Below are 123741 nucleotides of genomic sequence, written 5' to 3' on the forward strand. Positions count from 1 at the left end.
AGATGGAAAATAGAGATGGAAGGGATTGTTTTCCCTTCTGTCTGTTGGCTGCATTTTGCTTCCCAACAACATCCAAGCTTTGCAGAACAACTCGGTTTGTGCACAGCCATTGCAGACATCGTGCCTTATCTTGAGCCAGCGCTTCCTTTGATCTGGGTCCTTACAGTCCGCAGCCATATGTAGGATGCCTCGTTTCAACACCTCTCCTTTTCCTTCCTGGTTGGACCACATACTTGGGATGCATTTCATAACAAAATTCATTCCTGATGCCTTCTTCCACAGGCAAGAAATCTGTGTGTGCCAGCTTCTGCTAGTGACGTTTTTTAGATACCTGGCTCTGTTTGGTGAAGTCTCCCTCTCAACACACCAAGTGCATGTCTCACATCTCCTTTAATCAGTCCTCAGACCAGTGGCCATTCAGAGGCAACAGATCTATGTCCAGGCTTCTTTCTGCTCACAGCTCTTCTGAGCCCCTTTTCAGGGCTCTTCTGGCTGATGTGCCAGGCGGCGGGGTGGGACGTGCCTTCGCGGCACCACTGGACGTTTTTACCTCTTTTTGAAAGCTCTGCTGTTTCTCAGTGCAGCTATCTATCCGTCATTTTTTTCTGTTTAGTCCATTCTCCCTGCAGTAGCTTAGCCCCAAAGTAGACAGAATAATCCCAGTTGGATTTTAGCCTGTCTTTTCAGTAAGCAAAACGTTACAGATATCACTGGTTCTGCGTCTGGGATTCCTGCCAGTTAGCTGCATTAGACAATAAGGATTGATTCTTTGGAAAATATTTTCCTGAAGCTAAGGAAACACTTTTTGGGGAGAAAACAAAGCTTTAACAAGATACTTCAAATGGAAGGCTGTCGTGAGATCATAAGCCTACTGCCGTTTTACTAAACATCTTTCTTGGCTTATTCGTTGAAAGCGTGGCCATCCTTGGAGCTCATGGTTGCAGGGATAATGCATTGCTGTTTATAATGCTTTTCCCTGATGTTGAACTCGCTCTTAGTGAATGGACACAACTCTCTCCTGCGGTATTTGGGCAGGCACTTGTTAACAATTGTCAGTTGTTTGGAAAAGCAGCTCCATTTGAGCAGGCTCCGGGTTTCACAGGCAGCCCTTTTCAAAGGACACAAATTCCAGCCTGGGAATGGGGCAGTTTCTGCCTTTCTTTAAGGTCTAGCACCAAGGTAGCACTGATTGCAGACCCTCCAGAGGTGCAAAACACGGCTCTCCTGGGGCATCAGTACTAGCACCAGGAAAGCACCAGGCAATTCATTGTTTTCAACTTGATCAACTTAGTATAGGCAGTGGGATCGAGTGGAGTGCACCCTCAGCAAGTTTGCAGATGACACCAAGCTGAGTGGAGTACTTGATACAACAGGAGGAAGGGAAGGCATCCAGAGGGAGCTGGACAAGCTTGAGAAGTGGGCCCACGTGAACATAATGAGGTTCAACAAGGCCAAGTGCAAGGTGCTGCACTTCAAAGCAGCCCTGCAGAGAAGGACCTGAGGGTTCAGGTGGATCAAAAACTTGACATGAGGCAGCAGTGCACACTTGCAGCCCAGAAGGCCAACTGCGTCCTGAGCTGCACCAACAGAGTGGGCAGCAGGTGGAGGGAAGGGATTGTGCCCCTCTGCTCTGCCCTTGTGAGGCCCCACCTGGAGTGCTGCATCCAGGTGTGGGGCCCCCAGCACAAGGAGGATATGGGGCTGTTAGAGAGGGTCCAGAGGAGGGCCCTGAGGATGCTCAGAGGGCTGGAGCACCTCTCCTGCGAAGAAAGGCTGAGAGAGCTGGAGCTGTTCAGCCTGCAGAAGAGAAGGCTCTGGGGACACCTCACCGCAGCCTTTCAGTGCTTCAAGGGGGCTTATAAAAGGATGGAGTGCAAGTTTTTGGTTATTCAGATAATGACAGGACAAGGGGGAATGGTTTTTAACTAAAAGAGGGGAGATTTAAATTAGATGTTTGAAGGAAATCCTTCACCATGAGGGTGGTGAGGCACTGGCACAGGCTGCCCAGAGCAGCTGTGGATGCCCCATCCCTGAAGTGTTCAAGGCCAGGCTGGATGGGGCTCCAGCTTGAGACATTCTCTGGTTCTATGATCACAGAGCATCGTTAGTCCTAGAACTCCCCAGAGGTCAGTACTTTGTTCTGGGCAGTTTGTGGATTTCTCCTCGTGACCCTTCCCAAACTCCACGTAACTTGATACCCAGGCTCCTTTGTGGTAACAGCACAAACCTTCACACCTCCCTGCCTGCCCCCTGCTCTGCACCCCACACCGGGCTCTGGGCACTGCCCGGGCTCCCTCACAGCCCTTCTGTTGCCCTCAAAACCCTATTTTTCCCCATTTTTTCACTCTTTTGCTGCCCACTCCCCCATTTTGGGGCCCCTTCGTCTTTTTTTCTGCGGAGCGAGCACACCCTTGGAGAACACACACCGTTAAAACAAAACAAGAGCACGACAGAACCCCCCCCCCTTCTCCCAGCGACCGTTTAACGGCCGCCTGCCGCCCGTTAACGGCGGGCAAGCTGAGGGCAGTACGCACCGCCCGCCTTCCCCCTCCCGCACCGCGCATGCGCGCCCTGCACCACAGCGCCCCCTCCCCGCCCTTTAGCGCCACTGCAAGGCGCGGCCCCCATCGCGCATGCTCACTGCGCGCCTGCCCGAGGCGGGGGGGGCCATCCAACCCCCTCCTCCCCCTCCCTCCCTCCCTACCCGGTCCCGAAGCCGCTCGGCTGTTTCCGCCACCCCCCTCCCTCAGTGCCGAAGCCGTTCGGGTGTTTCCGCCACCCCCCACACCCCTCCCGGGTGCCGAAGCCGCTCGGGTGTTTCCGCGGCTGCCCGGCGGCGGGGCCGCTGCGGGCGGAAAATGGCGGCGGGGGGCGCGCTGAGGGCCGGCGCCGGCCGCGGCTGAGCGGGGAGGCGGCTGTGGGGCTGCGCCTCCTCCTCCCTCCTTCCTCCCTCCCTCCTCCTCCTCCTCCTTCTCCTCCTCCTCCTCCTCCTCCCTCCCCCGGCATGGACGCTGGCGCTGCGCGGGGTGGCTGTGCGCGGCGCTGCCCGGCTGCGAGGTGCCGCTGAGGCGGGGGCCGCCCGCCGCCCCCCGGGGCAGCCATGTCGGACACCAAGGTGAAGGTCGCCGTCAGGGTCCGGCCCATGAACAGGAGAGGTAACCGGCTCCTCCCCGCCGCCCCTCTGCGGGCAGGGGGCTGAGAAAGCGCCTCAGACCCCCCCCCCGGCCCCTTAACGACCCTATGTGTGTGTGTGTGGGGGGGGTGTTGGGGGGCGTCCCCCCCCCCCCCCCCCTCACCGCCTCTTCTCCTCCTTGCAGAGCTGGAGCTGAACACCAAGTGCATCGTGGAGATGGAGGGCAACCAGACGGTGCTGCACCCGCCGCCCTCCAACGCCAAGCAGGGAGAGAGGTGAGGAGCGGGGACACAACCTGTACACACACACACACACACACACCCTCCGACCCCCCCCCTGACCCCCCTACGGGGGTCTGTGAGGGGCAGGGGGCTCCCCAGGACCTCAGCTTCGTGTCCTGAGGGGAGCTGGAGGTGGTCACGCTCAGCCTGCGAACCCATTCTTGGGTGAATGCTCAAAAAGCGAGCCCACCGCTTAAAAAACCCATCGCTTGGGTGAGGATGGATGGATGGATGGATGGATGGATGGACACCGGCCCCGCACGCCGCTGCTCCCAGGAATTTCCCCGGAGCGTAACCTTTGTGGAAACACGAAGCTGAATTCAGACATTGTCCTAGTCATGGTGTTTTTTGTTGTTTTTTTTTTTTGTTTGTTTGTTTGCTGGGTTTGGACATGCTTGCGTTTGGTGGCTACCCGTTTCTTTATTAATTCGGTTGCCGTCGTGTGGAATAGGCTGGGAATACGCTGCAATAATTTGGGAATCTGGCGTCTGGTTGTGATGCCCCGCTAAAGAATACCCTTGGAAATAGTCCAAAATACCAAGGCACTGGGCTGTAAAAATAGATCAGAACAGGAAAAGATTTCTTTCCTTTGAGGGAGTGTGGGGAAAGACGGGGAGGCACGAGGGGAGTAGTTACGTTGTTTGCTTATCTCTCTGATTACCTGTTGACAGCTCAGCTCGGTCGATCTGTGAAATATTTTTAATGCCAAGGACTGTGAATTCATTTGCATGATTATAGAGATTTTCATCTGAACGATTTCTTGCTACTTAAGGTTTTATTAAAAGTATCTGTGAGGTTGTTATAGCTATGAAAATTAGCGTGAGGATATGTTGGTATTTTTTTTCAAAGGCAGTGTCTTGGCTTTTATAGTTTTCCAGCAGGAAAGGTCTACACCTCTTGTGTTCTTTAATGTCCAAGATGCAAAGGCCCTCTCACGTTAATCCAAATACTGGAATACAGCTGTAATTGTGCCAATTTAACTTAAATCCAACCTGTGTTGCCTTCAAAATCATTGTTATGGCAAATGTGTTGGCCTGGGTCTTGGAAGATCTGTGCTAGTTTCCAGTCCCTTTCATAGACTTTGCGCGATCTACAAGTCGTGCTGCCTCTGTGTGTCTTAGCATCCATCTGAAAAATGGAAATCTTATTTTTCTTGAGACTATTTTAGGAAGTATGCTTTTTCTAACGTTTATTGAGCTGCTTATATGGTGTCCATCACAACACTGCTGTACTAAGAATAATATCAACTCTTTAAAGTGAGTGGGTTTGACAGGTAGAAAGTGCAACGTTGTGCGTGTTGGCTGTGGGGATTCAGGGAGACAATGCAGGGACTCCTCTGAGAGATTGAGTTTTGTGTTTGTCTGGCTTGAATACCTGTAAAAAAAATAATATCTATATTTATAAACTCTCTTACCTAGTTTGAATTGGCTTCTGATGGTGTGCCAAGAGCCCTGTGGGTGAGTTGTGACGCTTGTGTGCAACCTCGTTATTGATAGCAGTGCTGGCAGGTGATAGCTGCCCTGCTTGCAGCCAGCCCCCTGCGAGGGTGGGACTTGGCTGGCTGGTGAATGTTTAACTTGTGTGCTAGAGGGAAGCAACTGCGTGACGTGAGAGGATTGGAAATGCTGATCGGAAGTAACTCACGCTGATGCAAAAATATGGTTCGGGTACCTTCTAAATGGCAGAGATTGTGTGGAGGCTGTTGAGATGGCTAAAGGCCATCTACTGCCTTGTGAAGTTCCTTTTTTTTTTTTTTTTTTTTCAGTGTTAAACTGTTGATTTCTGCTTTATTTTTTCCCGTCAAGATAGAGTTTAATTCTCATGATGAAGAATGAATTCTATTCTTCTTCTGTGTGTACCCAAATAAAACGTCTATATAGACTGGCTCTGAATTGCTGAGTAGTTGCTGCTTGTACTTGGACTGGTGCCTTGGCAGGGTTAGAGATGTCAAATGGATTTTTGGTTTTCTTTGTGTAGCTTGTTTTTATATAGCTCAACTGGATTTTTTCTTTCAGAGCAACCGTGTCATTGCAAAAATTACTTCCCTTGTTGGCTGATTAACTGGTCTTTCTGTGCTATATTGCATTATTTTAATATTCTGTTTAGACTCTTTTACATTTTTCTTTTTATATGGAGATTTCCTTTTTTTCCGGAGGAATGAAAGTACAAGTTTGTGCTGTGCTTTGGAATGAGAATAAGTAGCCTTCTAAAGCAAATTTGGTTTCCAGGGCTGCTTTTCTTGATTGAGCTGAAGCAGAGAAACTGTAGTTGTTGGGGGGGGGGGGGGGGGGGGGAAGGAGGTCTGGAGAGGGGAGTTCAGGACCATGCTCTTTATTTGCTTTGTGTTCTTACTTTTAATTTTCGATGTATTGACGGAATTTTCTGAAGTAAAATGAGATAATCTGTAATAATTATCAAAGTGCTGTTCATCCAAAAGCAAACGTTAAGTTTAGGAAGATCAAATTTTACTGTTTTTTCCTATCCTGTAAGGAGTTTTAAAATTAGATCTAATTTCAGATGCATCCTGTTAATAGATCTCTACATTTTATTACAGATACTTCTGAAGGATTTTAGACAGACAAGTTATGACAGTTTTACAAGTGGCAAAAAATACCTAAAATCCAAGACAGTGCTTGTTCAGCTTCCACTTTTGTATTAGTTTGTATCAGTGTTGTGGAAGTTAGATCTGGGTTCTCAATTCTTCTAACAACTAGACCACACAGCATGGCTACCTTCACAAACACAGCTACAAAATGGTAATTGTTATTAAATGTTTTATCTTTTTATAAACAGCAGGCCTTTCATTCCCTACAGGCAAACAGTTTTAGGTTTCTAAACTAACAAAGAACTAAAAACAAAACATGGTAAAACCTAACAAGCTGAGTCTGAAAGACAGGAAAGTCTTTCCTGACTGTGGGAAGAGCAGACAGTTCAGCAAGAACCAGTTTTCATTAGCTGGTGTCAGGTATATTTTTGGTGCTGGCGAAGATTTTCTAGGTTGACTTGTTGCACTTCATGCCTATAGCCCTTGTTTTAGTGTTACTAGTAGCATTAGTTTCATTTATGTCTGCCTAAGGGTGTTTCTGTGTTGTTTTAGTTACCTTCTTGGTCTTCCATACGTTTTTTTCCCCGAAATTGGTATGGATTTCTCTTTCTTTCCAGAAAGAAATAATGTCTTGTTTCCGGGATCCCTGTGATTTCTTATTTAATTTTTCTTGTTGTCACCTGGGAATCTGAATTTCCTTTATCAAAGTACACTCTTCAGGAGTTGTTGGAATAGCTATTTCGGAAAGAAGACATTCCTGTATGTCTTACTGTCGTGCTATAAATGTTTGTATCTGGCTGGCATTAAGGTACAGCATTAAATTGCAACTATGAAATAATGAGAGCATGAGCTTACAGACAGTCTTTCAAAATATCTGAGTAATTATTATTTACGATGGAAGTATCACGCCCCTCTCTAAGTCTGTCAAAGGTTTCTCTTGACGTTAGAGTTGCTATCCTTTTAGGAGAACAAGTCAGGTTTTGCCAGGTGCTACCTGTGCTTCTGACTGTTGAAACAGGCTTTCCTCCATCCAGCCTTGCCTTTCAGCTACACTTTTTAAACATGTAGGATCTGAAAAGTTTATTTTGCTTCCCTGGCTACAGTTCATGGCATGATCTTTCCGTTGTTAGTAAACAAAAGATCTGTATTGACAGAAATAATGAAGTACAGAGACAGTAGAACTGCAATACTGTTTCAACTGTAGTTTTGATGAAGCAGAAGGCATCTGTTGGGCAATTTATTACCTTAAAGCACAGTAGCCTTCTGCAAACTTTGCCTTATTAAAGATCTTGGGTCAAAAAATAAGAAAGAAATCATCAGACTGTGGAGCTGAACTTAAACTTACCACTTTCCCCAGAAAGTATCTTTTTCTTTTTTTTTTTTTTTTGTCTGACTTATTTTTGCTTTTTAAACCTATTTTAGGACTTGCTTGCTCAATCTTCTGCCATCATTACTTACATAACAGACAAATAGCCCCAATGCCAAATTATAATTAGGTAAAGCTCTTATATCTTTAAATTACTCAGGGTGGCAAAGTGTGTGTGTGTGTATATATGTATATATATGTAATTTTATTATTTTTTTCCAGTAGGTTTAAGCACTTTAATAAAACCCGTAGCTGGGAGCAGGTATTTGTATGGGGTCTATCCAGTTCTTGTAGGTTGTGATGCTTCCAAAGAAAATGATTGGATTATTTAGGATATGCTAATTAGGTATAAAATCAGATTTTATTCCTAGTTAGCGTGTCCTAAAATTCTTGTTTCCAAAAAGCAGCTGTTGCCTCCTCCCCACCTTGGGGCAAACAGTATTTTCAATGGTCTTTAATAGATGGCCCTTTTTGTGGTCACTGGGATGCATTTGTTTATTTTTTGAGATGTTGCTTCAAAGAGCATCAGAGGTGAGAGAGGAGCGCGGTTGCAGGGAGAGGATGTGCGCTTCTGGTAATGGTCCCTGTTTCAAACTGGAACTGTGGGAAGCTGAAACAGGACGACTGCTAATTATTTCTGTATCTGAAGGCATGATCAAGAAGATCGTGTCCTTGCTGCATCTACTCTGAATTTTCACCTGAGCTTACTGGTGAAACAAGAGCAGGCAGCAACCTTTATCTTGGTCTAGGGGAAATTGTAAAAAGCAATCTGACTTTGACCTCTTTGGTTAGCTTCCTGTTTGACAGCAGTGTTCAGGATGTGAATTGTTAACCTGGGATCTTTGTCGAAGAGGTGTGTTGGAGTGATAAAATGTATGGCTGGCAAATGTCATTTCAGAACGGTTTTTGCATTGCTGCAGCTCACCCATGCCTCAGGTGGGATACGAGATGCAGTTCCATGAAACTGCTACTCTAACGCTTGGTTTCAAATTCCTGTATTTTGGATTTTCTATGTATTTGGGATTATGAATTTGTGGCGTGGCTCTAGGTTCTTTCTCAGGTTGCCTGAGCCACGGGTAAATGGAAGGCCTGTTATCTTGCCATGTTCATAAAATCCAGGCAGCTGTCGGGACCTTGTGCTTTGGTCTTGAAAAGGTGTAGCTAGGGGAAACTGCCACTGGATGCTGCTGAGACTGTGTGTACGCTGCTAGCAGTACGTAGTGGTGTTTATGGAAATCATGAATTAAAAAAAAAAAAAAAAAAGCTGCTCTTTTCAAATGGATTTGTTTTCCCTTTCCTTTGGGGAGATTGGGACTGAAGGACAAGTTTTATTCTCACCACCTTAGCCCCCCGTGGTATAAATCGTTTTCAAAGGAAGAAGACTGTCTCTGCAAGATTACCTTTGCCCTGTGCATCTAGTAGCGTGCACAAGCATGCGTTCCGTGCAGGGCTTTGTGCTGCAGGGCACTGGGCTGCAAATCTCTGCACACGTTTTTGGTGATGAAGTGAATTCCTTCCTTGTCTCAGGCCGGCAGTGCAGCAGGCACCGGCGGGCATCTGTCATCGAGGGAGCCGTCGTGGTGATACTTGGAGTAATAAGATTAGAGCTAAATCCTTAAACTGACAAAAAGTACTCGTCGCTGCTGTGGTTCTGGGACATTGCCGTGTTTGAAGTCCTTCATTTCTCCGAAGCTGGGGGCAAGCTGAGTAGCAGGAGGGGCAGCTGCCCGACTGCATTGCCATGTCCCTCGCACGGAAGGGCTGCATGCAGTGGTGGGAAAGTCCTGGGGTGGCTCTGCTTATTTGGCCTGGGCTGGCCATGGTGCGAGTCTATTCATGGAAACAATTACTGCCGACTCTAGTGAAATGCCAGCTGCCGCAGCAGCGCTGGGCAGATTTTGTTGCCTAACTGAATAAGTTCTCCAATTGCTTAATTCCTCGTGTTTTGTAAGGCTGCCTGTGAACAACTGCGGAGCGCGGAGCGGGCGCTGCGGAAGTGTCAGAGTGCCGGCTGGAGACGGTGAATTGTACGTGCTCAGTAAGTGCAGCCTGCAAAGAAAAGGCCCCTACCGAGCAATGATTTGCACCGCAGGACTCGGCAGCAAATTAACTTGAGACCTGAAGCACCGTGTTAACTAAAACAGTCGTGCTGTTGCCTGGAAGTAATGCTGCTGTGTCTCTTTTTACAAGAGGCAGCTGAAGGCATATGAGCTTGTTCCAGCAGTATGTGGCTATGTTGATAGGAAGTTGGGCATCGGAGCTGGATGTTTGCTGGAGCTTGAGCTTCTTGTGTAATATCTTTGTGATCCTTCTGTGGAGTGTGTTGGACAGTGTCTGGGAGCTGAGGGAGGAGCCTAGGAAGTACACAACAGGCAGATCGACCTTCATACAGTAAATTTTCAGTTTGAAAAATGCATTGCTGACAGGGGTCACAAATCAGTGACATAAGCCCAGGATTATCTGTGCTGGTGAACAGTAAGAGTTAGATAAGCTGTTTTTAATTTGATGGGAGGGTGTCCCTTCATTTCATTTACTGTTTTGGAGAAAAGTGAATGAATGCCTTGTTGTGCTGGTTAGTGCTAAATAGCTTCTACAGTTACGGTTTTATTTTAGATTAAAAGCCAACTATCTTTTTAAGAAAATGCAGCCCTCGGTCATCAGTCTAATGAAATTCATAGCCATTTCCTGAACTAATAAATTCCTAGTCATCAGCCTCAACCTCTATTTGGTGTGTTGTTATATCCTAAGCAGAGACATCCTGAGGCATGTACGTGCCTACCAAATACAGCTGCATCTTCCTCAGATGTTAAGTTAGCGACTTGTGAGGTGTAACATTTCCTCTAGGAGGTAACCTAAATGTACTCTCGTTTCACATCGATCACTATAGGGGTATCGTATGTCATTAGCCCCTAGTCACTAATGATTTTATTATCCTGCAGTCACTTGTTTGATATTTGAGTGTTACAGCTCAGGACGAAGACTTGTACCTCAACTAATGTTAAGCCCTGAATATATTTTGGCGTTTATTAATTGCACTGTACCTGTTTTGAGGTGTATCAGCCCAGCAGCGGAAAGGTGTCTGAAATATTTCTATATGCTTCTGGTAAGCTTCACAGTTAACGATGACGCTGAAGATACAGCAGAGGCTTTTTGTTCACAAGCAACAGGGAAGATACTTGTGGTCTCTGTTCTGCGAGCTAGCTCCCACCGAGCCCGTGCTGCTGCCTGGTCATGTTTAGGAGCAGCAGAGCTAGCAGGCTGCTGCTGGTTCTCCTGAGATTTGTGGCGTCACCGCATCTTCTTTTTGCAGTGTATGTGTATTCCAAGAATTGTAAGCATCTCAAAAACATGAATCAAAGCAGCTGCTGTGGCTGGAATGGCACACTTATCTCTGCGTGTGTTTATGAAGATAGCGTTCAATATGTTAAAAACTACCAGGATGCCTTGTTAATTGTCAACTTTATAAGACGTATGCCATTGTCCGAGTAATGTGCTTTACATTAAAAACAGATTGCTGAAACTGTCAGCATTTAAATATTTTCTCTTCAAATTTGCTGTTCTAGAGAACATTTTAGACTTGCAGACGAAGCGATAAAAAGTGTACATGATATCCTGTTTATTGAACGTGTAGTTCTAGTTTATTGTTCTGCCATCTCTTTTTATACACAAACATCAATCCTAAATAAGCAGAGTTCAGAAGTCTCCAATGAGATTAAATTCTCTTCTAGCATAGAGCTTCAAAATTCTGCATCTATCTCTTCAGCCATTGGAATAGTTTTTGTAGTATGAAGTATGTGGAGCCGTCTGTTTTGCTTAATATTTCTTGTATGATGACAAGGAACAGCAGATCTTTGATAAGAAACTGCAATACTTGATCCTGTTTCCCATGTGGTTTCCACTTTTTGTCTGACTGATTAAAATCAAATCATGTGCAGGGTAGCTGAAAAAGCCTTTCACAAATTTGATTCCTTCAGAATTGAAGGGTAAAGGACTGGGTGTGATGCAAGGGAAGGTTTCATCTGCAAAACGAATGGATTTGTACAGTGATCAGCACTGTTTGCCGTGTGGTTTTTAATACTTCCTAGTTCTTATTTTGTTGAATTTTTACTTCAAATTCACTTTGGCTTTGTGATTCCAAAGCCAAGGCTTGTTTTACAGTAGTTGAGCTTTTCCTGAAGATAAGCCAGCGGAGTGTTGCAGTGGAACTGGTGGAAGTTTTCTGCTGGTGAAGCCACTTTATGGCCCTGAATGAGAAGCATCCTGGTCTGCTTTGGAAAGTTTCTGTCAGTATCTGTTGATGTGAGTCTTTACGTATGCAGTGTGATGTAAGCTTGCAGTGCTCCAGACTTGTGTTGGTTCAGTAGTGTTCCCTCCCTGAATGATGCAAGTCCTGAGCATTTTGATACAGCTTTTGTTTCTTTCTGTCATGCCATGTCGTCATTCCCTATTTCGAGATGTTCCTGAATTTCCTTTAGACCTGGTAGATGTTTTCACATAACTTCATCTAATGAAATCAGGCCGAAACAGAAATTGGTCCTTTGGTAAAATAAAGAAAGGTGCCTGTATTTGGTGCGTGCAGTTGAAGAGCTTAATATATTACTCACATATCCTCTGAATGCTCAGCAAATGGTAGTTGAGTTTGGTTACTTTGTAGTTATATAATAGAGTAAAAGAGCAGAAACAGTTTGTGATCTCCCGCATGTTGCACTGTATTGGTATAAAGAAGTGCTTCTGGAAGCTTTGCCAGAAGCATATTGTGGGTCATCATCACATCCATTTCAGAGCTTCTTACCCCGACCATGGTGGACATGCAGTTCTGGAACAAACTGTCTAGAAAACTATCTGGCCTTTTCTGTAGTGCCTGTTAAATTTAAAAAGGAGAAAGTTTTGGATAGTTGACGTTCTTCTGGTGTAAGTAAGCCTCAGTTGTACCTGTATTCTTGGTTGGAGAGTCCTTGAGAAATGCTGCTTCAGTATTTGCAGGGAAGCTGAAACATTAGGAAGTGCAAAAGATGGCTCCTGAACCAACTGGCTGCTGACACGGCAGGATAGAGGGAAAGGATAGCTGGGGAGCAGGACTGGAAGGATAACGAAAGGCAGGTGAGAGGTATAGAACTGGGTGCCTAACAATATTACAAACTCCACAAAGTACGTATTGGGGGGGAAGCCAGGCCAAAACAAAAGTAGCCTGTGAGCTTTCTCCCATCCTGCTGAAAGTATGTACGAGAAACTGGCATTCTGTGAGGAAATGCTGTGTTATTCATGTGTGTTCTGGTTGAGATCCAAGTCGCAAACAAAAAGGAAGGTCAGATCTTGTAAACAGGCCATTGAACACAGGACAGAGCTTACCATGTTCGGAGCTTGTCAGGAGCTTCCAAGTCCTTTGTCTTTTTAGTGAGGTGTTTATAACATCGTAGCGAAGTTTGTGTTGTATTCCTAATTTTCAGTGTGTAGTTGTAACATGAATTTTAACAGTTTTTTTTATTTACTGTTTATTAAATGACCATCATGTCTGAGAATCTGCAGAAATTGGCTATGAAGTAAATGCTCATGCCCAGCTAAGATAGCTAAAGTGTCTTTGAGGATGTAGCACTCGAGTGTTGTCTTACCACTCCATTGAAGGAGACCTTACATTGATTACTTCTTTTTTTTTCATAAATTCAGTAGATATTGTGTTCCTCTCAGCATCCCAGCCCCACGTCTTGATTCCTTTTTATTGTCAGAAGCAGTGTATTGAAGGAAGGGAATGCCCGACTCCCCCATGGTAAAAGTTCGAGGTTAGCCTGTGCCAGCTCTGTTTTAAAATGCTCAGCGGGGCAGAGAAGATGAGTGCTGAGCCTAGACAGACATCAGTCTAATCTCTCCTCTTTTGTCTAGCCATTCTTTAGGGTAGGCTGCATCCTCTAAAATAGCTTTTGGAGTTTGCTTTGCAGATGCGAATGTGGCTCTGGGAGGGAGGGCAGCTTTTTTCAGAAACAGTGAAGGTATGCAAGCTTTGTGCCCTTAGTGTAATCTCTCCTTACTGCCTTCTGTGCTCACAGAGAGAAGCTTTGCACATGCCTCAAGGGACACGGTGTTACTTTATTTGAAATTTCGGTATCAGCTGATCATTACAAAGTGACATCTTGCAACTCTGTGCTAGTTTAAACGCGGACATGCAGATCCAGCTCCAGAAATGCAGATTTGCTGGCTGAATGCCCTTAGTGCTGTGTGGTTCTCATGTGTCTTCCGAGCTGTGTTTCTTCTGCTGCGTGCTCTGACCCGTGCTATTGATTGCTATTTGAGAATTTACTCAATAAGGCAGAAATTCGTGGCTCATGTGCAAGACACTCAAATATGCTTTGGAAACATTCTGGCACTCGCATGACCAATGTGTTTAAAATGAGTTTTGTAAAATTTCTCCAAGCCAGCTCAATCTTAATCTGTCATCTGTTGTAAAGAAGGGTGTTGCAGAGCAACTCCCTCACAGTCCTAAAAGTGGAATTTGAAATTCCTGCACTTTTTTTGAAGGTAGCTGAATCTCTGTTGTGGTTCAGAAAAAGGTACTCACATAAGTGACCTCTTGCCTGTCTGCCTTTGTAGTGATCAAAAAAAAAAAAGTAAATACTATCTCTTTGTAGGCTTGTAGTGAGATTTTAGGATATGGAATTGCAGAGCTGAGTTTTGAGGGAGGAGTACTTTGTCAGCAGCGTGTATAAACGAAAGAAAATAGCAACGTTAGTGATAACATGCTGTTGTTATGTGGGAAAATGAGCAGTGTCGGAGTTGAGTAAGCTCAAGGGGAGTGTTTGATTAGACTAGGAAACTTTTTTTTTTTCCAAATAGTAGTGGAAAGCTATGCACTTGAAGTATTTTTTATAATTATTGTTCATTTTCATATCCAAAATGGTGTTTTGCAGATTTGCTACAGAACTTTTCTGATAAATGGAGAAAGAAAAGGACACTGTGTGCTTTGTTTTGCTCTTAAAGGGCTAAAGGGGCAAGTCCTTGATTCCTTTAAAAATACTTTTACTACCTTTTTTTTTTCCTCTTCCCTCAACTGTTTTTCCATACGAGGCAGATCATTTTTTTTTGCCTCAGTGCTGTTAATCTAAGGGCCTTTGAAGTGGGATGCTGGCCTTAGCTGCAGCTTCTCCTGTAGCGTATCTTTCGTGTCCTGCTCCTTTACTTTCATGTCTCAGTTTGCAGGCATAGATCAAAATAAATTGAACTGGTCTGGAGTTACTAGCCAGACACCAGAACTTCCACCCCTTTCTGAAGTAGAACAGCTATTTAAGCAAAAAGGAGGCAGCTGTGTCCTTATTACATTGAAAATTGCTGATAATTGAGTGCTGCTGCTGCCTTTATTAGTGTTGATGTTCAAAGTAGGAAAGCTGTGCTCGAAAATTGATGCGATAACTTTCATTTGAACAATTTTGAATTTAATTCTGCATTTGCCAAACCTGAAATACATTTGCAGTTTTGCTGCATCCCTACTTTGCGTCTTCCCTTTCTCATCCCAGTTTAACTAACCCCAAACTGCTGACCCTGGTAGTACTTGCCTTCTCAGATCACTCAGGGAAGGAGTGCTTATCAGAGTAGAGAAACTTGTGGGAAGCCCTATGATAGGGTACACAGTATTTCAAACCGACCTACTTATTCTGAATCTTCTTCCTTAATACGACTCCTCATTCTCCTTTAATCTCAGCATGGTGGGACTCCAGCTGGGGAGCTTGGCAGGGTCTCACCTCCTCCTGCACGGCCTCAGCCCTGGACACCCGCAGGTGGCTGGGGGCCTCTGCTAGCCTTTTACTAGCATGTTTTGCAGAAGGAGTACATGCTCAGGTAAGGAGATTGGTGGTGATGGCCAATTTTAAAACTTGGAGTCCATGGACTGGCTGTGCAGAGCTGACCAGCTGCAGCGTTGGTTTGGCCTTGGGGTGTGCCCTCTGTTAGCTGGGCTTTCCCGTTGGGTGTGTAACAGGAGTCGGAGAGCTGACTGCAGATCGCGGCGCAGATGGGACTCGGGGGGACTAGGAAGGGGTGTATCCACGTTTTAAGGAGAACTAAAAGTACTTCATTAAAGATTAAAAATAAAGTGGTTGGTGTACTTTGCAATAAAGCAGGGTGGAAGTTCCCAGTTTAAATTAAATGTGCTTATTGACCTTACCGATTTTGCTGAATGCTAGGTTTAAAGCAGGGGTATTGGTAGTACCTGGAACAGCACTGGACAGGAAAGAACATGTTTTTTCCCTGTCTGCTCTGTGAAAGAGATCTTCCATCGTGGTACTGTGGTACAGGATCATTTGTGGATCATTGTCCTTACCTGGCTCTGAGTAGACGCCAGCATAGGCCACGGTGTCCTTTGGTCTCTGGGTTAGCAGGCAGCTGGCTGGGGCCAGTTTCCAAGGCTGACACATCAGCATTCAGGCTCTGTAAATAAATGCAGCTAATCTTTATGGTAAACCCCATCTCTTCTGTGCAAGCATGCCCATAGATAAGTTTGTGCCTTTCTCTCTTCTGGTCAGTTTTACTCTTTCATCTACCATTCATCTTCCTGACCTGCTACCTGCATTCTCCCATGCTCTTCAAATACATTATTTAAAATCTCCAGAAATGGTGGCATTTCTGAGTTAAAAGATTGAGTGCTGTTAGCAAGTCCCAGCAGCGCTGTGCTTTTTTTTTTTTTTTTTCTAATTTGGAAGCTTTGATTACCTTTAGTTTTCTGTAGTTGGTACAGCAGCTTGTGTGCTGCTTGTGTCTCAACTCTGCTTTCTGTGCCTTGCTTCCTCTACTAGTAACTTACCTTGTAGTGCTCACTGACAGTGTTGTTTGTTTTTTTTTTTTCTGCTGTTATCAACTGCTTTGTGTTTGTGTATTAATAGCTTAATATATCCCTCCTGTTCTGAAACTTGTCAGGGCTGTTAGGTTGATTTTATTGTAAGATGACCACGCTTTTTAATTTAGATTTTTTTTTTCTGCTGCATGTAGACAAATCTTAGTGAAAAGCAATCTTTATTTTTTTATTTTTATTTTTTTTTTCTGAAGCACAGCTGTGTGTGTTCTGCACACTGCTGCAGATCTGGAGCAAAAATGCTCAGCTAGACCCCAAAATCTGCAGGGGGATGGAGTCTCCTGTTCTCAAACACTCCCCCCCCCTTCCCCCCCCCCCTTGGAGCACTCTTTTGCTCACCATACCCTGCCAGCACTGTATCCAGGCAGGGCTGTGGATGTGTTTGGTACCTGGTCAGGCGCTCTCTACCACGTGAAAGTGTCCATGCTTACTCTCTATTTTTATAAGCTAGCTTGTCTTTTCATCAGTTTTTGCTTTGTTTTGTGCCTGGAGCTAAGAAATACCTGCTTTTTGTCTACACAATAAGCCTGGAACATGGATAAAATTCTCACAGGTAATGGTAGAAGGAAGATATCCAAACCAATTATACCTTTCTCTATAATAATACAGTAGTGTTCTGCTCTCTGTAAACAAATGTTCGTAAAATGAATTGTGTGGATGTAAACCTGGTTCTGCAGTCTGAGATCACAGCTCAAAAAACACTTTGAGGGAATAAATGCTGTTGGCTGCAAGCCAAGGAGGGAGAAAAAGATTCATAGAAGGCTTTGGGGGTGGAAAAAAATGAGTTGTTGTTCAAGAAAGAATAATCATCTTTTTAGAATACTTGAGCTGCATTTGAACTTTGGGCTATTTGAGTAAAACTCCATTGAGAATAGTGCTTGGACGTGTTTTAAATGTAGAAGGATGTCTGGAGAGAAACACATTTTTTGTTAAGGAAGCAAGTACTTTCTGACACTGGTACACTGTGCAGGCTGCTAGTCAGAGTTCGGGATGTCTCCACTTGTGTATTTCGTAAAGATTCCTGGGTGATGAAGTCTGCTATCGGTACATGTAAGAGTTGCATAGTGTAGCAAGGCAATTTGGGATGATGATTATGATCATTGGCAGTCTTTGACAAAACTCTCTCTGGAATTTGGTAGCAAAATTGCTTAGTTCGTATGTATTATGTGTTATCTGTCTGTATGTGTATATATAATTATGAATTATCTCTGCATATTGTCTATACATTTCTGTTGCCCTTAAACTACACTAAGATATGGAGAGATGCAAACTCATGTTTTTAATAAGTCATCTGGAATTCTAGAGGCCAGATTCTCCATCTCCTTATGTCAATAAGCTGTGTCTGTATTGTCCATCGCCACTTCTTTTGGAGCTTAATGCTTGTTGGTGAGCTGGGAAGCAGTAGATCTGCCAGCCTTTCCCTTTCCTTTTCTCATACTCAAAGCTGTTATTTTGCTACCAAAGGCAACGTGTCAGTGCAAAGTCACTGGGCAAGCTCTGTGGAGAGAGGAGAGGTTGGCCTCAGGTAGTCACATTTCCAAAGCAAAACTATCTTTAAGTTAATCTGCTTGGTGACTGTTTCAAGTATATTACCGTGTCTTTATGCAGAGCAATACGTGGGTTAAATTGATGAGCAGGGGTTTGGTGCAGCAGGTGCAGCAAGTGAAAGGAGCTGTAGTAAGTGGGCTGGGCATCCTTGTGTGAAATGCTGGCTTCTTAGGGAGTGGGATAGGGTCAAGTTGAAAATTCAGATAAGTTTTTAATGCTTTTCTTTACATTGGCTTTGGTATCAAAGGCTGAAAAATATTAAATCTTTCTCAGAGCTGATGAATTCCTAGTTCTGAGGATCTTAACACTCAAATGTAACAAGTTAAGCAGAGGGCTCTGTAGGCTGTATACAAGTTTTGATTTATAGAAGCAGGAGATCCCTTTCTTCTTTTTCTTTTTAATATTTGACTTAATGTTTTTGAAGGGAAGACATCAAATAGCACGTATTTTCCGTCCCTTTTTTAGAATTATCTTTTCAGAGTTTCTGAGCACTTGGTTCTCTGGCAAACTCCAAGGCAGATGAGAATGGGCAGCCCTGAGCATGTTCGTGCTGATAGAAGGACACTTTTCATTGTGTTCTCCTCTCCTTGAACAAACTGTTCCAGCTGTCTTCATAGAACAGTAAAGATACACTCAATTACAAGTAATTAACGAGACAAATCAGATTATGATGGGTGAGCTTTCTTTTTGAAAATGAAGGTTATTTAATCTCTTCTAGTCTAATTTTTCATACGGCAGATCAGACCTGAAGTTCTGTTCCTGGGGAAGAAAATTGTATGGTGGATGGCTTTGCATGTTGAGCATTAGAGTTAAGATCAGCGTGTGAGCGAGTGCTAGAATTCAACAAATAACGTGTTCAAATTTTTCCTAACAATTTCTACCTTAGGTAGCAGAATATCTTTCACACAACCAATAAATGTGAAGAACAGCATTGCAAAGCACTTGAAGTAGTCGGTCAAAGCAACAAAGAAATGACAATCTTGTCATTGTGCAGCTCCTCTGTGTACATCGGAAAAGTATGAGGGAGAACATAGCCCATTGTAATTCTTTTCCAAGCCACCTGCAGAGGTAAAATATATTCTCTCACGAATAAATGCAGGTCACAAATTGCTTCAGGAGACTTCTCTGGTAGACATACATCTGCTATCCACCCAATAAGTGGTGTTTGTTGTTTTTTTTGTGTGTGTGTGACTCTTACTGTAATATGTTAATAGTAATGAGTATAAAATGGGTATAAAAACTTATTTTTTAGCAGATACCAGCTAACTTTGATTCTGTAGGTGTAGCTTTTTAATTTACACACAACCGTAAGGAAGCCTGGGCCTCCAAGCTATTTTGTGCTTCAATTTTAACTTAAAATATGAAGTTGCCCAAAGGAACAAGTGGCAATGTACAAAATACATTAAATTGTTGCTTTAGGTTGATTTTTTTTCTTTTACAGTTGTGTGAGCAATGTGGGCTGTAAGTGTCTGTGGGCCAGGAAAACTTTGCTGCCTTGCAACTGCCCTGTGCAGCTACTGTGGCTCAGCTGATTCTTGGTAACTTGGTTAAGTCTAAGCTTATTAAAAGTATTGAGATACAGAAAGTTAATGGCTGTTTACAAACATGACTATGCAACATATAATAAATTATGCAGAGATAGTATCTATGAAGGAAATATTCTTTGAAGGCACTTTATGCATTGAGCACCAGGTTTGCATAGTGTTGAATCTTTAAATTTGTCAGGCCTGTCTGTAAGGGAGCCTGCCTCCCATTCAGGGAGCCTCCCTCTCTCCTTAAAGTTGTAATTTTGGCTTTCTATTCTTTGGTAGTCGAGGTAGTCCTGAGGTTTTCACTCCTCTTTGTTTCTATTTCTTTTCCTGCAACAATTCCTGTGGTTCTTTGTAGAAGCCAGGTAATCAGTTTTGCTTTTTTTTTTTTTTTTTTTTTTTTTTTTTTTTTTTTTTTTTTATCCTTTCAAAGACATGCTTTGCTTCATGGGCAGCAGGTTTGTTTGTTTTCCAGAGTAGGTAGTCTTTAACTGGCAAGTAAAATGCTTAGTTTCTAGATGTCTTTGTTTTTTTCTGATTTCTGTGTTTTCATAATTACTGTTATGTTTTTTACTCATCTTTTTCATTAACCTGCTCTGTGCTGTGTGATAGTGTTTCTTAACATCTCAAAAGTGGACGTAACTGGTAAGTCACTTCTCTGAAGGGGATGTTAACATTTTCATTACCATTTCCCTGCTTAACTCTGTTTATATTTTGAACTCCGACAAACAAACCCAGGTCAAACCCTGGCTTCAAGTAGTTTACCATATGGTTCACAGAACTTAAAGGTCAGGGAAGGAATTTCTTTGACTGTTTGCCAGAATATCAAGGAGTAAAAAAATGTTAATACCGATACCTATCTTTTTTTCCTCTCAAATTATTCTTCATATGTTCTGAAATTGTTTAGAGTGTCTAAATTTAATAAAAAAATCTGGAGAAAATAAAAGTTTTCTTGATAGATTTTAAGAGAAATATGAAAGCCATTGCCTATAATAGAGAAGTATCATGATAAGGCATTTTAGATTTGAATTATCATGATTATACTGAGGAAATGGAAAATAAGCATTCATGATTGCTGTTATGTGCTTTACAGAAATGCCTCAAATTCAAAAATCCTGTGTTGTAGTACACACAGTTCAGTAATCATGCATATTTGTAGGGCTGGGTTTAACTTCTTATAATTTTGCCATGGATTATAGTATTCTGCACAAGTGGTGCAGCACCTAATATTCATAAGCTGTTTGATACTCAGTGGGAAATTGGAGCTCTGGAAAGACTATTTTCGGAAGTGATAAAGTGAAAGTGATAAAGCAAGCCATTGGAATTACTGGTCTTCCACAGAGATTCCTGCTGTGGACAGTGTGGCACAACTGCTGGATGAATGACTGAGCTACAGTAGTGATTTTGGGAGGGGGAGGGAACACAAGGAGCAGAAACCTGAGCACTGTGGAGGAGTTAGGAGCGGAAGCCCATGCACAAGATAATCCATCTGCTTGGAGTTGCAAATAGGCAGTTTCAGAAATGAAATAATAAAGGAAACTGATGGATGTAAATAAAGGAGTTTGTAGAAGGCAGAAGATTTGACCTGAATTTTGATGCTTTTCATATTCATAGGTCTTTTCTCAGAAGATTAGCGAATCAGTGATGCTGAAAATTTGATATGCCTATTTAAATATGACACTAGGCAGAATTTCAGTGCTAGAATACTCAATTACTGAGTACGAGTAGTAAAATTAACTAGATGTAGAACAATAATCTAGGCTGCAATTATCAAATAAGATGGTTAATTAACCTTTTTTGTTGTTGTTCATGCCTATGAACTAGGACCACCTTTTAACAATAGCTTTTTCTTTGGTGTTTGCCTGCCTTGTGTATTTGGGCTGTACAGTTTACTGAAAGATGAGAATCAGAAATGACTTGAAGGTCTGGAAAACTGTACAGGCAGAAAAGAGTTGACTGCTCTGAGAGAAGTTCTGCTTTTGGGGAGCTGTAGACGGATGGAAGAGAGCGTTAGGGATTATGAACAGTTTCAGGAGACTTTGCTAGGAAATAGGTAGGTGAGAAAGAAGATAATGACAATTTACGAGAGGATTTCTCATCATTTAGAAAACTGGGCGTGAAAGCAGAGTAGCATTTCTAAAAGCTCTGTTGCTAGTTCAGTGTTATTTCCATTAGCAATGATGGTGCTTTTTTCCCTGGCCTTTACGGAGAATAGAAGATTGACCTGCAGAATGAGCTTGTGAAGCCTCATAAAACCTCTCTAAGTTCTGTGCTAAACTCATACTAAAACAATAGCTTATAAAGGAGAAACTTCTACAGAATGTATACAATATTTACGTATAATATATGTGAATGTGGTGGTTTCACACTGACGGCCAGCTGAACTCCAGCTCTTCCACACTGTGCTCTCGCTCCCCTTCCTCAGAGGAGGGGAGGTTGGGGAAGGCAATGCAATACATTGGGGTGTGTGTGGAGGCTCAGGTTTTGAGATCAGGATAATTTAATTAAAGGGGAAAAGCAACAAGGAAGGGCTGCATGGAAGTAAAAACAGAACACTGTTATTCTCTACTTCCCATCAACGAGGGAGCGACGTTCGGCCGCGTCCCAGGAAGCAGGGCCTCAATACGCATAGCGCTTGTTTGGGGGGACGGGGGGTTGTTGGAGAGGGTCCTGAAGCTGATTCACTTGTATTTATGAATCACCTGTACACAGCTCCTTAGCATGGGATACACACTTCATCAGTGGTAGGATATTAGCTCGCAACATGGTCTAAAATTTTGTGTAGAGCTGTGCGGTGCCAGGAGTTGGACTTGATGATCCTTACGGTCCCTTCCAACTCAGGATATTCTATGATTTATCCTTTGAGCTACCTAGAATTTCTGTGAGTACTGACAAGACTTGGCACCTACACTTGAGTTGTATATATGAGAAATCTTTAGCCAGGTGTGCAATCTCATTTTTAGTCTATGGGCTTCTGAGCCTGGAAGCGTACAGGAGGTGCCCTCACTGCTGTGGTGGCATCGTGCTCTTTGCAGCACCTTCATAGGCATGGATGGAAAAGTTGGAGTAGGCTATGACTTTTTGGGCATTTTGTGAGGATTTTTTTTGAAGGAACACCAGGTTACGTGTTGATACATGATGTGATGAGTCACAGAAAGATGGTTAACCCCTTAAATGCTACTGGGGACTTTTGGTGTAGATGTCTGGGCTAGGATAACCTTTGTGTTTTGAAGGTCTTTTTTTCCTACTTCTGTCGTCTGACTTGTGTGCAGGCAGGTGTAATCGATCTGTGTGGTTCCTTTGTGTGCCTGAGTAGTGGAGAGATTTTACTCAGGTGTTGTAGCACGTGCTGGAATGGAATTAGAGATGGAATAACAGCAGATAATTGTTTCTAATCCAGTCTTCAGTTAGAATGTGATACTCGGAATTCCTGTAGAAATGAACATATCAGTGTGGTCACCTAGTCAGGAGACTGAACTTCAGGTAACTTCTCCCTTTTCCTCTGGCAAGCCATTTTTTTTCTTTATCTTCCTTTAAGAAAATAAAATGTTCTTGCATGTGCCATAAGAGAAATTGTATTTGTTAGAAGCAATAGTTTAAAAAAAAAATTCTACTGCACATGTGCAGTATTTAATAATTTGGTAATTTTAATAAATGAATTACCAAAAAACTGCACGTCCTCAATGAAGCTGTTGAAGTTGTTTCCTTCATTTGGTGGTTACTAATGCCTTTGGTAAGACTGCTGTAACTTCAATGAGAAGGGGGGATAGAAAGCCCTCTTAAACCATGGTTAAATTCCATTTTTATTATCTCAGTCGTACTCCCCGAGTTGTGCAATTTGCAAGACGGAGGGCACAAAATAGCCTGGTGTGTCGAAGATAACAGTATGCTTCAGTTAAATATGCTTATAACATGTTTAATAACAGTCCATGTTTCTTGTCCCTTTGGAAAAAAAAAAAAAAGGCTGTATAAAATTATCATCAGTGCTCAGTTAAGTATTGTTTGAGTCGCACAAAAACCGTTTCCCAAATACTTGCTTTGGAGGTGCTCATTGTCTGACCGCCTCTTGAAGTGCTGCCTCTGACCTTAGAAATGTATTTCAGTGTGTGTACAGGAAGCAGCTCATTGCCTTGATGTAGCTGCTTTTCATTTTCTGAATAATTTGAGCAAGGTTGATAGATACTTTTTCAAAGGAAGTAGTTGTAAAGCCTTGGGATCGTTATTAAAAGCAGGTGCCAAGTAAATGGAGTTGTATTTTTTTCAATGGTGAAAAGGATCTTGGAGATGCTTAGTTGCTGCTCAGAGATAAGCAGAAACTTTGCTCTGGAAGGCTGTTGTTAACGAGCTTGACTTTTATTACTGCCAGCTGAATAAGCAGCTCAGAGCAGCTAAAGGAATTTTATATTAGTCTTATACCAGCTGGAGTCAGCACAGATGGCAGTAAGAGTTTCCATCACTGGGCAATGATAAATGTCTGCTCTGTTGTAAACATGGAGGAGAGTTGAATAGAAATCCCAAGTTATGAATTTGCTACGATTTATTAAGAATGTATTGAGTAAATGTAAGAGCAAGTTCTGAGGCATAAAATGTTACATTTTTGTGAACACCGTTGTTATGGACAACCTTATTTATTAAAATGCTTTTCTTAACATTAATAGATATTTCAGAAGACAGGGAAATGAAGAGTTTAGAAAGGAACAAGAGGTAATGGATCAGATTAGTGTGCGTGTGTAGGTACTGTAAATTAAAATCATCTCCATCTCAGATTTGGAGGAGAAAATGGGGACATAATAGTTGGGAAACGTGTTCTTGTTCATCAGCTCGTGCTGGAGGTAGAGAATAGAGGCAAAGCCTTGTGTAGGGGCTGCAGGAGATTACAGATAGAATGGGCAATGTTTAGCATTGGAGGAAAAAAAATCCTGATTCAGATTGAATTGTAGATGAGGTGATTTAGTTGGAATTGGGTCAGAAGACACTGGTTCCTACTGGGAAGGGAAAATTGCTGTAAATCCCTTAGCGCAGTTTTCAGAGATTATGGAAGTAATTCATGGTAATGAAGAATGGACAGCTTTCAGAAGCTTCTCAGGAATTCAGGAATTGGTTTGGGGAAAAAAAAGTAGTTCATGTCGAAACATTTGAAATGTGTTCTCTGAAGCAATGCATCTTTGGGTTTGGGTTTGTTTTTATTTTTTGCTTCTAAAACACGAGAAAGTTGGCCTTCTGCAGCCGTGCGTTGTGCTCTTTCTAAATCTTCAGTCCTTCGTATTTGGTATCTTATAACTTCGTCGTGTTTAGCATCTTAGTGTTTCTGTTCTTCAGCACTGCTTTACATCCACAGATACCATCATTTTAAATAACTTTCCATACAAGGTGATACTAGAGTTGTGTAGAAAAGTGAGTAACAATGTGAATGATAAAGATGTACAAAAATGACCAGATGGAAACAGTGGCAACTCTTTAAAAATAAATAAAAGCAAAGACTTAACTATTCTTCAAAGCTATTTTGCGAATGATACAAAACCATTAATTTTTTAGGCTCTGGGGCTTTTTGCAGGAGGTGGGCAGAGGAAACAACTGAGCGAGGCTCACAGAGATGCAGTTTCTCATTGGAAGAATCATGAAGCATTTCCTTGCTGTAGAGCAGCGTGGGTTTTGTTCTGCATTCAGAGGCTCTAGCACTTCACACAACACTGCAGATAAAGCCTGTTTGATAAGCTTTGGGTTAGTTGTTCACATAAGGTGTTAGTCTTTTGGCTGGCATCTTGGAAGGACGTGTCAGTGCTGAGGTGCTTGAGAATCTGATGTTGTTGTTAGCAATGGGAGAAGGGTGCAGGTCAGCTGGGTGCGGGTGCATCAGCCACCCCGGGTGACAGACACCCAATGCTGCAGCTGATGTTGCTGCGTTGTGCCTCCTGTCTGAAGGACAGCTAGTGTGAAGGATTAAATTCCAGCTCTGGTGTTGGCTTCCAGGCTGTGCCAGGTCTTGGTGCCCAGGTGAGCTGAGAGACAGAGCAGTAATTTTACACCCCAGGCATCCTGGCATGAATTGTGATGTGGCTTCCTTGGGGACAAATCAGATCTGACTGCGGAAGCTCAGTGGGGACTGGCAAATTGCTGAAGGATAGCCAGATACAGAATATAGCTTTTCTCTTCCTCTCTTGTGATTATAGTTTTTTTCTCTTCACATGTGAAAAGTTACTGGAAGACAGTTGCTGCTGGATAAGGCTTCCAAGAAAAACTTCTGAGGCAGCTCTTCAGATTGGCCCTAGAGTGCATAGTAATTCAGTAATTTCCTTTTTTTTTTTTTTTTTTTTTTTTTCCAGAAATGGACTTACAGAGATTTTAAGTCTGTAAAAAATCACCCTTTAAGTGTTCCTGTTAGTTGGAAGTGACTACTTCATACAGTATTCTGTTGTATTTTTTTCCCTGCTACCACCTCCCCAAATTAAAACAGCCACTTCCAAAATCCTGTTCACAGTCACTTTCTTATCTGCCCCTCTGAAAGCTTAACAAGGAGCTGGCTGTTCATGTTTTAGTAACAGTAGGTTTAATTTAGGTATACTAAATACCATCTAGGACTAGCATTGAATGGATTTTATTTCTTCCTTGGAACATTAGTGACTGAGATGCTGAGTTTACCAAGGGCACTGTCATTGGTGTCGTAATTTACCCCAAAACTTGACATTTATATAATGTGACTTCAAATTAAAGTTCACATTACTTTGGGACCTAACATGACGCATGAAACTCTGTCCCTGTCTGTGGTCCTATGATTTTGTAGATAGGTGTCTGTGTTTGCTGGAAGACTGCGCTGGCATTAATATCAGTAGGGTAGGAATTAAACGAATTGTGCTGTGTGGCCATGCTCGTTGTACAATGCAGAACTTATTTCCCTGAAGTTAACTGTTACTTGTTTCTCACCCTTATAAGCAGAGAAATGAATGATTCCTTTTTTTTTTTTTTTCCTGGTTGCATTGCCTTGATTTTCCTCATTAGCATAGTAAATAAACTTGAGTTGTATCACTTGTTTACACAGGTTTTATGTCATGAGGATTTTTGTTTACAGCTTTTTTTTTTTTTTTTTAGTGGACCTCCACACCCACAGAGCTTCCCTTTTACCATCGTTCAGTGTTAGGTTTGATCTGAAATTTGAAGCTCTCGTAGGAACAAAAGGACAAGGAGCACTGTTCAAGAACTGGTTTGCTTTTGGAGCAGGACTCCTGGTTAGCTTTCATGCCGATAGTTAATACGATGCCAATAAGGAAACAATCGCTTTTGCTGATAATGGCTCCTTCAAATGTTCGTTTGGAGCTGTTTTAGAGGAGGAGGGAGTATTACTACAGCATATTTCTACCCCTGCTTTTCTGAGGAGCATCTTTTGGAAACAATAATTACCTCCAAGCTATTACTCCAATGTAAGAAAACAAACTCTGCTCCTGTGCCTTATGTGTTTAAAACATGCTGACTGTGCAGTTTTTGTTGTTTGTGCCTTGGGTTAATTATTAATATGAAGCGTAGTTGTCCCAGGACAGAAACACTGGTTAACCCGTGGCATTTCAAGCTCTCTGGAAAAACTGCAGACACTCTGTGAAACCCCTACAGGTGTTTTGTCTATTGATACAGGACTAAGTATATACCTGGATGAATTAAGGCTGCATTTCTCATGCTTAGGTTCCTGCCTTCCAATGTACAATTAATTCTGTTTCTCATTTCTGACTGTTTCTGGTTTGGGTGTGCACTTGGCTTGATCTGGGGTTATTACTTAGACCTTACCCTTTCTGCTCTGCAGACATAATCCATTATATCTTCAAGTTCTTGGGAAACCTGATAGCCAAATATTGAATCAGGATGATGAGGCCAGCCAGCCATTAGGGTATCATTCATGTTATTGCAACAGCAAGTGTTGTGATACAGTAGCTTTTTCTGCTTTATTTCTACACCTAATGTGTTTTCCCTGGTGTATATATATATATTAGGTTCTACACCTAATATATTTTCGTGTTTATGCTGAATTCCTCATCTTGATCACTGGTGGGTTAGGAGCTCACTCCTGCACACACCCTTATCTTGTGTTCATCACATCTGACTGGACTGTTGCTCGGGAAACTGTTGTAATGTCACAAGTGACTTCATTATGATTAAATGAGGGGAAGAAAATAGAACAAAAGAGCACATTCCTGTTTAAACATGCAACTTCGAAACTGCAACTGTCTCACATACATTGTAGAGCACTTTCTGTTACAGTATGCAGATCTGTCCTGCTAATTAAATAATAGCAATTTCAGGTTATAGACTTTTATTATTTCCTTTATATAGTCTGTATTCAGCTGCTATAGTTACAAGGATAGGTGTTTTGGAACTCTTGTAAAGGTTTTGCATGGATTTGTAAACCAACCAAAAACCCCACTGATTAGTACGTATCCTGCTCTCCTTGTCTTTCATATTGACTGAATTACTTGTGTTAAAACAGAATGCTCTAGTTTCCAATTATATCTAGTTTTATTTTCCATGTATTTCTAGCATCTGCATAGTATTCGAGTCTTTGAAGCAGGCTTGTAACCACTTAAATATAAAAATACCGCAAAATTATATGGCACTGGTTTGGCACTGTCACTGATCTAAGTGGGTTTCTGTCTTGTATGGTTACTTACAGTAAGTGTGAATTGAGGGGGAATAAAACAAACTTGTCTGGTAAGTTTAAATCTTAAGTGCCATGTGGTTAAACGAATGAAACTTCTTTGTGAGTAAAGAAGTGGCAGGCAGAGCTGGCTGTGCAGTACTGCTGCTGTCGTCTTCTCTCATCCCAGCTCTAGAAGCTGCTCGCTGAAGGTTCCCGAGTGTTGTCTCTTTACAGATCACCTTCAAAAATGTGTGTGGCCAGGAGCAGCTCCCTCATCCTTGCTTGGAGCTGAGTGGGAGGAGAGCAGGTGATCAGCAGCAATGCAGGGCTGCCACCACTCCCTAGCACTGCGGGGTGTAGGGTGCCGGCTGGGGATCCAGCTCATTAACCCTGCGGGTCTCACCAGCCTTCAGCTGTGGGTCTGGGTCACTCACCCGCCTGCGTGCTAGCGCAGGGTGCTGCTGATGACAGGTTTCTGTTTGCTGGGAATCTTCCCGGAGCTGCTTCTGAGCTGTCGTGGCCTGTCCTAGTGCTGGTCTGACAACAAAGAGCTGCTCGCTGAGCGGTGTGAATTCATCAGTGTCATCGTCAGGAGTGCTCCTGCTTCTGTGCGGGGGTGAAGTCAAAACTAGGTCTGTAAAAGTTTTTTAACAGGCTTGGCAAATGCATTTCCAATAAAATTTTAAGAGACAAGGCCGAGGGACACATGTTCCAAGAAAACTGAGTTCAGTCATGTTGCTCCCAGCTTGATAGTTGCCATTGAAAGTGAAGAAGAGTCTGGGGCAGAAAACAAAAATATTCAAAACACATTTAAAACCATCTTTTTTTCTCTTCTTGTATTCATTCATTTTTTTGTTACCTGTTTGTTATAGTGACTTATGGCATAGCGTAACCGAAGTGGCTGAAGTATAGGAAGTAGGTAGGGTAAGGCAAGCTGTGGAGACGCAGAAGTAATTTTTTCTTTGGCTATATTGTTATGAATTGCTGAAATCTGACGTTTGCAGCCATTGATAAACTTGGAATTCATTAATACTTTCAAGTAAATTGTCATTTTCATCCCTAACGCTGTCTAACACTGTCCTTTTTTTGGCAAAGCCAAATGAGTAAGCCAGTCCTGAGTAATCCATGAATTATCTTTTCCATTATCTCTCAGGAAATTCTGATTGTTTCTGAGACCTTGCAAGCTACTGATCTCTTACCTGAGGAATGTGTCCACTCCCTCTATTGTATAAGCACGTGGTATAACCATTAATATGAAGCTGTTGTTCAGTTTCTTTCTGGAAAAATAATTAGCAGGATCAAAACAGTATATTTGCTTGTACAAAGCAATTACTTTCTCTGTAGGTAGATGCAGACGAGCATCGTATCTCGAAGAATCATTTTGCGTAATATACAAATGCAACTGATTTTATAGCTGGAATCCCAAACTAATTCTTGAATCATAAATTTTGATTGCAGTGTGAGGACCCATGGTAGTCATGTTGCTGTGTTGTTTCTGAAGAAGCTCTGAAGTAGGATAAATCAAAGAATACTACACTCACATGCAAAGTGTACAGTTATGTTCAGTTAGAAGTCTACCGCTTTAGTCCTGTGAATCCATCAGTTTCAAAGAGATAAGCTGTGCAAATGACTATTTAATTCACAAAATTCACACGTTACTGAACATATCTGTTGCTATTTTAGCAGAGGCACACTGTACTGGGGCACTGTAGCTGTGAGAGGCCAGTTCTTTCTCAATTGCTATTTATAGGCTGGCCTGGAATGCTCACATGATGATCCTGTTTGTAATCTTGGTTATTTATATTGCCAGCGATGCTATGGCAAAGAGTTTCTCACTATTTCCATTCTACAGTTCCATTTCCAAGCAGTATACCTCGTGCCTAACACTGTTTGGCATGGAGATTAAGGATGTGCTTCCTCTACAAATGGAATAAATGCTGCCGTTGTATTTTTGAGAGATTCGTGATCACAATCACTTCTACGTTTCATCATCATGTTGCTACAACAAATATTAAAACACAAAGAGGTTAAAATGAGTTAGAGCGAGTCCAGAGGAGGGCCGTGAGGATGATCAAGGGGCTGGAGCACCTCTCCTGTGAAGACAGGCTGAGGGAGTTGCAATTGTTCAGCCTGGAGAAGAGAAGGCTCTGGGGAGACCTTATAGTGGCCTTCCAGTACCTAAAGGGGGCCTACACTTCCCTCTAATTCTGTAGCACAGTCATTTTAAGTAACTGCCTTTAGGTGAGCAGAAAAAATAGTGAAGCTGGCAGGAAGAGTACCACTTTTGTGAAGAGCAGTAAAATATGTCTAAGCAAAAAGGTGAAAACTATTTTTTCCCCTTTCAACTGCACGATGGAGCTTTTCTCTGTTCTACCTATCCTGTTTTTTTCCTCCTCTTTTCTAAAATGCTTTTAGTTACTTGTTTTCCACTTCAGGCTATTGATGTTTGATACATGATGCGAAGCTTCCCTGTTTTCTCTTATAAAATATTCAGGCCTGAATGTTGTGTCCTCTGTTTACTCGCCTTCTGTTCCACCAGTTGAATTTACAACCAAGCAAGGGGTGAAGAAGCAGCTATGTATAATGGAGGATAATTGTGTATGTTAAATCTAGGCTTTACAAACAAATGATCCTGGTCCTTCTGAAGTTTTGCTTAAATTTTGGAAAAAAAAAATGGTAAGGGTTCGGATCATGAGCGCCAGTGTTCTGTTCCAAAGAATTTTTGTTCGTTGCCAAGTTAACCCCAGTAACAAATGCTAGGATGGGGGGGGCTGAAGATATTTCACAGAATTTCTAGGTTGGAAGAGACCTCAAGATCATCGAGTCCAACCTCTGACCTAATGCTAACAGTCCCCACTAAACCATATCCCTAAGCTCTACATCTAAAATATTTCCTATCTTTTTCTCTAATCATTCTCTTAAAGCTCCAAAAGCAGCCTCAAAAGTTTATCCGAATTAAAAAAAATAAAGAAATGCAAGCTTACTAATGATATTCTAAAAATCTCAGTCACTTGAAAGATCTCTTCTCCCAGCAGTTATGAGGAGAATCTCACACCTGCAATTCAGAGAGCAGTATATTGATACAACATTGAACAGATTGTCTTAGGGCAAGAATAAATGTGATACCTAAGTGGTGCTTTTCTAATCATGTTCAGGCTTTTACAGTTGCCTTTGTGAAGATTTCTCCCAGCCAGAGATGTGCAGAGCAGCATCTTGGTGCTGTTACCATTCACTCAGCATCATAGCACTGTGACAGGAGCATTTGTCCATGCAGACTTCAGAGAGACTTATTTCATGCTTGCTCTTTGTGCATCTCTTCTGTGCACAAAGGGAAAGGTTGTCCTCTGAAGTCGCACACACGTGGAACAGGAAAGGTGCTAGCTCCATATCTGCAAAACATGCATGTATAGTCCAGTCACCGTGGTGTTGTGGGCCAAGATTTCAGTGCAGGGGCTGGTGGTGCATTTGTGGCCATCTCTACCTTTGGCTGAAGACGCAAGGACCTCCGCTCAGTAGTGCTCACGCTGCTCCAAGCAGATCCTGCGAGGCAGAAGTTGTTTTTTATGGGAGGCAGCACAAGGTCCATCAAGTAGAAACAGCTGCTTATCCCCAAATGCAACCACTTGGTTTATAGTGTTGTAATGGAGATAGAAAAAACGTGTCTGTATAAGATGGAAGCTTTTACGTGTTACATTTACCTTGATATTCAGTATGTAAATTGGGAGGGATAGAAAAGCTAAGATGCTTGTAAAATTTTACGTTTCCCTATGTTGTGAAGACAGCTAACAATAAGGCAAATATTTTTTATTACTCTTTTAGATGACAATGGAAAAATAATCTTGAGCCTTGATTTTTTTTTCCTTTAGTACTTCCTGAATGCAGTTTTTTGAATGGGTGATGCCATGAATCTGTTTGGAACATACAAAAACAAGTACTGAAGACAGCTTTATGTCCCTACGCTTTGAATTTTGCTGCCCAGACAGATCCTAAGGTAGAAGGATAGCTTTGGTGTGTTTCACATCACAGTACCATCATTTTGGTCTTGGGCCTCTGGATCACCTTTTTTCACATTGATTTGTTTTCAATCCACAACTTCTTATTCTGAAACAAAGGTAAATTGGTAAGAAAAACTATTTCAGGTAACTGGAGAAAGCTGACCAAGGAGTTCTGCAATTGTTAGCAACAAAGTTTAAAAAAAAATAGTAAAACCAAACAGCACAGAAACACCAGTGTCTATCATAAGTACTGACAGGGTTTTAAAGTCAGGCTTAATATTTAATTTAATAAATGTTTCCTAGTCTTCTTTCAGCAGTTCCTACATGAGTGGTATTAGGTGGATAGTTGAGACAAGTCTTGTGCACAAGAACTGTCTTTGTTCCCTTTGGAGGGACATTCTTTCTGCAAATTTTCTGCAAATCCCATGGGAGATGAGCCATGTGCTCAGTTAAAATCTTATCCCCCACCCCTGCATATCACACATGGAGTCCTGAAGAGATCTGTGCTTGTTCTGGTATTTCTTCTTTTCATCAATGAATGAAAAAGGCTTGAATGCTGGCATCACAATATGTTAATGTCGCTGCACTGCTGCTGTTAGCATATGTGTGGTGGTTTTGCTCTGATGGGTAGCTGAGCTCCACCACAACCACTCTCACTGCTGCTCTTCAAAGGGAAAGAGGGAAAGAATACGATGGAAAGAGCTTGGGGAAAAGGGTTGAGATAAGGACAGGGAGATTGCTCAGCAATTATTATCATGGGCAAAACAGACTCAGCATAGAGAGATTCATGTAATTTGTTGCTTATTACTAACAAACTGGAGAAGTGAGAAACGAAAGCAACCTATGAATGCCTTTCCCCCATCCTTCCACCCAGAACACCTCTCTAGAACAGGGATTGGGGGCTGCAGTTGGTCCTTGCCACTGTCATCTGCTGCTCCCTCTCTGCCCATGAACAGCAGGAGGAATGATTTGCTATCTTTTATCTTATGAGGCTTCGCCTTAATTTAGCAGCAGCTGGGTTCAGAACAAGTGAAAGGACGTGCACATAATTAAAGCGTGCACTTTGTTGCAAGATGCTCTGACTTCTGAAAGTCCGTGCAATTAAAAGGTGGTTAGGCAAATTAATGTGGGAGAAAAATCCTGGAAGGCCACTGAGCCCGAAGATAACAACTCCATCTCGCTGCTTATTGCTGCTGAGAGCACCTGTGGTCTGACACGGCCAGGCGGCTGCTTTCTGCCCTGCTCTGGGGGCAGTGAGGTGGCTCAATTGAAGGTTTGGTGACTGCCAGAGGCAGGGTCTCCTCCCTTGTGCCCTGCCAGCAGCCTGTCCGTGAGCTATGGCTTCGTCTCTGTCTCTGCCTTCATGTTCCCAGCTGCGCTGTTCATGTTCAGCGTGCACCTTCCCTGCAGTCAGACACCCGTTTTCTGGTTCTGCGAACTAAATTGATGAAACTTTGTTTTCAAAACAGCAAATGGCAAAACAACGCTGTCCCACCAGCACCCCGCGTTTATCTGGCAGAGGCACAGCCCAGTGTGACCACCTGCAGCCCAGGACCTGGGAACAAGAGGCTGGAGATGGGCAGAAACTCCTCAACTGGCTTTGCCTCTTGAGCAATTATTCTTAGGGCAGTCGCTGCCGCTGCCTGCTAGGCTGAAGCTTACTCATTGTGCCTCAGACCTGACACAGAGTGTGTGCACTTGAAACCTTACCTGTTTTTCCTCCTCCCGCTTTCCCTGCAGAGATAAAAACTGTTTCACCCATGGCCTAATTAAAGGTAGGCTCTGCTTTCAAAGTTTTCCTTTCTCTGTTTCAGAGATGTTCTCTGAAAGAGTTTGTTGGCCACAGCTGGGCTTTCAGAAACGCAAGTTCCTGTGGTTCATGCCTCGCTCTTTCTGCTCTCCAATACAAACTGAAGCCTGCTGTAGTTCTTCGCTCTGCAACCCACAGCAGACCTAAACACTGACTCCTCCAGAGTACCGCATGGCTGTGACAAAGGCTAGGGAGAGTTGGTTTTATTTCTAAGAACATGCATGTTTTCCAAACTCGTTGAATGCAAATGTTATTTCCTAAGCAATTCGGTGTAATTGTAACATCGGAACAATGCCATGCTAAAAGGCATTTGGTAGAACCACTTCTGGAATATTCTCTACATTTCAGGTTTGCTGTCTTTCAGAAATACGGATCCAAAGTGATTTATCAAGTTACTGAGATGGCTGCAGGACCACAGAACCGATGGAAAGCGAAGAGCTGGGAGGGAAGTGTAGCAGGAGAGCGAGCCTATGTAGGAAGCTAACTTAATTTGAAGCATTCACTTACGGGGTAGAGTTGGCACATGGAGAAATTGAACCTCATTCATTTGTGCAAGATGGGGAATCAGGAAAACCTTCTGGATGGTGGTAGGAGAAACAGCTTTCTGTGAGGCAGAACAACATAACTAGTTTTGAGTTGTTTAGACTCAATCCGGAGACTTAAAGGCTTTGTGGCTTTATTGCCTGTGACAGTCAGACTGTATGTGTTGGAGATCCTTATTTTATATTTATATATCGGCAGATGTGCCCTCCCCTTTAGCTGTAAGACTAGACATAACTCAGTTTTTTGTTTCTCTTAGGAAACGCTATCCATTTCAGTTCTTGGCTCATTCTTTGATTGCACTAATGGCTTGTACACCATAGCGCCGTGACCTCTCTCTGGATTTCCCTAACCTCCAGCGTCTAAGAAGCCTGAGATGGCTTCTTTCTTTTGTGTTATCTCAGAATGTGTCCTGAAACTTCATTCTGGCTGTGCTTGTGAAACTGTGACTTGTGTCCATGCTAACTGTCTGACACCAACATTTCATACATCGAGAACTGCTTCTTATACTTCATCCCGAACTTTACTTCTCACTTACACTCTAGCACTGTTTGTTTTCAAACAAATTGCAATTTTTATAGGACAGAGGCCAACTCTTCTGTGTATATTGTAAAAAAAAAAAAAAAAAAAAAAAAAAAAAAAAAAAAGTGTAGCATAATGAAACAAACACAAATTGTATGCTATGCCCCTCTGCAGAGTTTGACTGGTGCTTCAATTGCTAGCGTTTAGCTGTGCACTGATTTTCTGCCGAGGCACTTGAAAGCTGGCTCTGTATTTCCTTTATTTCACTGACAGTTTCTAGGTAAACCAGCAGAACGTCAGCTTTGTTTCAAACCATTTGTTATATTTCTGACTTGCACTTGCAAACCTGCTTTTATAGCAGTCCTTTGAGTTTGTGCTTTATGCCTTCCATCCCTTACTGAGTTTTATTTCTGCTTGTTGTCTCAGCCTTTCATTTGTGCTGGAGCCATACAGAACTATCACTTTCTTAGTAATGGCCCTGACCTTCTTCTGAGTACTAAAGAAAATAGAGACTAAGTGAAAATCCCTTTATCTGCCAGAGCAAACTAAACATTGCCACAGCGGTTTGAAAGTAGTACTGACCGAGCTTGTTAACTGATAGCCAGTGGGTGAAACCTGGATGCCTGGCGCTGCCTGATAACATCACCTGATGGGAACGACGGATAATACTCTTCACAGCAAACATACTCTATCTTTTTGCAGATATGAAGAAGTTATGGGCATACAAACCAGACATGAAACCCGACTGAATACTACTGGGCTGCTGCAGATTTTAGATTTTGGGCTGTAAACTTCTTTCTCGGAAACACGTGTATTTAAGTTGGTGTCTGGAACACATCGTGTAGAGATTCTTAGAGGTGCTTTTTATTTACTTTAAAAAGTAATGATGTTATTAACACAGGTCTGGGATGACTGTAGGGGTTTAAAGATTCCTAATGACAAGCATTGCAGAGCATCTCTGATACTGATGTTCATGCTCTTCTACACCACTATCTTAAATAACATAACATAACATAAAAACCAGCATTATTCACAGGATGATTAGGGTTAGGAGGGACCTCTGAAGGTCACCTGCTCCAACCCCATGCTCAAGCAGGGCCACCTCGAGCGGGTTGCCCAGGACCATGCCAATTTAAGCATATAAAACCAGGCTTATGCACTGGCATGAATTCAACCATTTAGGATTCAGTAAGATCCAGAAAAAGAATTTGCTTAACGCTGAGTACAAATATCAGGCTATTAAGGTCATGTAGTCATAAGATGATGTTTTTATAACCCTGAAAAAGGTTAGACTCGTCATTGCTCCAGGGCTAAATGTTTCCTATTTTGTTGCACACAAGCAGTGTGTGCTTTATTTTTCAATTGAGGAAAGTTGAAGGCTCTTGTGTATTTTTTCACAGGTAACAGGGAGGGAAGCAGTAGTCGTAGTAGTTACACGAAGTCTGGAGTGTGCATTGCTCTTGTCATTTCTGTCTTATTGTTGCACATGAGCGAGGAGGTGACAGTCATTGCTTTCCAGTGCGTATTGTTGTGTGCTTGGAGTAATGCCTGCTCGAGAGGTCTTGCCTCTGATGGAAAGAAGGAAATGTTTGTGGCTCAAGGTAAGGTGACGTTTATAGGAATTGCCACAAATTTCCAGGTCACTGGGGGATTGGGGTTGCTGTTAAATTTTGTCAGTCTCACCTCCTGTGTTGCGTAGGGCATTAGCTTGTGTTCTCTGACAAGGTCAGAGAACACAAGCTAATGAACACTTAGAACACTTACTCTAAGCTCGGTAAGTAATTTGTGTAGCAGAAGGGCATCTAACCTCTCTCTGAAGCCCTCAGGTGGAAAATCCGTCTTAGCAGTTGCCAGCCTTTCTCTGCTGGAAATTCTCAGAGTCCAGAAATGTGTTCAGGTTGGGCCTTCCTCTGCTAGGTTCGATAACTTCGTGCTTGGTGCCTTCCCTGGGTGAAGCTGTCTCGGCAGCTGTCCTGTTTCTGTTAGCTGATGAACATGGAGCACGTATTGTGAAGATTTTTGTTGGCTTTTGGGTAACTTTTGTGGTTCATTTCATGACACACTAGGTCCCTAGAGCTAACTAGAATATTCCTGGAAGGAATTTAAAGGAAGCAGTGAATAAGAAATTCACTTGTCTGGGTGCTGGACAAGGATAAAGTCTCCTGGCGTTGGTTCTGCAATGTTTTACCCACCACAACAAACTTTTTCCATCCTATGCTACTCTTTCTCTGCATCCACTTTCTGGCAAATGGGAGCTCTTGTTAACATTGTCTGTTAAAGCAAACGGTGTGTGGGGTTGCAGCCTGCTGATGCAGACTTTCTTCTGTAAAATCTTGCTGGTAAAGTGGTGGAAATCATTGTGCTAGTGTGTAATGTCATCAAAACTGCGGAAAGTTTTAATTTTGCATACAAAATAATGAACGTTTTCTATCTGATCGGTTTGTGTAATATTCATGATACTGAAAAAGCATGCGAGGATGAAATGAAAATAGTAATTTGTGATTTTTGCTGAGTTTCAAAAACAGTTTTTTTTCCATACTACAGTGATATTTAAAGAATGCTAACATACATTTGCCCAGCTGTGTGAAAGGATGGAGTGTCATGCCCAATTAGCATCTCTTTTGAAATCTCATTAGTAACATAAATTAGATGAAATGTGAATGCTGATTTTCCCTGGAGTGATTATGGAATGTGACAGCGAAACTTGTGGGTTCTTCCTTCTTGTCCAGGCTGAACAAACGCTCAGGACTGTTGCTCGAGCATCTTCAGGAATGTCTCAGTTACATCCTTCTCCCGTTTGACTCACCTCGCAGCAAGATCAGGGATTTTCTTTTCCGTTTACTGAGGAAAATAAGCTCTCACCCTGTTAATGCCAATGGTTTAATTCTTCTCAGCACATTGTCTTTTCACTAGCTGAGAGATCTTACGGCTTGGTCTTCATCAGCCGAGTTGCTAATTGCTGTTCGTATCTTCATAGCAAATTACAGAGCTTGAGTTTTGAGCAGGCTGTTGCTACCAAAGTGGAAGTTAATTTACAATATGCTGCGTTGCTCAGCAAGTTTCCTTCACGTGCCTTTGAAGATGATTTGTCTTGTAATAAGTGCTGGGCGTCGTGATTAATAGCAGTGCGTTTTTCCAAACAGCTCGAGCTGTGCCTGCAGAAGGGCTCTACCTTCAGCACAGCCTGGTGTGCTGCTGGGTCGGGCAGGCAGCGCTTCAGAAGGAGTTTCTGCGGAGCGGTAACATTGAAAGGGAACGTTTTCCATTGATGGTGGAGAGTTAAGAGGCCATTAATTGCTGGGAGTAGCTACCCCAGGTGGCTGGTTGGTTGGGTGTGATGGTCTCATAGAGTTTGTGCACGGAGTCGAAGTGCCAGTTATTGCACGGGGTGTTTTTCTCCTCGCGAGCGCTAGAAATAGAGGCAACCAAATAAGAATAATGGGTGCCTAATAAATGCCCCAGTAATTTTATTAATGCTGCTAGAATGTATTTCCACATACTTCACAGAAACATAGTGTGTTTGCCCAGACAAGTTTCATTATATTCATCATCAGTCATTACAAACTGGTCTGAAAGCTGATAGCTCTCGGGTTCTGAGAACGGATTTTATTCCTCTTCCTCTTTTACTCATCCCACCAAGTCTGATTAGTTAGTAAAAATCTCCTGATTTGGGTTCTTTTGCATTCAGTTTTGTTGAAAAGGGGAGAAAAATAACCAATTTTAGAGAATCAGTTGTTGGAGCAACTATCATTGATAGGAATCATTGCATCTTGCTTTGCATTTTGGTACGAGGCTACTTTGATGTTACTAAGAACACACCAGTGATTGGTTATATTGTAGTAGGTAGGAGGTTTTTATGAGAATAAATAGTCTTGGATAAGCTTTGATTAGGATTTAAGACTTGTGGAAAAAGATTATTTAACATGATAAATTCTGGATAGGGGGCTCAGCAGTCAGATTTGAGTTTGAGCTCTTTCATAGCAGAGTAGAATGATAATTTTATTGAGTCAGTTTTTTCTTTTTCAGTAAAACCAAGTAAATTAACTGAAATGGGATAATATTTTTATTCTTTTAATTCAAAAAAGTTTGTTTTATGTTGGAGAGCAGGAGAGTGGACAGAGAATTTTCCTTAGTGAACCCTCTACCAAAGTGGTTGATCAATCTTTCTGCATATATTTGGGTCCTGGCTGTTCTCTGCAGCCAATTCCTTTTTGCAATATGATGTGCTGTTGCATGTAGGACAGGTATTGGCCCTTTTTCAGGCTGTCAATAGAAGCTGTTTTCACTTTACCATCGAGTCTTTTATGTAAAGATTAGTACTTGAACTTCACATCAACAAATCACTGGCATTGGAATAATAATGCCTTGGGCGGTAAAAATAGTCAGAACTTGTAGTGAAAGGTAAGTTAGGGATGAGAGGTGTTACAACACAGTTGTCACTTTGTTTTCCATTGCCTTTCACTTATTTTAATGACCTTTTGTCAGTTTCATAACCTGTGCTATCAGAGAGCAACATATTTTTAGAGTATGCATCTCTGTTTTTGTGGTGTTTCAGATTATGATCAGCGAATATCTTATTAGGCAGGCACTTGGTCAAATTGCTTTACTTGTTAAGGTGTTTTTATTTTGCTGTTCTTCAAAGCATTATTTTGTCTATAGAACAGACCTTTTCTGGGTAGGAGGAATAAACAGGTACGTGCATGGCATGTGCTCCTCACCTTATGCAAGAATATAAAACTAGTTACTTGCACACGTATATGTTCCTACAGTATGTACAGTAACTGTTCTGGGAACCCTCGTATTGAATCGTGATGCTGGCTTTATCATTAGCCAGCTCTACAAGAGGTGCCCCAGCCAAGTGCAAAGGTGGGGCCCTGTTCCCTTTCAGGGCATTGCCCCGTTTCCTTTGATCCTCTCCTGCTTTTAGAGAACGGAAGGAAGAAATGTGCAAGTCTTCTTTTTCTGCTTTTTTCTTTTTTTTTACAGAAAATGATGTACTGCCTGTAGTTTGCAGTACACAATCATCAAAGATGTTACAGTGGCAGCCCACAATCCTTTTGCAGATACAAGCTTTTATTAAGAAGTAGTGTCCATTTATAATATAGGGGCACGCTTTTTAAGATGCTTGGTACCAGGCCTGCAATTAACAGCCTGCAGTGATAAACCATGCCAGTGAAGGGTCCTAGAGCTGCATGATCTTCCTGTGAAGGGTAAGAGAAACCTGATGGACGAAAAACGCTGACAGCCTTTTCTACCTGGGCAAAGAGGGCAGTTACTTTGATCAAATAAAGCAAGGGGCATTTGTTATGGAGATCCTACTACTGGTTCGTTCCCCTGCACTCTGCCTCTGAATCATGCAGGCGCACACAGGGGATGGAATATTCTTGGTCTGCATTATTGGCAGTCGGATTTAAGAAGAAGAAAAAAGAAACACAAATGACCAGAAAATGCTATTCTGTTTGCTTTGATCAGCTTGTCTTTAGCTTCCAGAGAGGCTGGAGAGGTGCTGAGAGAAAAGATAAGGCTGAAATCGAGGAGGGTAGAAGTGCAAAGCTCCATCCTTGCATGCACATAAAAGCATAACAAGTTTGATAACCTGTTCTGACTTGATGTAGCTGGGAACAGGCAGGCTGTAGGCTCGTAAAAAAGAGCCCATTCATTTCCTGGGACTGCAGAAATCTCAGCAGAATAAACTGCATGTGGGGAGTATGGAGAGGGGAAGTTGTGGAGACTGCGGCTATCAAATGCTGCTAGGGAGGGCTCAGAAAAAAATCTAGAAACATTTTCTTTGTCCATCAAGATGATCTTTTCACCTTGCCAATCTTTATACTTACAGAAGGAAGAAAGGAGACTGTTTTTTTCAACTCATTGTGTAAAAAGCTGAAGGTTTTTCTCCCCCTTTTCTAGCATATTGGTAGTTGCTTGTAATAATTCTGACCAGTTATCCCGAAGAGTACCTTGATGACTATATAGCTACTACATGTAAACACTTAATTATATATTTGGGGAAACAGTGAGTGCTGTGAATGTGCTGTGCTTGCACATGTGACGAGACAAAAAGGTATTTCAGAGTCAGTGCCTTGGATGATGATTTTTGGCGGAGTCAGCGTAGCAGAGCAAGCTGCAAAGCCACGTGGTGGGTTTGTCAGCTACTGTGGATACGACATGTGGTTACTTAACGTAGTTGGTCATTACTGCTTCGTCTTCATTACCTAATAGTGAGAAAGGAAAAGAATCCACAGAATACTTTCCAAAAAATGAAGTAATTAGAGCATGATCGTGACCTACTTGGCTTCTTAGCATGGTTGAATTGGAGGTGCACTGGGCTGTGTGGGTGTCATTCCAAGGAATCTAAGACCTGTTTTGCAAAGATGCCTCGCTCCCCTGTCTCCTTCCACGTGGAATTCCTGGTTTGATGCCTATGGGGTCATTTTCAAAGGTACCTCACCCCTACTGAAGATGCTCTCAAGGGGTGGTGGTGAAATCACGTTGTATGGATTGGGGAGGGAGGGGGGCATTCACCAGTTCTTTAAAGTTTTTGGTGTATGAAATGAAGCTTTCTAGAAATTGTTTTTCTCCATCTGGATAAAAATTTGAGGTAGCTACACATTTGAGATCTTGGCATGTGTTTGTCAAGCAGGAGAGGAGAGGCCTGGTACCAGTGCAAAAGACAAAGCCTGAGCAGATTTCTAGGAGCAGACCTCAGCACACCGACTCCTCAGCATAGTTAGAAAATCCACCTGGTGATACTTTACTTACAGCCACGATGGCTTAAGGACAAAGAAGGAAGTTTAATAGCACAGTGGGCTCTGAGGTCATTGAAATTGACTCTTCCTCCGTCTGCGAGAATTTTTCAGGCTCTAGATGGTGATGCCTTTGGTTTCAAGTTCTTGGCATGTCAGAGCAGACAGTCTTCTGTCTGACTGTACATATTGCTCTTTGTCATTTTAAGCAACAATCTGTTACTGTTCAGGCACATTGCAAGGTTAGGCAGCTGTGGTGTTTCCTGGCTGCTCAGCTTCCAGGAGGTTTTGTTGCCACTCAGAAGGTACTCCTGCATGCTGCCATTGGCACCGTAGGTGATTAGACCCTGATGATGAAACATGCAACAAGTCTGGGAAGTCAAAATGTGAATTGCTGTGGCTCTGGGATCTGCTGTCCCGTCCCCCTCACGCTCTAACACTGAATCACCAGATCTGCATGGTCAGCGTCTGATAAAAAATGCGACAAATTCAGTTGTTTATGAAGCTGAAAGGTTCTGGCCTCTGGGACAAGGAAGAAACCATGGAGCACATCTGAAAAAAATAAAACAAAACCAACTGATGTGGAAAATTGATTGAGGCTAATGCAGGTTTTATAGGACATCTTTAAGCTGCTACAGATGTGATTTCAGTAAAACTGTAAACAGTGCTTTTCTTTTTCTTTCTAGTCTGAGTCCTTTGACTGAAGAAAGGATTTCAGTATCTCCGTCTGAATCGTTGCCAAGACAAGGGTTACAGGGACTCGGTTAGCTGGAATTTCCAAAGAGCTTAAAAAAAAAAAAAAAAAAAAAAAAGATATCCCGTAAAGCAAGATAACCCATTTGTTCCAGAGGCCCTTGCTTGTGCTGCTGCTGGTGAGGCTGGCAGGTGTCCTGGGGAGCTGCAATGGGCATCCTGCTTCCACCTGGGGAGCTCTGCAGGCCGCCAGTGCTTTAAGAAGTGGCTGCTGTGCTTCTCTGGGCACAGACAGCAGAGGGAAATGAGAGGAAATTTCCTAAAAGGCTTGCTTAAGGAAAAGCGCTAAGAAATGTGTGAAAAAAATTACTTAAATGATGTTCTGCAGCCCCTTTCTACCTGGGGCTTGTAATAACGTGCTCAGAAACACAGCTGGTAAACTTTGTGCTGGCCTTTGCTTTCTTCAACTAATCGGTGTAGTTAGGACCCTACTGAACTGGCACAGCTGTCCATCGGGAATTCCCTAGGAAAGTTCATACCTTCTTGAATTATTTCTCGAGATATGAGTGCGTTTAAAATAAAGGAAAACCATTTTGAGGAATTGTGAGTAACCTGCCTCAATAGGAACACCTCTTTGATGTAGGTACAGAAAGTTCAGGGCTGCTGCTGAGACTTTGCCTAGGGAAGCTGGCAAAGTGGCACTTCCATCACATCTGAAAACCATTTAAATGGAGAAATATTGAAGGTAGAGCTAAAGAGCATTTTCCAACTAGATAACAGTGATTCTGGCAGAAGTCGTGAGGGTAGGGCTGCCTCCAGTGGGTTGGCTCGGAGGCAACGCGTGTTTGCATTACAGCAGCACCCCGTGCCAGCCACGGAGCTTCTGGTTTAGGCAGCCGTGTCATCTGAGGTACGAGCCGAGAGTAGGCAGAAAGGATTGTGTAAGATGTCTTTGTGGACTCGCTTCTCTTACCCTCCTCTTGTGGTCTTGCCCTTCTTTTTGCTGAGCCTCTGTATTGTGGGTTGAGAGGAAAATTGCTCAAGGAGTTATTTTCCACTCCGACTCGGTGGACTTTGTATGTGTAGCCTGGTGGGTGAAAGCCAGGCTTGGTCCCGCATGTTTCTGCACTGAGATATCAGCCTCCTGGTATCGTTAAATTTAGTGTAGAGTGCCTGGCCTTGTTGGGTAGGTGGAGACCCTGTATTACTGTTGTTATTTTGGAAACCTCAAACTTGGCTGTGTTTCTTCCCTTCATTCACATCTGTACACTTTTTCTTCTTGATGTGAAATACAAATGGAAACTTCTGGTGTGCATCACTTCAGGCTTATTTCAATGCATAATTTAAACCTTTAAAGGTTGTAGTTTTCATGAGTGGCCCACATCAGCCTAATTCTCCGCTGCATTTTTGCCTCTTCTCCAGCACTGGCAGTAGCAAGCACGAGGCTGCACAGTGAGGCACATCAGTGACCCAGCTCAACCAATTTCACCAAAAAAAACCCAACCAAACAGATCTAATTTACTGTGTGACCCCATGGCTGCCAGCATAAGCATAAAGCGTGGAAGGACAAATTGAAGTACTCTGCACTGGTGTCTTCAGTTTGGTGTTTTTTACCTCTGCTTTATTTCTGCCAGCACCAGTTGGAGTTGTGCATGAAAAGGATAACGGTGCTTTTACTTTGGTTTCTTGTGCTCCCTGCAGGCTTTCTGTAGCCTGGAAAAATATAGGTGTTATTTTTCTACACATTTCTATAAACTCAGTAAGAAACAATTGTTTGACCCTTACCTCGGTCTTGGATCTGTAGCACTACTGAAGTCAGTGGGGATTCACAGCCTGGCACCTTTATCTGTCAGTTTACAGACACGGTTTTAGTTTGCAACAAAAGATGGGGTGTGCTTTGACTTCCATGGCAAAGAAAATGGATCTTTGCTTTCCTTCCAGAACTCGGTGCTGTTAAATTTTATATCTATAAGGAACATTGCATTTTCCTGCCTTTCTTTTTAATCTGTGGTTGTACTATGACAAAGTAACTTCTGATATTTTTGTTAAAAACTTACGGTGTATCACAGAAATATCTTCTGATTTCTTCTGATTTGAGTATTCTTAAATACATTACGGATTACAGAAAAGTTGAGATAATAGTAATGAAGTACACTGACTCTGTTTTTCTTTTCTTTTCTTTTTCTTTGCTGCCTTCCGTTTCTGTGAATGGTGTATTTGTGCTTCTCTTCATCGTTGCTGATTTTTTTCCCATCACCTAGAAAACCACCTAAGGTAAGTGTTTTGTCTCTCTTTGCGTTTGGACCTGCTTTAAAAATGTCGAATGCTGCCAAAGTGTCTGGCAAGTTCCTGTAGTATGTGATCGATATACAGCTTTGATAAAGGAAAACATATTAGAAAACAAACAAAAAAACAAGCCCTCTATTCCTCATACTTCTCAGTTAACTTCATAATTCCAGAAGATTACATTTTAATCCAATTGACATGCAGATTAAGGCACATGACTTCTTAAAGCTGTGAGCAGGATAAGCCATGATTTCATTGCATTCTTAAATACCTGTGAAAAAAGAAGTAAGTATTGTGTGAAAAATGTTTTGTTGCTCAAAATTCTGCTTTAAAGTGAATATTGCTTTAAAAGGTGGTAAAGTACATCTAGGAAGAAACAAACTGTTCTTGTTTGTAATTGGCCATCTTCAAGACTTAATAATTTCTGCAAAGTGGCCAGAGAGCACCGGAATTTGTCTAGAAATGATTCTCTGTGTGTAAGGGAGGGAGGATGAGTGTTACATATCTGCTGGGTTAGAGAAGAAGCCTTACTGGGATGAGAAATACAGTATCAGTACAGGGCTGGTGACAGTGACAAGGGAAAAGGAGCATGTCAACTACATCTTGTCAACAGATGCAAAACAGCACATTGGTATTTTGCTGCAGCAGTCGAATGATGATCTTGGCCTTTCTGTTTCTGTTGCATGTTAATTTTCATAGCAGATAGCTGTAGTTACTGTGAATGAGTTTATTTCACATTATTCTCTTTGATTTGTAGATCTTCAAAAAATAGTTTATGTGCAAGTCTGATATGTCTTCTGCAGGTATAGCAGAATATTTTGTAGGCCTTCTGGGAAGCGAAATTGGGGGTGGATATCGATCTATCTATCGATGTAGACAACTAATATACGTCTCATGGTTCAGACAGCTATTTTTATGTGTGTGTATGTGTGTATGTATATAAATATAAAGTGCGTATAGCTATTTTTCGAGTATTTTTCTAAAGTGTTAGAAGACAACATCATCCAGTAAGTGATGTGTAGTATTCCCATAAGGCTGGGAAACAAAATCTGTTTTAGCATGAATTGAAATAATTGTATAAACCGAACATAATTTAAGGTCACAGCAGGTGTAAGCAACAGTGGAAGTCGTTACAATAAATAACACTGATATTTCAGTTTAAAATGCTGTGTGGACTGATTTTTTTTTTCTTTCTGGAGAGTGATTGAATCTCTTAAAATGATGGACCTGGTTTTTAGTTCCTCTGTTGCTGTTTTTTTAGAGCATTAGCTTAAGTTATCCTATTCTGGATGAAGTTATTCTAGTGCAAAGGAGCTTGACCACTGTATTTAAAAAAAAAAAAAAAAAGGAAAAAAAAAAAAAAAAGCAACCCCCCCTCATTTTTTGCTGTAATTTCACAAACTATTTTTTTCAAGAGCCTTTCTTTTCTGTAGTTCCCCATCCGTATTCCATTGTAGGCGGGTAAAGTTGTTCTTTTACATTATGTAAAAGCTTAATTATGGCCTTGAGTTTCTTCCACAAAAACATACCAGCTGCATACTTGTGTATATGTGCCACTTAATTGCTGGGTATCGTTAGATTGTCATTAATATCCCTGAGCTATAATGCTGATGTTTATGATGATGTGTGAAATGTTTATCAGTTTGAGACGACAGGTGCTCCTTACCATCAGTAGAAATCATTTTATGAGTGTGTAAAGACATGTTATGAGGGTAGGATGTTTCTTGATTTATATGGCTTTTTGGGTACACTTCATAATCAATGTTCAAATTAGGATTTTTAAATGAAATTTCTTAAGTGTTGAACTTTAAAAAATAAAAATCTTTAATAAGCTAATTTGTCATTAGTCATGGGTGAATTGTGATGCCAGTCCAACTCCAGAGCTATGAAGCTGTAGGAGGAAAAGTTACATAAGGATATTAGGGTTTTTGTCTGTTTCTACAACCGTCATGTTTCGGCATATTACTGCTCTTGGGCTTTCAGTCTAATGTTGTGACAATTAAAGCAATTTTTCTAAGCTGAGACCTATGAGCTGCGCCCAGTGCTGCCTTAGGATTTTCTGTTTATACTTTTGTATGTGGTAGGTCTTGTGTTTTTTTCATACAGCGGATGCTCAGCGAACAGTGGCCAACTTCTTTTGGTCAGATGGGAATGACTGTTGAATGTTATCCATGCATTTTCAGTGTCGTATAGATATACAGGCAGTGTATGGTAGGGAATATCTTCAGTCTGGGTAACGCACGGCTAAATGCTGGAAGCCCCAGACTCTCTCTAGTCCATACTGAGGATTAGACTGTAAAAGGACTAATAATGAATGTGAAATTAGACTCCTTTCTGAAGTAATTAAGTCATAATAATAAAAGAAGTAACCCCCCTCAGATAGACTCTGAAGTACAGGTACAAAGAAAGGTGACTTTCCATATTGCCCTCGCTTGAATTTTGAAGAACTAAAGCTTATTTAAGTCTGTCCCACATCCTTCACTGCCTTTTCTTCCTAAATTATGTTCGTATCATCATCAAGCTCTGTGTTTGCATCCAACTCCTTGTTCTAGTAAATAAACCCAACGCACAGGATGGGAGGTGCAGGGCAGCTACTGCTACTCGTCGTGCAGGCTCCATCCCAAGCGTTAGCTTGGAGCCACCAAACACCACGGACATCCCGCAGGCTCACCTGCAGGATGTCCCGGCAATAAAGAACTCTGCTGCCGATTCTCAGGGGCTGTGTGAGTGCTTCTTTCCCATCCCCCAGCCCCTGTGCGAGAGGAGGCATCCCTTCTGAACAGAGCCTCAAGGAAGAGCACAAGAGAGGACCCTGCTTCCTTGAGGATGCTGTGCTGGGGTGACAGGAGGAGTCCCCAAAGGCCACCACGTGCCTTTAACATGTGTGAAAATAGGCTGAGGGGTGAAAATAGTAGTGTGTAAACAATTATAGGTGGCTAGTTCTTTATATTAGGAGTGAATTTCTATATCTGTGTAATTGGTAACGACTGACACGGAGAAGGCTGAGGTACGCAGCAACTTCCTTGCCTCCATCTGCACTGACAGATGGGCTTCCAAGTATTTCATTTCCCTCAACCCGTAGATGAAGGCTGGGGGAGCAAAGTCCCACCTGCTCTAAGTGAAGAGCAGGTTTGAGTCCACCAGATGAATCTAAAGAGGTACAAGTCTATGGGACCTGATGACATGCATCCCAGGGTCCTGAGGGAACTGGCTGATGCAGTTGCCAAACCTCTCTCCATCATAGCTGAAAAGTCCTGGCAGTCGGGTGATGTCCCTAGTGAATGGAAAAATGGAAACATCATGCCCCTACTCTTCAACAATTAAAACAAAGAATTGAACAAAGAGCACTGCTCTTCAACAATTAAAACAATGAGGAGACATTTCTTCTCAGAAAGAGCAGTCAGGCATCGGAACAGGCTGCCCAGGGAAGTGCTGGAGTCACTGTCCCTGGGGGTGTTCAAGGAAAGGTTGGACGTGGTGCATAGGGACATGGTTTAGTGGGTGACATTGGTAGGGTAGGATGATGGTTGGAGCTGGTGATCCTGAAGGGCTTTTCCAACCTTATTTTTTCTATTCTTCTATGATTCTGTATGGCTTAATCAGGCACGCACTGATACTGGATATGATACTCCCTACCTGTAAGTAGTTCACATAGGTACACTTGCATGCGTAAGCCCTTAAAAATATTAATTCTTGAAGGCATTGATTAGAGGCTTTAATACAAATGACCTTTGCAGAATGTTATTTTGGCTATTTGAAATGTGAATACCCCTTTTCTGTCCTTTCTGATTCTGTGAGAATTTGTGTGCTGCATAGTAGTCAGACCCAATGGCTCTTTGCTTCAAAATCGATCTCATTTTAAGGGACAGGTACAGATGAATTTGAGACAACTTTCTTTCCAGATTTTTCACTGACATCGTAACGTATTGATCAGCATCACTATTCATTTTGCAGTGGAACCTCCGGTCATCCCGTTAGCAAAGCAGTAACAAACAGCTGTCTGAAACTGCTGTAGGTCTTTGCTGAAGAAATCTGAGTCAAAGCCCCATATCTTTTCTTTAATTAGCTTCCCAAAAACATGAGAACAGGTCTTTTGCTTATTTTTTTAATAGTCATTAACGTTCAGAGCATGGTTCTTGCTAACCTAGAAATGACCTAAGTAATTCTTAACTAGGGTAATGTGCACACTTGCAGTGGCTCTGAATACAGTAGTACCAGGACCTAGCACTTCCTGGCCAGCTCTTTTTCCCAACTCCCCTTTTTTCATTTGTGAATTAAATTTCTCATAATGAATATGCAGTGAGTACATACTCCAATTCATATACTTACTTTTACTCTGAACTCTCAATTGTGAAAGATCTGGACTTTATTACTCGTAGCTCTGTCTGTTACTTGACTGTTTCCATAGCCATAAAATAAAACTTTCAAGCTTTGTTCCAACTGTAGCACTGCTTAGATTGAAAATACAGTGCAATGTCCAACACTGTAATAATGGAGCTGGAAAAGAAAACAACACAACTGTTGGTCTATCTCCACTCATAGTTTCTAGTGTGGAGGCTATTGCCCTAGCATGGCAGGTTCTTGGCGGGTTCCTTTTATCTAGCTGTTTCTTTTAGATGCTAAAATGAAGTATGAGGTACACAATCTTGCAAAAATAGGATAATTGTAAGGTTTGTTTCTTGGTTCCCTCCATAACTTGAAAATGCAGAAGAATTTTGGGTCTAGCTGTTAGACCTGGTGAATAGCAGTGTGGACTTACGTCTGCTTGTGGTTGAACACCAACCAGTGCATTAGCTGGTAGGTAGGTGTATCCTGTCTTTCATGGTTTTCCCATTTTGCTTACCTATTTAAAATGCTTTAAGCTTCCTGGTTCAGTGGCTATGGAATTGACATCAGAGTAATAGTAAATTAGAAATAGTAGCCCAGAGAGTCACAGAGATATTCCTGAAATGCTTAGAAGGTTCATGAAATCTTAGTGGAGATACAGGTAGCAATTTTAAATGTTGAGCTTCAAATGAAAAACACTTGGCTTTTTGCATTAAACTCTTGCCTTGTGATGTTAAAACACCCAATATATTTTCCAAAAATACTTAAAACTAATTCACAGAGGATGCCTGTAGTTTGAAAAGGTCTGTTTCTGTGTCACAGATCTCTCTTTGATCAGATATGTTAAGATAATTGTTTTGAAATAAGTTGATAAGGGTTTTGACTTTTGTTTTTGAGTATTCTCCCCAAAATTAAAAAGGCATTTTCAATGCCCAGTTTGAGTATCAGCCATGGAGTCTGAGGCTTTAGCATCAGCAGAACTTCTGATACCTTTGGTGTTCATATTGACAGGGGTTTTCTTACCTTCTTCAGAGAACTGGGTCTGAAGAAGTAAAAAATTAAGGAGTATGCAGAGTAATCAGTTTTTTCTTATATCAAAAGAAAAATGACTACCCCTATATTTGTTTTGAAGGAAGAATAATCAGCGAAGATGGGAGGAGGAAGGGAACACCTTCTTAGATGAGCTTAACGGGATTTTTTATTCTTTGTCCTAGCATAGGTTCTCTGTACTGACCCCAGGTGAGTTTGCGTGCTGTTCTTAGGACTGCATGTCCTGCAGCTTCCTGCACTGGAGGACAGGAAAATAGAAGCTAGCATCTTTATTTAATTAAAAAAAAAAAAGAAAAAAGAAAAAAGATTAAATAGGTCTCACTACTCACTTAGGACTCTGCCCTACACCTGTTTTAATGGAGAAGAGAGTTTTTCTGCAGTCGCTATACATGTTATACAGGTGTTGCATGCCCCAACAGCTCCCACTTTTTTGCCTGACTTTTATTTATTTATTTTTAAAGTAATCTTGTTACTTTATTCTCTTAGAAGGAATGGACAATTTTCCAGGAAGGATTTTATAAATAGACTAAGTCTTTGCCTGGGCTTTTTATGTGCGATGTGAAAACATACTAAAATCCTATATTTACATTTGTTTTATTTTGAGACAGATTTTTTGTCTTCCTCTTTCATAACCATTTTGGAACTTTTTAGGATCAGTTTGACCTTTTTCTTTTATTTTTTTTTATTTTTTTACCCTTTTAAAGGAATCCAGATAATTGCTCTTCTATGAGAAGTGGCTGTAAGGACATATTTTAGTTTGTCTCTTTACAAATCAGTGTTTATATTATTATGAGTCATTGAATAGTCATGATTCGCTGCCTTAACTGAGGGGAAAATGTGTAGGACAATAGATTAAATTGGCCTACAGCAGTCTTGTATTGACCCTTTATGTCATTACACATGAGCGTGTGTGTCTGGGCAGCCTCTCTGAACTGGGCTGTGAGATCCACCGCAGATAATAGTTTGTTTCGAGGGGGAAGAATAGGCCTGCTACATTTGGATCCTTACAATTAGGTCTTCATTTGCAACTTACCTGCTTGCAGTTTGATTGTAGAGAGATTAGGTATTGTTACCCAGTCCCAGGAGGGAAATTTCCACAGAAGAAGAGGAACAGGAGAAGAGAGATGCTGCTTCTTGGGCTGTGAAAGTTACGAAACAGGTCAGAACATTCCTGTTCTTTATGCTCAGTTGTGAAGCAAGATGAACAAATGCACAGAAGTCATTTGAAATGCACCCTATTTATGTGAGGTCTGAAGATAAGGGAAAGCAAAGGATGCATTTTGTTCACAGTTCAGTAGCAAAACTACATCTTTGACTAACAGCAGGGAACGTCCTGACTCATGGAGTTGTCTCTGTCTATTTATACTGCAGTAAATGACTCAGTCCTCCCTGTTAGATTATTGTTATGGGGTGGGGCTTTTTGTTTTTTGGTTTTCCTCTTTAGAAGGAAATTCCAGAACTCATTTCACCACTCTGGACTAAGCATTGTCTCACTGTCAGGTCTTCTCTCAGACCTTGCATTGGGTATATGGTGCATATAATTAGAAGGGAGGGGGCAAAGTTGCTGTGCTTACCTGACATTTTATCCGGATATTTTACCCTGATATTTTATCCTGAAATACTTGCAGCAACAGACATTTCAGGAAGAGTTTGGTTACAGTACATCCATAGGTTAGATTGTACAGTAATTCTGCAACAGCAGGGAATCCAAGAGGTTCTGCATTCCTGAAACCAGAAGGAAAAGATCCATAACCATCTCCCACACTTCAGGGTTTTTTTCAGGATGTTTTGCATTTCTGCTAAGAGATCCCATGGCTCTTACTCTATACTGACCTGCAGCATTGTTTTGTCTCGCTAAGGAGATCAGCAGTTGGTAGACTAGGCATGGGAAAGCTGGGCCCAAGCAAAGTGTTCATAAAGATGTGCTTCCTTCCCATCCCACTTGGGAACCCAAAAGAGCGCACACACACACACACACAGATTTTCTATCGATAGCTCATCCATTACTGACTTACCATGGTAAAATGGGGCAAATACACTGCAGCTTACGGTGTGTTTGGCCAATATAAAACTGCCAAATGCCAGTGCTCAGTGTCTGTACTGTAATTTTCTCAAATGTGCAGGAAAAGCAACTTGGATAAAATTACAGCATGTAAGTGTTTTTACAGGACACCGGTCCAGGTCTACAAGCGCACTGAACACAACATTGAATCTTATTCTGTTTCTACCTAGCTGGAACCTTTGACTGACATGCTAGCAAGTCTTTTTATTAAAGCAGGCATTCCCATAGCTTGTCTAACAGAATTATATTTTCTTTTTTTGTTTTGTTTAGCTTCCACTGCTGAGCTGTAGTACTGTTCTCGTAGATTAGGCAGGTCATCTGATACTATTTAGGCTCTATACCCAGGCTCATCTGATACTTAAGGCTCTGACGTTGTCCTTCTTTGAGCATTAGAAGTCCAAGTCGTGGTAAAACTTCTGTGCATCTTGTGTTGATGTCTGCTAAACAGTCATCTCACTGGGTTCTGCACGTTGAGTTCCTTGTGGTGCCCTTCCCCTTCCCCTTCCCCTTCCCCTTCCCCTTCCCCTTCCCCTTCCCCTTCCCCTTCCCCTTCCCCTTCCCCTTCCCCTTCCCCTTCCCCTTCCCCTTCCCCTTCCCCTTCCCCTTCCCCTTCCCCTTCCCCTTCCCCTTCCCCTTCCCCTTCCCCTTCCCCTTCCCCTTCCCCTTCCCCTTCCCCTTCCCCTTCCCCTTCCCCTTCCCCTTCCCCTTCCCCTTCCCCTTCCCCTTCCCCTTCCCCTTCCCCTTCCCCTTCCCCTTCCCCTTCCCCTTCCCCTTCCCCTTCCCCTTCCCCTTCCCCTTCCCGCATAAAGATCTATGTACCAGAAAATATATTTTTCCTTAGTAAGATTCTCTCGATGTTTGACAGGTTTATCCAGAATACAACTTCACATTCAGGGATTTGAGCATGTTCAGTCCAATTTTAACTCCTTCTGTATTTAGACTTCTCATAATATTAATAACAAAAGTTGTACTTGAAGAAATGTGAAGTATTTTGTTTGTTTGTTTTTACACACATAGACAGCAACATTTAACATATTTTTTTGCAGACTTGCTCTTTGATGTAGGCTAGAGCTACAGTTAGTGGTACAGTCCTGGAGAGGAAGCACATCCTCTATTTCTAAATAGTGTTACTGCTCTTTTTTTTTCTTTATTTTTATGGTACCCAACTAAGCATCCAATAGATGGACCAAATTTTCATTATTTGTTCATACAAACTTACCTATTTTAAGAGATGGAGGGCACAGACCGAGTGCACTGCTTTCCTTCTGCTTGTTGGTGCTGTGACAGCAGAGCTTCATGTGCCAGTCTGCTGGCAGCAAAGATGGCCTTGTCCCCTGAAGCTCCTGGAAGAGGGGGTTAATTTCTAGACCAGGATAAGCTGGATACTTCCCCTTGCTTTTAAAACAGCAAGTGGGAGGACGCGTGTGTTCTGGGTCTGGCTGGGATGGAGTTACTGTCTTCACAGCAGCCCGTCTGGTGCTGTGGTTCAGATGTGTGACTCAGTGTTGGTAGCACACCAGCCTTTGGGCTAGTGCCAGGCGGTGCTCGCACAGCTCCCAGGCTTTCCCCATTTCTTCCTCTGCCCACAGCGAGGAGGCTGGGGTGGACGAGAAGCTGGGAGGGGACAGAGCCAGGACAGCTGATCCTGGGTGACCAAAGGGACATCCCATACCGTGTGGCATTCATGCTCAGCAATAAAAATGTAGCGGGGAGTGGTCTGCCAAAGTAGCTGTTGCTTGAAGACTGCCTGAGCATCGATCTGCTCGTGGGAGGTGCTGAGAGATTGCCTTTGCATTGCTTGCTGTGTTTTTCCTTTCCTTCACTTATTCAGCGGGCTACCTGGATGCATGAGCTTTCACACTTGTTCACTTCCCATTTTCTCCTCTGTCCTGCAGAAGGGAGGGCAGTGAGCAAGGGGCTGCGTGGGGCTCAGCTGCTGGCTGGCATCAACCCAGCAGATGTTTCCCAGGTAGCTTTCAGGCTGTTCAGCTGCTACATACATAACGGAGTAACAGCTGCACTGGAGCAGAACACCTTTTACCTTTCTGCTGTAGGCATGCATTCCTCACGTGCTATCACAGTTGTGGAGCTCTTTGCTACAGGCACAGAAGCAGCATGATGTTTACAGGTCCACAGGCTTGCTGCTGAGCTGCTGCCAGTGTTCTCGAGTAAGATTCTTTTTCTTTCCCTTCATATCTGGTTCTTCAAATGCTGTGTTTTTTCCCAGCTGAAACCAACCACTGTCCTTGAGCCTAATACCTCAGGTTTGCATTACACTTTGTTTATCTCCCCACTTGGTGTCCTCTGCATTCAGATCAGGTGGTGCTATCTTTTATTACACAGCCTGAATGTGAACAATTAGTTGTTGGAAGCATGTGGCAACTGCCTTGTCTTTCTGTCTTCTTGTCCTTGTCTTTGTGCACAACAACTGGGGGCAGCAGTTACAGAGTTTGACTTTACTCTGGAGCTCAGTGCTGGAATTAAATTATTATTATTAGTCGTAGTGGTAGAGAAATAATAGCCTGGCCATGTGTAATAGCCTCACACAGGGCTGGCATTTACTCAGTATGTGGTGTAGAGTCTGAAGAGGATTTTAGTAATGAAAATTTAAGTAGGGATAATTGTCATGTACTTTCAAATAGGGACTCTAGTAAACCTGCCTCTCTTCCATGTTTTCCATGTAGTAGATTGGATTCATGAACAGTAGGAAAACTTTTAAAACTGACTCGCATGCACTCTTTAAAACTATTTCATGCTTTGGTGGTATTATAATACACACTTTTTTTTTTTAAGCAGTGTGGATAATACATGTAGAAAAAGTATAACTGCAACTCTTAAGATTTCCAGAAGGTATTCCTGCTGGTGAAGTCTTCTACGATTCTGATTCAGGATCTACAGAAACAATAGAGCTTGTCTGCAATTAAGCAGTTGTGGCTTTATACTGCTTTGAGAGATGTCTTGTAGCCTGAATTTTTCATTCTTCTTTTCATGTGCTTCTACAGGTGTTTGCCTTTGATCACTGCTTCTGGTCCATGGATGAATCAAACACCACAAAATATGCAGGTAAACTATTCTCTATACATTCAACAGTGTAAATAATTGGAGAACATATGAGAGTTTGATCTTTTGTCCTCTGGCTTTTTTTTTTTAATGTTTTGTGCTGTGATGCTCGAGTGACTTCTTTGCAAAAGCAGACCTTCCATTTTTACAGGGGTTTAGTCATGTGCGTGCAAGCTCCCAGGTTAAGAAGGAATGCAAGCTTTAAGGTGCCCAGTACACTGCTTGGGAGGGGTGCTTTGCTTTACATATAAGCTCTAGTGTTCTTTTTTTCATCCCCTGCAAGAGCCTCTTGTGAGAATTCATTCTGCCACTCAAGATGAAATTGCAGCTCTGTTCCTGGGTATATATGTTCTCCTCGGTGCGATGATTTCAGATCTTTCCAGACATTCATATTTTGATTGTTCAGATCCCTGATGTTTTTGAGTGATCACCCTTGTGATACCTTCCTCCCAAAAGCTGGATATTCCAGACCAGATTATCATCCCAGTGGTTGATTTTCTCATAGCTGGATTAGTGTATCAATATTAATATTTTGTAATATAACCTATTCTGGTAGTTACGGCCTTGAACACTGGGATTTCAAGGTTGTGGTTCAAAGAAAGAAAAAATAGTACTCTGTTAAGATACTTATATTATGAAATTTTGTGGTCTGAAAGAAGTTTTGAAGGTTGATAGGGTTAATTAGCTCAAAGCTTGAGATCAGTGGTCTAATAAATTAATTGTCATATACCTGTGTTTTAGAATAAATCTGTGCAGCACTCATAGTTCAGACTGGGAGATTCGTGGAGCATGCGGCAGCTCTTTTTGTGCTTGCATGCCTAGATTTCCTTTTAAAGGAAGGAGGTAATGATACACACCCAGATCTTGGCTCCATGTGCCTTGAGTGTGCAGGTGGGAGCTGCACCTTTTGGGTGCATCGCAGTGCTAACCTGCTCCAAGAGAAGCGAGACCAGAGGAACACCTCTAACAAGTTAAACTTGTTTCTGTCATGGTTTAAGCCATCTCCAGGTGAATTGGATGGGATTCCAGGTGAACCTATTTTTAATTTGAATCAAAACTGGATTTCTCTCACCTCGTTCAGAAGTTGTCATTGAATTCGTCTTGACTGAGAACTGAAGCTTTATTATCTATATGCAGATGAGCCCCTTGTTGGACAGGAGCCTAGAATGCTGCTACTTCTCTTGTATTTTCTCACCATTCACAAAATCATGTCGTTTTGCCCATTCAGATAATGTTCCTGTCCAAAAAAGAAAACAATTTTCCTTGTTTATTTCAGAAATATGGTAAGAACGTGAGCTTTGAGATTTGCAAATAAAAAACAATGCTTTCACTGTATTTTTGTATGGTCTTGAAGCTATCTTGTGACTTCCAGCCCTCACGTTCTAGAACATAATAAATTTGGCAGAATATCAAAAATAAAAGCAAAAAAATCCGTTTCAGCCCTGTTACTGGGTTGTTGGCTTGTTCTCTTGTTCTTAAATGAATGGATCCTATCCAGTACTGCAGCAGCGCTTCTTGTTCTAGAGCCAGCAAACCAAGTGCCAGAGTGGTAGGATTTTAGCTTTTATATGTCTGTAGGATTTAAGTCTCTTAAGTCTCTTTTACACTTTGGCCTAAATTACTGTACTGAAGAAATGCAACTCATTTTGCTCAGGGTTTTCAATAATAACACTGGCTGTTCTCATGGAACAAAGCCCCATTGTTCTAGGCTCCTCGAGGATACACGCTAGGTCCAGATACCGTACCAGAGACTGCTACAGAGCTAGTCTCTGCTATGGTATCTGGAAAAAAGCCAGCTTTTGCAGACAAACTGTAACTTCTTGGTTGGGCACTGGGCTACAGGAGGGGTGGTGATTCAGGAGCTGAGCAGATGCATGGGATGCTTCCTGCCTGGCTTAGCTCTGTATGGATGAGTGAGTTCACTGTCACTGGCAAGAGCAGCGATTAGTTGCACAATTAACAAGAAACATGTCCAAAGCTTGAAATAGCTAAGTCTGGAGTGCTTGTAAATGTGCGTAGTATATGAGTTTCAAGCTTAAGTGAAATTCTTGGGATGAAAAGGTATGCGAGTCAAATTTAATGGCTTGAAAACACCTTTAATCTGCACCACACAAATACAGTGGAAGATGTGACAGTGAAAGGCTTAACAAGAGATTCTCAAGTACGAATCATCACTTCATGTGCAAAACCAAGGCATAGTTGTTTTGCATTATGTTGAACAGATAAGTATATTATTCTACATGAAAGAATATTGACATAATAATAATTGACACGTGAGATACCAAAGCCCCCACCCAGAGTGGTGTGCACCACAGCCAACGTATGTCTGAATTCTGTGTTGACGTGTAGATACCTCTTTTTTTTCCTTTTTTCTGTCAACAACAACAAAACTTGTACTTTCCTGAAACTGCACATTTCTTATGGGATCCTTAAAGCTATCACACATCAGTACGGGCTGTTTTTGTTTTTCACATTGCTGATTGATCTACAGTATTATCAGCACTTACTATTATTGTTTGCACGTGAGGAAGATTCTTATTTGGGAAAACTTACCACTGTGGGCAATTGGTAATATTTCTCAGGCTCTGGGAGAACAGGACTGACCCTGAGGTGGGATCAGGCATCTTTTTCTCTTACCCTAAACTCATTCTGAGATGTGTGCATCTTTTTGTCTGGAGCTCAGGCTAATTTTGTTGTATTAACTTCTTTGGGAACCCATGTTCAGGAACTATGAGGGGTCTTATTAAAGTTTGAAGCTTCTATTTCCAGCATTCAAAGATGGGGGTTGTTGCTGTGAAGACCTAATGCCATGTATTTAGGTCCTAATTTGTATTCCAATAATTCTACATGGGCAAAGAAATAAACCGTTTTTTTTTTTTCCTTCTTTATAATGGTCGCAGTTGTGGTTGTTAGCAGCTGTGGTGGTTTTATCCTGATGGGCAGCTGAACTCCACCACAACCACTCTCAGTTCCCCTCCTCAAAGGAAAAGGGAGAGAAAGTACGATGGAAAGGGCTTGAGGGTTGAGATGAGGACGGGGAGATCGCACAACAATTATCATTGTGGACAAAACAGACTTGGCATAGGGAGATTAAAGAAACTTATTGCCCATTACCAACAAACTGGAGAAGTGAGAAACAAAGAAAGCAAACTAAACCTTCTCCTCATCCACCCTCTTCCACATCTGCCTGCTGAGCGATGCCGGGGAGGGGGGAATTGGCCTGTGGTCAGTCCCTAATGCTTCGTCTCTGCTGCTCCTTCCCCATGGGATGCCGTCCTTCCCCAGCTGAGCCTGCGGGGGCTGCCCACAGGCAGCAGCTCTTCAAGCACTGCTCCCACATGGCTCCGTACCACAGGGTCCATCCATCCCCCAGGAGCAAACTGCTCCAGCACGGGTCCCCCACGGGTGGGCGGCAGCTCCCCCCAGGCCCCCTGCTCCTGCGTGGGCTCCTCTCCACGGGCTGCAGGGATTTGGTGTTAGTACAGAATGATTTTGACTTGATCTGGAAAAGAGATGACCTTTGCCTTACAGGCTCTATAAAAGGTGTTTTGAGAATAAGGAAAATAGCTTCTTACTACCATTTATTTCTTGACTTGAATGGGCCAAGAGTCAGTTCGTGGATAAGAACACACCTGCTTGCCTTGAAAAGCTCATGGAAACAAATAACAGCAAGACATTTTGGTGAAGGGGAGGACACTGAGAAAATCTCAGAGATGAGAACAAAGAATTCTTTTTACAAGCCTAGACAACAGTGAGAGCCTATTGAAGTCTGCAATGAAGTGGATGTTTGAAAAGAAGGAAAGAAACCCTTCAGCTTGGGACAGATTCAAGAGATGGTGTAAATAACTTCAGTAGCACTTAGACAGGTCCATTGCAAGGACCCCACTCTGTATCAACTTGTCCATAAACTTTTCCTAAACTTCCTAATCTGCATCACATTTGGCCTGAAATCTCAGATCTGTGTTTCTGCAGGCTGCGTTGTCCTGAGAGGCTAAACACCTGACTTCAGGCTAAGCTTTAATTTCATTTGAAATCCATATGCTGATTACTGCTCTTCCAGCAGCTGTTTTAAAAGGAGACAAACCACACAATTGGCTTAGAGAATTGTAGTCTCCTGCTCTCTTGAGTGATTGTTGCTTGTGGATTTTGAGCAGACAGGAATGTCTGTCTGTCTGCACTTCTGGCTTACCCATTTAAACTGTGAAGTAGGAGAATATACTTGAAATCTACCCCTTTCTTACCATTCCCTGGACTTTTTTTTGGAGGAGGCTGCTAAATAGCATGTAGGCCTTGATTTCGGGTCACGCAGCTGACATCTGACTAGTACATTTTGGGGGAAACCTGGTTACATGGTATGGGTTCAGCACTTTAGATCAGGCAATTAAAAAAATGTAGACATTGTGACACTTAATTGGAAGCACTTGAGACCCTTTTCTGAATCCAGGGCTTTGAAGACTTCAGTGCTTTGTCAATATTACAGTTAGGCTGCAGGAGTTAGGCTGTACCAACTGTTGTGCTTTTATGTTCTTGTTAAGATGAACCATAGTCATCTTTCTTCCAATATTATTTTTTTAAAAAAACTGGTATCTAGCAGAGCTTTTAATAATTCTAGTCTCTGCAAATAAAGTTTTATTTTAACTACTGTATCATGGAACTAATTGCAATTGTGTATTGAAATGTTCCAAGTTAGAGATTAAGCCATAGAGACATGGACCAGCTTGAATTTTCAGTGTGGTACATAACAAGGTGTTATTTGGTTCCAGTTATTTTCCCTGTATCTGTGAATCAAGGGGTTCAGGAACAGCAGTGAGGTGTCCTAACATTGCAGTCAGAAGCTGGCTGAATGAATCCATGCATCTTGAGGAGAGGCCTGAGACAGATCTCGAGTTCAGATTGGCAAGCTGCTGAGAACAGGAAATACTGGACATCTAAAAACCAGACACTGAAACTAAGTTTTATTTCAGTGCATCTTGATTGTAAGTTAATCAGTAAAACAGTGGCTCTTAGCAAAGGCTATAAATATTAATGGCCTTTTTTTAAAGGAGATTTTGTTGTTTTCTTCTCTCTCCTCTCTTCTGTCTGGTTATCAGTCACCAGTCTGGTGATCCGAGAATCACAGAACCACAGAGTCATTCAGGCTGGAAAAAACCTCCAAGATCATCTAGCCCAACCTTTAACCTAGTAATGACAAGTCCACTGCTAAACCATTCTACCAAGTTTCTTGAAGACCTCCAAGAATGCTGACTCAGCTGCTCCTTGGGCAGTCTATTCCAAAGCCACAAAACCCTTTCAGTAAAGAATTTTCTCCTAATATCCAACCTAAGCCTTCCCAGGCATAACTTGAGGCCATTTCCATTTCATGCATACATGAGAATATATGCATTTAATTTGTAAAAGTGATTGTCTTCATTTTGCAGATCGTGAGAACGTGTTCTAGGGTTCTTCTGCAATGTGTAGGTATCCTTAGGGAAGTTGTCAAATTGGATCTCCCAGTCAGGGCTTCAGGAAACTGGATGAGTCGATTGATTTGGGGGAAGAAAAGAGGGAAGAGCATAGAGATACAAGAGATAAAGTACTTAAATATCTCATTCTGAAAATGATGTATTGTGGTATTCTTGCACGTCAGGGTGCTGATTTGTCTTTCTAAATTCAGGGACTTTTTATCTTACATATTTTCCTAATGTAATTTTTCTAATAGTTCATTCTCATTCAGAGATTCCAGCTGAGAGATTTTCACACAGCTCTGCGATTAGATAGTGTCAGGGTTTTAGTTTAGAGTTATCAGTGATATAATAGTCACTATTAACATGTACACTGCCATATTTTGCTGTTTTCACTTTGTTTTATAATTTTGCCCTTGAAATACCCATCCATTTCAATAGATAAGAGAAGATGTGAAAAAGTTTTGTAGCTTCAGTGTGATATCCTGAGTGCCCATGGTGCACAGCAGTAGCACACGCAGGGCATTGGGAAGTTCCAAGAACTGAGTATGTTAAAATGTAGTTCTCAGAAGAAGATGAGTTTCCTTCAGTCTTCAGGTAGGCCGAAGATACCGTCTAGGCTGTTGAAATCTTTTTTAGAAATGTTGGTTGTCTTGGTTTTGGGGTTTGTAGGACAATGGCAGTGAATGAAAGGGCTCAGTCCTGAGAGCTAGTGGAAAGGTTCTTGAGGGAGTCTCCTGCTGGAAGGGGCCTTCCAAGAGAGTGAGAGGTACTTCTTTGATCTTTCTTAGATTTTGTTCTACTCTTGGCACCAGGCTTGTAGTTGCACTTGTTGAAATGCACAGATGATGTCCTGTAGCTATGAAGACAGTTACAGCTGTCTGGTGAAAGGGAAGAAGGTTTCCATATTGTCCTGACGTTGCTTTCCAGTTCATCCACCGGTGTTTATCAGGTTTTGATTAGTGAGGCACACCCACAAGGGTGTTGACAGCGTTTCCCACCTTGCAGTGTTGGCAGCAGTGGCGAATGTGCTGTAACTGGAGTCACAGAGCATACGGCGACATGGTCTGAACATTTCCTTACTGCCTGATTCCAGTTTAACAGTCTTGCTCTTCAAATTAAAAGAAGCATTTGCTCTTGAAGCAAGATTATTTAGGCTGTGGCCTGTTAGCAAAGCTTCCCTGTCCTCTAAGGAAAGGGCAGGCAGGAGATCCTGCCCTGTAAGAACTGGCAGCTCGTACACTTGCCCCAGGCTTCCAGAGAGTCTTGGCTGTGCTTTCCTCAGCCTAGTGGTGTGTGTGTCAGACACCTACGGCTTGCCCGTGTTGGGATGGAAGATGGGAGAGGAGACGAGTTTCAACATCTGGCCTCGGTTGCCTCCGTAAGAGTCTACGTGATCTTATCCAGCTGGAAGGTTGGGCAGCCCTGTCTAAAAGACAGTAGAAATTGGTGTAAGGGAAATCTGGTAATGAAATAGCTGGGGTGAACAAAAGGATATTTTTCTGTATTGACAAAATCAAATTAGGATTGAGTTAAAAGCCCTGCTCTCTTTGTTAAGCACTAGGTATCTGGGGAACAAAAAAAACCTTTAAATTAGCAGAAATATAAATTGCTGTAGTGTAAGATTATTTAGGAAAACCACAATCAGTAGTGTAGACAACAGAACTGCATTATTTCTTTTAACCTTAAGAGCATATAGACATCATTCTGTATAATGCAAATTTTTTAATCAATCAAGAGGTGATGTTTCATGATGAAAATATCTCCACATCTCACAGATGATATGGCCGTGCCCTCAACAGTGCACTGCATTAGCAGAAGAATAAAATACCTGTAATACCTGTAATTGAAGTTTAAATTCTTCTTTCCTGTTTTTCTGTTTGGTTCATTTAGAACCAAATTTTATTTTATCCCATGGTAGTTTGACAGGTTACTCTAAACCTCACTCTTGGACGGCCTATTTGTCTATGTTTTGCTGCTGAGCTCATAAAAACCTTTTTTGCAAAAAAAAAAAAAAAAATCCAGCTTTATCTGTGTTGTTTAAACTTGTTCCTCTTGTGATATTTAGCAGTAGAAGATCCTGTAGGTCATCTCATGGTTAATGATGACCATGAACAGCTTTGTAACATTTCAGTATCTCTTTTTTCTTGGGAAACATGGAGGAGGTTGTGTTTTATTGCTGGTCAACAGTGGGCAATAAATGTTTTTTATCCTCTTCTGACAAGTGGTTTTATTCTACACTCACAAACATTGCAGAATATATTATTTTTGTTCTTTTGTAGAATAGTGTTTGAATAGGAAACATAAAAGGATCAGTATCCCCATCTTTTCAACGTACTGAAGTGTCTTCATCTCTCTTACGCATTCATCTATAAAACTGAAAAAAACTTCTTCCTCTAAGTAATTGTTAAGAAAGAAAAACAAGCATTGTTGTAAAACTCAGTCCTTTTTTGTTGGATCATGTCACCAAATTTGTTGTGAATTTTAGTTAGACATTAGAGATGTTGTGAGGTAGAAAATGGATGTTGGCCATCAGACTTTGCTAGGCAGAAGGGAAAAACATTAAAAAAATCAATCAAACAAAAAACACACACACAATTAGGAAAAAAGATTTGACTGGAACCATGAAATGCCGAACAAAGTGTTTTCAAAGTAAACTGGTGCCACTGCTTGACAGGACTGGTGCTTAGGGACATGGTTTAGTGGGTGACATTGGTAGTAGGGTGATGGTTGGACCAGATGATCTTGGAGGGCTTTTCCAACCTTATTGGTTCTATGGTTCTATGCTATATGCTTTTATTCTCCTAATAATTTTACTCAACATCCATCTTTACCTGATTTTGCATTCTTGCTCAGCAAGACAGTAAGTGGCTCCTTGCCTCTTTGATTTCCTAGCTTCAAAACGTATCCTCAGGAGTTGGTTGGAAGGCATATTTTTATGTATTGTACCCTCTTATTATGCACTTCCACTCATACATTTTCTTCATTAATCCTTCAGTAGTTTGTTAATGTTCTCTACATTGTTGTTGAACAGTTCTCCATCAACGTAGATATTATTATTAAATGACAGAATGGTCGTAAGTTGAATGGGAAGTGAATGAATGTGCAAGGAAGGAGATGCAATTATTGCAGAGTACAGCAGCTTGTCCTCTATTTCGAATTCCGCTATTCAGTGTTTTTGAAGTTACTCTGGACGGTGTTAATCCAAGGAGCAGTAGGAACCCTTTGGAATTTTAGAAACCCAATTGGAAAGGTACCCGTGGACCATTTTATATGGCATTGTTGTAATAGAGACTTCTTAATCTTATTTATGTTAGTGTAAACCATTCTACAAACAGGCATTCCACGGGTTGTTCTGCAGGCATTCTGTGGTCTACCAATTACTCGAGGATCGCAGAAAATAAATATTCTCAAGCAACATGTAAATGTGCAGCTAGATTTATTTATTTTTTTGATGCAGCAAGGTTCTGTTTGGAGAGCTATAGAAGTCTCTGTTGCATCCAACGTACAATTTCTTGTAACTGATAAACAGACAACTGCTAAAACTCAGTTAACTGAGAAGTGTGGCTGTTCACCACTCTTCAGAAAGTCACCAGGCAGGGTATGTAAGTTTAAAACCAAATGCCAGAATATATATATATATAAATGCTGTCCTTCCTTCAGTTCTGCTTCCTTTGGGTGTATGTACAGATGGTGCAATTCTCAGATCAGAACTCAAGCCAAACAACCCCTGTTCGTGATGTACAATTTCTGAGCTTTCTTATTAAAAAGCAAAAACAACAACAAACCACCACCAACAAAAAACACTACTCCTCTTCTATCTCCTACATGTAAAAGATAGAAGCACATCTATGATCTGCCTGGCATAGAGAGATGATTTTCAGGCTATGAATTCTGCAGCTGCTGTTTCAAACTATGGATTTGCCAGTATACGTCCTCAGACAGATCTGCTTAAGTCTCTCAAACTCATAGTGTGCCTTTCCTGCCTCAGTGTCTTCAGAGTGCTTCTGTCTGGTTTCCAGCATCCCCTTGATGTGGTGTGAATAACAATGCTTTCTAGTGAAACTTGAGGCCAGCTCCCTAGAGAACGATCCGTACTATTTCTAGCATTGCATTTGTTACATGCCTAATATCCTAGCTCACTGATGTATTTGTTGCAATTCTGTTACAGAGCTCTTTGATACAGTTTGTGATTAAGGAATGCATGCTGGTTGCAACGTTTACACTTAAATAGTACCAAGTCTTGTTATCTATGTTATTTTCTAAGCATTCAACTTACATGATTCCTTTGAAAAAGTGTTCCCTTCACATGAAAATGAGCAGTATTTTTAAACACAGAGGTAGCTGTTGCACCAGTTTCAGGCAACGGTTTTGAACTTTATTCACTCAGTTATATATGAAATCATTTGTTCCTTAATCCACGTGATAGTAAAAATAATCTCAAAAACTTTTTTTTCTTGTTTTCCATAAAGTTTAATCTGTCATTTTGTGTAAAATAAACTTACAAAATAATTATTTTTTAGGTCAGGAAGTGGTGTTCAAGTGCCTTGGAGAAGGAATTCTTGAAAAGGCCTTTCAGGGATATAATGCTTGTATTTTTGCCTATGGACAGACAGGTAAGAGTCACGTTTGCTGAAGAAAGGGAATGCTTCTTGTGCACATGTATGAAGTAGGAAGAGCACAACATAAATATTAAACTAGATAGTATTTAAAATTATATGTAGATATATAATGTTTAATGTCAAACATTTTTATCAGGATGCTGTTTTCTGTTTAATTTTAGTGATTTGTATTTGCTTCACTTCTTTGGAGATTCATGTCCCATTTAAATGCACAGCAACTTTAGCCAGTGTCACAACAACTAACTAGTGCCAGTGTAAATGCAGCCCTGTAAATATGCTCATCGCTGCTACCTCTTGGGACTGTTTTGGAAGCCTGAAAGGAGTGCTTCATACCCAAGGCTCATTCAGTTGTGCGTGTGTGTGTGTTATAAGAGACTGTTAAGATAATTTCTCTTCTTGTTTACTTTTATCCTATAGTGCAAAGAGCAAACATTCTGTCTGGAATAGCATGTCGTGTTGTTCTGATATGTACTTCTGGAGAAATAAAAAGAGAATTAAAACGTGCTTCATGAACAACTGAGTAGCTCAGAAACTGCATTCTAAAGCATTTTCTTTTCCTTTCTTCCTTTAGGTTCAGGAAAATCCTTTTCAATGATGGGCAATGCAGAGCAGCTGGGTCTGATCCCACGGCTCTGTTGTGCTTTATTTCAGAGAATCTCTGTGGAAGAAAATGAATCTCATACTTTTAAAGTTGAAGTGTCCTATATGGAAATCTACAATGAGAAAGTCAGAGATCTACTTGACCCAAAAGGGTTAGTAGCTTCACCCTCGCTTGCCATCTTCCTTTCTTTTTTTGTTTGAAACTGAAAAGTGAAAATCAGTTCTGGAAGTCCTTGAGAAGGTTTTTCAGAATGTATGTTCAAACATCTCCTTTAGAAAGGATCAGATACCAAACATCAGAAAGAAGAGAATATCCATGTAAAACTTGTCTATGAAGTAGTATCCAGTATGTATTGATTTAAATTCAGCACCAAAATATATGCAAACAAAGACTATGCAAAGTAGCTTAACACCAGGAAGCTAATGCTGAGGTATTTTTGCAATGATATCCAGACCTTGCTCAAGTAAAAAAGTTCATTAATTTTCACAAAGAGTGCAAAACTTATTTACAACTTGGTTTTCCTGGTTTAAAAGTTGAGCTTCTGGAATGGGAAGGTGCAACACCTCAGAATATACTTGTGGCACTCTTTAGTACTTCTGTTTTGCTTGCTCAGAAATACTGGCTGGGCTCTCTGGTGTGAAGATTTCTAGATAAGAGATATCTTGATTTTTTTTTTTAGTCTGAGCATTTATATGTGTGTCATTTTTTTATTCTTAAGCATAATTGCATTCAGTAAAGAAGAATGCAAGTTAGCTGAAAGATAGATTTTACATGTAATCGGTTTATTACATTAAAGTGTGGAAAATGTATGAAGAATTGAATCTTTAGCAAATTTCTGGGGGTGATTTTTTGTTTCCCTTTTTGTCAGTATTCTTTCTGCCAAATAAGGCATTTCAGATTTTGATCCAGCCACAAATACTGTGGTGGGAGGATGCTCTGAAAATAATTCATGTATACTTATTGAAACCAGTTAGATTAATTTGAGCCTTTCTTATTAATTAAGTTAAATCTTTCTGGAAGACATTTTTCTTCTCATTATTAATTGAAAAACAAAAGAAAATATTACATGAAAGGAAAAAAATCTTATACATAGTAGAAGTAAATTTATGTCTTTTAGCTGGAATAAAGTTCACAGTAGTGGATTGTGTATAAAGGCTATTTTATTCCACAGGAGTCGGCAGTCACTTAAGGTTCGAGAGCACAAAGTGTTGGGACCATATGTAGATGGCTTGTCTCAGCTGGCTGTTACAAACTTTGAGGTAAATCTAAACCCATTAAAGGTGTCTAAACAACATACACCTAAGCAGTAGGAATCTTACCAGAGATACACTAGTATCCATCCAGAGGTTTAATTTCTAGAGTGTTTACAGTCTCTGACAATCACAAAGATCTCCTGTAATGCTTCCACAAGTATTTATTTAATGTAGAAGCTTTGGGTTCACTGTTATGTAGGTTAAAAATATGAAAGTGGTATCTCTATATTTTGCAGTTGTCAATTTTTATAATACATCATGTTTTCTTGCCACAGGAAATGTGAGGCTTCCAGAATAAGAATACTAAGAATACCAGCATGAATTCCTTTGATGTTGTTGAATACAGCCTCTTACTTTATACAAGTGTATTGGATGAGAATGTACAGCATGCCTTATATAATTAATCATTTAAATCACGACAGCATCTGAGCCCAGTTGAGTTACCAGAATGCATTCAAAGAAATCGGTATTGTAGAATCCAATGGACTTCTACAATGGAATTAATTAAAGCAGTGCAGTTGTATAAATTGCATAGCCCTTTTTATGAGGAAGCTGCTGTAGGAAATGTTTTTTTTTGTGCTTGTTTTGTTTTTAAACCATTCTTTGTGTAGTATTGTGTGGAAAGTAATTTGCTTTTGATGGGGATTTTTATTTCTCTGAAGCATCTGTGCATATTATATGTGTGCAGATCTGTGCAGATATATAACTGCTTTTGCAGTTTGTACAGTAAATTGTGTACTTTGAAAGTACATCTTTTTCAAATTCTTGGAAATTTTCATACCTACTTTGTGGCTGATGACCTGTGCAACTGTGTTGGAGACTCAGTAAGCACATATATCAGACTCCACATAATCGTCTTTATTTTCACACATGTAGAAAGGTACACACTCCAAGTGAGGTAACCCTTTGGTCCAATTCAATGAATACAGTATTAGTACAGTTCAGTAAAGAAAAGCATTTGTGTTTAGTTCTGTAAGTAGATCTTGTTGGCTTGATTACTGGCATTAAACAGTATGATTTGCAATGTGGATATTGCCAGCGTATTCCAGCAGCAGATAAGGAGAATGGGCATTGAATATCGTTGCTGGGCTTTTAAGTGCAGCGCTTAAAATAGAGTTGAGACTTAATGCCATTCTGTGGAATTACATCCCCTCTCTGCCATTGCATCTCAAAACATAAAAAGAATTTTCTCATTACTTCTACCCTCCCTTCTTCTCTCCCACACATACACACCCGTCCATCTAGATGGGTATTTTATTCAGCAAGCTCAGAACTTTGCTTTATCCTGGCATAATTTTCTACTCTTTTTGCTCTAGGATATTGAGTCACTGATGTCAGAGGGAAACAAATCACGAACAGTTGCTGCAACCAACATGAATGAAGAAAGCAGCCGTTCTCATGCTGTATTCAATATTATAGTGACTCAGACACTTTATGACCTGCATTCTGGTGTATGTATTTCTGATGGTTAATTTACAAAGTTGTAGTGAATTCTTCTTTATTCTGTTCAGCCACTGAATGTTCTCAGTTTGTTCTGAGCAGCAATCAATTAAAAGAAGCAGCTTCTCTATTGCTATCCAGCTGCATGCTTTTGTAGATATATCACTAGTATCAATATGGGCTAAAGCTCTAAAGACACATGTGGCCTACCATTTTAATGCTGAAGGTGCCTCAACTCTCACAACTGTTTAACCTGCTGAAGTGCCACCGTGTCTCAGAGTTGAGTTGCTATATGATATTGTAGTATCTCTGCATTTGACCTGAAGTGGAGAGAACATGTTAGCTCTCTTGATTTGTTCATCTTTTATGTCAAGACTTTAGCATGACTCACCATTTTTTGTTTGGTATGCATACATGATTTGTTTAGCTCTGCTGCTGCCTTTCATGCCGTGGGGTCTGGTAATCAGAGTAACATTGGTGAGAACATAAGATTGAGAGAACACTGGAAGAGGGAGGAAGCACACCAGATACAGCAAAAAGTTGGATCACTTCAAGATTATATTGCTGCTGTTAAACTTGTCTTTGGTGTTAACTGTTGCTGACGTTAATATGTTTTAATGACCTACTGTGTCAGTGAAGTTACTGACATTACCACATGGCTGATTCACCTTCATTAGTGGTTCAGCCCTTTAGTATAGTGTATGAGTGACTCTTAAAAGACTAAGAACTGTGAGAATTACTTCTCTCATATCTTGAATTTGATAGCTTGACCCACGTTATTATGGACAGCAGTGTAATTACGCTAATATCAGACACATAAGCATTTTGTGCTCAGGTTTCTTATCTGTTTTTCTCCCCCGTTTGATTTGCACAGAATTCTGGAGAGAAGGTCAGCAAGGTCAGCTTGGTGGATTTGGCTGGTAGTGAGAGAGTGTCCAAAACAGGAGCTGCAGGAGAACGTCTGAAGGAAGGCAGCAACATAAACAAGTAAGACATTGGCATACACAAGTTGCAAACCTTAATCTTGTCAGAACAACCACTGTTTCCTTGGCCTCCTGTCTCGGTGTGCTTGTCGCAAGTCGGTTCAAACGATATGCCTAGCCAGGAGCAGTTAATATATCTCTTTCAGTTGCTCCGTACTGAACACCATGTGTTTTGTTACATTGGCATAGGGATCCTGATTCATACTTGACTCAGATGAGAGGTATATGAGTATTATCTGGAAAAAGTGACAGCAGCACTCTTTAATTAGGCATATACCTTTTGTGATTCATTTATACACCCTGTCCCCAGGCTTCTGTGTTTGTCTCATCGTATGCTCAAGGAATGCAAAGTTGCAGAGTTGAATGGCTTTGTTCCAACATGCATTAAAATATGTAAGAGTATAATTCACAGTTTAAGAAAATCGGACCAGAATGAAGCTATTTAAGTTTAACATTGCCTTGGGCATTTGTACTCAAGCTATGACAAGTTTCAAGGCACTTTTTTTTTAACTGTAGTTACTGTGTTGTTACCCAAAAGCAAGAATATAGCACAGAATCGCTACTTTCATAAACACGCTAATTTTTTTCCTGAGAATAAAACAAAAATAAACAACAAAAAACAGTTCAACTGTAACATTAAAAGCTACACATTTTGCATCATTTTAAAATTAAAATTGAAAAAGTGTTGGTATTTTAATCTAACAATGACAGCAAAAAGTGTGTTTGAACTGCATTCACGCTTTAAAATGATTTTCAGTTTCCCTGTTTTAGAGTTTGAACATGCTTGCTCTTTATAGCATAATTTCTAATATATTATGTATTTAATGCATCAGATCAGTAGCCACATTCTTGTAAATCAAAATTATATGGTTCTGTTTGTCTAATGGCAGGTATTGAACCCTTACCCTGCGGGTTACTAGTTAAAGTCAGATTGATTTTACTAGAAATTGTATTTGTCTTTTGCATAAACAAAGGCAAAATTGAATGTTTCCTGTTAATTCTTGGGGAAAAAATCAAATGCCAACTTTCCCAACAGCTATTAAGAAACTCTAAATGTAGTTTTAGATACAGAAATATTTCTTTGTTTAATTGTTATTTTTTTCTAATAGGATGTTTACTAGTTGGTAAGCTTCCAAGGCAGTAATGCAGTGAGGGAAAGTTGTTTTGCCCATGCTGCAGATGCAAGCACCAGATCTCTCTATAAAAGATATTTTAAAAAGATAGGTTGACAGCTCTACTTTTTCCCATCAATTAAGTTCTTATATGGTATAAACCTGTATTACCTCAGCCCATTTTAAAAGCATTCTGTGTGTGAAATCTCTTTTGGAACTGGTAGGCAAAAGAGAATTCTTAGTGCTGTGTCTTTTATTAGACTTCTGCTGTTACTTGGAACTTTAATGAAGTCTGACTTCTGCTGGAAGCCTCAAAATTGCTATGCATGTTTTATCAGCCTGGTTCTTCACAGAACATTGTGCATGATCTTCTTTTGGGTAATGTGTATGATGTACCATACTTAATAGGGCAATACTTAAAAGAAAAAAAAGTACTTAAAAGGGCAATAATCTTTTATGGAGTAATATAGGATGCTTAAACCATATACCCTGCTATGTCAGCTCCTGGTTTTTCATTTTTATTCTTTTATAAAAATGCAGTAACTTGGATTGGTAGCATGCGCTGTATTTAATGAGATCAAAACCAGAGCTGCTATAATTACCTGGCAAATAAATCTGCCGCTTGTACTACATTTTGTTGCCTTGAAGAAGAATGGGCAAATAACATACCTGTTTCTGTATTTACAAGTCAGGAAAAATGTGCGCTCAGCCATGCATACCAAAACCCCGTAGCGTGACATTCAGCTAGTCTCTGCAGGTTTCTCTGCTGCTTGTTTCTTCATGAAGCCAATTGAAGACCGAAGTAGCTGCTGCCCATGGCTTGCCCTGCTGCAAACTCTTTGGTATCTTGGGACAGCACGTTGCAGAGGGGAAGTGGTGGATTGCTCTCCCGCTTACTGAAACAGCTGAGAGTTGTGATTTTGTTAATGGCTCTGTAAAGCTGCAATAAGGATAACTTCTCTTTTTTCTCAGGGCTGATAAGTTGCCTTGGGTCATGAAGGTGGTGCTGGCTGTCCGCTCTTTATTATTGAGGTCCTTGGGGGACTTGCCATAACTCATAAGAAAGCTGGATGTGCTTGTTGCTCCACAGGATGTGTTGGGTTTCTGTACTGAGTGTAGAAACACAGGTGCTTAATAGCTTTGTGGTGTAGTTGCAGAATTTCTAAAGTATGATAGCAGGAGAAAACAGAGTAAGCAAGCTGTATATTTGTGTCTAAGAAAAAATAAATTGTGCAAACAGTTTGTAATTTTAACTGATTTGTAAAATCATAGCTATTGGCATTTAAAATTGAGAATGCCAAAAGAACTCTTTAAAGGGTAGTGGTGGGGTGGAAGGGGATGGGTTGGGACAAGATTGGCTCCAAGCTGTTTTTAGGGAGGGTTTTTAGATTCAAAGGGCTAACTAATAGAAAAAAAAAAAAAAAAAAAAGGATTCTGAAAAAAAGGATTCTGTTTGCTGAAGAATTTGGAGGAAAACCGTACAGAAGTAGCTTGAATTGCTGTCATTTAGGGACAGTTGTTCCATGTGGTAAGGAAGCACCACCTGCCCTCGAATGCTGCTGACACGGCAGCATTCACTCCCTGGTTGGGAGTGTACAGGTTTCCAGCCGCACAGGAGCAAAGGCAGCCTGGTCATGCTTGAGGAAAAGGGTCAGGGAGAACAGAAAGTGTGCAGAAATTACACTTTCCCATGGTCTTGCACCATGTAAGCTCTCTGTTTTTTTCTGAACTGCCTCAGTCTTTTGTGTGCTATTTAGTGGCTTAGGCCTTTTGGTTGATTCATTAGGGGTAAGTCGTTTGAGATAGGATCAAAGTAATGACAGATCTCTGATGCATCATCCCGCAGAAAGCAGAGTGGCTGCTGAGTCCTGTAATTATATGGTGCAGCCATTTCTTTTAGGACTTTCCTTATAGTCTTTAAGCAGCTTTGTGTTATGAAATCTCGTGTAGCATACTTAAAGTACTCTCATTTGGTTTTTACTGCAGATGTTAATGGTCGTAATATAAAATCAGTATTTTGTTATAACTCCGGAGCAGAAATATTATCGCATCATTAAAATCTGTGTCAGTGAACTGTTGCTTATAATTTCCTGTTTATTAAAACAATGCCTGAAACTAAGAACTGGTGTTGCAGTCCTGTTGGGAAGTAGTTGTCAAGGGTGGGCCTTTCAGGATCCCTGCTCTTTCCACCCTCCTGCCTCTCAAAGTGAAAAACTGTCCTTTTCTTCCCCCTCCCCCAGTATTTTGGCTTTGCTTTTCACATTTCGTCTCATTTTAGGAGGACAAGAGGAATTGGAGGCTAATAAGCTTGGGTCATGTTTGTGGTTTTTTTTTTAGTCTCCGATCTTTTTTTTTTTTTTTTTTTTTAAATTTTATGCTTCTTGAAGGTGGACTTCACTGGGACCGTGTTGTTGCTGCTTTTAAGTTGTTCTGTGGGAGGTTGCCACGGAGCAGCATACAGCAGCATCCTCCTGTTTGCTCTTGCATGTTTAGCACGCCGTCTTCCCAATCTGTGCAGAAGAAAAATCGGAGACAAAACCCAATTCTCCCTCCCCCAAGCCTTCCGGAGTTGTTAGGCTTTTGTTTGGGCAACAAACTAAAACCAACTGTCCTTTTTGCTGTGAATTATTCAGACAGACTTTGGAAAGGTATCCTTCAGGCAGAGTTTCAAAATCGAGGGGTTGCTTGGCACATTGGAGTGACGAGGCTCTTCTCAAGTTTCTTTGCATTTTAATTCTGCTTCCAGCTCAGCACTACCTGCTTACCGTTTTGTTTCCTTGTGTGTGGCAGTGTGAGGTACCTGTGGTGGCATGTAACGGTTCTTGTTGCCTTGCCCTCAGATGTCTCCTTGGAAATATTCTTGCAATATTTTTGTCATTTAGAAAATGTTACTGCAGAAGCATTGGTAGTTTCAAACAAGGTTGAGGCCATTTACAAACACAACGCAAACACTGTTTAAATACCAGCTAAAACAGTGCTCCTACTTTGAAAAAACTCTAAAGGATGGAGTGGCTCAGTAGAACCAAGGTTTTATTTAACTATCTAATTGCAATGTAAGGATTTCCCTGGTAGTTATGGCCAATCATCCAGCTACCCTTTATGAGTATGATGGACCAGTATGCTCTTGAGCTTGTGTTGTCAGTTTTACAACCCTGTAGGCATCTGTTTTATGTTCTCAGGCTCCTGAACCAGCTTGTTACCTTAAACATACTCACCCCAAGAGCCCTGATGTCATTTAACATTTCCACAGGATTATATAACAATTGGAATATATAATGTGTAGGTTCTACCTAATGTGCAGTCTACCAACTGCACCTGTTGGTAGAAGTGGTACGTGTACCACAGTGAACAAGTTCTTGGTTTCTTCACTATTCTAGAGTGGTTTTGGGGACGTGGTTGTCTGGTAAACAGTTTTGGGGGCTTTTCTTTTCTCATGCTTGTGTTCGCGTAACACTTTTATAACTGGCACATTATTTATTTGGTCTATTCCTCTCCTCCCTGCTCCCCATAAAAGACCCAAGTGAAGTACCACGTCTGTTATAAGACAACCCCTTTCTCAAGGGACTTCCTCCTCGGTCTCTGCTGATGAGCAGCCTTCCACTATCATGTGGTGGCTGCTTAGCTGCTGGTTCACCTGCCTGACTAGTTCTCCTGTGCCACAGCTGGTGTTGCCTTGAGGTTGCCTCCTTAGGTGTAGGGAAATGCTCGGTTTGAGTCAGTTGTTAAGCTAGTGCTCTTAAAACATGGTTCCTAGATAAAGAGGAATTCGTGCTGTGCTGCCAGCCATGCCTCGTAATCGTGTCATGAGGCAGTGTCCAAGATGGAAGTCTTCGTAGTCTCTGAGGAAAGGTAGATGTCTAAGCTAAGACAGTAATTGTCCATATACTGAAGTGGGCTGCTTTACACTTTTCAAACTATTTCAAATACCTGAATATTTCAGCTCAGTCTTTCTGGTACTTGGCCTAAGCACCAGATGAGTTGAAACACTGTAGTTATCCATATATTGTTCCAAATATGTAACTTTAATAGATAAATTGCCTTGTGTGGATCTCCTGTGGTCATTTCCAGCTTAAATTATTCTATAATATTTTCAAAATTAAATGTGAACCTCTGCACAGCACAAATTAAACTCTTCTCTGTGTATTATTAAATATGCATTTGGAATATGTGTTCAAAGCTGTTCTTCTGTGTTGCCTTCATAGATCCCTTTCAACACTGGGGTTGGTTATATCATCACTTGCTGATCAAGCAGCAGGGAAAGGGAAGAATAAGTTTGTGCCTTACAGAGACTCTGTACTCACTTGGCTTCTCAAGGTAATTAATATTTTCTGTTCACCGTGTTCACAAGCTGTCAGCTTAATAGGTTCTAGCATACATCTGTGTACTTACGGGCTTCTCTTTTATTTTAAGGAAATGTGCTAAGGCGGTCATAGCTACAAATTATTCCAAGTAATTTGTGCAGATAAGCATATACTTTGTTAATTGTATGTAAATTCCTGACATATTTTCAGTTATATTGGAATTTAGGCTGGTGAAGGTGGTTGGAAATATTTCTGGATCACGTTGGTTAATTTCCATCCAGACTATGTATCAGTGTCTAAATAGTCTAAGACATTGTATAATCTCAGAACAGTTCTTAATTCTCAGTTTTCTGTGGATGTACTCTACAGGACAATTTGGGAGGAAACAGCCAAACTGCCATGATAGCCACAATTAGTCCAGCAGCAGACAATTATGAAGAAACTCTCTCTACTCTGAGATACGCAGACAGAGCCAAAAGGATAGTTAATCATGCTGTGGTGAATGAAGATCCAAATGCTAGGGTCATCAGAGAATTACGAGAAGAAGTTGAAAAATTGAAAGAGCAGCTCTCGCAGGCCGAGGTAACATAATTAATGTTACAGTGTTAATTGAATTATCTGAGGAAATGTCAAACTTCATCCGGAAGACTTGGTTTATATTTAAGTCTTATAAAATGAGGAAAGAAATGGCCTTTGCTTGTGTTTTTTTTGTTTGTTTGCTTTTTTAAAATAATTAACCTTGTTTCCTGAAATAGATCCAACATAATGTTTGCTTATTTTTAATAACTTTTAAATGAGGACTACATTGTACAGGTGGTAATTCATGTCAGAATGGACTGTCCTTGAAGAGCTTCATATCAAGCAGTAGATGATGCAGCACAGATAAGAGCGACAGTACAACTTCATTGTGTAGACTTCCTAGCATAATTATTATTTTTTTAATTGGTGGACTAGATGCTTTTCTGACATCAAATGGAAAAGTGTGAAAAGCTGTAAATCTGGTATTGGACCACAAAATGTGTGTGACATTTCTCTCTTTGACATTCGTGAAAATCAAGAATTGTTAAAACTGCAACACCAGAACCATCAGTAGTCTAGTAACTGGAGAGTTAACAGTGTGAGATTGCTGCATATCCTAGATAAATGTTTCTAATCGGAGTAAAAAGTATCAGGGTAGAAGTACTTTTGGTGATATCTGGGGAAATTAGGCACTGAACTGTAGGAAAATTTATTGATATTTTCAGGCAAAACATAGTAATTGTGGGAAAAAGAACATGAAAGCATGTCTGAAGTTAAATTTTTGTGGTGTTTAAAATTTACATTCATTTAAGGAATACTGTTGCTTATAGGAACAGATCCTTACAAACTGGAATTGGAAAATCTCCCTTGGGAGAAAGGAGCCATGCACTTTTTTCCTAAATAAAAATCTATTCTAATTCCATATTTTAAATCGGAAAATATTCTCGTAGTCTGTTCTTAGCTTTGTTGATAGACTGTGGCTGAATATAATCCGTAGGATGGCAGGGAGCACTCCAAATTTTACTAACACTTTTAAAAGCTTTTTCTCTTCTTCCATCTCTCTGTTGAAAACAATTGTATAAACCTCTCTGCCCGCCTATTGAGTTGTTATATGGTGCTGAATGTTTTCAAGCCCCTTGCTTTTGTTTCCTATTGTGAAACAAGAAGCCTGTGTTAGCTCCAGAGTATGCCTCCCTTAAGATGTAATCCACAGTGTCAGTCCTGAAAGCTTTAATGAAGCTCTAGGAAAAGTTACAAAAGGAAGATAGAATGGAAAGCTAAACATCAAGAGGAATTTGTGTTTGAAACTGCTACTGGAAGAAAGACATTAGCATTGAGCTTTGGATTATTAAGAGTTATTAAATACTCAGATTTTTTTATACGTACACTGAAGCTTGAGTGGCCAGCCCTGCAGATTTTATTGGTCTGCATAGTTGCATTAGCCTCTGAGGCACTAGGTAAATCTTCATCTATTTCAGATCTGAACCCATTATATGTCGATTCTGTCCTCTTCCTTTGCAAATGACCTGTTTCTTCACCTTCTTGAAGAACCTGGTTGAAACCTGTCATGTACCTGCAGCATTTCATATTCTGTTTGTTAAGTTTCCCTGTTGCGATATGAAGTGTACCTTAAAGTTTTGCCAATTTCTATATTTTAGGCCATGAAGGCACCGGAACTGAAGGAAAAATTAGAAGAATCTGAAAAACTAATAAAAGAACTAACGGTAACCTGGGAAGAAAAGTTAAGGAAAACAGAAGAAATTGCACAGGTACTTCAGAAATTCTGAGGAGAAAAGGCCAGAGTACAAGTCAGCTGAATGTCATGAGCTTTGGTTGGCTATGCTGTTTTTACCACCAGTTATTTTGCATTTCTCTGTATTTTTCCTTTGCTAGGCTCTCTGTTTCTTTTAACAGTCTAAATTTCTGTATAATAAATGTAGTTAAGTCATGGTATAACTGATAAAAGCTAATATTTCATTTTAAAATATAACATCAAAATATACTTGGGCTGTTCTTTTATTTATAAAACCACAGTGGGATCTTTAGTAATTTTCCTTGGAGTGACTAAGAAAATCAAGAATTGCAAAAGGATCAGAATTTTGGGCAGTACTTGTGTTTGCATTTGCTATTGCTTTTTGTGGCTTCTTAACCAGAGAAAGAAAATGAATTTGCTTATTATCATATTTGAAATAAGACTTAAATATTCCAATCTATTTCTCCATAATTTCCACTATCTATAGCTTGGAGAAGGAGTATTGTTGGCCACCTTTCCTAGTCTTAATGTAGCAGATGCATGCTTTGGCACAATCCTTGTTAAACAAATAAACAGGCACAAAAAAAAAAAAGCAACCTAACTGGCCAAACCAAAACCAAGCAAACAAAAGAACAAAACTGTACAAGAGCAAAAGACATGCATGACCAAGTAGATGGTTTAGCTGAATTAATAACAACACCAGAAAAGGTTGAACCTAAAGGTTTCCTTTTGGAAAGGCATGCTCTTTCCAAAATTATTTGTGACTGATTACCTTTGTAGTTGTTGCAATTGAGATTAGTTTTTAGCTAACACAGAGGTTCAAGGCCACATTGTGTCATGTATGAATACCTCTGATAAAATCATTAAGGCGGATGTTTGAGGATTAGGTCTAACCATTTTCATTGGTTTATAAAAATAAATTCCATTAAAAATAAATGTAACCATTGTCCTAAGTTCTATTTTTCTGTTGTAGCAATATGAAGAATGAATGTTAATCTTCAGTTTTAGTTGCTCTGCTTTTACTTACTTGATGTACTTGTCTCCACATATTGCAGCAGGCAAAGTTAACCTATTTTTGTGCTTGCAGGAGAGGCAAAGACAGCTAGAGAGCATGGGTATTTCCCTAGAGTCTTCAGGTATCAAGGTCGGAGATGACAAGTGTTATCTGGTGAACCTGAATGCGGACCCTGCGCTCAATGAGCTTTTGGTTTACTACTTAAAGGTAAGAATGAAAACAGAATGTATATATAGAGTGAAAGAGCACTTGTTTGTTGTTTTGAATTTCTGGTTCAATTTGTCACTGTGTATTTAGATTGTTAAGATTAGTTGCAGTAAAATAGGATAGGACTCCTGCTGTTCAGGCTTACGTTTTCCCTTGCAGTTCAGCTTTACCTAATTGATCTCCTGCTTGCCAACAGTGGAAGAAGTTTCAGTATGTACCAGCATTGAGATAAATTCTAGCTTTTCCAGGCAGAATTGCTTTTTGGATTAAAGAGCGTTGCTTCTTAAAGTAAGAGCATGACGTATAATGCTTCTTTTTATTAATGAATTGAGGATTTCCTTAAATATTCAATGAGTCAAGTGTGAAAGGAAGGCGTTTATTAGTAATCAGTAGGAATAAACATAGGCTTCAATGACAGAAAAAGATTTCAAAAAAAAGAGGGAGAAAAAGCTCTGTCAAAAATGAACAGAAACGTGTTTTCCTACTGCCACTGTCTTCCATATTATTCAATTTACCATAGTCTTCATTTCAGAGTGAAATAGTTCCAAATGCATGCTTAATCATGCTTAATCAGACAGACTGAGTAGGAAGTATAGTGGAAGGGTGAGTTCTTTGTCAACAAGATAGAAAAAACTTACCTGTGTATTTTGCGGTTACTTTTCTGCTTTAGTGGTTGAGATAATGCTTCCATATCTGAACAACAGTAAATAAAGTACAACTTTTATAACAACATCAAAGTAAAGTGTTTCAGTGGGATTTACAGTATGGCTTGAAATTACGTGGAGATCAGTATGCTTAGTTGAGTTGCTATATAGCTGTGTTCTGAAAAGCAGCCACCTCCATGCACCTTGTTTTACTATCCGTGTTATCCTTTGTCCCGTATGGCTGTATGACATGGCAATCCATTTATTGCTTACATGCAAGCATTGTCTGGGAATATTTTAAAATCAGAAGTTGTGTATCAGCTGCTTTATTTTGCTTTATCTAAAACTGTAGGAAGATAAAGTGCAGAACAGGAGAACAGGTTGTGCATGACCTCAGATCTGCTCAGTGCAGTCTCAGTGCTTCAGCTAATATTGTCTCAGTTATATAAACAGCAGTAGTTTGCTCGTCTCTTAGTAACAACTTATTTTCTAGGATCACACAAGAGTTGGTGCAGATACCTCTCAGGATATACAGCTCTTTGGTATAGGAATCCAACCAGAACACTGTGAGATTGATATTGCTTTAGATGGAGAAGTTACACTCACACCAAAAGAAAATGCAAGGTAAGGAAGATCAGCAGAGCTTATACCAGCAAATATTTGCTTTTCATTACCAGAAGATAACTTGCATGTGTTTTTATTTAGCAGAGTCTGAAATATCTTACTTTTTGATCAGTGAGTAGCTGCAATATAAGAGACTTAGATATTTAGATGGTGAAATTCAGAGGTGGAACTGAGATTTCCCCACACGTGTACACCCACACACACCACTGCATCGTAACGGGCTATCAGTGGTTTGGCTTAGAATAAACCACCACAAGAAGATACTCATTAGGAATGAGGGACTATTGCTTGGCTATGTCTTGGTTGGTAACAAGATGGCTGAGCTGCTGCTGGCTATCCCAACCCTGTGATGGTTGGTTCTTGATGTGGGATGATAAACTTCGCCTCTGAGTGGTTCCTGTTATAAAGCTCAGTGTTTTGTGAGAAAATAGGTGTTTTAAAGATCCAAAGACTACAATTACTGATGTGTGAAGATACATTTCTCCTTTGCTTTCTGCTTCCTTGGTTTAATAACTCCTTGTTTTGGGGAGCATTGTGGGTTCTTGGATGGAATTCCAAATGTCTTCATCACTTCATGTCCGTTGACATGTGATAAGCAGTACCATTGTCCTAACTAATGGTCTTTACTGCTTTTCTGCAATCTGAATATCTAAATGTCTAGATGTTATAAGAATGAGGAAAGCTTGAGACATCTTTAAAAAAAATCCACAATCTGTTTCATTCTGACTTGAGTGAAATACCTTTTAACATTTGCATTCTTGTTCTGCAGCCTACAGTACAAAATTTCAAACAGATGGGATTCAAACTTGTGATAGAGTTACCGCACTGGAAATCAGTCATTTTGACTGGCAAGAACAAAGGCACATGTCAGTGGAAAAAACATATAATACATTTTGTTTTACTTGTGCCCGATCTGCAGTGCTTAAGTCAATGTTCCTAAAATATTTCTCAAAAGAAAATTAGTTACAAGAATTTCTTTGCAAAAAGGCTTTTTAAATCAAATGCTTAAATGTTTGTGTTGACTTATTTGAGACAGCTGAATTCAGAACACTGCATCTGACAAGGCATTTTTGTTTTACCTAATTTTTTTCCCTTTCAAATAAACTGTCCTGCTTTGTGACTCACATGCTTCATTTTTTCAATTTTGGGATTTGAATACAAAGAAACATAAAAGCAAATGTAGCAATACACCAGATGGTCACAAAAAATGTAAGTTTGTTAATAATACAGACTCTGTTTGTTGAGATAATGAAACTTGGACGTAAGGTTTTTTATGCTTGAATGCCTTGTATGCTAACAGTGTATTTTACAATTGTGTTGATTACCCTGTATCTTGGTGAGCCTTATCAATAGGATTTGTATGCAACCAGTTTTACAGACTGTTTATAAGAAACAGGCAGTGACCCAGTTTGAGAAACAGACATTAAAAAAAAAATACAACTAAATTCAACTTTGTCTGTGTGCCTGCTGATGAGCTGCAACAGCCAGAGCTGGAGGGGAAAAGAGGTTTGGTGTTTAGTTCTCATAGTAGAAATCAGACCAGTAATTTTCCCGTTGATACTTTAATGAGAACCTAGCTGATTTGTGCATTATGTGATACAAATCACTGTCTGTAGATGTGAGAAACAGTACATCTTATAGGTACTTTCCAAACTTCTAGTCTTAGGATTTCACTGAAGTCGAATTTTCTTTTTTTTTTCAGATCCTGTGTAAATGGTGCACTGGTATGTTCTGTCACTCAGCTATGGCATGGAGATAGAATATTATGGGGAAACAACCACTTCTTTAGGTAATGGTTTATCTTTATTCTCTAACATTATTACATTCAGCCTATTTTTCCTTCCACTGTTCTGCATAAACTTTTTAGAAACTAATTTTTTATTTTTATGCAGAATCAATTTACCAAAGAGGAAACGACGGGATTGGCTGAAAGACTTTGAGAAAGAAGCTTTGTTAGGAGAACATGATCTGGATGCAGCCAGTGAAGCTTCCTCAGAACCAGACTACAATTATGAGTTTGCTCAAATGGAAGTTATTATGAAGACACTGAATAGTAATGGTAAGGGAATTGACAGCTAAGTCCAAAGGTTCTTTTGGATTGTTTAACAAATTCAGCATGGAACTTAATTTCTAGATTAAAAGCAGGTGGTACACTTACTAGAGGGGCTTTTGGAGCATTTTCAGCAAAAGATGTTTTACAGAAAAAATGTTAAATATATCCACTCACTCACTCCCTCCCTCAGGTGTGTCAGGATGGTCTTTGGTATTGTCATCCTGTATGAAAATTCTGGTCCCTGTATTAAGGCCTCAATATAGGTATAAATATATATGTGTGTGTGCATGTATGGAGGTGTGTGTGTATATGCACACATATTAAAATATAAAAAATTAAATGCCAAATGAACGGTCAATGAGGTAAGAAGAAATTTCACCAAGACAATAAGTAGTTGGTTTGTGACCTGACATGCGGTTTTGTCAGTATGTGTGCTGATCTTTATAGTGCAGCTGAATTGCAATCATGTGGCAATCAAATCATCAGCTAAGTCCTTCTGACCTCTAGCTTTAACAGGTTACCGCAGACAGAAAGGTGCTCCAGATACGTGTTTTATCCTTTCTTTTCTATTGAATATTACTGACACTATTTTTACCGTATTAAAAAAAAAAACAACAGCACTGAAATCATAATAAATCTGTAGTCAAAATGTCAGCTAGTATAATTTTTAACTCTGAGGTTGTTTTTAATCTTAGTTTATTAAAACCTACTTCAATGCCTTTTTTGGACAGTTATAGTAGATAAAATGTGATAAATATGAAATAACGGTATGATACATGGCCTATATAAAATTTGCTATATAAAACAGCATTATATTTTCATGGTTTCCAGAAGGCACATCATAATTCAAGTTTTACAATATGGGAAGAAGAAATGATGAAAAACTTAGTGGGCTACTGAGTGCTTTGTACAAGTTTTCAAACTATACAAAATTTGAGAGGCAAATGCCTTGGTTTTTGGTCTCTAACCAAAAAGATACAGTAGACATTGTTTCATTTTCTTCCGTTCTCCTTTCTTTGTGACTCCTTTCTTTTGTACAATACCCACATTTTTCTTGGTCTCCTCTTAATCTTTATCTTTCTCTCTTTTGAGAACAATGTGATCATTTTGTATACTTGATTCTCTAGCAATAGTTTGCAGTTCTTTATGTTCTGATTTTGATTGAATTGAATTACTTGTGTGAGTGAGTTGCAGAGTCAGGCTCTTCAAGTTAATATGAAATTGCTGTTGGATAGCAGAGCCATTCAAGTGAATATGAAATTACTGTTTGATAACAGAATTATTCTCATTATGGTTCACTCATACCAGGAGACGAATTTCAGATGAATCTACCATCCTGGTGGTCTTCAGTGTTGTCATCCCTTGTGAAGATTCTCTTACCTGTCTTAAGGCCTCAAACCATCCCGTATCTGTGCCAAAACTGGGACAAAGGTTTTGAACTCGATTGGCTCATGCATGATACTGCTGGAGAAATTTGGAAGCATTCATTGGTGCTTGATCTGCTTGTTACTAACTGGGGATTGAATAAACTACTGCAGTCAGCAGTCAGCTAGTGCCCTTTGAATAGAGGGTCACTTTTTTGATTTGGATGTATTATAGTCTAGCTGCTAGATTCTTCACAGTTTTTCAAACATCTTTGCATTTCAGTTCAGTAGGATTTTCTGACTGTGGTCCAGGCCTGTCTTAGTCTTAGTTGGGTTGTTTTCCGTGCCTGCTGAAGGGCAGCGCAGACTTTCCTTTCCCATTCGAGCCCTTTCCTCCCTAAAGCACAGCAGATGTTAGCAGTCACACATAGTGCAGTTTCAAAGGCATCGTAACCCAGTTATACTGCTTCTTGCCTCTTCTCCTCCCTCCCTCCCTCCCACATAGGCATTGCTTAACTAAGTTGGAGTAGTAAGTGATAATAAAACCCTGACAAAACAAGCAGCCACGAGTATCACTGGATGATCTTTTTTGATTTGGGTTCCAAGCTAGATAGCAATTACAGGTTCTGTTCTTGATGGTGTATCTAAATTACAGGTTTTCTGGCAGGCTTCCATTTTCTTGGGTAAGAAGTACAGCAGATTTGTTAAAATACCATTTATTTATTCTCCCTTAAAATGAAAAAAAAAAAACGGGAAAGGTAGAATAAATAACTAAATAACTGATACCTCTTAATTCTGCCATTCAGATTCTCTGAAAATAGCCTAGGGGTGAGGGGCAGATGGACTGAAGCCTGTTAATTCTATCGTTTTATTCTCTGATAAGCTTTGTTTGTTTTAAATTTGGTATATAATTACATATAGGTATATACGTGGGTTTGTGTTTTTTTTTTTTTCTTTCACAGCAGTGGTTTGATGTAGCTTGAAGCAAGACTTTTTTCTTTTTTTAATTCCTTGACCTAGTCATCTAGTTGAGAACAGTAACTCTCTTTAGATGAGCAGCCTGGTTTCTCCAGAGTGCAAACATTAGATTTCAAAGCATGTAATCAGTTACAACAGTGTCACATTTTACATCTGGCTCCAAAGAAGCTCTGAGGAAAACATGGGACTTTGAAAACAGCTGTAAAGAAGACATCCCAGTTCTCCCCACCCCACATCAACACATTCACTTTCTTTGTGGGATTCTGTCAGATCAGCTTTGTACCACAAATCTGTGATGCTGGTCTAACAAGGATTTATTCTTGTATAGGGTACAGTGGTTAAGTAAAAAATGTGATTGGGTTACACAGTTTCTCATGTAAGCAAACAAACATTTGTAGTTCAGGGTAGGGATTTTGATAAAATATAGCAAAGCAGGATTTTCACCTGGCTTGCTTAGGAAAAGACACTTATATGAAATCTTAAAGGTTTTATTCAGCATTGTTATTATTGGATTAACAGATTCCTGATGTGAATTAAGTGAAGATACAGCAAGGTAATCAAGTGCTGTTCATCCTATGGAGAAAGTACATACTTTTGGCTAAGTGTTAATATTCTAACAGTTTGCAGAGAAGTAACTGCATGCGAATGGTCTTGTCAGGATCATTAAACTGTTTTACCGCATGAATATGTTGAAAGTTATGACTTGGGACTTCTAACACTGAATGGAATTTACTGGGTGCTTGGCAAGCACTGGGGAGAATCTTCCCTGATCTGCCTTTGCATGAGGAATCCAAAATAGTGGACCATGGTGTTTAAATCTAGCTTTATCACCATTTGCAGTTCTTCTGAACTGTAAAACACTTGACTCTTGATTTTTTTCATGTTCTAACTAGAAGTTTTATAATTCACACCATATTTTGCTTTTTCAGTATTAAAGGCTTTTTTTGTGTGTGTGAATCTCCTTCAAAAGGTAAACTGAAGGCTCCTCTGAAGTGTAAGCTTACATTTTGCATTGCAATACAAGCATAACTCCCCTTTTCACTCCCAGTAGTACTGAATTTGGTTGAAATTAGAAATTTTAGACTAGCTTGTTGCATCTTGTGCCAATTGTTTTCCCTGGTATAATATGATCCTGGGATAGCTGTAATTCTGTAAATCCAGGTGGCTGAAAAGATCACTGTTATTGAAGAACTCTGCTCCCTGACACTGGGGCTGGTCTTGGAGCAGTTTAGGAAAGTCTTGTCTTAATGACTCAGCCTTAGATTCATTTCCTGTGTTTCCAAACACAACAGAGGGCTTTAATTTCTTCCATGCCTCTTCTCTCTCTGCTGCATAATACTCATTTCTCAACTATTCTTATACATAGTTTAAACTGTTTTAGGGATTATACATTGAAACCTATGCACATGAAAATGACTGGCATTATGAGCCATCCTCGCTATCAGTTAGGAGGAGGAGGATGGTGCAGGTCAACACAAGTAACTTGCTTTGTATTTTATGGTATTAGAACTCATTTCAGTCAATTGCTTTTGTTGCATTGTCTGTTTAAAAAATAAAAAAGAGCTAACCATATTTTTGAGAATGTCATATGCTAAAAAGTACTGTTTCTAGTTATTTTAAGACACTTTTAGATCACTGCTTTGCTATTTGGTTGCTATTTATATTGATCAACTTTTAAATTCATGATTTGTAATTGCCATTTCAGTGGTATTTTGTGATGTGTTTTTATGAAGCCAGTGATTTCTTCCACTGACAGCTTGGGCAACAGTAGCAACTTATAATTATTGCTGTTTTCTGCCAGAGATAAAGATGTGCTCTACATCAGTATTTCAAAAAGGTTGCTGAGGGGCAAATCCACTGTAGGAACAGAATCCTGAGGATCTTGTTTGTTCTTCTGACATTTATAACATGAAGGATTTGTTTTGTAAAGTGACTTTCCTAAATATCCATGTATGTTAAAATCACAGACAGGAGGTTAGTTCAGCAAAATCAGTCTCAGTAGGTAACTACTAAGAAAGTTGGTATACATTACTGGATATAGCAACGCTACATTTGTTCATAAAAATGCAAGGGATCTAGTTTTTGGGAGAGTGTATGTGCCTGTTATGGTGCCCAGCACACAGTGCTGTTGGTAGATCTCCTATGGAACCATTCATGTGAATCCTCTACTTAATGCTGTAAAAACCCAAGTTTTGTTTCATGTAGGTAGCATTGTGGTATCAGGAAAACTTGCACAAAGTCTTAATAAGACTGGATCTGGGTAGTGAAGGCACTCATAACTAAATCACACTGATTTATTTATTTTTATTATTTTATATTTGAGAAGAAAACCCTAGTCTGAAACAAGGCAGTGCAATTAAATGTAGGTTTATTTTCCCCCTCCTTTGTGACAGTCTGGCATCCTTAAAAGTCACAACATGATTTTATATATATATATATGTAAAAAAAAATATATATATATATATATACATATTTGCAAAATGGAAGAGATCACAAACAATTATTTTAAAGCTCAGGGTTTTTGTGTTTGAAAATCCTGACATGTCCTAGAGCTGCAAAGTTATTTCCTCTGTCCACCCCTCCAGCTATGGAACTTCCTCCTCTCCCTTCCCTGTCTGGCACACATAATCAGCAGTCTCTTAGGGCATGTGCTGTCACTCAAATATATTCATCTAGATTGGTCCTTTTGCAAACCAGATTTTGGCTGTGTTTAAGCTTTCAAACATACATACATGAAGAAGAGATATGTGCTGGTAGTACGTAGAAGCAGCTTATTCCACTTAATTGCTGTCAGAGACACAGCCTGTCATTGGACCTAAAACCAGGAGCAGACCAAGTCATTTGTGTTTAATTTGAGTGTAATTTAGTTTTAACTATTGCTGATTGACACCAGCAGCTGTTGTTTCAGGACAGAGTATCTTAACGAGTATTTGCTCTGAGTGATACTGAGACCAGAAGTGCTTTGCAGTACTAAATGCAGAAGGCCCCTCCAGAATGTGCTTTGTCTGCTTCAGTGTTGTGAAGTTCATTGGCGCAGTGCGATACATGATCAGTTAGACAATTTGTCTCAGCTTACATCTGCAGCAATTCAACATGTCTCTTTCTCTGCCAAAATGGAGAAAGTAAATTGCTTTTTACTTCCTGAAATCATTTCCTTCTCTGGTTAACATCATCTTCTCTTCGTATTTTGCATTGTTTCCTTATTTTCTTACTGATTTGTTCCCTTTTCGATTTATTCTTTTTTCCTACTGGGATTGTGGAGCATATTATAAATTCCCAGTACTGAAGTATGCAGTAGAAGAGGGTCAGAACCATTGTTCTAGCTTAGTTGCATGCCAAAATTGTTTCTCGCTTGGATTTATTTATTTAATTCAGTATTTATTTATTATTTTGGATTTTGTTTTTTTGGGGCAACAGACATCCTGTGTTTGCAAAGATTCTGGGAGATCTTGACTGCTGTTGCCATATAAATAAAAAAGGCGACATTATCTCACATTTTCTCACATTTTTCCCCCTTGTTTTTTTTCTTAGACCCTGTACAAAACGTGGTCCAGATCTTGGAGAAACAGTACTTGGAAGAGAAGCGAAGTGCTCTTGAAGAGCAGCGGCTGATGTATGAACGTGAGTTAGAGCAGCTACGCCAGCAGCTCTCTCCAGAAAGGCAACATCAGCATAGTACTGAAAGACTGTCCTACACTGCTCAGACTGCACAGCAGAAACTAAATCTCTGGACAGAAGAGAGGTGAGAATGCTGGAGTTAAAACAAAAGAATTAATAAGAACTACAGAGGGTGAACTCTAAGGGAAATATGAGGCTTGAACAGTTTGTCAGAAAGAAATGATGTTGTCTAATTTTGTAGAATTAAATTGCAGTACAAGATTTGCCTCCACCAAGATGTTAGGATTTTATTTAGCTGGCTCTGATCTGACAAGGGGAAGCTTTTGGGATCTGCTCACGTTTTTGGGATCTGCTCACAGAGGCCACCCATGCAGTTGCCCTGCTACCAAAACTTTTCCATGTAAACCCAATGCAAGAGTATACAAGGAGAGCACAGTATTTTGCAATCTAAAATAAGAAAAAATATTTTTAAAATGGTAATTCTTAAGTTTTGTACAAGAGGATTACTTTATGTTTGAGAACAGTCAAACAGAGTATGTTTGAGCTGTTTAGGAAGAAAAAGCTTGCAGTGAGGTGAAAAGTCAGGAGCCTCTTTGGAAGGGAATAGCATTGCACCTGAACAAAGCCCTGGTGAAAGATCATGACGTGATTTGCAGGGAAAGTTTAAAAAGCAGACCAGGAAGTTGTGAGCAGAGCTCGAGCAGCAAGTTTGTGTTTGCATCTTGACAAAGAGAGAAGCTTGCACTTGGTATCACTGGAGAGAGAAAGCCATCAGTTCCCTGGAGAGAAGTTCTAGGGTCAGCTAGCAAGATCATTTTTTTTGCTGACAGGTCTTCAGTGTACAAATGAGTATTCTGTCCATGGGTTTGTTCAGTGGGAAGAATGACTACATGTACTAGTGGGCTTCTTGTAAGCATCTTTTAAATCTGTCTTCTTTTAAAACAGAAGCTCCATTGTTCACTCCACATTTTTTCTATATGCAGAGAGTTTGAATGCTCCTTCCTATTTTAATTACTTTTGCTTTATCCTCCACCAGAAATAAATTAATCCATGCACAAGACAAGTCTAACTAAATAAAGGAAGCCAAGATTGCATTGCAGCTTTCACATTCAGAATGTTAAAAATAGAACAGAACAGATCTTGGTTTAGTTATTATGTGAGCTTTTGTTTTGTAATTTCTGCCAAGTTTGGCATGGAAAAAAAAAAAAGCAATCTGTTCACACACTCAGCAATGACAACTAGAATGTTTTCCATGGCAAGCATAGGGAGAGAAGCATTGCTGTGTTTCAACTTTAATTAAAATGATTGTTTGCCCCCGTAAGAGCTAAAAACAGAATCATTGTATTGTGAACTGAATGTAAAGCATTGCAGAGTCATGGTTGTGATTTGCAGGCTGCTTTAGTGGTTCAGAAGGAATGTGAAGCAAAAAACACGCCGCTCAGAATCACTGCTGCTCAGTACTGCTCTGAGCACAGCAAGGCCATCAAGAAATCACTGATGACCCATTTCAGTAGCAGAGATGAAAACTGGGCTTATGGGTTAAAGATACCTATAAAATGCCTATAAAAGATGCAACAGAAAGGAAGAAGCAGCGGTAAAAATAAAAAAAAAAAAAAGACAAAAAAAAAGCACCTTCTTGCCTGTCACTGAGAGCTGACAAGAATAAATTGCAACTGATTGTCTTAAAATTAACTGCATACACATACTGTGACTATGGAATGACATAAAAATGAGAATCTGGAGAGGTATCAAGGCTAAGGGCTCTACCAGCCTTCTCTCCTCAGTAGTTGTTAGAAGCATTTTATAAGGAGCCGTGCTTTGACAAGCATTCTGGCTCTGGACTTCATGGGTGAATGCTTTATATATCTCTTAGGTATAACTTCTGTGTTGTTTTTTTTTTTTTTAGATGTTTTTTGGGGGCTTTGGAAAAAAAGCAAAAAGTTTTGAGTCTTGCTAAATAAAAAAATATTTGAGGGATTTCTTCTGTAAAAGCGTGGCACAAAGTTCTGAGAGGGTTTTCGCCAGCCCACTGGCCAGAGGGCAAGAAGTACAGAAAACAAGGGAAAACACAATGTGAAGAACACATGAAAGAGACAGGTCTCTGGGTTGTACAGGGTTTGATGAGTGCAGTTTTAGCTGCTGTTCTGTTGCCATTGCTAATGGAGCCGAGCTCTATCGGGTCAGCCAGTGGAAGGAATTTGATAAGCATCAGATTTAAGCACATGGCTGTATCTGTCCGATCAGCTAGAACACATTACAGGGTTTGTTGATTCTAGCTCTGTGCTGACTGCGGAAGGACGGATGATACCTGATGCAGAGTTAAAGCCCGTTGACATGAAGTAAATCCATTGAACTTTGAATGAATTTATCTCTTGGAGTGGGGGCTGGGGTGAACTGGAGCAGAGCTTTAGTTCATTTGGAGTCAGCATTCTCTGTCTGGCGCTGGGAATCCCAGAGACACTTCCTGAGTGTCAGACTGAAAGGGTCGCTAGCAGTTGTTTCAGCATTTCACGGTTGGTGGATATTTGCTTTGGCTAACACCCTGATGGAGTTTGCCATACGGGTTATATGTAGTAAAAAATTAAGAAGTCCAGTGTGAAAAATGTCATTTTTGGCTATGTTTCTGGAAGGATGCTGCCACAGCTGTAGAAAAAGACAACTGCAATACGTGTAAGATAGTGGGAACTACCCAGTATAGTAATGGGTTGAGCTACCATTGCCACTCCTCAGTCTTCCTTATAGTCTTAAACCATCCCTTCCTCAAGGATCTAGCGAAGAAGAGATTGGTGTGGGAGCATCCCCAAACCAAAGCAGCCAGATGCAGGTTTCCTGACTCAAGGAAGGGACTGGCTGGAGTTGAATCCCGTGCCTCTTAAAGCACTTAGAGATCAAAGCTTGCTTCTGTTTCTCAAGCCAGGCAGCTGCCTCGCAGTGCTTGCAGGTGCAGCGTACTTTCAGCATTAAGCACTGTTCAGTGAGTAATTCCCAACTGTCTTCATTTTCTGGGTGAATCCAGAATTAGAGCTGTCTGGGGAACCCACCACTATTACAAACTTAGGCCAGATAGGGGAGGGAGATGAAGGTGCACGTTTTTGCATGTTTAAGGCACTAAAATGCAGAGCTGCCCGCTAAGGCTGCTAGTTGTTTGCCACCTTGATGCAGTGTCAGGGAAGAATCAGAGGGCACTTTGAATTACCCAGGCTGTTCCTTTGAGGTATTTTGAAAAAAGATAACCACTCAGGAAGAATTCTACTGGGGATTAAAAGGCATGTTAACAGCAATTTGTGGGTTGTACAATAAAGATGCATGAAAGATCCGAGCTTATCTGAGCAAAAGCAAATAGGCAAATTTTGCCTGTATTCACAGCAAGGCCCGTGAGTTAATTTATTGCCTGTGATGTAGTGTATTTCATGGGAATGAGAAGTAGATGTGCACAACACGCACTAGGTTTTAGTAGGACTTTCCTAAAAAAGATGAAAATTCCTACAAGGGAGTGCTGGTCACTGGAAAATCTGAAATTCGATCAGGAGTTTTATGCAGGAGATAATGGGGCATAGTAGGTGGGCAGAAACAGGAAGGGCAGAAAGGGGGACTTCCCATTTGCTCAAATGATGACCATGATACTTTAAAAGGCAAAATAAAGAAGAGATCCCCAGGTGAGAATGGATCACGGTATTGCAGGTGGAGGTACAGGATGTGTCGTAGCAGGTTTGCCGGGTTTGAGGTTAGAAGAGATTTGCTCAGACAGGCCTCAGAAACCTTTCTGGAACTTGTCCAGAGACTGTTAACTGTACAGAGTGCAGGAGCTTTACCCAGTGCTCATTCATCTATTAAGTAAGAGGTGCTTCTGCTAAATAGGACTCAACGTGTCTTTTAATATTCACGCTTGAGATGGCTTAAGTATATGCGGGGAGTTCTGGGGGTCCATAGCACCGCAGAGCCCTGGCTGCAACGTAAAGCTGTGGCTGGCAGTGATTGCAGGTTCCAACATCACCACCCGAGGAAAAGCAGTTTTTATCAAGACAAATCACATGTTGGGACTGGTAGTTTCTGTGGAACACAACTACAGATTAAAGGCAAAGACAGCTGCAATTATTTCATTTCTTGAAAGTTAAGAATATCCCTTGGGCTTTTAACAAATTACCACTCTAACAGCTGTCATAGTGCTGTGCCCTTTTATTTGGGCATTACTTAATTATTTGGGCATATACATAATATATTTGCTTAATATGTGATCACTGTTCTTCCCCAATAAAACTGTCCCACACTGTTTTGTGTTTGCTGACATAGTGCCATATAGTGTTTCTCCTTGCACTTGCTTCAGAAAAGTCTTTGTTAGCACCTCTATTTGCAGCTTTCCAATAATAGAAATAGGTTTCTGTGTATTTTTCATGTTACCTACTGCACCACAGGGATGAATTGTTTCGACAGAGCCTGGCTAAACTTCGAGAGCAGATAGTGAAAGCAAATACGCTGGTGAGAGAAGCAAACTTCTTAGCAGAAGAAATGAGTAAGCTAACAGATTATCAAGTAACACTACAAATCCCTGCTGAAAACCTCAGTGCCAACAAAAAGGTAATAACAAATAGAGCTGGGAAATGAAATAGTTTTATGCCTAATTCAAACTGTGTAGATGTAATTAAGTCCATAAAAGATTATTTTTGTTGGATTATATGTAGGCAAAACATGAATGCTGTGTGATTTTAATTGTGTTGAAAGTGAATAAGATAAAAGTGGGATTGTAGCATTAAGCATGGCTCCTACTGTTCTTTCAAGTGTGTAGTAATAAGGATGTGCATGCGGTTTGTGAGCAGACATTTGTGTTCTGTTGCTGTAAAACCTAAGCAGAATGCTGCATTTTAGTTATGTGTGCAAAAATTACCGGTTTCTGTTAAATATTCTTATGATTTTTCTTGAGGATTTTCCAGTTGTAGTGTTGCTGTAAATAGCACTTAAAATGATACACCTGTCATAAGAGATTTGATTGAGAGCGTTGTTAATGATCCTGTGTGAATGAAAGTTGTCTGAGAAGAATAAAGAGGTCTGGATCTTCAGAGATGTATGGGGTATGTTCTGTTTGAGGACAAAAGCAGTATGGCTGGCACACAGAAGGAAGCTGTATGCTCTTTATTTCATTCCTTTTTAAGAGCACAATTTGAGTGAGAGGTTAAACTACTTACATGCAAGCACCTTTCCTGCAGTGATTATTTTTTCCTCTGGTTTAGAGGGGCGCAATAGTGAGCGAGCCTGCTATTCAAGTGAGAAGAAAAGGAAAAGCTACTCAAGTGTGGACTATTGAGAAACTAGAGAACAAATTGATTGACATGAGAGACCTCTATCAAGAATGGAAGGAGAAAATTCCTGAGGTATTAATTTATTCTTTTTCTGAAGGGGATCACAGACTGAGTTTTTCTTTCCCTTTTAGTATGTTGTACAGATAAAGTGCAATGACTTCGTATGTTGAAGGATACAGCACTATGGTTAAAAAAAAAAAATGAAACAGCTATGAACAAAATGCCCATGCAGAGTAAAACACAGCTATATCTTATCCTAAGTTGTATTCTTAGATGTAATTGTGTTAATGACTCATGACACCAGTAAGAGCATATGTTTACCTGCCATAATACAGCTGCCATGCAGACAGGCATTAGTCTGAATTGAAACAGCAAACAGCATTAGAAAGAATGATTAAAATGTGGTTTGTATCAAAGGATGACTAGAGAGTGCTTATGCTGCTTAGATATACTTAAGGTGCAGAACACATGACTGGGGCAGAACTTATTTTAAAATGTGAAATATTCTGTAATCTCATTTGTATATCCCCCTACCTTAAGGCAGTGAATAAATCAATATTTAGTCTGCATCAGTATCTCTGTCAAAACCTGATGGAATGTCATGAGAATTTAAATAACAGGTCAGCCTTTAGAAATGAGTGCAAGACTTGTCAAAAGCTTCTTTGTTTCCTGGCAAGAGACAGATGTGAGATTTGGTGTTCCGGAAGATGTCCTCAAGTATCAAGGTAGACGTACACAAGAAGTATACCTTACTGTCTTATGGCTGACATGGAGCATCTGAATTAATTGTATCAAGAATCATTCTCAAATATGTTTGAACAACTGTCATGCTTTTGTGCCCTTGGACAAAGCACTGCGAATTTCTAAAATTGTAACGCAGGGGAGGTCAGGCACTTCATCAGTGCCCATTGAAGGAAACGATTTTGCTGCTGACTTTAGTAAGAACTGATAACACACCCTTTCAATACATTAACATGTCTTCCCGAGGCAGAATTATTCTTTCCATAGCATAGGTTGGGCATAATGCATGTGTTTTGTGTACTACATAGAAACACATGGGTCAAATACATGTGTTGAAGACAAAAGAGGAGAAGGGAAAGAGCTAACGTCCACTGAGGTGTGCCTATCATGCCCAGAATCTGTGCGAATTCTTTGTGGCTTTGTTATGTGGTACTTGTAGAAGATGCTGCAGACGTGTTCTCAGCTCTTGAGGATTCTTGGGAACACTTGTAGGATTAAGCAGGAGTCATCCTGCACTTTCCATTTTGTCCTAGCAGCAGCCTATTCATCCTGGAGATCACAGAATCACAGAATCACAGAATTTTCTAGGTTGGAAGAGACCTCAAGGTCATCGAGTCCAACCTCCAACCTAACGCTAACAGCCCTCCACTAAACCATATCCCTAAGCTGTACATCTAAGCGTCTTTTGAAGACTTCCAGGGATGGTGACTCCACCACTTCCCTGGGCAGCCTGTTCCAATGCCTCACAACCCTTTCTGTAAAGAAGTTCTTCCTAACATCTAACCTAAAACTCCCCTGGCTCAACTTAAGCCCATTCCCCCTCGTCCTGTCACCAGGCACGTGGGAGAACAGGCCAACCCCCACCTCTCTACAGCCTCCTTTAAGGTATCTGTAAAGAGCAATAAGGTCACCCCTGAGCCTCCTCTTCTCCAGGCTGAACAATCCCAGCTCCCTCAGCCGCTCCTCGTAGGACTTGTTCTCCAGGCCCCTCACCAGCTTCGTCGCCCTTCTCTGCACCCGCTCAAGCACCTCGATGTCCTTCTTGTAGCGAGGGGCCCAAAACTGAACACAGTACTCGAGGTGCGGCCTCACCAGAGCTGAGTACAGGGGGACGATCACCTCCCTAGCCCTGCTGGTCACGCTGTTCCTAATACAAGCCAGGATGCCGTTGGCCTTCTTGGCCACCTGAGCACACTGCTGGCTCATATTCAGCCGACTGTCCACCATCACTCCCAGGTCCTTCTCTGCCTGGCAGCTTTCCAACCATTCCTCTCCCAGCCTGTAGCTCTGCTTGGGGTTATTGCGCCCCAGGTGCAGGACCCGGCACTTGGCCTTGTTAAACTTCATGCAGTTGACCTCAGCCCATCGGTCCAGCCTATCCAGATCCTCCTGCAGAGCTTTCCTACCCTCAAGCAGATCGACACACGCACCTAACTTGGTGTCATCTGCGAACTTACTGAGGGTGCACTCGATGCCCTCGTCCAGATCATCGATGAAGATATTAAAGAGGACCGGCCCCAGCACCGAGCCCTGGGGGACGCCACTAGTGACTGGCCTCCAACTGGACTTGGCTCCATTCACCACGACTCTTTGGGCCCGGCTATCCAGCCAGTTTCTAACCCAACGAAGCGTGCGCCAGTCCAAGCCAAGAGCAGCCAGTTTCTTGAGGAGAATGCTGTGGGAGACGGTGTCAAAAGCCTTGCTGAAGTCAAGGTAGACCACATCCACAGCCTTTCCCTCATCCACCCAGCGCGTCACTCTGTCATAGAAGGAGATCAGGTTCATCAGGCATGACCTGCCTTTCATAAAGCCATGCTGACTGGGCCTGATCGCCTGCTTCCCCTGCAAGTGCTGCATGATGACTCTCAGGAGGATCTGCTCCATGAGCTTTCCTGGCACTGAGGTCAAACTGACAGGCCTGTAGTTTCCTGGGTCTGCCCTCCGGCCCTTCTTGTAGATGGGCGTCACGTTTGCTAGCCGCCAGTCGATTGGGACCTCCCCCGATAGCCAGGACTGTTGATAAATGATGGACAGTGGCTTGGCCAGCTCCTCTGCCAGTTCCCTCAGTACCCTTGGGTGGATCCCATCTGGCCCCATCGACTTGTGCACATCTAAGTGCCGTAGTAGGTCACCAACCAGTTCTTCATGGATAATGAGGGCCACATCCTGCTCCCCATCCCCTTCCACCAGCTCAGGGTACTGGGTATCCAGAGAACATCCGGTATTGCCGCTAAAGACTGAGGCAAAGAAGGCATTGAGCACCTCCGCCTTTTCCTCATCTCTTGTAACTAAGTTTCCCCCCGCATCCAGTAAAGGATGGAGATTCTCTTTAGTCCTCCTTTTTGTGTTGATGTATTTATAGAAACGTTTTTTGTTATCTTTAACGGCAGTAGCCAGATTGAGCTCCAGATGAGCTTTGGCCTTCCTAATTTTGTCCCTGCACAGCCTCGCTACTTCTTTAAAGTCCTCCTTAGTGGCCTGCCCACTTTTCCAAAGCTTATAAACCCTCTTTTTCCTCCTAAGATCAAGCCACAATTCTCTGTTGAGCCAGGCCGGTCTTCTTCCCCGCCAGCTCGTCTTTGGGCACGTGGGAACAGACCGTTCCTGCGCCATTAAGACTTCCCTCTTGAAGAGCGCCCAGCCTTCCTGGACCCCTCTGCCCTTCAGAACCGCCTCCCAAGGGACTCCACCAACCAATGTCCTGAGCAGCTCAAAGTCAGCCCTCCGAAAGTCCAATACAGCGGTTTTACTGGTCCCCTTCCTGACCTCGCCAAGAATAGTGAACTCCACCATTGCGTGGTCACTCTGCCCTAGACAGCTCCCGACGATCACGTCCTCCACCAGTCCTTCTCTGTTTGTGAAGAGAAGGTCTAGCGGGGCACCTCCCCTGGTAGGCTCACTAACCAGCTGTGTCAGGAAGCTATCTTCCACGCTCTCCAGAAACCTCCTAGACTGCTTTCTCAGGGCTGTGTTGTGCTTCCAGGATATGTCAGGGAAGTTGAAGTCCCCCACGAGTACAAGAGCTGATGATTTTGCAACCTCTGTCAGCTGCCTGTAGAATTCCTCATCCGTCTCCTCATCCTGGTTCGGCGGTCTATAGCAGACCCCGACCAGGACACTAGCCTTGTTGTCCCTGCCGATCCTAACCCAAAGGGACTCGACCTTGTCATTCCCAACCTCGAGTTCTACAGCCTCGAAAGACTCTCTAATATAGAGAGCCACACCACCACCCCTTCTATGCTGCCTGTCCCTTCTATAGAGCTTATAGCCAGGCATTGCAGCACTCCAGTCATGAGACTGGTCCCACCACGTCTCCGTGATGGCAACCAAGTCGTAGCCTGCCTGCCGCACGATGGCTTCCAGCTCCTCCTGTTTGTTACCCATGCTGCGTGCATTGGTGTAGATGCACTTCAGCTGGGCCATTGCCTTATCCTCCGGCCTTGCCGTTGTTCCCCCTGGCACAGCCCCAACAATCCTAGCCTCAGCCCCATCCCCCTTCCTACCTAGTTTAAAGCCCTCTCAATGAGCCCTGCCAGTTCCTGGCCCAGGATCCTTTTTCCCCTAAAAGATAGGGACCCGTCTGCGGCCATCAGGCCAGGTGCTGAGTAAAGTGCCCCATGATCAAAAAACCCAAGATTTCTGCGTTGGCACCAGCCCCGGAGCCACGTGTTTAACAGGTGGGCTTTCCGTGTCCTCTCTGAACTCCTCCCTGCCACCATAGGGATGGACGAAAACACCACCTGCACTCCCGCTCCATCCACTAACCGACCCAGCCCCCTAAAGTCCCTTTTGATAGCCTTGAGGCTTCTCTCTTCGATGTTATCACTGCCCGCCTGGACTATCAAAAGGGGGTAATAGTCAGAGGGGCGTACCAGGTTGGGAAGCTTCCTGGCAACGTCCCTGACCCTGGCCCCAGGGAGACAGCAGACTTCCCTACGGGTAGGGTCCGGCCGACAAATAGGGCCCTCTGTTCCCCTAAGAATCGAGTCACCAACAACAATAACCCTCCTGTCTTTTTTGGTGGAGGCAGTCCTGAGGCGCGGAGTCGACCTCCTCGCTCCAGGCATCCTCCTGGGAACATTTGCTACCTCTTCCTCACACACCGACCTCTCAATCTCTAGGGCCTCAAACCTGTTGTGTAAGGGCACCTGGGAAGGTGGGGCCGGAAGGGGAGAGCATCGCCTGCGATGTCGAGCAGGGACCTGTTTCCATTCCTCCTCAGCTCCCAGATCCCCTCCCTCTGCCCGACGGGGACAGGGCAGGGGGTCCGCCCCCATTTGGGGAGTCTCACCTCGGCACCTCCCCTTGAGGCCCTGCAGGGAGTTACTCCAGAAGTCTATCTCCCGCTCACACTCCCTGATGGCCCTCAACCTCTCCACCTCCTCCTTGAGCTCCGCCACCATGCGGACCAGGTCATCCACCTGCTCGCACCTCACGCACGCAGTTTCTCTGCCTCCCGCCGATGGCAGCAAGAGGCTCAGACACTCCTTGCATCCGGTGACCTGAACTGCGGCATTTTTTAACGGGTAGTCGGTCTGCGCGTGCACCGACTTTCTGGAGAGCGCGCCGTGCCTGGTGGCCACCATTATCGCCTAGTTACGGCTGTTGTTAACGAGGTGTTGTTTGTGTGTAGGGGGAGCGCTCTGCCCTTCCTGCGCGCCCTGCCTGCGCGAACTGCCGCGCTAACTGCCGCGCCACTCCCTCTGACGCGCCACGCCCTGTTTGCCCGCCCTGGTCGCCGCGCTCCTGGTCGCTCGATGTTGGCAGTGAAATGGCGGTGGGTCCCGATTTAAATAGCCCGCCGCTGACGCTGCTGGCTCCGCCTTCGCCTCGTCAGCCTCCCTCACGAGGGCTGCCGGGTCCTGGCGGCTCCCTCTAGTAGGCTCGATGCCGGACAAAAATTAGCCCTGCCTGGCCCGATCCCCCGCTCCGCTGCAGAACGCGTCTGCCCCGGAGCCGATCGCCTCGGCAAATGGCCGAGATGATTTATCCTTTCATTTAAAAAGAGTAAACAGAGCAGAAAAGTAAGGCGAAACTTCTTGAAAGCAATGTCTGTTGTACTTGCCAATGGTAAAGTCTGGTTCACCTTGACATCACTAAAAAATGTGGGCCATATTACTATTTACTGTAGTAAAGAAAAGATTGCATAATGTCTCATCTCAAAGATTTCATTACAGATTTCTGATAGCTCCCAGTCCCTTTCTGCTTGTGTTAACAGGAAGGAAAAGAAAAGAATGGTAGTCCCTTAGGTTTTGTGACGTGCTCTTGTCTTGGTTATTTAATTTTTATTTTCATGCTTGCAGTTTTTGAAATAACTTTTGTGCTCTTTAAAACAGGTAAGGAAGCTCATTGGCAAAAGAGGTGATCCTTTTTATGAAGCACAAGAGAATCACAATTTAATTGGCGTGGCAAATGTGTTTTTGGAGTGCCTTTTCTATGATGTTAAGCTGCAGTATGCTGTGCCCATCATCAGCCAGCAGGGGGAGGTAATGTGAAATAGTGCCCTAATGTATAGCGGGGCTGTGCATCCATACCTGTGCATCCATACGTTCATTCATTCATTGGTAGCATGTTTTTTTGCAGGGCGACTTAGTAATATGCACCATATTTTAATGAGCAAATGAGGCTTATTGACTTGTTTCCCAGTGAATAACTGCTTTGCAAATTGATATATGTTTTCTGTTTAAGTGTTTAAAGTTGCCCATCTACTAAAACGGCAGAATAAAATTCATAGTATCAATATTGGTAGCTGAGCAAAAAAACAGCATATTGAAGTTTTGATGCACAGTCATGATGCTGTGTGCCTTTTCTGTAGCATATGAATTAAAAAGCTCAGTAGTTCTGCATGCAAACAGTTCCTTTATGTTCCTTTCTCATCTTTTTTGTCATTCTTACTTTTCCTTTGATGGTTGTGAGCTGTTCAGTTCTAATGCTCAGTGCTAGCTGCCAGTTTCTGTGCACCTCCTGGAGTTAGATATCTCCTGTCTTAATGTCTTTAAATCCTTTCTGCGTAGGTTCTGAGTGTTTATCTTGCCTTAGGTTGCAGGACGGTTGCATGTTGAAGTAATGCGAGTCACTGGGTCTGTCCCAGAACGTGTAGTAGAAGGAGATGACTCATCTGAGAACTCCAGTGAGAGTGGGAGTCTGGAAGTCATGGATAACAATGGAGAAGTTATTCACAGAGCAAAAAAGCTCTCCTGCAGGGTAAGTGAGAACACATGATGGATTTAACAGTTTCAGACCTTTGTAACTATGTAGTTGGTCTGATGTAAAGTACTCAGCTATGTCAGCTATTGCTTGCTTTAAATTTTCTAAAGAGAAAAGGAGGAGAGGGAGACTACTCTTGGTTCCAGTTCAGTGTATGTCAGTCTAACTGGCTGTGGTTGCCTGCGACTGAATTAAGTAGCATTAGTTTCTGGTAAGCACAGGTCTACTTCACAAATACTGACATTACAAGAACTGGCTTTCTTGGCAGACACAGAAGGGGAAACAGTTTTTCCAGATATCCACTTCCTGTGATTTGTTTGATTATCTAATGTAGTATCTATGGTTAGTGTCTGGATTTCATTTTTTCTGTGATTAAGAAGTGTTTTACTCAAGTGTATCAACCTCAAAGAAAACGTGTGTGGGTGGGCTAGTTAGATGCCTGTAACAGTTTTTCTTGCATCTGCATTTTTGTATATGCAAAATACAGATTTCCCAAGTTTGAACATCTTTAGAAAGCAATTGGAGTTATCTGTTAAAAATTCTTAGGTGTTGATAATTTTGGTTGAAATGCTTCATTTTAAACAGTTTACAGTAGAGGAAATTACCATGAGAACATCTGTCTTATCTCCTCAGGTAAAAATAAAAGAAGCAACTGGACTGCCACCCAATCTCTCCAACTTTGTCTTCTGTCAATACACATTCTGGGACCAATGCGTGTCAACAGTAGCAGCACCAGTGGTAGATCCAGATGTGCCTTCACCTCAGAGCAAGGATGCTCATTATACAGTGACTTTCTCTCACTGTCAGGTAATTATTTTTTGCATGAAATAGTATTATCAGGAGGATGGTATGTTTGAGCTAAGTTGTTCAGAATTTAAGCCTTGTTTTCCCTGGGGGAAGAAGGAGGGAATCAAGTCATATAAATAATGACTTTTGACAATAGTTTAAATGCTATAATATTTCACTTCACCACCTCTTCAAAATGTAGCAAAAGGAAAACATTCTTGTCATTTGTGGTCTTGTAAGTCATCTTTAATATGCACAGGGGAAACTATAGTTTATAGAATGACATCTTGTTATATACCTGTTGGGTAAGCTAACTGTCTTTAAAAATGGTAATGGAGCTGTGAGGTGGTTTCAGTGGAAATTTTCAAGCGTGATACACAGGATGCAGAAGCAGTAGTTGCTGAGATGATTTGTCAAAAGAGTTGTGAAACCAGAGTCAAGTTTTATCATCCAAACTGTATGGTTGAGCCATGCAAGTAAGTAATTGTTTGGTGTGTCCTTACAAACCAATTGAGGAGATGCAGTTATTTCATCCGATTAGATATCATAAGTTTGTCTCATTTCCAGGACTATGTGGTGAATGTCACAGAGGAGTTTTTGGAGTTCATTTCAGAAGGAGCTCTTGCTATCGAGGTGTGGGGTCACAGATGTACAGGCAATGGCACCTCTGTTTGGGAAGTTGATTCTCTTCATGCTAAAACAAGGACACTGAGAGACAGGTATAAATAAAATGCTTCTGTCAGCTTTCCAAAGGCTTTCTAATACCTGTGGCTCACAAATCATACTTCGGTGAGGCAAGCATTAAGTTTTGTTGGTATACCTTTTTAGGTGGAATGAAGTAACACGAAGAATAGAAATGTGGATTTCCATACAAGAATTGAATGAGATGGGAGAGTATACTGCAGTTGAACTCCATCAGGCAAAAGATGTAAACACAGGGGGGATTTTCCAGCTTAGGCAGGTATGTCTTTTCGTGTTGTCTTATTCATACATACATTGATTCTTAATGTTATTCTTAGTTTCTCTCTGTTTGTTTTTCTCTCCCTCTCTGCCTTTCTTTCTCTCTTGGCTGCCTTCCTGCTCAGGGTCATTCTCGCAGAGTTCAGGTGACAGTGAAACCTGTACAACATTCGGGAACATTGCCTCTCATGGTAGAAGCAATTCTTTCAGTCTCCATAGGTGGAGTGACTGCCAGATCAACCAAATTGCAAAGGGGCTTGGACAGCTACCAGGTAAGACAGTTACTTTATCATGCACCGATTTATTTTGTTGATTTTGCTTTGCTGCTCTAGAACCCTGCCCAACAGAGTTCCAAAAGGGACCTTAGCTCACACACTGGTACATGATAGGTTAATTTTGTTATTTTATATTTGTTTGAGTCTAATACATATATTTGATCATAGGGTGCTATATCTGCTTTTTTTTCATGCTTGTAAGTTAATGTATAACTGATAAAGAACCAAGTGTAATATTTAGGTATATGCAAGACAGCAGGTATATGGAAGTTGTTTTTACTTTTTGTGTGTAGAGGTGAAATTAATACGGGGTTACTAGTTTGGTTAGTTTCTGTCCCTTGTGGGACAGTGAAAATTAAGGCGAAAAGAATGAGGAAAAAAAAAGAGATAGGAAAATGTCTTAGTGAGATACTAGTTATCTTTTCAAACAGTTTACTTGATCACTGATTTACTGAATGCAAAAGGGCTGTTAAAGCTAGCAGAAAAAGGTCTTAAGAAGTATAAATGGCTTCTTGCTGCTACTAGATAAATTTGTATAAGAAATTAAGGATCCTTTTAACAGTGATAGCAAAGAACAAGTGGAACAGGTCACCCAGGGAAGAAAGGCACCTTTAGACGTTCAGAACCACAAGTAATTCTGGCCGTGAGTACAGATGAAACTATAAAGTGAAAATATTGATGATACGCTTGCTAAGCCCTTTTTCTGGCACTGTAGTCTACGAACTCTTTTTTTTTTACTAAATGTAACCGCTAAAATCGTGGCTGAGATGCTGTAGTCTGAAGAAAGATCTGATCCTACCTATTAATAAGGCTTTGGTTATTTGAATGTTGTAATTTTAACATTATACAAATTTGTTTGTGGCAAGATGCTTTTGTACTTGTGGTTTGGGGTAATTCTTTGATTTTTCTGTTGAAAAAATGCATGTTCTTTTGTGTTTTACAAAATGTATTTTCTCCTACCAGAAGGAGGAGGAGGATGGTGGTGATATGGATAGTTACCAGGTATTGCTGCTGTTGCTGTCAATCCTGTGGCATGGGGCACAGCTAATGCTAATAGCCAGCAACTTTCCAATGAACAAGCATACTGGTGCAAGCAAAAGCAGCTTTGAAATATATGCTGTGCATTTAAGAGGCTACCTGGGCTATAAAACACTGCTATTTCAGTTTACCATGTGACTTTATACTCTTACAGTGTGCTCTTCTCTCTAGTACTCAGCAGTCAGCTCTCCTAACTGGCTACATGAATTGCTATGGAAATAAAAGCTTAGAAACTTGAATTTAAAATGAAAATAGTTTCCAGTGACTATCTTAGGGGAAAAACAAAACAAAACAAAACAAAGCCTGAAGGTACACAAGTTCTTGTCAACCAAATTATACAGCATTGGGCTGTTTTGCTTTGTTTTCTAAAGAAAACATCTTAACCTTTGAAGTTGTGCAGTTTTCTGAAACGCTAGTGGGAGAGAGAGTGGTGGATGTGAGTGTGGGGAATACAGAAGTTCAGTGAAACATTTTTTCTATTTTAAGCTCATCTACATGAAAACAAACCAACAAACCTTGAGCCTGGCTCCTTGTGCGATAAGTAAATACAGGACAGTCACAGTTTAGAAAACTTAAAAGAAGAATCATTTAAAAAGATGGCAAGGGCCAGGATAAGAAATACCTAAAAATGTAAAGCACATTACAGATCTTACATTGAAGTCTTACTTCTAGTAGGCAGCTTTTAAGGAATTAAAACCAGTTAGGTGAGAATGCTGACATCCCATGAAATAATGGGTTAGGTTTTACAGCAAACTCAAAGATACCAGTTAGGTACTAACTTTTCGCGGGCTGTTTCTGCGCTTCCTGACAAATCACAGAGAAGAATGAACCAGATTTTCTGTGATACCACAAAGCATGATTGCATGATCGGTTTTGTTTGCATGAGAAATCTTTTAATTGCACTGATAGCAGCTGCTAGCAATGGAGTTTTGTGCAGGTTTGAGGGCATACTGACCTGTCTAATCTTCAGGAGAACCTATGATCAACTGATGATACCTGTTTTTCCTATTCCATATGTGATTAAAAAGTTTGATTGCCACTTCTGTGGGTAATTAGTCTTTGGTGTATGATTCTGTTCAGCAACTGAGCTAGTCACAGTTTCTTTTCCTCCTTTTGGAATATGAAACTTGAAAACAAATAAGCTTCCATTCATGGGTGATGAGGTACTTAATTAGTGTGCATGTTATTTGGGGAAAAAAGTTTTCTGCATCATGCAAGCTGTTTAATAGCGATTCTGATGAATGTCACAAACTTCCCTGCCATTTGATCTTAACTGCAAAGCTGAATAACTTCCATTTTTCTTCCCATGTTAGGAAGAAGACTTAAACTGTGTACGAGAAAGATGGTCTGATGCATTGATAAAACGCAGAGAATACTTAGATGAGCAGATTCAAAAGATCAGCAATAAGCAAGGTTCAAAACTTGAAATTTCTCTCATAAGTACTTTATTCCCTATATCATCAGAAATGTGTCTTATAATACTACCCTCTTTCACTGTAGAAAAATCTGAGGATGATATTGAACGAGAAGCCCGGCTGGTAGAGCAGTGGGTAGGGCTGACAGAAGAGAGGAATGCGGTGTTCGTTCCAGCACCAGGCAGTGGAATTCCCGGTGCCCCTGCAAATTGGTATGTTCAGAAAAAAACATTGGAGTTGTTCGTTTCTTTTACATGAACGTTGCAAACTACAACGTAAAATTCTCAAGATGTTTTATAGCTTTCTAGGTTTTCCTGTAATACCTCCAACTACACTGAGCTGGCATAATAGAAGGTCAGGTGCTTGTTTGAAAGTAATGAGTGTTTGCTTAGTTCCTTTACTACAAAAAGGAGTTTTGAGATAGCTGTCGCGGTTTGAACATTGCCTTTGAATTTAATACTATTTTACTTTTTTTTTTTTTTTTTAGTTTTGAGAAAGCTATCCTGTAGTTTGATTCCTTTCAAAAAAAAAAAAAAGGCTCAATTGCTCAAAAATTAATTGTAGAACACATCGTTTAATTGAGCTGGGGTGAGGAAGGAAGAAATTCTCATTTAAAAGAAAATTTGAAAAGGAGCAGAAGAAACATATCTCAGAACTTCTCTTTAATTTCATTTAAATATGTGTTTTAAGGCTGTTGAAACTGACTTTGAAAAGTTAAAAAGGTAACATATTAAATTTGTGAAAGTGTGGACAAGAAATAAAAGCTCTAATCAAGTGTACACTGATGTCTCTGATAATGCCTAATATCTCTTCTTCATTGGGTGAATGACGTAGTGATAATTTTTCCTCTCAAATTTAGGATTTTTTTTCCCGTACTCACTTGAAGTCTGCTGTGGTCATGTAGGTAGAAGTATATTTATTGGTATAAAGACTATGTCTTGCCAGGAGTTTGCTCTAAGTAACCATCAAAATGTTGATAGTCTTAGTCGTTGGTCACAGTTAATAGAAAACTTGCATGGAGAACTGTTTGCCCAGATTAGCTTAGGTTTGTATTTGCCTTCTGTATTGACAGCAGTTTTTGTTTCAGGATTCCACCTGCAGGAATGGAAACACATATACCTGTCCTTTTCCTTGATTTGAATGGTATGTTGTAACAACAGATTAAAAAAATAAATAAAATAATAACATTTAGTTTGGATCAGTAAATTGGTAGATGGAAGAGTGGATCTTAAATGTCTCAGAAGATATAAAAACGTCCTGGCAATGGCACTGTCTGGTATGGCTTGGAGAATGTACTTTCTTCTGATTCTATGCATTGCAATAGTTAAGTACAACTGTTTTAAAATTAAGATAATAATCAGGGATCATACAAGTAGAAGGATTGGTTATACAACAGAAAAATGCATAAAAGAGCAAGCTTAGTCTAAATGGAATGTCAGGCAGGAAAATCCTGTGTGTGTTTTGATGTATAAATCCACACGTCATTAAAGCACTGATAGAGAATCTTCCGACTCTTCCACTGACTTATCTGTAGAGGTTTAAACAGATGGCTTAATTAAGAGTGTGTTAGGAGCATAACGAGCATTTTGTTAGAGTATCTGAGTGTTCTCCCTTTGAAGACAATTAGTTTTACATGAGGGAAGACTATGGATTTATGTTCTTGGAGCACAGATACACTGTATGCAGCAAGAGACTGGAGTTAGCACTATATTTAAGGACTGTTTAGGAAGTCTATAATTATAAACTTGGACATAAAGTAGGGAAGGATCCACAAGCCTAGTCACATCCAGCACTTCAGTGGGCTACTAGGCTTGTTTATACAGGCAGTACATCGATACCCACTTTAGAAATTGCTTTTGAAAAATTATATATGCTCTTCTTTCTGTGCTCACAGGAAATGTTTTTGATTTTCATTGTAAGCAGAGGTGAGCAGATAGAAGACCAAGTAGGATATTTAAGCAGGGTTATGGATCATTGCAAAACACTTTTTTTGTTCAATTAAAAGCCTAAAGTTACCAGAACCACTGTTGTCAATCTTGATACATCAGAACTGATTTAACTAAGAGATTGGCTGTTTAGGCTGGCAGGTGAATAAATGAGGAACTGATTTATTCATGGCTGGCTAAATTCCTTTCCTGAATACCTAGAAATAGTTCTGAATTCTCTTTAGGTCATGTGAGGACATGTTCAGAGGGAGTCTTGGCCCAGTTTTACCTCCCCACTTTTCTATGCTGCAACCGTCTTCAGAATAATGCATAGTAGTACAATTAATCAGGATTAAATGTGTTATGAATACGGGTAGGATGTTGTTACAACTTTGTATTACAACTTTGCCTCCATATATTAATGTCCTTTGGTGCAAAACCATTTCATTCTCTGCATGTTTGTTTTGTTAGCTGATGACCTCAGTGCCAACGAACAACTTATAGGTCCCCATGCATCAGGAGTTAACTCCATACTACCAAAGGAGCACGGGAGCCCCTTCTTTTATCTGCCGATCATAAAACACAGCGATGAAGAGGTGAATTGTTAGCAAGCCTCCTTCTTGACAACTGCAGCTTATATTAAAGCTTTCTTCTTATGTTTTATTTTCTCCTTGTATGCATTTAATCACTATGATTATGTTTCTGTATTGGAAGTGCTGTCTTCAGTTTCTGGCCTGTTTGGGTAGGATTTAAGAGGGTTTAAGAGACTTGTTAGCTCTCCTGCCTTAATGCAGAGGTGGAAAGTCTTGGCTCTTGGCAAAAGTCTAATTCAGCTACCTAACTCACAATTCCTTTTTTTCTTCTTTCCTTGCCCCTTCATCATTCCTCTTGTAGGCTCCTAATTATTCAGAGAAAACTGCTTCCTTTACTATGCTGACGAGGCAAAGCTTAATGTTTTTTAAAAAAAACTTTTTTCTTTGTAGTACACAATTTTTTAAATTCAAAAAAGAAAAGGGGAATTGTTGGAAATTAACGGTTCTGAGTACATTTTGGAGCTTAAACTGTATTTTTTCTACTTTCTGTGCCATCTCAGACCAATGCTTAAGAGTCCCTTTGCACAATAAATGTCAAGTTGAGGTTCAGGAAGAGACGGGGGGATGGAAAAAGATGTTCTGCAGGATGGAACAGATTTGTTCTGTATAGACCATTGTAACCTAATCTAATCCAGATGGAAATCTTGCCATTGAGCTCCATACATTTTTAGTACAGCTGCAATAGGATTTCTTTTTCTTCCTCCAGTATTGCTTCTGTTCTCTCCTCTGCTTCCTTCTGGGTGAAAACTTCTTTTTGGGGTAGGGGATTGTGCTTCCTATTGTGTTTCCTGATATCTTAACACCTCTTTTGTGCTGCTTCTGATTGCATACTACGAAAGGGTGGGTTTAGTCCATTTTGTTCAATGGTACTTATTTTTCTTTCATAAAAGAATTGTTTTACTCCGCGTTAAATCATTATAAATTATTTGTTAGATTGAGACTTTGATTTTTCTTTCCTTTCTCCATTTGATTTGTCTGCATAGGTTTCAGCCACTGCTGCTTGGGATTCTTCTGTCCATGATTCAGTGTACCTGAACAGGGTCACTCCACAAAATGAGAGGATTTACTTAATAGTGAAGACTACTGTGCAACTCAGTCATCCTGCTGCGATGGAACTGGTATTACGGAAAAGGATTGCAGCCAATATTTATAACAAGCAGGTAATAAGTTTACATATTCTTTTATTACTAATTTTGTTTGGTATCCCTAATTTTATGAATGTGTTTTCTTAGCTGCCTGCTTCATTTTGCATGTCTCCTATTCTTATTAAAAACAAATGAAAAACAGATTAGCATAGATTGCAGTGATGCTGTGCACTTCTAGCATAGCCTTTTGACCTGTCAATATTTCAAACTGATTTGTTTCAAAGTGTAACAGGCACTACTTTTGCAACAACAGCAAAGAAAGTGGTTTAACCCTCTTGGTTGTATACTTGAAATGTTCTTTGATTTTGAGGAGTTTGCAGTAGCTTGTCTAATATAGGGTTACTGTAGCCCACTCTGTTCCTGACGGCATCTTTGGAGCATTTAGATGTTTGGTGTGAACACAATATATCTTTTTCATTTCTTTATTATTTTCTCCGCTAATTACAAATTAGGCTTGTTTCCCTGCACTGCCCAAATGTATATTTTTTCTACCCACTTTTACATGGTGATCTCAAATAGGGTGTTTTCATGGGCAGCAAGAGTGGTTGCTGTTCCCCTTCCTTTGCTGCTTCATGGGTTTAGACAGCAAGATGTTCTCTAAAATCATGTTCATTTTTGTTTCCCAGACAATTAGGTCCGAGAGCGTATCTCAGAATTGCTTTGGATATTGCAATAGGAGGGAGATGTAGGGGTGGGACACAAAACACCCATTGTATTACTAAGCAACTTACTAAACAGCTGAATTCTGTTTTTATTATTATTATTATTATTATTATTATTATGTTTGCTTTTTGGGCTTTTTTGTGTGTGTGTTTTGTTTTGTATTTAGCATGTTTTCCTTTCTCAGTTTTATTTGTCTCAAATGCCTTATTAGATGAAAGTTAAGTTTACAGTTAGTGATGTAAGGCCTAACTAGTCTAACAATGCAGCACACTAGGTTTGTGACTACAATAGTGAAAACTGTGGCTGCTCATCCAGTTATGGCTAGAGATCAGTCCTATGCTTTGCTATAGCGAAAAGAATTTTCTGCTTATTTAACAGGTGGCTGACAAAGTGAGAAGTGTTGGTGCCTGCACATTACAGACTTCTTACAGCCACAGTTCCTCAGTTATGAGTTATTACACAAGGATAGAGCTTCAGTGCAAAACAGGAGTAAACTGTTTGAACTTGACAGCATTTTGTGCTGACTACAAGGCTTTAAAAAGTACTCTAAGGATTGTGAATGCTGAAAAGGAGCTTACTTAATTATTGTCCTGGAGAATGTGCTTTTGTGGTAAAATAAATCTTTGTATTGCAACCTTTTTTCTTAGAACATCATAAATAATTATTATCAAAACAATAATTGAGAATTACTTTGTTTCTAGAGTTTTACCCAGAGCCTGAAAAGGAGAATATCCTTGAAAAATATATATTATGCCTGTGGAGTGACCTATGAAATAGTATCCAATATACCAAAGGTAAATTACACTGTGTTTCTCTGGCAAATTCACTGAAAGTAACAGAATAACTATTGTAGTAGGTGGCACTGATTGCAAAGTAAATGGCCTACTTTGTTGATATGAGGCAACTTGCCAAAGTACGTATCCTGCTGTTCAGTGGTGAGGTTGTTTTTACCTTAAACAGTAGAAAACTGTGGGGATTTTATTTTCTCTTTTACTGTGTAAACTGAGTTCTTGTAGTAGAGCTATTTTTGAAATTGTATTAGCTGCTTCAGGGAGAATTAAGAGGCTACTCAGAGGGATATTCAGGTCACTATAGCTAGGAAAATCAGTTCAACAGGAATATAAACTATATATTTTACATCAAAAACTTGTACAAATCGGAAATGTGCTCTAACATAGATTGTAAAGGTAACCTGGACAAAAGAAAGTAAATAGTTTTGTCACTTTCATGTGCTATTACTTTGACTTTAAACTCTAGGGAAATCACACAGACTGTCTAAGGTTTGGTAAGGAAGTTGCGTTTGCTTGCCTAGGACATTGTCATTAGTCAATCTGTAACACAGGAGGTTTCAGGTTAATTATGTGTTCTTCCTAGAAGTACATAGACTACAAGAAATGTGCAAAATTTCTCCTAAGCATGGCCTCTTCTTCATTCAGCATCATTTAACGTGTGTGTTGAAAAGTCCTGGGTTATTGATTATAATTAGGATTGCTAATTAAGTTAAGGCTTACTGATTCAAATTAAAATTTGTGGATCATGATGCTCTAAATAAGTGAATCAGCACATTAAAAACAATAGGCTTTAATTTGAAAAACTTAAATAGTGTAACTTGCAATTTAGGCTACAGAAGAAATTGAGGATCGTGAGACCTTAGCACTGATGGCTGCAAGGAGCGAGAACGAGGGCACATCTGATGGTGAAACTTACATTGAGAAATATACACGTGGTGTGCTGCAAGTGGAGAACATTTTGAGCCTCGAACGACTCAGACAGGTAAGGAAAAGACATTTCTTGCACCTTTTGAACTGAATTATTACAGTCCAAGTAGAGATGATGGGTGGTTTTGTTCTATAAATATTAAGTGTTGCTTGGTGGTGGTTTATTTATTTGTTTGTTTGTTTTTAAGAGAGAAAACATTGGACAGGTAAATGTGAGTTACTTCTTTGAAATACGTAGTCCCAGCAATGGTAACTGTAGCTGGCAGTGGGGAAGCTGATCAGGCAAAGGCCAAAGAATGAATTTCAGATACAAATTTTGGTGGTTGTGTCTGCAAATTAAGGTTTGTGAATGCAAGCTCTGTTTCCTGTCATTAGGCACACTGAAAAAAAGCTGCTGGCTGAATTGCAGGGCCCAGAGGGTGGTGATCAGTGGTGCAGTGTCTAGCTGGAGGCCAGTAACTGGCAGTGTGCCACAAGGGTCAGTCCTGGGCCCAGTGCAGTTTATCAGTCTCCATTAATGATCTGTATGGAGCGTTCCCTCAGCAAGTTTCCAGATGACATGAACTCGGGGCAGCTGTGGATACACCAGAGGGTTGTGCTGCCACCCAGAGGGACCTTGACGTGGTGGAGAGGTGGGCTGACAGGAACCTCATGAAGCTCAGCAAGCGCAAAGTCCTGCGTTCAAACTGAAACACAGGAGGTGTTTCCTGATGTTTCCTGCCTGAACATCAGGAAACAATGCTTTACTGTATGGGTGACTGAGCCATGGAGAAAGTTGTGGAGTTTCCCTCCTTGGAGATACTCAGACGTCATTTGAACATGGTGCTGGGCACGCAGCTCTAGGTGGCCCTGCTTAGCAGGGAAGTTGGCCCAGATAACCTCCAGAAGTCCCTTCCAACCTCAACCACCCTGAGATTCTGTGATTCTGTCATGTTTGATTGTTTCTCTGATACCAGCACTATTTTAATACGATCTTTTCTTCTACACAGGCAGTCACAGTCAAAGAGGCACTCTCCACCAAAGCGAGAAACATCCGCAGAAGCATGAGCACTCCAAATGTCCACAATGTAAGGACTCATTCTCTGTTAAATCAGTACGGATTGAGTGGTGTCTGTGTGCTGGTGTAATACGTGCACAATGTGATACGGTAATGATTATTCTGAGCTAGGACTAGCCAACCTGTGGAAAAGTTTTTGTGAATGAGAGTCAAATGTTTAATAGGAATCCCTCTGCACAGCTTTGCATCCTGGAAGAGAGGAAGGTTGACAGGGAGGTGGGAGGTTTGGTCAGAACTCTTCCAGTTTTGGAAGTAGTTGAGAATGATGGCTGCAGTGAATCAGATTACTTTTTTTACTTTTGTATCAAAGTCTCTCTAATTTTTTTGTAGCATAAGGGATCATTTCCATTTTGTGTGCATTTTATGCATTCACCTCTTACCTACTCATATACACCACGAATGTAGCTGTCCTTATAAGTAATCTTATCTGAAAAGAGAGAACATGGAAGTTGTCAGGACTAAATGATCACGTCTCCTTAAGACATATTTTGTAAACGAAAGAGATGCATTTTGTCATTCTGTCTGTTGCTGTATTGTAGGTATCCTGTAGCCGACTAGATCTTTCTGCCTGTGATGAAGATGATAAGGTATGTAAATGTGAAATTCACTAAAAGAAGTGGTGCACATTCTCAGATTTTTTTCCTCTTCAAAGCAAGATGTATTTAAGATTTTTTTTTTTAAAGGGAAACAGTGTTTCCCTAAAGTATGTTTACATAATATATCTAGAAAATGCTAATTACATCTTACTTGAATTAGATGTAATTATCTTTTGTTGTTCTCTGCTCTTCATATTAGAATGATAGAAATTGAGATTTAAGAAATGTTAAATGAAGATGGAGCAAAACTTAATTTATTTTCAATGGAAAGTTAATCAGATTATGAACAATTCATCTATGCGAGGCAGAAAATTGTCTTGAAATCAGAAACTTTATATTCCCAAGTATTAAAACAAAAAACAAAAATAAAAACTACTTTTGAGTTTAATTTCTCCATGTTTTCCTGTATCAGCATGCATATTTATGTATTTTTGTTTCTTAGGGTTGGTCTGAAAGTCACCTAGATATATCTGACTGTTCTTCCAGTTACCAAGATGTATCATGCTATGGTACTTTACCCAGAGAGTCACCTCGCAAGAGCAAAGATGGCAGTGGTGAGACTGAAGTATAATAACTACGTAATAACTATGTTTGTGATTCTTTTTCATTACTGCACTAAAGTAAAAATTAAATATCTGTGCTGTTAATTTATCAGTTCACTTCTATTAAATGCTTTCTCCAGCTTCCTGCTTTAGCAGCTAAACATAATCTAGAAATAGGGGAGAAAGGGAAAAATGCATGAGGACATTCAGGAAAGGATAGGAAATTGGGGGTGTCCAAAAAAAAAATAATAAAGGAAGACAGACAAGCCAGATGTGGATCAAAACAGAAGGAGGAGAATAAAGGAGGAGCTGCTATTAGTCTATGAATTTGAAAATGAAGAGAGGCTTCTGTCAAAGCAGGAAGGGCTCTTTTTCATTTTTTTGCATGATTTTGGATATTTACTCTTCCATGTCAGCTGTCACAGATGCCTTATTTTCGTTAGGTCAACTTGTAGCCTGTTCTTCTTGAGCAGCTGATGTAGGTAGAGACACTGTAGGTACATAGCAGCAAAGCAGGGTCAGAAAGTTCATTCGTTGCTTCCTTGCTATAATTTCGTTTTTGATCATCCCAGTTGTGAGGATTACTGGAATGGTTCCAGTGCAGAATTAGTTTCTGTGTCAGGGATGATTCCCACTTCTTATGACTGAGATGAAAAGGGAAAAACTGGAGCCTCAGAGTAGGAGGGGCAGACAATGCTGTTCTCTGCTGTCTTCCTATTCCTAGGTTCCTCAGAGGAACAGAATCTCCCTTTCTAGAGCTCAGCGCTATCTCATGCTTGGAGCAGTGGCTGAATACTAAAATATTGCCATTCTTTGTGTAGCCATCGAATTGCCAAATGCATGGCTTAGCCTTCCATTATTTTGTGTTACACTCTTGCAGTCAAGAGATGAAAAACTGAAATGCAATACTTCTGCTTTTCTCCTAGGTGCTGTGTCAGAGAATTCCCATGCTTTAATGGCCAGCCCTTTTAAAGCGTTTTCTCCTCAGCCACCAAAGTTTTTCAAACCCTTAATGCCAGTGAAAGAGGAACATAAAAAGAAGACCCCACTGGAAAGTCGACCTCTGCTTAGTCAAGAGGTAATCTTTGAAAACTACCTTGCTCTAAGTGAAGATCAGTTCATTTTGTATACTTGGCTAATTGTTTGCCACGTGTATCTGTTGCAGTAGAATGTTGTGATTCCCTATTTAAAATTAATCAGGATGGGCTTTAGATGTAGTGGGGTTTTGGTCGCTTATTTTTTACCTCAAGCGTTGTTTGTTTGTTTTTTTTTTTTAACTTCTTGGTAAGTATTCTCCTTTATTAGGGTACTTCTATTTTAAAGTAACAGCAACCTGCTTTTTTATTTTTCCTTCAGCAAGATGTTGGTGTATTTTTTCACATATAAAAAGTAATTTTGTGGAACAGTGTTCTCTGGTGGTTAAAAGCCTGACTTTTAATCTTCAGCCTAAAACACTGCTGAGAGAAGCGCATGATTTTTTCTACCTGTTAACTTGGATTTCGGTGTAATATATGGCTATCATGGGTGTTCCACTTGCATCACTTCTTAACACGTTGCTGCCCTGCATGCATTTAGCGTTGTGGCTTGTGTGATGTGTCGTGTGTCTTAACCTTTGCAGAGTATGCCTTCATCTCAGGTGCATTGCGCTGGCTGTGTTGTGCCGTCAGGAAGCAATGCCAGCAGCATGCCTGTAGAAAGCAATAGCATACATGAGGAAAAGATTGTAAGTTTTCTACCAGCTTCTGTTCTGAGGCCTGGTGGCGGGCTTGGGGCTGTTTGGTGGTGGGCTTAAAGCACTTAAGCTACCGCAGCAGGAAAATCAGGGTTAATGTGCACATAATCACCTGTGATCAGAACTCATGGTTATAATGAGTGGTCGCTTGCCTGATTTGTGAATACAGTCTTTAATTGGAAATAACTTGATTGTAGTTTTTTTTTGTTGTTTGTTTGTTGCTTTTTTTTTTTTTTTTAAAAAAAAACAAACTATTCGTGTGTGTTTTGTCTTGTGGGGAGGGCGGGAGAGGGGAGGCTTTCATTTTTGCAGTGCGCAAATGGTGAAGTAAAGTGTGGTTCAGTGAATCATGTCGTTGCCACTCTAATATACCTTGTGTGTTACCCAGATTTTGTGACTATACCCCAGAGTAAATGGAATGGTCCCATTTGGTGTAAGTAACCGTGCATTTAGGTGTGGGTACACTATAAAAGCTTCTAATTGCCTGACGTGGGAGCAGTGTCACTAAAATGAGATTGCCGCTCTTAATTAACCTGCAGTCTGTCTGCATCATAATTCAGGCGCTGGATTTAGGTGGAGGGTTTTCATTTTTCTATTTACCTGCCAAATCCTTTTCTCACTGCTGCTTCAGCAAACGTTATATCATCAATCCTGCTGTATGAAGGACTTGGTTTTCGGGCTGTGGGACATGGCTGTGAATACTTGCTTTAATCAGAGCTTTGGATTTAATATTCAGAACCTCGACATTATTTCCCTTAAGTATTATGGATGTCTTACTACAAAGTGTGGGATTCTTCCTACTCAGTGTTATTTGCATTCCTACCATATAGCCAGGCCATCAGAAGAATTTATTCTGGTTATTTCTAATGCCATTTCTAGGGTTGTTACACCAAAGTCTGCTGAGAGTTCCGGTGTATGCACTGGAAGTTTGGCTGTTTCCAGGTGGCAGCTGTTTTCTTTTCCATCGTGTTACTTTTCTATAAGGCAGCGTGAGTCAGTGTGTCAGCTGAATCACAGCCCCAAATGGCAGCGAAGTACTTGGGAGACAAAATCTTCCACTGGGCTGAAAAACAGAAAACATCCTGTAAAAACTAATCTGCTACCACATTTTCCACAGCAGCTTCAGAGCAGTTCTGATCCCTTGAGTGAAAGCAGGGTCCCAGCCCAGGCATGCTTTGACTTCACCCCAGTCTGTGCCTGTGCTGTTTTCCAAAGACAAGCAGAAGCTTTCAGAGCTGGAACGGGGCAACGTCCTGCACCAGGCTTTTCCAATTCCACTGAAGCCGATTCACTGAACACTTCAGGTCCACTGCAGCCAGCCGGGCCCTGAGAAGAGCCATTCTTTCGATTCTCAGCTGCTTGCTAATGCCATTGCAGTGACTTCTTCCTTCCCTCAACACAGACTTTCCTTCAGTAACCTAGTCAGTCAGATCACGGGAACTGATCCATCCAGCTGAAAAATGCTGTGCAGGGGTAGTTAGAGTTCAGCAGGGTCCTCTCCCCTGTCTGACCACTGGAGTGGGAAGAAGGGAGGCAGGCAAGAGCTGGCAGCCGTGAGTGGGGAGGAGGTTGCAACAGCTACCCCAGCTTATGGCCTTGGTTTTGTCACATTGTGGCTTCTTCTTGGTTTGTTTATCTCTTAGGAAGGAAGCCTTTGTAAGGTGTAGGCTTCCCAGGCGACTCCGCATTTTACAGAGCTGGAACAAGCCTGTGTTGACCAGGCAGGACAATCTATCTCACACATTTAGATGAACAGTGCTCTCAGAATGAGTTCAGAGATGACCCTTGGGTAGAAATCGTGTCTCCGCATGAAAATTGAGCAGTCTGCTCCTCTCTGATTGAAAGTGAAATTTCCACATTATTAATCAGTGCTCTAAATGGTTGCTCCATGGTACAGTGCTTCTTAGTCCTAATTAATAGCTGGGTGACTGGTGTAGCTTCAGGTGTGATACTCACTTGCATCTTTTACTTTATACTGCATGTAAAAATTAGAAATAACAAAATGACTAAACAAACAGAAAGCTAATAATTTTAACTGGATTAATATTTTGTATCTAAGTAGACATAAGAGTGATATTTGGCCCTTTCCTTGTGTTTCTCCAGGATCTCAACTTTTTATTGAGTAGTCAAAACACATCTGTTGATGGCAGAGGGGGAGGGCTGAGGTGGTTAACAGAAAATGCTTTTCTTTAATTGGCCTTAAATAGAGCATTCAGCCTGAAATTTCAGGTAGCCCTTCCACATCTGTTAAATACTGCAGCTGTTTTAAAGCAGCCTGACACAAGAGCATGTCCTCTGTAAAAAGTGAGTACAGTGACATACGTTAAGGTCAGAGCAAATGTTGTCATACTCAGTGTATTTCACTAATGGCTGTAATTAACTTTTCTCAGGGTTTCCTTACCGAGCAAATCCTCCTAGTGGGCAATGAACTTAATGCTGTGAAAATTAAAGCACCAGTAGTGTAACCACCAAATAAATATTATTAATTTTAAATGAGTAAAACAGGAACAAGCATCTTCAAGGTTACTTGAGAGCTGTAATTCAGAATCTGAAAACTCAGGTACTTTTTCACTAAGAAAATAAGTGTGTTTGTAACTAAGCAGGTACACGAAAGCTGCTTTGTGTTGGAGTTCTTGTTTACTTTGCTTCTGTTATTGCTGAATCCTGACGTATCATCTTCTGTCCTTAGTTCTTGCTGGGATATTCTTACTGTTGCCAGTTCTTAAATCTGTTTTTCATTATAGTTTTCTGTTACTTCACAGGGAGGTGTCACAGTTTCTTTACCAGTTCTTCATGGGTGTTATTCTTTGGTTCTTCCAGTAGCCTGAGCAGTACAAGAAGGTTTCCTTCTTTTTTCCCCACATATTGGGGAAAGACCTTGTTACAGATAAGGACCGTAGTGAGTAGTGATCACTTCAAAAACACACGAGAAAATTCTTCTGGAAAGCATTTCCAAAAACATGAAGGACAAGAAAGTGTTGGGCAGAGAGCACTGACAGCATACCAGACATCGCCAGGGGGCTGAGAGAGGTGGTTCTTGCTTCTCTATTCAGAACTGGTGAGGCTGTGTCTGAAATACCCTGTCCAGTTCTGGGCTCTGCAGTACAAGGAGGAGAAGGACTTGCTGAAGCAGGGCTACAGAGATCACTGATGGTTTGGAGCATCTGACACGAGAGGCTGAGCGAGCTGGAGGAGAGAAGGCTCGCGAGGAATCTTAATGCATAAAAAACAGCTGGTGGGAGGAAGTGAAGTTGGGGCAGGTTCTTCTCAGTAGCGTGGCAGGTGGCAGGCAGTGGGCACAAACTGGAACGTGAGCTTCCATCAGAACACAAGGAAACACTTTTTGCACTGCGAGGGTGATCAAACACTGAAAAGGGTTGTGCAGAGAGGATGTGGGGTCTCCATCCTTGGAGATGCTTGAAACCCACCCGACTGAATGCTGTACTGCCCAGTCTGCTCCAGGTGGCCCAGCTGGAGCAGGGCAGTTGGGCTAAATGATCTCCAGCTGCCTTCCAGCCTGGGATTTCTCTGATACAAGCAATCTGAACAAACCCGTTTGCCATCCATGCATGTGAAGCTTTATTATACCAGTATTTGAACAGAAGAGAGATGTCATACAGACTGTCTGCAATGTTCAGAGCTTAGATTCAACAGAGGCAAGCAGTGTGTAAATACCTTGGTATGTTTTGTCTTACAGAAATTGATTTTTTTCTGAGTTCTCAGACTGCAAAATAAAGTACCATAAAGCCTTCAGGTTTTAGTGAAAGACTATTGTAACGTGGATTCTTTTCCTGTATGTCAAGACAAGTTGCTTTATGAATCTCCGACTTGCTTTCCTCATCTGTAAAATGTTTTAAATATTTGCCTAAGTTAAGGAATTTTAAGAACAGTTCTTTTCAGAGGGGTCTTCCATTCTTCAGCTGAGGAGTACTAAACATGTATATTTCTCCATGCTCAGAAGGGAAAAATCAAGTGAGGTTGATTTTCTTGAAAAAGATTACTGTCGTACAATGCTAATCCCACTCAACTCTCTTCTTTTGCAGGACTCTGAGGAGGAAGACAGTGAGCTGGAGGCCATTAATAAGAAGCTGATAAGTCCACAAAACTTTAAAAATTTCCGACCTTATGTACCAGAGGAGTTTGCTGACTTCAGTGTTTACAATGCTAGCCTGGAAAACAGGGAGTGGTTTTCTTCTAAATCAGACTTCATGAGTTCACGTGTTCTTGAGAAAGAGGTATCCCGCAGCCCCACCACTAGCAGTATCACTAGTGGCTACTTTTCCCACAGTGCCTCTAACGCTACCCTGTCTGACATGCTTGTTCCCTGTAGTGATAGCACAGACCAGCTAGCCAGTCACGTCAAGGAGCTGGACTCTAATGACTCTTCAGGACCACCCCTTGCACATGATTTAAGATCTTCTTTGAACAAGGAATTTCGAGAGTCAGAAAAGGAGTTAGCGAGAGAAAAGTTACCTACATTGCCACTGAAAGAAAACAGTGCCTTAACAGAACAAGTCCCACTGTCCCTCAATGCCACTGACAAAGACTCTCAGCATTTACCCAGAGCTGGATCGTTTTCAGCTCTAAGCTCCTCTGATGGCAAAAATGCCTGTCGTACGATTGAATTTTCAGCGCGTGAAGCAACGGTTGAGCACACGATGGACATTGTTGAAGATCATTCATTTACAGAGTTCATGGGCGTCGAAGACGGAAAGGACTTTGACCACTCGACAGCCCCGCAGTCCTGTTCCCTTGCGTCCTCCAACGGAGTGAGTGCCTCGGAGCTGTCCCAAGGAACTGACGAGGAGCAGGGCACGTGTGCGGGCTCTGCAAGCACCGGGGAACGGCCTCTGTGCTCTGTGTTAGCAAAAGAGACTTTGGACCACGAGACTTACCCTGATGCTTCCATAGATGACTTCAGCGGGAAGGACCACTTGGATGGCTCCGACTGCGAGGAGGCTGCTTCTGCAGATCACGCCCACGTCTTGCCCAGCTGGGTGGCCGTGGGTGAACAGGTCTGCGTCGGAAGTAACAAGATGGGCACGGTGAGATACGTGGGAACGGTGGATTTCTCAGCTGGAATCTGGGTTGGAGTTGAGCTAAATGTTCAGCTGGGTAAGCCTAAATGTGCTCTTGGTTATCTGTGCAGTTAGCGTGATCTATTTTAAGGTTGCATTGCAACCACGTGCTGTCGAATTCCATAATAGCTTGGCGTCTGGCACGTAGCATTCTGGGCTTTCTGTTTACAAGGATGTTTTGGTAAGGATTGATTTTCAGATCTCTTACAGCCTTGTTCTTCTTGCTAAATGCAAAATAACGCTTTGCGTGTTGTAGTAGTTCCCATCACACCTGTCTGCTTTTATAGATCAGAAAAACAAGCAATGCCTAAAATCGGCAGATATTTTTCTATCAGTGTGCGTGTTGATGGGCATTGCTAACAATGGGCACCACCTATCAAATGGGTTTGCTGATTGTAGCTTTCAGAAGTTCGCTGTGTTTTGTTTTTTATTTTTTCCCCCGCGGGCAAAAACTTGATTATAGAGTACAAGTTGCCTTTAACTTTAACTTTAACTTTAACTTTAACTTTAACTTTAACTTTAACTTTAACTTTAACTTTAACTTTAACTTTAACTTTAACTTTAACTTTAACTTTAACTTTAACTTTAACTTGATGGGGTCTGGAAGAAAATCAGTGTTCTGTAAGTGTTAAGAGATTCCAACAGAAAATGCCTTCAGATCCTCAGACAGTATTTTTAGCAGCTTAATGGCTTTTAGCACTTATACTAGAAGTTTCTCTGACAGATAAGTTTTAAGCTTACAAGTAATTGGCTTTGAGCATCATTTATTTTTTGAAATGAACAAATGTTTGACTTTTTAAACTGTTAGTTAAAGTAATATTTTAGGTAAAGTCACCTCTTTGGTCACAGTTCAAGCCCTCCTTTCCAGGTTTTGCTCACACTAGTGCTTGTTATCTGTGTGGTTTTAGCACTCACAGCTAAAATACTTGGCTGTTTCACAGACAGCCAAAAACATGCCCTCTTCAATGCTACAGTTACGTTTTCCGATAAATTCCGATGATTAATTTTGTGCATTTATTTTCATCAAAGGGAAGCACGACGGAACTGTAAAAGGTAAAGAGTACTTCCACTGCAAGCCACGACACGGCGTGTTTGTTCGTCCCGGACGCCTCAGTAAAGCACCAGCTTCCACCAGGAAATGGAGTAGCACTTCGCGGTCTCAGGCATCCTCCACTGTAGAGAAACGGAGAAGTTCCGTGCTTCAAGGCTCATCTTCCACGTCTAAAACAGGCGAAGTCCTCTGTCATTCAGGAGACGCGGCGGCTTCTGCTTTTTCTAGGAAACAGGAAAACAGGAAATCATGGATTAACTAAACGGCAGTATTTTTGCACTTACTACACGCGTCACTGTGTAGAAAACTTTATGGATTTTTGAAGCTATTGTACATTTTAATCTGTCCATACAGAATGTGTATTCTCCAGAGTCCTTGACTTAATTCTCTAATTTTTTATAAATAATATATATATTATATATATGAATGTGTATCTATAGTTCATCTGCCAGTGGGCAGATACGGCTGCACACTAAAATACAGTTAAAGCTGACCTGTAGATAATTGAGGTACTGGACTATTTGTTACGCAACAACTTGGGAGATATATTTTAAACAACAAAAAAAATATTTTATTGTGGAAAAACAGGATGTAAATCCGTATTCAGAAAAAAAAAAACGTACAGTTTGCTGTTCTTCATTACCAAAGAACTTGTTTTAGATTGACACATTTGCTGTTTATATCTTTCTATGTAAATGTTTTAACGGATAACGTGGTGCCATGTTTCTTTTAGTCACTGGGCACCGTGCAGCCTTATGTTCTGTGTTTAAGCACACTGAAATATCCAACTGCTTCATCATTTTTTTTGTCTTCCTAGAGGCCTGCCACTGTGCTGACTTGGCATTGTAGTGAAGTGACTAACGATGCCTGAAGCTCAGAGTCTGGTGTTTCATGTGTTAACATAAGCCAGCCGGGCAGTTCGACTGCAGAAACAGTATTACTGCAAGGGCGTGAGAGGACAACATTTGGGGTTTTGTTTTTGTTCTTTAGGGGTTTGTGGGGGAAACAGGGAAACAAAGAAGCAGTAGATGGATCGTGACTGCAAACTTTGCACTTGTTACTTGCTGGTTATTATCAAGATGAAATAGAAACTGCTAAAGTAATTTTAATCTGTAAAGTTTATTTTAATAATGGGAATGATGGAGGGATTTGTGTCTGGTGCTCATGAATTCCTAAGAATGTTGTTCCACGTGTAGATACTGTAGATGCCTGTACAAGTGTTCTGGATGTTTGTAAAGTGACATGGTAAAAAATGGGTGAAGTGAATGGCCTGCTGTATCTGTTCTCTTTGTTCTTAGCAAGTGAGTGATTGCGATACCTGGGACCTTACTGAAAAGCTGCTGTTCTTTCTTTGATTGTTGTGTACAGTAAGCGGACTCTAGTGTTTTACTATTTACTGTAAAGAACTGTAATTTATATACTGCCATACTGTATTTAATTGGTACAGACGTATTGTGTGTTAGAATACAGACTGTTTACTTGGGATTTTAAAAAAAATGTTTGACTTGTATTTGATGCAATTCGGTTTCATGACACCATGAAACCCAAGCTGATACCAGCAGCTGGTGCTCAGATGCAGCATACTTTGTACCAGTGGTGAAGGACTGCGACTGGAGTGGAACACGGGGTGGCCTTAACCTGTTTTAACTGCTTCCTGCAGCACAGGATGGGAAGAGCCCATGTGGATACACGTTCCTCACCTGCTGCTTTCCCTTCCCTTCGCTCCAAGGGGAAGCAGAGCTGCGTAACTCTTGCCGGGGAACAGCACGGGCACTAAAAGCAGGTGTGGGCCAAGGGGAGACTGGACAGGTTCCTGGAAGGCAGGCTCCTTACTCAGAGTGTACGGCCCTCGTCCGAGCAGAACGCGGTTGGCAGCTGGGAGGGCGGTGTGCCGGGGGGGCGGGCGAAATTCAGTGTGCTTGCCCTTGACATAACTTCTGGCAGCTCTGAGACGGGATTCTCACACGCTTGTGTTAATCCATTTTGGTGGAATGAAGACCTTTACAGAACTTGTGGTGTCCAGCTGCTCTTGCTGCATAAACGACGACTCTTGCTGGAGGAAATTATCAGAATAGCAAAAACTTCTTTAGGCAGGAGTATTTTATCAGGCACAGATGATCCTAGAACACTGCCAAGTATCTTGAAGTTAATTTTAGATGCCACTTAACCTTTTTATAAAGCTTTTTTTAAAAAAAAAAAAAGTGTGTATGTATATGCACATTTGTATAAATATTTGTCCTAGGCCACTACAAACAATTTTGAAAGTTAACGTAGCCATTCTGGTATGGCAAAGACGCAGAATTTATACCAGGTTAGCATCAGCTGAGCTAGGCTGTGCATTGTTCTCAGCCTTTAAGAATACAGAATACATGAGTGCTTAAGAAACACTGAAATAATTGTACTTCCTGGAGCATAAAATCTACAACTGCCAGAGAAACATAAAGAAGCCAACCTGTTTGCAAGCTGTAAGCCTTTGGCATAACCTGTGCTATCATGACGTTTACTTTTTGCGAAGCTGGCACATTAACACGTCCTGCCCGAGGTTAATTTAAAGTTAGAAGAAAAGCGCCTAATGAGTGCTGGGACGTAATGTGAAAATGCAGGCAGGCCTTCTGGTTGATGTGCTTCTTGGACTGGGCTGCTAAACAGAAGCAGGTTTTCCGTTCCTGGGGTCAGGGGAGCAGCTTGCTGCCCTGAACTTTGTAACCAGTGGAAGAATGCCACGGGGAGCGTCCAACTGCAAATTGCTTTTCATTGTTTCTAAATACTATCTTAACCAGCATCTAAAGCACGCTGCCTAATAAGCAGGACGTGCGATCCATTCTAAGACCTGAAGTTAAAAAAGAAAAACAAACAAAAACAAACCAAACCCCATCAAAATGCTCAATAGCAACTGACAGTGCCAGTCTGCCATTCGCCTGAGCTGCCAGCACGAACCTGTCAGCCCAGTGGTTTGGCTACTCCAAATAAAAGTGTGTGATTTTAATCCGCAGGATAGTTGCAACGCTAAATTAGATCAGTGGCCTTCTATCTTGTTTTCTGAATTGATGAGCTTTTTTCCCAAGCTTACGGCACTTTATGCAGATTTAGCCAGAGCTCTCAGGGAACAGCTGGCTCCCTCCAGCGAGCACAAGCAGGGCCTTCAGCCGCTGCTTCTGATGTCCCCAAAACTCCCCCACAAAAGGCTCCTTTTGTATCTGCAGCCAAAGGCAGAGTACGAAACGCTGTCACACCATAAGGAGCAGTGCTGCAGAGCAGTGTAGAGGAGGAAAGGTGAGGTGTGATCCAGCAGGAGCAACCTGCCCCGGCCTGACCCGCTGCCTGCCCCATGCTGGTGTCCCCCTTCCCCTCCGGCAGCGTTTCCAGTCCCATACAGGCCGGGCAGAGGCCGAAGCTGCTCCCTGGCCGCTTCTGCAGACTGGCGGTACTTGTGGAGGGCTTCCTCGGGTCTGGGG

At 41.1% G+C, this 123741-nt stretch overlaps 1 protein-coding gene across 8 annotated transcripts; it reads left to right on the forward strand.

Moving 5' to 3' along the window:
* Positions 1-2818: 2818 nt before the first annotated feature.
* Positions 2819-121552, forward strand: KIF13A (kinesin family member 13A). Of its 8 annotated transcripts, XM_084507462.1 has the most exons (41): positions 2820-3155; positions 3318-3408; positions 44420-44432; positions 54885-54945; positions 64907-64999; positions 65577-65757; positions 66778-66865; positions 68176-68310; positions 69174-69286; positions 74597-74708; positions 75065-75277; positions 76873-76983; positions 78055-78189; positions 79327-79457; positions 81160-81246; positions 81350-81516; positions 82819-82941; positions 87384-87594; positions 91883-92045; positions 92696-92836; positions 98842-98991; positions 99545-99709; positions 100346-100519; positions 101066-101217; positions 101327-101459; positions 101584-101730; positions 102697-102735; positions 104085-104184; positions 104272-104398; positions 105274-105329; positions 106583-106707; positions 107688-107864; positions 109214-109306; positions 110133-110285; positions 111220-111297; positions 111827-111874; positions 112326-112437; positions 113352-113503; positions 114044-114148; positions 114546-114590; positions 118201-118302. In XM_084507462.1, the coding sequence occupies exons 1-40, from the start codon at positions 3101-3103 to the stop codon at positions 114552-114554; spliced, it is 4719 nt and encodes a 1572-aa protein (XP_084363588.1). In that variant the 5' UTR covers positions 2820-3100; the 3' UTR covers positions 114555-114590; positions 118201-118302. The 8 variants fall into 8 exon arrangements, with proteins under 8 accessions (XP_084363587.1, XP_084363588.1, XP_084363586.1 ...); XM_084507460.1 differs by lacking the exons at positions 114044-114148; positions 114546-114590 and adding an exon at positions 118488-118626 and having other exon boundaries at positions 118201-118392; XM_084507456.1 differs by lacking the exons at positions 114044-114148; positions 114546-114590 and adding an exon at positions 120265-121552 and having other exon boundaries at positions 2823-3155; positions 118201-119272.
* Positions 121553-123741: the final 2189 nt, after the last annotated feature.

This window comes from Aythya ferina (assembly GCF_964211825.1).
Source record: "Aythya ferina genome assembly, chromosome: 2".
In the NCBI taxonomy this organism is placed as follows: Eukaryota; Metazoa; Chordata; class Aves; order Anseriformes; family Anatidae; genus Aythya; species Aythya ferina.

Coding starts and splice junctions, on each gene's coding strand:
- KIF13A (XM_084507456.1), top strand. CDS start 3,101: ATGTCGGACACCAAGGTGAAGGTCGCCGTCAGGGTCCGGCCCATGAAC. Junction 92,837..98,841: donor GGAAGGAGAAAATTCCTGAG/GTATTAATTTAT, acceptor TCTTTAAAACAG/GTAAGGAAGCTCATTGGCAA. Junction 110,286..111,219: donor GCCTCGAACGACTCAGACAG/GTAAGGAAAAGA, acceptor TCTTCTACACAG/GCAGTCACAGTCAAAGAGGC.